Source organism: Elephas maximus, chromosome 4 (genome assembly GCF_024166365.1).
Source record: "Elephas maximus indicus isolate mEleMax1 chromosome 4, mEleMax1 primary haplotype, whole genome shotgun sequence".
NCBI lineage: Eukaryota > Metazoa > Chordata > Mammalia > Proboscidea > Elephantidae > Elephas > Elephas maximus.
The window spans coordinates 65,197,507-65,341,685 of NC_064822.1; the positions used below are offsets into that span (position 1 = coordinate 65,197,507).

At 40.6% G+C, this 144,179-nt stretch overlaps 3 protein-coding genes and 1 non-coding gene across 8 annotated transcripts; 1 reads left to right on the top strand and 3 right to left on the bottom strand.

Moving 5' to 3' along the window:
- Positions 1–24,301: 24,301 nt before the first annotated feature.
- Positions 24,302–56,578, bottom strand: NECAP1 (NECAP endocytosis associated 1). Of its 2 annotated transcripts, XM_049882371.1 has the most exons (10): positions 56,465–56,578; positions 44,749–44,788; positions 39,157–39,640; positions 32,303–32,403; positions 32,041–32,145; positions 31,281–31,362; positions 30,351–30,459; positions 30,071–30,254; positions 28,452–28,554; positions 24,302–27,947 (listed from the first exon to the last, which is right to left on the bottom strand). In XM_049882371.1, exons 3-10 carry the CDS (start codon positions 39,249–39,251, stop codon positions 27,899–27,901), a joined length of 828 nt encoding a protein of 275 aa, XP_049738328.1. In that variant the 5' UTR covers positions 39,252–39,640; positions 44,749–44,788; positions 56,465–56,578; the 3' UTR covers positions 24,302–27,898. The 2 variants fall into 2 exon arrangements, with proteins under 2 accessions (XP_049738328.1, XP_049738327.1); XM_049882370.1 differs by lacking the exon at positions 44,749–44,788 and having other exon boundaries at positions 56,465–56,563.
- C3AR1 (complement C3a receptor 1) lies at positions 53,530–70,551 on the top strand. 3 transcript variants are annotated; one of them, XM_049882367.1, is made up of 3 exons: positions 53,530–53,733; positions 66,063–66,175; positions 67,904–70,551. In XM_049882367.1, exon 3 carries the CDS (start codon positions 67,914–67,916, stop codon positions 69,393–69,395), a length of 1,482 nt encoding a protein of 493 aa, XP_049738324.1. In that variant the 5' UTR covers positions 53,530–53,733; positions 66,063–66,175; positions 67,904–67,913; the 3' UTR covers positions 69,396–70,551. The 3 variants fall into 3 exon arrangements, with proteins under 3 accessions (XP_049738324.1, XP_049738325.1, XP_049738326.1); XM_049882368.1 differs by lacking the exon at positions 53,530–53,733 and adding an exon at positions 56,598–56,845; XM_049882369.1 differs by lacking the exon at positions 53,530–53,733 and adding an exon at positions 56,598–56,798.
- Positions 70,552–74,344: 3,793 nt separating this feature from the next.
- FOXJ2 (forkhead box J2) lies at positions 74,345–94,641 on the bottom strand. Of its 2 annotated transcripts, none has more exons than XM_049882364.1 (11): positions 93,493–94,641; positions 85,940–86,286; positions 84,275–84,349; positions 83,483–83,551; positions 83,160–83,300; positions 82,500–82,698; positions 79,295–79,693; positions 78,337–78,438; positions 77,108–77,317; positions 76,224–76,322; positions 74,345–74,887 (listed from the first exon to the last, which is right to left on the bottom strand). In XM_049882364.1, exons 2-11 carry the CDS (start codon positions 86,270–86,272, stop codon positions 74,799–74,801), a joined length of 1,716 nt encoding a protein of 571 aa, XP_049738321.1. In that variant the 5' UTR covers positions 86,273–86,286; positions 93,493–94,641; the 3' UTR covers positions 74,345–74,798. The 2 variants fall into 2 exon arrangements, with proteins under 2 accessions (XP_049738321.1, XP_049738322.1); XM_049882365.1 differs by lacking the exon at positions 93,493–94,641 and adding an exon at positions 88,659–93,486.
- Positions 94,642–132,326: 37,685 nt separating this feature from the next.
- LOC126076647 (U6 spliceosomal RNA) lies at positions 132,327–132,436 on the bottom strand. Its single transcript, XR_007517572.1, has one exon. It is a non-coding gene; the product is annotated as a U6 spliceosomal RNA (small nuclear RNA).
- Between the last annotated feature and the right edge of the window lie 11,743 nt (positions 132,437–144,179).

The following is a 144,179-nucleotide window of genomic DNA, read 5'->3' on the forward strand; positions in this document are numbered from 1 at the left end:
GAAGAAAGTGGGAGGCCTCACCTTACCTGACTTCAGAACCTATTATACAGCCACAGTAGTCAAAACAGCCTGGTATTGGTACAACAACAGACACATAGACCAATGGAACAGAATTGAGAACCCAGACATAGATCCATCCACGTATGAGCAGCTGATATTTGACAAAGGACCAGTGTCAATTAACTGGGGAAAAGACAGCCTTTTTAACAAATGGTGCTGGCATAACTGGATATCCATTTGCAAAAAAATGAAACAGGACCCATACCTCACACCATGCACAAAAACTAACTCCAAGTGGATCAAAGACCTAAACATAAAGACTAAAACGATAAAGATCATGGAAGAAAAAATTGGGACAACCCTAGGAGCCCTAATACAAGGTATAAACAGAATACAAAACATTACCAAAAATGATGAAGAGAAACCCGATAACTGGGAGCTCCTAAAAATCAAACACCTATGCTCATCTAAAGACTTCACCAAAAGAGTAAAAAGACCACCTACAGATTGGGAAAGAATTTTCAGCTATGACATCTCCGACCAGCGCCTGATCTCTAAAATCTACATGATTCTGTCAAAACTCAAGCACAAAAAGACAAACAACCCAATCAAGAAGTGGGCAAAGGATATGAACACACATTTCTCTAAAGAAGATATTCAGGCAGCCAACAGATACATGAGAAAATGCTCTCGATCATTAGCCATTAGAGAAATGCAAATTAAAACTACGATGAGATTCCATCTCACACCAGCAAGGCTGGCATTAATCCAAAAAACACAAAATAATAAATGTTGGAGAGGCTGCGGAGAGATTGGAACTCTCATACACTGCTGGTGGGAATGTAAAATGGTACAACCACTTTGGAAATCTATCTGGCGTTATCTTAAACAGTTAGAAATAGAACTACCATACAACCCAGAAATCCCACTCCTAGGAATATACCCTAGAGATACAAGAGCCTTCATACAAACAGATATATGCACACCCATGTTTATTGCAGCTCTGTTTACAATAGCAAAAAGTTGGAAGCAACCAAGGTGTCCATCAACGGATGAATGGGTAAATAAATTGTGGTATATTCACACAATGGAATACTACGCATCGATAAAGAACAGTGACGAATCTCTGAAACATTTCATAACATGGAGGAACCTGGAAGGCATTATGCTGAGCGAAATGAGTCAGAGGCAAAAGGACAAATACTGTATAAGACCACTATTATAAGATCTTGAGAAATAGTAAACCTGAGAAGAACACATACTTTTGTGGTTACGAGGGGGGGAGGGAGGGAGGGTGGGAGAGGGTTTTTTATTGATTAATCAGTAGATAAGAACTGCTTTAGGTGAAGGGAAAGACAACACTCAATACATGGAAGGTCAGCTCAATTGGACTGGACCAAAAGCAAAGAAGTTTCCGGGATAAAATGAATGCTTCAAAGCTCAGCGGAGCAAGCGCGGGGGTCTGGGGAACATGGTTTGCGGGGACTTCTAAGTCAATTGGCAAAATAATTCTATTATGAAATCATTCTGCATCCCACTTTGAAATGTGGCGTCTGGGGTCTTAAATGCTAACAAGCAGCCATCTAAGATGCAGCAATTGGTCTCAACCCACCTGGAGCAAAGGAAAATGAAGAACACCAAGCCCACATGACAACTAAGAGCCCAAGAGACAGAAAGGGTCACATGAACAAGAGACCTACATCATCCTGAGACCAGAAGAACTAGTTGGTGCCCGGCCACAATCGATGACTGCCCTGACAGGGAGCTCAGCAGAGGACCCCTGAGGGAGCAGGAGAGCAGTGGGATGCAGACCCCAAATTCTCATAAGAAGACCAAACTTAATGGTCTGACTGAGACTGGAGGAATCCCGGCGGCCATGCTCTCCAGACCTTCTGTTGACACAGGACAGGAACCATCCCTGAAGACAACTCATCAGACATGAAAGGGACTGGTCAGTGGGTGGGAGAGAGACGCTGATGAAGAGTGAGCTAATTATATCAGGTGTACACTTGAGATTGTGTTGGCAACTCTTGTCTGGAGGGGGGATGGGAGGATAGAGAGAGAGGGAAGCCGGCAAAATTGTCAAGAAAGGAGAGACTGAAAGGGCTGACTCAAGACGGGGAGAGTAAGTGGGAGTAGGGAGTGAGATGTATGTAAACTTATATGTGACAGACTGATTGGATTTGTAAACGTTCACTTGAAGCTTAATAAAAGTTATTATAAAAAAAAAAAAAAAAAAAAGAAAAAAAAAAAAAAAAAAAGAATGATGTTAGCCTTTGGTTTTGTATAACCCAAAACCAAACCCGTTGCTGTCAAGTAGATTCCGACTCATAGCGACCCTATAGGACAGAGCAGAACTGCCTGGTGGATTCAAACTGCTGACCTTTTGGTTAGCAGCTGTAGCTCTTAACCACTACACCAGGGTTTTGTATAAAAAACACCAGGGTTTTGTATAGATGGCCTTTATTGTGTTGAGAAATTTCCCTTCTATTCCTATTTTATTGAGAGTTTTTATCAGGAATGGGTGGGTGTTGGACTTGGTTGAATGCCTTTTCTGTCGATTCAGATGATAACGTGATACTTTTATTTATGTGGTGGATTACATTGATTGATTTTCTAATATTAAACAATCCTTATATACCTTGTATGAATCCCACTTGGTTATGGTGTGTTTTTTATATATATATATGATGCTGCATTCTATCAGCTTGAATTTCGTTGAAAAATGTTCGTCTGTATTAATGAGAGATTTTGATCTGTAATTTTTTTTGTGGTGTCTGCCTGGTTTTGGTATCAGGGTTATGCTGGCTTCATAGAATGAATTTGGAAGTATCCCTTCCTTTTTTATGTTCTAAAATAGTTTGAGTATTACTGGTGTAAACTCTTCTCTGAATGTTTGCTAGATCTCCAGTGAAGTCATCTGGGCCAGGGCTTTTTGTTTCCTGTAGGTTTTCAAATTTCTTTAAGTTTTACAAAGTACTCTGTCACAATCCCTTTTATTTCATTTGGGTCTTTTGTAATGTTCTCCATTTCATTTCTTATTTGAGTTATTTCCATTCTCTCATGTTTTTCTTTTGTCAATTTGGTCAATGGTTTGTCGATTTTTTTTTGTAATTATTTTTATTTTACTTTAGATGAAGGTTTACAGAATGAACTAGTTTCTCATTAAACAGTTAGTACACATATTGTTTTATGACATTGGTTAGCCTCCCCATGACATGTCAACACTCTCCCTTCTCAACATTAGTTTCCATATTACCAGCCTTCCCGTCCCCTCCTGCCTTCTAGTCCTTGTCCCAGGGCTGATGTCCCCTTTAAGTCTTGTTTTGTTTCGTGGGCCTGTCCAATCTTTGGCTGAGGGTGGAACCTCAGGAGTGACTTCATTACTGAGCTGAAAGGGTGTCCAGGGGCCATGCTCTTAGGGTTTCTCCAGTCTCTGTCAGGCCAGAAAGTCTTGTCTTTCTTTTTGAGTTAGAATTTTGTTCTACGTTTTTCTCCAGCTCTGTCTAGGACCCTCTATTGCGATCCCTGTCAGAGCAGTCAGTGGTGGTAGCTGGGCACCATCTGCTAGTAATGGACTCAGTCTGGTGGAAACTGTGGTAGGTATGGTCCTTTGGACTAATCTTTCCCTTGTATCTTTAGTTTTCTTCATTCTTCCTTGGTCCTGAAGGGGTGAGATCAGTGGAATATCCTAGTTGGCTGCTCACAGGCTTTTAAGATCCCAGACGCTACTCACCACAGTAGATTGTAGAACATTTTCTTTATAAACTATGCTATGCCAGTTGAGCTAGGTATTCCCTGAGACCATGGTCCCTGCAGTCCTCAGCCCAGAAATTTGGTCCCTCAGGGAGTTTGGCTGTATCTATGGAGCTTCCATGATCTTGCCTTGTACAAGTTGTGCTGGCTTCCCCAATATTGTGTACTGTCTTGCCTTTCACCAAAGTTACCACTTATCTATTGTGTCTTTAGTGTTTTTTTATCCCCACCTTTCCCCACCCTTGTAACCATCAAAGATTGTTTCTTTTTGTGTGTAAAACTTTTCATGAGTTTTACAGTAGCGTTCTCATACAATATTTGTCCTTTTGTGATTGACTTATTTCACTCAGCATGATGCCTTCCGGATTCATCCATTTTATAAGATGCTTCACAGATTCATCATTGTCCTTTTTCATTGTGTAATACTCCATTGTAAATGTCTGTATCACAGTTTGTTTATCCATTCATCTCTTGATAGGCATCTGGGTTGTTTCCATATTTTTGCTATTGTGAACAATGCTGCAGTGAACATGGGTGTGCCTATGTCTATTCACGTGAGGACTCTTATTTCTCTAGGATATATTCCTAGGGGTGTGATTGCTGGATCATATGGTATTTTTATTTCTAGCTTTCTAAGGAAATGCCATATCGTCTTCCAAAATGGTTGTATCATTTTGCATTCCCACCAGCAGTGCATAAGAGTTCTGATCTCACCGCAGCCTTTCCAATATTTATTATTTCCTGTTTTTTTGACTTGTGCCAGTAATGCTGGGGTGAGATCGTATCTTACTGTGGTTTTGATTTGCATTTCTCTAATGGCTAGAGATAGTGAGCATTTCCTCATGTGTCAGTTGGCCACTTGAATGTCTTCTTTGCTGAAGTGTCTGTTCATTTCCTTTAACCATTTTTTAATTGGATTATTTGTCTTTTTGTTGTAGAGGTGTTGGATTTTCTTGCAAGTTTAGAGATCAGATCTTTGTCTGACTTGTAATAGCCATTTTTTTCCCCCTTGTCTTTGGGTTCTCTCCTTTCTCTTTTGGTGAAGTCTTTTGATGAGCATAAGTGTTTAATTTTTAGAAGGTCCCAGTTATCCATCTTATCTTCTGGAGTTTGTGTGTTGTTAGCTGTGGTTTGTATCCTGTTAATGCCATGTGTTAGGGCTTCTAGCATTGATCCTATTCTTTCTTCTATGAACTTCATATTTTTTAGCTTTATATTTAGGTCTTTCATCCATTTTGAATTAGTTTTTTTATATGGTGTGAGATATGGGTCCTGTTCCATTGTTTTGCAGATGAACATCCAGTTTTGCCAGCAGTATTTGTTAAAAAGACTGTCTTTTCCCCATTTGATGGACTTTGGGCCCTTGTCGAAGATCAGGTGACCATAGGGGGATGAATTTACATCTGGGTTCTCAATTCTGTTCCATTGGTCAATGTATCTGTCGTTGTACCAGTGCCAGCTGTTTTGACTACCGTAGCTGAATAGTAGGCTCTGAAGTCAGATAGTACGAGTCCTACTTTATTCTTCTTCTTCAGTACTGCTTTACTTATCTGGAGCTTCTTCTCTTTCCATATAAAATTAATTATAATTTTCCCATTTCTTTAAAGAATGTTGTTGGTATTTGGATCAGGATTGCATTGTATTTGTAAATCTTTTTGGGTAGAATTGACATTTTCACAATGTTGAGTCTATGTATCCATGAGCATGGTTAAGTTTTTCCATTTATGTAGATCTCTTTTGGTTTCTTGCCATAGTGTTCTGTAGTTTTCTTTGTATAGGTCTTTTACATCCCTGGTTAGATTTATTCACAAGTTTTTGTTTTTGTTTTTTTTTTAGGGGCTATTATAAATGGTACTGTTTTCCTGATTTCCTTTTCATCCTTCTCTCTGTTAGTGTATAGGAATCCAACTGATTATTGTATGTTTATCTTATATCCTGCTACTCTGCCGAATCTTTCTATTAGTTTCAATAGTTTTCTCATGGAGTTTTTTTTTTTTTGGTTTTCCAAGTATAGTATCATATCATCCACAAATAGGTACAGTTTAACTTCTTTATCACCAATTTGGATGCCCTTTATTTCTTTTTCTTGCCTTTCTGCTCCAGCTAGGACTGCCAGCACAATGTTAAATAGGAGTGGTGAAAAAGGGCGTCCTTGTCTTGTTCCGATTCTCAAGGAGAATGTTTTCAGCTTTTCTCTATTAAGAATCATGTGGACTGTTGGTTTTGCATAAATGCCCTTTATTATGTTGAGACATTTCCCTTCTACATCTACTTTTGTGAGAGATTTTTATCAAGAATGGGTGTTGAACTTTGTCATATGCCTTTTCTTCATTGATTGAGGTGATCATGTGATCCTTTTCGTTACTTTTATTTATATGGTGGATTACATTGATTGATTTTCTAATGTTAACCATCCCTGCATACCTGGTATGAATCCTACTTTGTCGTGGTGTATTTTTTGTGTGTGTGTGTGATGATGTTGAACCCTATTGGCTAAAATTTTGTTGAGAATTTTTGCATCTATTTTCATGAGAGATACTGGCCTGTAATTTTCTTTCTTTCTTTTTTTTTTTTTTTTTTTTTTTTGGTGTCCTTGCCTGGTTTTGGTATTGATATTTCATAGAATGAATTCAGAAGTATCCTTTCCTTTTCTACTTTCTGAAATAGGTTGGTTAGTACTGGCATAAGCTCTTCTCTGAATGTTTGATAGAATTCTCCAGTGAAGCCATCTGGGCCAGGGCTTTTTTGGTTGGGAGTTTTTGTTTGTTTGTTTGTTTATCTTTTCAATCTCTTCTCTTGTTATGGGTCTGTTCAGATTTTCAGCATCATTTTGTATTAGTTTGGATAGGTAGCGTTTCTAGAAATTTGTCCATTTCCTTTAGGTTTTCAGATTTGTTGGAGTATAGTTTTTATCATACTCTGTTATGATCCATTTTATTTCAGCTGGGTCTGTTGTAATATCCCCATTTCATTTCTTATTTGGGTTATTTGCATCCTCTCTTGTTTTTCTTTTGTCAGTTTGGCCAGTGGGTTATTGATTTTGTTGATCCTTTCAAAGAACCAACTTTTCGTTTTGTTGATTTTTTTCCATTCTCTATGTCATTTATTTCTGCTCTGATCTTTATTATTTCCTTTCTTCTGGTGGCTGTGGGCTTCTTTCGCTGTTCTCTTTCTATTTGTTCAAATCGTGTAGCTAAAATGTTGATTTTGTCCTTTTCTTCTTTTTTGATGTGTGCATCTGTTGCTCTTAATTGACCTCTGAGGACTGCCTTTGCTGTGCCCCAAAAGTTTTGGTATGATGTATTTTTATTCTCATTTGATTCTAGGAATTTTTTGATTCCATCTCTGATTTCTTCTATTACCCAGTGGTTTTTAAGCAGGGAGTTAATCAGGTTCCATGTAATTGATTTTTTTTTCCTTGCTCTTCCTTTTGTTAATTTCTACTTTGATGGCATTGTGGTCAGAGAAGATACTTTGAATTATCTCAAGGTTTTGGATTTGGTTGTGTTGCTTGTGACCTAAAATGTGTTCTGTTCTGAAAAACATTCCATGTTTGTTGGAAAAGAATGTGTACTTTGCTGCTGTTGAGTGGAATGTTCTATATATGTCTATGGGGTCAAGTTGATTGATTGTGGCCTTTAGATTTTCCGTGTCTTTATTGAGTTTCTTTGTAGATCTGTCTTTTACTAAGAGTGGTGTGTTAAGTCTCCTACTATTACTATGGAACTGTCAATTTCTCTTTTCAGTGCTGTTAGAGTTTGTTTTATGTATTTTGGAGCCCTGTCATTGGGTGCATAGATATTTATTATGATTACATCTTCATGACAGATTGTCCATTTAGTCATTATATAATGCTTTCTTCCTCTTTTATGATGATTTTGTTTTAAAGTCTATTTTTTTCTGAGATTAGTATTGCCACTCCTGTTTTGTTTTTTTTTTTCTTTTTTGGTTGCTGTTTGCTTGAAATATTGTTTTCCATCCTTTGATTTTTAATATATTTATATGTTTGTTTCAGAGGTGTATATCTTGTAGACAGCATATTGATGGATCCTATTTTGTTGTCCATTTTATCACTCTGTTTCTTAATGGGGGCATTTAAGCCACTTACATTCCATGTGATTATTGATAGGTGTGAGTTTATTGCTGTCATTTTCATGCTTTTTTTGTGTGCTGACATTTTGTTTGTTCCTCTTATTCGTCTGTGCTGAATTCCTTTTGTTTGTGAATTTTTTTGTTTCTTTCATGTTTGTAGATTTATTGTTTACCGAGACTTTGTTTTCTTCTGTATTTTGATGAGTACATTTGTTAACTTCCTTTGTGTTTACCTTGAAATTTACCCTTATCTTCCTAAGTTTGCACCAGTAGTTTTTTGCCCGATATCACCTTGACTTCCTCTCCATTTGAAAGTTCTATACGTACACCATTTTTTCCCCTTGTTTGTTGTTCTGATGTTGTTGTCATTTACAGATTGACCTCTCTATTTCCTGCTGTAAATTTTTAGTTTTGTTTTATCCTTGAGAGGTCACTGCCTAGTTTGATATCTGGCTGATGGGGTCTTGTATCCTAGGTTCAGGCTGTTGTCTGATGTTGTTGATTCTCTAACCAAAACACTCCCTTTAATAATTCTCATGGGTTTGGTTTTTGCATATTCCCTTAATTTGTGTTTATCTGGAAATGTCCTAATTTTGCCATCATTTTTGAGTGAGGGTTTTGCAGGATATGTTATTCATGGTTTGCAATTTTTTTCCTTCAAGATTTTACATGTCCCCCCATTGCCTTCTTGTTTGTATGGTTTCTGCTGGGTAATGAGAGTTTAGTCTTACTGTTTCCTGTTTGTATATGACTTTTGTTTTTCTTAAGTTGCTTTCAAGATTATTTCTTTGTCTTTGGTTTTAGCGAGTGTGATTATGATATGTGTTGGTGCTTTTCTTTTGGGGTCTATCCTATATTCAGTTCATTGCACTTCTTGGGTGGTCAGCTTTTTAACCTTCGTGATATTAGGGAAGTTTTCTGTCAGCAAATCTTCAGTGATCCTCTCTGTTTTCTGTTTTCTCCCCCTGTTCTGGAACTCCAATCACACAGAAATTTTTGCTTTTGGATTGTAACCGGTATCATGCTCAGGGCTTTTTCATTTTTCTTCATTCTTTTCTCTGATTTTTCCTCAAACAAAGTGGTATCCAAGGATTTGTCTTCAATTTTGCTGGTCCTGTCTTCCATTGCCACATTTGCTACTAAAACCTTTTATGGCAGTGTCCATTTCTGAAATTTTGTTGTTTATCTTTTGGATTTCCAATTGTTGTTTTTGTATGATTTCTAGGTTTTTTGTTTATTTTGACACTTTATTCCTGTATTATTTTCTGAAATTCTTCCATTGTTTTGTCCGTCTTTTCCATGATTTTGTCAATTTTTTCCTTATTTTTGTCTGCTTTTTCCTTCATCTCTTAGAGAGCCCTGAATATTAGAGTTTTGAATTCTCTATCAGGTAGTTGCAGTGTCTTTTCTTCTACTGGGAGGTCATCTGGTGTTTCATTTTGGACGCTTTCAGGAGCCATCCTGTCCTGTTTTTTAAAAGTGTTTTGATATTATTGCTGTCTTGAGGACATTCAGGAATTATTTTCTTTGTTTATTGACTGTAAATGTGTTTCATCCTGCTTTTCTGTTTTATTTGGTTATGTCTGAGTGGGTGGGGTGGGTGTTCTTTCTTATTTGCTTGTCTATGTGCATGATACTTCTCACCACCTTGTCCAGGTGTGCAGGGCTAGTTGCTCAGCTATGGTGAAGCAGTGCAGATCCAGCAAAGGAAGAGGGGCGGGAGTGGGTCATTTTTGGTACATACTGGGGCCAACAGGGTGTGGCTGGGGGCAGTGAAGGATGGGGTCTTGTGGTCTGCACCTGTGCTGCTTGAGGGTGTGATGCTCATTGAGTGGTGCAGTTAGGCAGGAGGGAGTAGGGAGGATGTGATGTGTGGAGCTAAACAGGTGTGGGAAAGAAGAGAGAGAAACAGAAACCAAAAAATGAAAAAAATGATGCCAAGGGAGTCTGCCGGTGGAGTGGCATGGACCTGGGGAGGCCATGTGCTGGTGGCTTTCTAACTGGTGGTGTGGCACAGCCCATCAAGAAGGGGTAGAGACGGCACACATGGATAGTTGGGTGGGAGAATGGAAAGGAAGGAAAGGAGAGATTAGGAACTGAAAGAAAAAGAAAAAGGCCCATGTAGCCAGGTGGTTGGGAGAAAGCAAAGGAAGGAATGTAGAGAGAGACAAGACAGCAAGAAACAAATGCCCCAATGGAGCCCACCAGTGTGGCGGCATGGACTGGGGAAGCTGTGTGCCAAAGGCTTCCCAGCTGAGCAGTGTGCCATAGCCTATTAAAAAGCAGCATAGGTGGCACACAGCCAGGTGGTTGTGAAAAAGGAAAGGAAGGAAGGTAGAGAGAGAAAAGAAACTGAGAAAAAAAAAAAAGAAAAAGAAAATACCCCAAGGGTGCCCACTGGTGTGGCTGCCCGGGCCTGGGAAGCCATGTGCTTTGGCAGCTCCCAAGCCGAACACTGAGACACAGCCCATCAAAAAGCAGCAGAGACAGCACCTGGAGAAAGGAAGGGAAGGATGGTAGAGGGAATCGAGAAACTGATGTTGATTGATTTTCTGATGTTAAATCATCCCTACACACTTGGTATGAATTCCATTTTGTCATGATGTATTATCTACACGCTGTTGAATTCTATTGGCTAGAATTTTCTTGAGAATTTTTGTGCCTATTTTCATGAGAGAGGTTGATCTGTAATTTTCTTTTTCCATGATGTCTTTTCCTGACTTTGGTATCAGGGTTATACTGCCTTCGTAAAACTAAACTAGTTTGGTAATATTCTTTCCTTTTCTATGTTCTGAAATAGCTTGAGTAGTTTTGTGGGTTAGTATTGCTGTTAGCTCTTCTGTGAATGTTTGGTAGAATTCTCCAGTGATGCCATTTGGGCCAGGACTTTTTTTGTTGTTGTTGTGGGTCATTTTAGTTTTTCTACCTCAGTATGTGTTAGTTTAGGTAGCTAGTGTGTTTCTAGAAATTTGTTCATTTCCTCTAGGTTTTCGAATTTGTTGAAGTACAATTTTTCATACTATTCTGTAATCTTTTTTTATTTCAGTTGGGTCTGTTGTGATGTTGCCTGTCTTATTTCTTATTCGGGTTATTTGCTTCCTTCCTCTTTTTTTTTTTTTTTTTTTGTAATTGTGGACAATGTCAATTTTGTTGATCTTTTCAAAGTACCAAATTTTGGTCTTGTTGATTCTTTCCATTGTTTTTCTATTCTCTATGCCATTTATTTCTGCGCTAATCTTTATTATTTCCTTTCTTCTGGTGTCTGACGGCTTCTTTTGTTGCTCTCTTTCTATTTGTTTGAATTATAGTGTTAATGTTTTGATTTGGGCCCTTCTTTTTTGATGTGTGCATTTACTGCTGAAAATTGACCTCTAACACTGCTTTTGGTGTGTCCCAAAGGTGTTGGTAAGATGTGTTTTCATTCTTGTTTGATTTTGTTAATTTTTTATTCCATCCTTAATTTCTTCTATTGCCCAGTAGTTTTTAATCATGATATTCAATGTCCATGTATTTGATTTTTTTTCTTTGCTTTTTCTGTTATTAATTTCTACTTTTATGGCATTATGATCAGAGAAGATTCTTTGTATTATTTCAATGGATTTTGTTAAGGCTTGCATTGTGGAGTAAAATGTAGTCTATTCTGGAGAATGTTCCATGTGCATTGGAAAAGAATGAATACTTTGCTGCTGTTGGGTGGAGTGTTCTGTATATGTCTGTGAGGTCGAGTTGGTGGCCTGTTTCATTTAGATCTTCTGTATCTTTACTGAGTTTCTTTCTAGATGTTCTGTTCTTCACCAAAAGTGGTGTGTTAAAGTCCGCCAATATTACTGTGAAACTGTCTGTTTCTCTTTTCAGTGTTTTTAGAGTTTGTTTTATGTATTTTGGAGTCCTGTCATTGGGTGCGTATGTATTTATTATGGTCATGTTCTCCTAGTGTATTGATCCTATATCATTATATAGTATTTGTCCTTCCTTATCTTTTATGATGAATTTTGCTATAAAGTCTATTTTATCAGAGGTTAATACTGTCACTTCTGCTATTTTTTGGTTATTATTTACTTGATATTTTTTTTTCCATCCTTTAAATTTTAGTTTATGTCTCTGCATCTGTCATGGATTGACTTTTGTCCCCCCCAAAAAGTGTGTATCAATTTAGCTGGGCCTTGATTCCTGGTATTTTGTGATTTTCCTATATGTTGTAAATTGTGCCTCTATGATGTTAATGAGGGAAGATGGGCGGCTGTTGTGTTAGTGAGGCAGGACTCAATCTATAAGATTGGATTGTGTCTTGAGGCAATCTCTTGAGATATAAAAGAGAGAAGAGAGCAGAGAGCCAGGGGGACCTCATACCACCAAGAAAACAGTGCCGGGAGCAGAGTGGTCTTTTGGACCTGGAGTCCCTGTGTGGAGAAGATCCTAGTCAGGGGGAAGATTGATGAGACGGCTGACAGAGAGAGAAAGCCTTCCCTTGGAACTGACACCCTGAATTTGGACTTTTAGCCTACTTTACTGTAAGGAAATAAACTTCTCTTTGTTAAAGCCATCCACTTGTGGTATTTCTGTTATAGCACCACTAGATGACTAAGGCAGCGTCTAAGGTGTGTCTCTTGTAGACAGCATATAGATGGATCATGTTTTTTAATCCATTCTGTCAGTGTCTCTTTACTGGTGCATTTAGGCCATTTATTTTTAGTGTAATTATCAATAAGTATGAGTTCACTGCCATTGTTTTGATGTATTTATTTATAATTGTGATGTTGACATTTTCTCTGTTCCGATTAATTTCTGTTCTGAGTTCTTTTGTGTTTATGTATTTTCTTTTCATCTCTCTCATTATTGTTGATTTTGTGTCTGCTGAGTGTTTATGCTTTTCTTCTTTTTTAGTTGATAGATAGGTTTGTTAGTTTCCTTTGTGGTTACCTTGAAATTTACCTTTATTTTTCTAAGTTTAAACCAGTGTTTTAGTTCTCAATATCACCTTGACTTCCTCTCCATATGGAAGTTCTATGGCTATACCATTTGTTCCCTCTTTTTTGTTTTGATGTTGTTGTCATTTACATATTGATGTCTCTGGTTCCAAATTTTCAATCTTTTAGCTTTGATTTGTTTTTGTGACTTTCCTATCTTGGTTGATCTTTTCTGTGTCCTAGTCTTGGGTTGTTTTCTGATGTTGTTGGTTCTCTAACCAGAAAAAAAAAAGAGGAGGACTTCCTTTAATATTTGTTGTAGTTTTGGTCTGGTTTTTACAAGTTCCTTTTATTTCTGTTTATCTGGAAATGACCTAATTTTGCCATAGTATTTGAGAGATAGAAACCCTGGTGGCGTAGTGGTTAAGAGTTACGGCTGCTAACCAAAAGGTTGGCAGTTGGAATCCATCACGCACTCCTTGGAAACCCTATGGGACAATTCTAGTCTGTCCAGTAGGGTCACTATGAGTTGGGATCAACTCAGTGGCAATGGGTTTGGTGTCTTTTTTTTTTTTTTTTTTGAGAGACAATTTTGCTGGTTATATAATTCTTGGTTGGCAATTTTTTTTTTCCTTCAAGACTGTATGTGTCATACCATTGCCTTCTTGCCCGCATGGTTTATGCTGAGTCACCTGAGCTTAGTCTTATTGGTTCTCCTTTGTAGGTGACTTTTCATTTATCTTTAGCTGCTCTCAGGATGTCTTCGGTTTTGGCAAAATTGGTTATGTCTTGATGGCTTTCTTTTGGGATCCATCCTGTATGGGGTTCATTGAGCTTCTTGGATAGTTATCTTCTCATCTTCCATGATATTAGGAATATTTTTTCACAGCAAATCTTCAACGATTCTCTCTGTGTTTTCTGTTATCCTACCTGTTCTGGTACTCTGATCACGAGTAGGTTTTTCTCATGATAGTATCCCACAAAACTCTTAGACTTTTTTCACTATTCTGATTTTTCCTCAAACAAATCGGTGTCAAGGGATTTATCTTCAATCTCACTAATTCTGACTTCCATTATCTCAATTCTGCTCCTATGACCTTCTATTGAGTTGTCTAAGTCTGAAACTTTATTATTAATCTTTTGGCTTTCTGGTTGCTGTTTCTGTGTGGTTTCTAGCAGCCCATTTATTCTGTCATTTTGTTCTTGTATTGTTTTTCTGAATTCTTCTGTTGCTTTGTCTGTGTGTTCCTTTGTTTGGTCTGAGTATTGCCTGATCTCCTTCCTGATCTTTGGAGAACTCTGTATATTAGTTTTGAATTCTTTATCAGGTAATTCCATCGCCTTATCTTCCTCTGGAGTTTTCTGGCTCTTTATTTTGGTCACTTGCTATGGCCATCTTGTCTTGCTTCTTTATGTGATTTCATATTGACTGTTGTCTCTGAGAAATCAATAACTCATTATATTTATTTATGGTTTTTTGTTTACTGCATCCTGTATTTTTGGGTTTTTTTTTTTTTATATATATTCAAGTAGGCTGGGCGTGTGTGTTACTCTGGTTGTTGGTGTTATTGAAGTTCTCACCTCTCTGTCTCCAGCTGGTCAGAGCAGCAACTAGGCATGTGTGCCTGGAAGCCTGTTCACTGTTCCTGCGCAGGTGCAGTTTTTCAGGGTGCAGGTGAATGGGTGTCGGTCACTGTGTGGTATGGAGACACTCACCTAGAGTCCTAGGTGGGTAGGGCTGCATGGATGTGTTCAGAGCAGGCACAGGTCTCTGGTTGCAATGGGGGTGATGTGTGGGGCAAGGAGGGGGCTGTTGGCTGCCCCCAGGTGCCCAGATGGAAAGCATGTCCCTGTATGCTACAGTGCATAGTGGGAAGGATAGTGCAGCTGGTCTTTGAGCACCTGGTACCATTGGTTGGAGGGATTGGCAAGCAGCATTAATTCTGAGGCCCCTAGATGAAGGGGGTGGTACCGCTGGCCCTCAGGCCATCAGTCTAGGTGGGCGAGGCCCTTTCTTAGGGGTGGAGTTGTGTCGAATGCCACAAATCTGCAGCTCTCACTTGGCTGATGCTGGTGAAAATGGGCGTCAGGTGGATGCCCAGCCCATTTTGTGCTAATGAGGGTGTGCAGTGCTCTATTGGTCAGCATGGCACTGGGGCAGGGGTGAAGGGTGGGGTGAAGGGTACTGCAAGTCTGTGGACTCCCTATGCCAGTGACTGGGCAAAGAGGTGGGCATCTCTGGACCTGCCATGAGCTCCCAGCTCAGAGAGCATGGCATTGTTGAATGCCGTGAGAATGGTGTCACAGCAGGGTGGGAGATGTGTGAGGGGAAGGAAGTGCTCCTTGGTCGTGGGGCTCTGGCAGGAGGGAGAGTTATGGTGTCAGCATATGCAGTGGGTTGGGAGCTTGCAGTCAACTTTGGCAGGTCTGGTGTCACTCCTGTTTGGTTGTGGAGGTGTGTGCAGATTTGCTGCTGCTTAACTGCACCAGATGGGGTGGGTTTCAGCTTGGGATGTTGCTGCCTGCCTCAGCCTATGTGTGCTGTACAAATTTAGCTAGCAGGTTGCTGGTGATCCCACAAATCTGTATTTCCCTGTTTCTGCTATTTTTCAATTGTCTCTTCTTCCACCTAATGATCAGTCCAATTCTTCAGCTTTGTGTTTGATGACTAGGGCTCCTAGATTGTCATATGTAATCAATTCACTTTTTTTCTTGGTCTTTGTTGTAAGGGGGAACAATACAAAGTGTCTGACTATTCCACCATCTTGGCCCTGCCTCCCAGAAATTTATCTTAATAAAATATATGCATTAAAAAATTTTTATTGTGCTTTAGGTGAAATTAATAATACATTCATAATTCAGTATTCCAGAATATTATAATTTCACCATGTGATCAATCTAAAATTACTAATGAGATGTTTTACTTTTTTTTTCGTACTGTCTTTGAGGAAATTTGGTGTGTATTTTACACTTACAGCACAGCACACTTTGGACTAGCCATATTTCAGGTGCTCAAGAGTCATATTAGCTTATAGCTACGTATTGGTTAGCACAGCTCTAGGGCTTGCTCTTCTGTCATTTTTTGTGAAGTGGCAGTTTGTTTTGTGAGGTCTCCTGGCCCTATTTCCCTCTTCTACTTTTTTAGACTTTCTTTTTCCTTGGTCTCTATTGCCCCTGTCCTGCTCCATTTGAATTCTGTGCCAGCGTTTTCTTCTCAGTGTGGGGTTTGTTATGGAAGGAAGCTTCGGCTGTTCATTTGGAATATTCATGAGGTCCAAACATCTCCACCTCTTCAGACCCTTGAACTCATTAGCTATTGGAAATGAAACCCAGTTTGACTTGCTAGGTTTTTAAGTGAATGTTGTTACTGCTGCGAGTGTGCTCTGACTTGATTGGACCATTGCGATCCGTAGAATTTTTATTGACTGATTTTTCTGAGTAGATCATCAGGCCTTTCTTCCTAGTCTGTCTTAGTCTGGAAACGCCACTGAAACCTGTTCAGTAACACAGCAACAATCAAGCCTCTACAGACAGATAGGTGGTGACTGTACCTGAGGTGCATTGGCACGGAACGAAAGGTGAGAATTCTACGGCTGAACCACCACTGTCCTTTTAAGTGAATACTTGTTGGTTATTTTGAGTTTTAAACTCCTTTGAGGGCAGTTGCTTCTCTCTGCTTTCTCCAGTGCAGATGCTGGTAATGTGTAGCTCTTCTAACACTCCATTGTTTGTCTCCACTCACTCGTATTTTAGAGTTCGTGAGAGTATCTTGTTCCCCAATTTTTGGTGGATGTTTTCCATGGGCTTTTAGATTTTGCTATCGTAGTTGCTCTGTGTGCTTTTATGGGGGAAATTATAGGGAATTCATTCCCAAGCTTGCTTTATTTACATTCTCATTTTGCTGGAGATTGCTCTTCTAGTAGCTTCTTAAGAAGAGAAAAATGAGAGGTAAACTTTTAGCCCTGGCTTTTCTGACATGTCTCTTATTTTATTCTCACAATTAATATTTTTTCTGATTACAGAATTTTGGTTTAAAACTGTCTTCTTTTGGAATTTTGAGGGCATTGCTTCACTGTCCTGTAGTAACCAATATATTTGTTGAGAAGTACAACAGCAACTTTGATCATAATGTCTATTTATATGATCCTGCTATCTCTTTGGCAGAGTTTAGGACCTTCCTTTTGTCTTTTTTTTTTTTTTGAAATTGTACTGTAATTAAAAAAAAATGTGCTTTAGATGAAAGTTTACAGAGCAAATTAGTTTCTCTTTCAACACCTAATACACAAATTGTTTTTTGACATTGGTTGCAATCCCTGTGATGTGTCAATATTCACCCCTTCCACACCCCAACTCCCCATTTCTGCTTGTCCATTTTTCCTGTCCCTTCCTACCTTCTCGTCTTTGCGTTTCGGCAGGTGTTGCCAATTTGGGTGCATGCACATGATTGAACTATGAAGCACGTTCCTCATATGTGTTATTGTTTGTTTTATAGACCTGTGTAATCTTTGGCTGAAAGGTGACCTTCAGGAGTGACTTCAGTTCTCAGTTAAAAGGTACCTCAGGGCCATAGTCCTCGTGGGCTCCCCCAGTCTCTGTCAGACCAGTAAGTCTTATCTTTTTTGATGATTTTGAGTTTTGTTCCACATTTTTTCTCCTGTTTTGACCAGGATCCTCTACTGTGATCCCTGTCAGAGTGATCGGTGGTGGTAGCCGGGCGCCCTCTAGTTCTGGGCTCAGGCTGGTGGAGGCTGTGGTACTTGTGGTCCATTGGACTAATATTTCCTTTGTGTCTTTGGTTTTCTTCATTCTCCTTTGCTTCAGATGGGGTGGGACCAGTCGATGTGTCTTAGATGGCTGTAATTTGTTTTGAGGTGGGCCTTTTGTTCTTCTCATTCTTTTATTGTGCTGGTGCTCTCTTTGTGACAATGTGCAAAATTTCAAATCAGTGTAAGTTTATAAATTTATGATATATCTGTCATAATTCATGTTTAGAGTTCCAACATAACAGTGAATAATTCTAAGATTAGCAGTCTAGTGAAGTAATACAGATGGAATCAGTTCATTTTTACATTGCTTATTTAATAAATAGTTCTTAAGCACTTACACCTACCACACATCTGTCAGTTTGTCATACTGTGGTGGCTTGCATGTTTCTGTGATGCTGGAAGCTATGCCAATGGTATTTCAAATACCAGCAGGGTCACCCATGGTGGACAGGTTTTAGTGAGCTTCCAAACTAAGACAGACTAGGAAGAAGGATCTGGTGGTCTGCTTCTGAGAAATTGACCAGTGAAAACCTTATGAATAGCAGCAGAACATTGATATAGTGCCAGAAGATGCGCCTCTCAGGTTCGAAGGTACTCAAAATATGATTGGAGAAGCGGTGCCTCCTCAAAGTAGAATTGATCTTAATGATATGGATGGAATAAAGCTTTTGGGACCTTCATCTTTTGATGTGGCACGACTCAAAATGAGAAGAAACAGCTGCAAACATCCATGAATAAACGGAACATGGAACGTACGAGGTATGAATCTAAGAAAATTGGAAATCATCAAAAATGACATGGAACACATAGAGCTCGATATCCTAGGCATTCGCGAACTGAAATGTAGTGCTATTGGCCATTTTGAATCAAACAATCATATGGTCTACTATGCCAGGAATGACAAATTGAAGAGGAATGGCATTGCATTTGTCATTAAAAAGAGCATTTCGAGATCTATCCTGAAGTACAACATGGTCGGTGATAGGATAATATCGATACACCTATAAGGAAGACCAGTTAACACAAATATTATTCAATTTTACACACCAACCACTAATGCCAAAGAAGAGGGAATTGAAGATTTTAACCAACTTCTGCAGTCTGAAAATGATCAAACATGCAATCAAGATGCATTGATAATTACTGGTGACTGGAATGTGAAAGGTGGAAACGAAGAATCAGTAGTTGGAAAATATGGCCTTGGTGATAACAACGACACTGGAGATCACATGTTAGAATTTTGCATGACCATTGACCTCCTCATTGTAAATGCTTTTTTTTTAATAACATAAACGGCGACTATACACGTGGACCTTGCCATATGGAGCACACAGGAATCAAATCAACTACATCTGTGGAAAGAGATGAGGAGAAGCTCAATATCATCAGTCAGAACAAGGCTAGTGGCCTACTGCAGAACAGACCATCAATTGCTTGTATGCAAGTTCAAACTGAAGCTGAAGAAAACTAGAACAAGTCCACAAGAGTGAAAGTATGACCTTGTGTAAATCCCACCTGAATTTAGAGACCATCTCAAGAATAGATTTGATGCATTGAACATTAATGACCGAAGTCCAGAGGAGTTGTGGGATGACATAAAGGACATCATACGTGAAGAAAGCAAAACGTCATTAAGAAGATGGGAAAGAAAGAAAAGACTAAAATGGATGTCTGAAGAAACTCTGAAGCTTGTTCTTGAATGTAGAGTAGTTAAAGCAAATGGAAGAAATGATAAAGTAAAAGAGCTGAACAGAAGATTTCAAAGGGTGGCTAGAGAAGACAAAGTATTATAATGAAATGTGCAAAGACCTGGAATTAGAGGACCAAAAGGGAAGAGAACACTTGGAATTTCTCAAGCTGAATGAACTGAAGAGAACATTCAAGCCCCAAGTTGCAGTTCTGAAGGATTTCTTGGGCAAAATAGTGAATGATGCAGGAAGCATCTAAAGAAGATGGAAAGACACAGAGACACTGTACCAAGAGGAATTGGTCAACACTCATCCATTTCAGGAGGTAGTATATGATCAAGAACTGACGATATTGAAGAAAGAAGTCCAAGCTGCCCTGAAGGCATTGGTGAAAAACAGGCTATAGCAATTGATAGAATACCAGTTGATATATTTCAGCAAATGGATGCAGCACAGGAGGTGCTAATTCGTCTGTGCCAAGGAATTTGGAGGACAGTTACCTGACCAACTGACTGGCAGAGATCCATATTTGTGCCCATTTCAAAGAAAGATGATCCAAGAGAATGTGAAATTTATTGAACAGTATCATTAATATCACTCACAAGCAAAATTTTGCTGAAGATCATTCAAAAACAGTTGCAGCAGTACAGCGACAGGGAACTGCCAGAAATTCAAGCCGAATTCAGAAGAAGACGTGGAATGAGGGATATCATTGCTGATGGCTGGATATCGTCATTGATGAAGTGTGGCTGAAAGCAGATAATACCAGAAAGATGTTTACCTGTGTTTTATTGACTATTCAAAGGCATTTGACTGTGTGGATCACAACAAATTTGGATAACATTTGAAGAATGGGAATTCCACTTAATTGTGCTCATGCTGAATCTGTACATAGACCAAGAGGCAGTTGTTCGAACAGGACAAAGGGATACTGCATGGTTTAAAGTCAGGAAGGGTGTGCGTCAGGATTGTATCCTTTCACTATACTTATTCAGTCTATGCTGGCAAGTAATCTGAGAAGCTGAGTTATATGAGGAAGAACGCAACACCAGGATTGGAGGAAGGCTCATTAACATACTGTGATATGCAGATGACACAATATTGCTTGCTGAAGGCAAAGAGGACTTGAAGCACTTACCAATAAAGGTCAAAGGTTACAGCCGACAGTATGGCTTACACCTCAACATAAAGAAAACAAAAATCCTCACAACGGGACCAATAAGTAACATCATGAGAAAAGACTGAAGTTGTAAAAGATTTCATATTACTTGGATCCACAATCAATGCCCATGGAAGCAGCCATCAAGAAATCCAATGATGTATTGCATTGGGCAAATGTGTTGCAAAAGACCTTCTTTAAAGTGTTAAAAAGTGAAGATGTCACTTGGTGGACTAACGTGTACCTGACCCAAGCCATGGTATTTTAAACTGCCTCATGTACATGGTACATGTGAAAGCTGGACAACGAATAAGGGAGACTGAAGAAGAATTGATGCCAGTTGAATTATGGTGTTGGTGAAGAATATTGAGTACACAGTGGGCTGCCAGAAGGACAAACAAGTCTGTCTTGGAAGAAATGCAGCCAGGGTGCTCCTTGGAAGCGAGGATGGCAAGACGTCATCTTATGTACTGTGGACATGTTATCAGGAGGGACCAGTCCCTGAGAAGAACATCATACTTGGTGAAGTAGAGGGACAGTGAAAAACAGGAAGGGCCTCAATGAGACAAATTGACACAGTAGCTACAGCAATGGGCTCAAAAGTAGCAAGGATTGTGAGGATGGTGTTACCGCAGTTTCAGGAGTTAGAGCCTCCTGCTGTAAACAGCCAGCTCTTGAGACAGGGGTGAGGTGGGTAGCAAGAGCTTTATTAATATATCAATATATGGAGACGGGGGAACAGGGATATGGAGACAGAGGAGAATGATCTCCTCCTAAATCTGTCTGTCTCAAGAAACTGGAGGCCACCTGGGGTTTTTTAGGGAAAAGGTTTTAGGAACTTGTGGAATGTCCATTTTCTTTCTGTGTGGTTTCGATGGTCACGTTTCAAACACGTTGGTCTTTTCCTGCCATTATCCCATCAGCCCAGGGGGTGACTGGCGCCATCCTGGTGAGCATCACCCTGTTTGACAGGCTTAGATCGATATCACTTGTTTTTTCATGGTCCTAGGGGAAATATTCATTAGTTTTTATTTCCAAGGAGTGCCTGGTGGATTCAAACTACCATCCTTTTGATTAGCAGCGGTAGCATTTAACCACTATGGCGTAGTGGTTAAGTGCTACGGCTGCTAACCGAAAGTCGGCGGTTTGAAACCGCCAGGCGCTTCTTGGAAACTCTATGGGGCAGTTCTACTCTGTCCTATAGGGTCGCTATGAGTCGGCATCGACTTGACGGCACCGGGTGTGGTTTCGGGCTTACCACCAGGGTTTCCAACAAGCACTTACTGTGAATAAAATACTCTTTCTGTTGAGTTAACAGCCCTGATGTATAGACTGTCTTAATCTCATTTTTGGTGAAGGCTCCATGAAAACGAAGTGGATTTTAACTCACTAATAGGTTTATCTCATTCTCTTCAGATATAGATGTCAATTGTATTTCTCCAAATTTCTTAGCGTCTGAGCCCTGACTCATTCAGATGACAAAGCTGGCAACTTGTGACCATCTAGAAGGAAATGAATATATCACTTGGTTTACAGAAGTGGAAGTTGCATAAAATACAGAGATATGGGTTTGAGTTTCATCTGCACCACTTATAACTATTGTTTGGTCTTAGACAAGTTATTTAATCTATCTAACTTTTGGTTTCTTCAACTGTAAAATGAGAATAATACTTATTTTTCAGGATTATTTTTAAGTTAAAGTAATGACTATAAAATCATTTTGTTAATTGCAAAGTGCTATGTAAATTTCCTCTTTCTTCTTTGCTTCTTTCTTTTTCTGTCATTGAATTAAAGATGCCGACTAATGATAATGGAGCCCTGGTGGCATAGTGGTTAAGAGCTATGGCTGCTAACCAAAAGGTAGGTGGTACGAATCCAACAGCCGCTCCTTGCAAACCCTCTGGGGCAGTTCCACTCTGTCTTATGGGATCAGTATGAATTGACTTGACAACAACGGTTTAAAAAAGTTTTTTTTTTAATTAATGATACTATTTTTTTGTATTGTTGTTTTGGAAGCAGCTGGAACTGTAGGCAGAAACAGAAATCACTGGTATCCATCCACTTAACCTCCACTTAAACATTCCATGAGTTTATCCTCTTTCATTGCTAGAAAATTATTTATGCAAGCACTTTGAGATAAGGTTATGCTGGCAATATCAACCTGTTTTGGTCTATGAACAACTAAAATTTGATTGAAATTGAAATATTCAAATGATATAAATGATTGGTTTCTAATAAGAGAACATTGCTTTATTAACGTTCCGTGAGAAAAAAATCTTTGGCTTGTTATGTTTTTTATTCTTTAAGAAATACATGCCCATAAAATATCAAATACTATAACAGCTTTAAGGTAAACATAAATTGCCCTGTTTACTCCATTGTTATTTTTATATATCCAGAGAAAGCTATTTTTAACAGTTTGATTATATTTTTCCCTACAATTTTTATAAGCTTTTGTTTCTACACAAATTGACTACAATATATATAATTCTGTAATTTAACTTCTTCACTTAGCAATACATTGTGGAACTTATTGTAAGTGGTCCTATTAACAAGGCTACAGGAGATGAAGTGGCTGCGAGGGAAAGGACAATTCAAGGACTGCTGAGTAAAAGAGTGCTTCTTATGGCACTGGACAGCCTAAAGAGAGAATGACAAGCTCAAAGTCCTGAACTCTTGGCTCCAGGTAAAACCTGACAATCAGATTTTCGATCTTCTATCTATGTGAGAATCTTTTATTGCTTGTAGCTGCAAGCTGAAGCCAAAACCAAACTCAAAATTTGATTCTACAGGTTAGAATATTACAAACTCAGTCGAATTCAAGCTTTACTAGATCGTTTAAGTAACAACTAGAGGCCTGATCATGATAAAACGTGACCTCAAGAACTTAGAGAAGTGGCAGTTGCATAAAATACGGAGGATTCAGTCCAAAGCACCCGCCCCGCAAACATTCAAAGCTCGTAAGTTTCGTTTCATTTGCCCACAAAGGAAGTAGGCATTGTGAGGGCCTGACTCCACCCTGTGGTTAAATAACTTGTCCAAGGTCACAAAGCCAAAAAACGACAGGTTTTCATACCAAGGTAATCTGTCTCCAGGAGCCCTGGTGGTGCAACAGTTAAGTACTTGGCTGCTAACTGAAAGGTTGGCCATTGGAACCCACCCAGTGGCTCCACAGGAGAAAGAACTGGCAATCTGCTTCTTAAAGATTGCAGCCAAGAAGACCCGGTGGGGCAGTTCCACTGCGTCACATGGGGCTGCTATGAGTCAGAAATCAACTCCACACCACTCAACAACAACAATCTGTCTCCTTTAAAATCCAGGCCCCTGACCACTACTCTTTACTGCTCATTGATAATCTATTATGAGTGGGGTTGGGAGGTCAGTATAAATAATAAGTATATTCTCCATTCAAATATTTATTTAGCTGTTAATATCTGAAAGAAGTATCATTCTGTACCTAATTTTCTGTCAGCTGTAGCTGCTGTCTTTCTGCGTTCCCAGGAAACTTTGGTTGGAATTCAGATTTAGACTCTGTAGATGAAATTTCACTGGCTCATTTTCATTTATTTATTCCTTTTTAAGTGCTTCTTCTGTCACCAGGAAGTCTGAGCCGTATATCCTACAGTTGTGCTGGAGTTGCTAGCGGGAGCACGCCCTCTAGTGGTCGCATGCTGATATGCAGCCAGATGCAGCATCCACGCAAAGTGCTTCTATGACATTTCTTTCCTATTGTAAGTGCAATGGCAGAACAGATAATAAGAACAAAGAAAATATTGAAGAACAAACAAAAACATCCATAGTGGCTCTTCATTCACTGTATTTTTTAATTGAAGGTATGACACTATTCTTAGATTTATGAGGCGGAATGTAAAATCACAGTGGACAATTTGACTCCTGGCTCAGATGCAGGCAACTCAATAATGACAGTTATGCTTTGTTTTTTTAAATATTCACCCCCATATCTTGACATCTTTCAAAAGGGGGCTGAAAACGGCAATTCTGTAAAATTTTTGAAATAGATGCTAGACCATAAAGCTGTTGTGAAAACCATCACAAACAAGCCTATATACCCTCCAGGGCTTAAGGACTTACAAGAAAATATAACTCTCTTCCTTTCTCTTTCTTTCTCAAGAGAATGTGTCTGAGGAGTGCTTCAGCATGAGTTCTATAGTCACAAAACATATTACTGTCTTCATGTACAGTTAAGGGAGAAATAACAGACATAAAAAAATAGGTAGAAAAAAATAACTAAACATGAGCAAAGGGCAACATAATTTTAGCTAGCTGGATCATTAAAACAAGATAGTAAGCTACCGTATTTACCGGCATCTGTGCTACACAATCCCTAGGGTTCATTTTCTCAGGCCATAGGGTCTATGTACCAGAGTACAACTTGTCTTTACCCCTGCTTACTTGGCCGTCTTATATTGTGTCTGACTCCAAGCAAGAAATGAGATTTTCTGCAACTATGACAAAGTACATAATGAATACTGAAGTCATGTAGTTAGGAAAAATCCAAACGAGTAAAAGAAAGAAAACACCCAAGTTACTGACTTCTAGTCTCTCTTTGCTGAAAGCACTATTGATTCAACAAGTATTTAATGAGCATCTACTATTTAGAAAGGTGTTTGTCAAGTTCTGTGTGTAGATAAAAATGAAGACACGGGTCTCACACCCAAAGAGCTTACAAACTAGTAAGGGAGAGAATTTCATTAGCAAGCCAAACAAAACAAAGGAGATCATCTTTCCAACTTGGAGGATAGGTAAGCGTTTCATCACATGTTATTTGAGCTAACCTTTCACGAAGAGAATTTCAACAAGCAGGTATAGAAGAGAAGGTATTCCAGGCAAGGTTGTTTTTTAGCAAGCATTCAATGCATGGTGTTTGAAGAATGACCAGTACTCTGGAGCATACTTTGAGTGAAAGAGAGAACTAAAAGTTGAGGATGGTATGGTACCTTTGGACTTTATTCTCTAAGCAAGAGAGAACCAATTCAAGCAATGAGTAGGAAAGTGAGGGGTATGAGCAGAGCTTAGCTTTAGGCAGATCATTCTGGTGGGAACACATAAACTGGATTAAAACAAAGAAAGCTAGAGGCAAGCAGACAGCTAGAAGTTTATCAGAATGGAGGAAATAAGGAGTAATAAAGGCTTACAGTACAGCATCAGAGGCAGGTATCAATGCATAATTGAAGGAGTTGAGCTAGAAAAGTGATTCTCCATATTTTTCCCCAACCAAAAACCTGAGGTTTAGGATACACTCCTATCTATGATAGTGCCTTACAACCTCAGCAATTGTAAGAAATTACTTATTTTGCTAGGGAAGTCACCTTAGCCCCATACAAGGGAAGTAAAAGGCGGGGGGGGCGGTATATCAGACTCTCTAGAGAAATCAGTGTGTTATTTTAAAAGATTTAAAATATATATATATATACATACATATATATATATCCATGGTATTCTTATCTATCTCCTGTGACAATCACTGAATGAGAACTCTAAGATCCTTTCTGGCTTTCAAAGACTTTGACTCTGACTTTAGTTCTATCTCTTACACTGATCCTCTTTATTTATGCAATTCTGGGATATGGGAAGCAGCCGAGATCATGAAGATGAGTTGAAGCAAATGAAATAAACCATACCAGCAAATAAATAATGAACAAAAATTATCTCTAGTAATTAGGCGCTCTCTGGGTTTGGAACCCTGAACACAGAGATCTAGTCTCAACTTCTTAAAAGCTGCTTCTTGAAAAGGAATAGTAAATACGAAATACCCTTTTACTACCTACTGGCCCATTTGCATCGGGTAAATTAAATAAAAAAGGTAATCAGATAAGCAAATTAAAAGGTAAAAGAGACACCACCTTTTTCTGTATTTTTAATTACCACTATTGCACGAATACAGCATACACTTTATATACATACATCTTAAACTTCATTTTCAATTTTTTCAGCAATTCAAATACATAATATATTATCATCTTAAGAATACAAACAAAGAACACAACATGAAGATTGAGAAAATAGGCTCCCAGTAGTTAGTCACTAGTGATTCTGCAGAATTTCTTCTTAGTGTTTTCTATTGGAATTTAAAAATGTCCTGCCATGGCTCTGCAAGAATAGAGCTGCCTAGAAGGGGAGGCAATGAAAAAATAATGGACCCAAAGTTAGAAAAGACATCAGAAAATCCAGGAGACAGGATATATTTGGAAACTATATAGAACTCCCTTCAACCAGAGTGTACACATCCAAATAAATAAATGCAAGGGAAAAAATTCCATCTTCCCATTTCATCCTCAAAATTGCCCGTTAACAAATGAAACAGATAGTACCCATTCATCTGAGAAGGGGAACTCTTTTCACAGCTTCATATAAGGAATGGTGGGACACAGGGTAAGAAACGTGGTAGGAGAGCAACTTGCTTTTGAGATGCCCTGGGTGATAAGTATCAAAGCCTTCACTTGGTCAGACTTGTCACAGCTAAAGCTATGACTCTCCAATCTCCTTCATAAATGGCAATATATATAGTAGCAGCATTCTACCAAAGAGCTAAATGGATTGAAAAAGAAATGTTTATGGAAAGGGCTCATATACCCAGGCAGCAAGGCAATGTGGGTATTAAACAAGAGTTTAGTGCTTTCAACCTCTCTGCTCTACAGATGAGGTTAAAAACTCTCAACTCTTCAACTTTAGGTCAAATGGGGCAAATACAAAGTAAAGCTGTGCTTCAAAAGCAGCAACTAGGTGGAGCTGCAAGAGAACAAATACTTTTCTAGCATATAACTGGGAAAGCACAGCCCCTTGAGCCCCCTTCATCCAGGGATACCCACCGGTCAAAGATGGTGCACTATTCAACCAATAGAAAAGAATCGTGTAGGTGCTTCCAACACAGCCCTCTTATCATAGGAAGAGACTTGTAAACACACAAGAGGGTGATGGAGCTGCACCCAGCAGTGGGTGTTTACTGAACAGGATAAGCCTGAAGACTAGAGCAGAGACCCAGGGAACAGGGCTTTCTCCATACTGTCCCCTATCAAAATGCTTAATTTGTAAACACTAAGGTCAGGCTGTCCATTTTTAGTCTTGGGTTAATGGAGAAGGAAGTTTCAAGGTTTTTATCTCCCTGAAATTGTTACTAGAGCTTCACAAAGAGGCACAGTGGGGTCATGAGATGATTCAGTGAAGAATTTAAAAGATGGAGAAGAATTTTACAGACGTTAGAGGTCACTTCCACCTCAAATAGACCCTGGCCTTTTGAGCCCTGCACAGCCAGCCACAAGTATGGTAAGACCCACGACTCCCCTAACTTGGTAGTGAGCAGGGGATGACAGATATTCTCTTAGCTGTACAGCAAGTAACAACAAAGGGAAGTGACATAAACTAGCTTGAATGCAATGGAGAAGCTATGAAAAAGATTGTCCGGTAATTTTGGTTCTGGGGAGGGAAGGGGTTTCTAACTTCCCTCACGGACTGGTGCCCTCAGGTCATTTTTATTCTTCAAGTCTGTCTGTAATGTCCTGCCAATACCATTCAGAACTGGACCCAGCTGGATGGTTGTGGTGCCTGGTTTGAAACAGAGCTGCAAGACAGGAGAACAGAAAGAAAGAGCATAATATTAGCGTAACTACTCCATTCTTCACTTAATAGTTTCCAAGAAATAGCTGCCCAGAATTCACAGCAATTCCACTTACCAAGGCCTGAAATATCCCACTCATTCTTTATCCCACAGCTTTCTTGTCCCATCATCCCCAGAACTCCTACATTTCCTTCCCTAGAACTCCTGCCAAAGACTCTATTAAAAAAAAAAACAACCAAACCCATTGCCGTTGAGTCAATTCCAACTCATAGCAACCCTACAGGACAGAGCAGAACTACCCCATAAGGTTCCAAAGGAGCACCTGGTGGATTTAAACTGCCAACCTTTTGGTTAGCAGCTGTAGATCTTAACCACTATGCCACCAGGGTTTCCAAAGACTATAAGACCTGTAAATCTTTTGTTTTCCCAGGTCAAAGATTTTCCTTGACTGTGAACATACCATCTATACCCTGACTGATAACATGTTGGTTTCACTACGCCCATTACCTGGATGCAGTGCTAAAGTCTCCCCACAAGTCATTGCTTGCAGAAACCGGAGCTGGTGCTGGCGTTACGACAGGAGCAGGAGAATCCAAATCTAAAAGGATATCTGAACACGAGGTAAGAGGGGAAAACATAATAAAATTCTTGGAAGTGAAAACTTATGCTCAGACAAAAACCTGTAGGCAAATGTTCACAGCAGCTTTATACATAATAGCCAAAACCAGAAACAATACAGATCTTCAATTCCAGTACATCTAAACCATGGAATCCTACTTAGCAATAAAAAGGAACAAACTATTGACAGGCGCAACAAGCTGAATTATGCTGAGTGGAAAAAGACAATCCCAAAAGGTTACATACTACATGATTCCATTTATATAACATTCTTGAAGACACAAGGTTATAGAGATGGAGAACAGATTAGTGGCTTCTAAGGATAAGGATGGGGAAAAGAGGGATGGAACTGTCCTATACTCTGACTGTGGTTGTGGATCTATGAACTTACATAGGATAAAACCGCACAGAACTAAATACGCACAAAATAACCACATACAAAATTTGTGACTTCTGAGTAGGATCAATCGATGTCAGTTTCCTGGTTGTGATATTCTACTGCAGTGTTGCAAAATGTCATCACTGAGGGAAACTGAGTAAAGTAGACATAAGATCTCTTTGCAGTATTTCTTACAACTGCACGTGAATCTCAAAATAAAAATTATCTCAAAATAAAAATTTTAATAAAAAAATTAAAAATATTATGGCATCAAAAGTAAAAGGGACTTAGGTATTTAGTCTCTCCCCTGTGCATTCTGGCAATACTTAGCAAAAAAGGTAGGCAATAGCCATTTTTATCTCACAAATTCCAGAAAGACATATTAATTATCAACTCTATGAATGATCATCATTGTCTGACACATTAACTTAAAACTCCCAGATTTTAATACTTGGTTCTCTAAACTTAGGAAAATTCCCACTCCTTTCTGAGTTCTAATGTTCTCATTTTTTAAATGGGAAGCTATATCTATTCTTTTTTCCACAGCATAGTGAGGAAGAATGAAAGTGTATTCACAAACCTAGATGTCTTCTCCTTTTCTCCCAATTGCCCTTGTGAAAAAATGGAAAGGATTAAGAAATAACATTCATTGAATGGCTACTATGTTCCAAGCACTATGCCAGGTGTTGCCACATCTTTTAACCTTCACAATCCTGAGGTAGTTTTACATCTCCATATCACCAAAAAGGAAACTGAGTGAAACTCAAAGAACTTAAGTAATGTTACCAAGTTTATTCAGATGTAAACTAGGAGAGGCATGACTGACAGGAATCAAGGTCCATCTGACTCATAGGCCTACTAGCATCTAACCATGGTGCAGTGAAGGAAACTGTCTTTCCAATACCACCCACTCTCTGCAAAAGCACCTACCAGGCGCCATGACTCTCGGTTCACCAGAAAAGCTCTGACCCTTTGCCAGAGGCTATCAGAATCACTTTGTCAGTGCCAGTGTCTCTGAGTCACACTTGAAGCGTAACAAAAACCTCAATGCTCCACTTGGCAAACAGGTGTTTCTCAATTAAAATGTAAGATGCAATTTCTCAAAGTTAGCAGTACTAGAGAGATTCACCTGCATCACTGCCTCCATGGTTGGATTTTGGGATGGGTGGTGGGGTGACATGATTGCTGATGGCAACTGAGGACGATGGTGGAGGAATAGTGACTTTGCCTCCAGGTGGGGGTGGGAGTAAGCTTAGACCCCCAGGCCCTGCAGTCCTGGGCTTAGAAGCACCTCCTTTCTTGGTTGTAATGTTCTATTAAAAAAAAAAAAAAAAAAGGAAGAAGAAGAAGGTCACAGGCTTATAGGAACACAAGAAAACAAAATAAAAATGAAAACAAAACATACTCACCCCAATACTCAATTTGATAGTCTGTCCTTCCTTAAAGCCCAGATCCAACTTTGGACGAGTATCCATTTCCTGAGACTCTTTGGAAATCTCAGATTCCTGCTTTACCCACCTTCAGGAAAAAAAAGTAAATTATCTTAGTTTGGATTTCCCTGACAGCAAGAGCCTGACACACAAATTTGGGTGTAGTTAGACTACTTGAGAGGGGATCCCAGAAAGCAGAGTGACAGAGTGTGACTAGTGAAGAAAGAGGGCAACTGGGGCTCAGTCTCACCTAGGGCTCTCCACACAAAACGCACATTAGACTTATCCCTTCTAGGGGAAGGCATTTATCCATCAATTCCCATTCCCCATGGTTGAGGGCTGCCCCGGGGGTGTTAATTCTCTGTCTTTCCAAGCTGTACCCCTAGGCTGGCTGAGTGGCCTTCCATAGCTTCAGAGAGTCCTAAAGCAGAAAAGAAGATATGCCTGCCCTTAAGGTGGGAAACTGACAGGGCACACGACACCATCCACCACAGTTATACTAAAACTGAGTGGGCTGAAAAGATGTGGCAATAGGCACAAAACAACGTCAGCTACATAAGGTAACAAAATTAGCATATAACTCCCCACATGTCTCACATGTAGCCCTGCTGTTACTACATGCCTCCCTCTGCCACCTAAAACAAGAGCAAATTCCCTAGACGCATAAACAAAAGCATCCTTTAAAACCATTATACAAGGGATCTAGAACATATTTCAGGTTATAAGGAAACATAGAGGAGATACATGGATAACGTAGGAAAACAGAAGTGATTGGGGAAATGCATATGTATAATAAACTAGCTTACCAATTAAAGAAATTAGGAGGTAAAAGAGATAGTGCCTATTCACCTGAGAAGGAGCCTTTCCGTAACCATTCAATTTTGGTAAGTAAAAAGCAGCTACACTCACTTGAAGTGATCTTGCAAGGAGACATTAAAGTCAAAAGCATCACCCCGATCTGTGAAGCCAATGCCAATGAAAGCACTACGCCCTGTGAAAAAGATGAAAATGCTCAAACAGGAAATGGCCCCGAGAAAAATTCTGCTCATTGAAAACCTAACAGTTATCCTAAAAGTTACCCTAACTAGATGCAGTCTGTGAACGTGAAACACTTTCTCACAGACCAGTAGTCAGCAAACTACAGCCCATCGGCCAAATCTGCCATAGCTTGTTCTTGTTAGTAAAGTTTTATTAGGACACAGCCAGACTAATTTGTTTACATATTATCTACAGCTGCTTTTGCACTACAACAGCAGGAGCTATTTGGCTCGCAAGCCTAAAATATTTACTCTCTGGCCCTTTACAGAAAAAGTTTGCTGGTCTCTATTATAGACAATGGAGAAAAGCTTGAAAACTACTGCAGAGAGATAGACGACTAAGACAGTCCCACCAATAACAACCACCACATATACTGAGGAGAAAAAAATGTGTTCAGTTTTTTATTAGATATACATTTTGATTTCCTTAAGTCTACCCATTAAGTGCTACGTGTCTTGAACTTGTGTTTATTATTAATAACATGCTAATCTTTTCCTTTAGCAACTGTAATAACTTTGAAGAGGAGAAAAAAATTTGTAAACTGAAGTAAGAGAAATGTAATAGGGACACACTTTCATTGATAGTTCACTATTTTTCTAACTCATCCCCTTCAAAATACCAGATCCCTTACCAGTGCCATCCTGGATCCGGATGACAAAGTACCGGCTGGAATCTGCCACTGTCTCCACAGCAATGCCAGGATACTGTTCTACTGGTGCCTGAGCAAAGAGCTCCCCTGACAGATAAGAAAAAGACGTTTTTGACCAAAGGAAGCAAAGATCTAGAACTCCAGTTCAAAAATATTTCCATTCCTGTCCCCAATGTGAAACACACTATAAAAATACACCAAAACCAATATCCTTAACATGTTAAAAGGTCAACTGCATGATTACCTGAAACTTTATCCTCAAGTTTGATATAGGCAATCTTCCCTTTTGAAGTGATTCGTAGGCGACCAGTCCAATCCGGCTGGTCCAATTTCCAGTCAGATGCCCTAGGAAAACAGGAAGCCTCAGTCCTTAGATCCATATCATTAATATACTAAAGCCCATCCAGAATCATCTGCAATATTTCTTCTTCCCTTTCCTGAACTGCTTATTCTTTCTATCAATGAAAATAATCAACAAGATTACACAGATGCCTTGTGTTACATAAGGTTCAAAATAAGTACTAAACTACAGGATTTTGGAGTCTAGTAAGTATCAATAAAAACATGTAAAAATTCAAATCAAAGCATTAAAAATATTAATATGTCTTATTATGATGCTATTTTCATATGTAGATAATAATCCATATAACAGTACTTTACTGATCAGGTAACAACAAAGTCTACTAACTGAAATATCCTGGATAACAGAAGCCTTCCTAAATCCCTAAACATATCGCTATTGTTCTTTTAATATATACAGAGTGTTTACTATGTCACAGGCACTGCTCTAGGCGCTTGGGATACAACAGTAAACAAAACAAAGATTCCTGCTCTCCAGAGGCTTACGTTTTAATAGAAGAAACACAACAAAAAAGAAACATAATAAATAAGTAAAATATGTAATACCTTAGACAGTGAAGTACTAAGGTTAAAGAAAAAAAAGGAGAGGCAGGTAAGGGGCGACTGGGGGATCAGTGGGAGAGTGAATAGGTTGCAGCATTTGAGAGTGGTCAGATAGGCCTAATTAAGAAGGTGAAATGTTAGCAAAAAAAGTGAAATAAGTGAGAAAGTTACCTATGTACCTATCTGCAGAAAGAGCATTCCAGCATAGGGAACTGCCTGTGCAAAGGTGCTAAGGTGGGAGGATGCCTGGTATGTTTGAGGAGCAGCAAGGCCCTACAGACTGTTGTAAGAATGTTGGCTTTTACTCTGAATGAGAGAGGAGCTATTACAGGGTTTTAAGCAGAGGTGTGACATGATCTCCCTTATATTTAAAAAATATATATTTTTTGGCTGCTACGTGGAGAAAAGTGTAGGGAGATGGGTGAAGCAGGGGATTTGTTCTAGAGACTATTGCAGTAATCTAGGAGACTGACGGCAGCAAGAGAAGTGGCTAGATTCTGGGTATTTTTAAGGTAAGGTCAGTAGGATTTTCTAATGGACTGGATGTGGGGTATAAGAAAAAGAAATAAGTCAAAGATGACTCCATCGTTTTTAGCCTCAGAGAAAGACATGTCACTAATGAGATGAGGAAGGTAGAGCTTGTCTGGGAAGAAAGATCCCATCGGTTTGGATATGTTGTTTGAGATGTTTAGTAGACATTCAAGAGGAGATGTGGAGTAACCAGCTGAATATACAAGTCTGGAGTTCAAGAAAGATTTCTGGGTGGAAGATACAAACGCCCATGGAAACATTAGAAAACACTGAATATTTATAAGCTGTTACAAACGAACTTGAATGCAGTTCAAGGTATTATTGAAATATGAGGTTTTACAAAACACTGCATCTGTGATTTTGTGTTGCAGGACTGTGGAAAGGGCAGCACAAAGTAAAAGTGATTAATAACTCATCCCCTACTAACATGAGATTAATAGCTGCAGGTTAAAAAGGTAACAATGAGATATACCTGAAGAAGAGTGAGTATAACAAAACAGTAAGTGTCTTAGTCATCTAGTACTGCTATAACAGAAATACCGAAAGTAGATGTCTTTAACAAAGAGAAATTTATTGTCTTACAGTCCCTAGTAGACTAGAAGTCCAAATTCAGGGTGTCAGCTCCAGGGGGAACGCTTTTTCTCTCTGTTGGCTCTGGAGGAAGGTCCTTCTCATCAATCTTCCCTTGGTCGAGGAGCTTCTCAGGCACAGGCACCCCAGGTCCCATTGCTTCTTTCTTGATGGTATGAGGTTCCCCGCTCAGCCCACTAGCTTCCCTTTCCTTTTATCTCTTGTAAAATAAAAGGTGGGCAGGCTACACTCCAGGGAAACACCCTGTACATTGGATCAGGGATGTGACCTTAGTGAGGGTGTTACAATCCCGTGCTAATCCTCTTTAACATCACAGAAAGAGGACATCCACACAATAACGGGAATCATGGGCTAACCAAGTTGACACATATTTTTGGGAGGCACAATTCAATCCATGAGATTCCACCCTTCGGCCCACCAAAATTCATGTCCTTGCTACATGTAAGACACATTCACACCATCGTATCATAGCAAGTCTTCAATCAACTCCAAAAAACTCCAAAATCCAAAAATTCCTCTTCATCTGTGAAATCCAGAATACAAGTTCTCTGCTTCCAAAGTACAGTGGCAGAACAGGCACAAGCTAGACATTTCCATCACAAATGGGAGAAATTGGAGGGAAAGAAGGCATAACAGGCACCAAGTAAGTCAACAGAATGCATTACATTAGCCCTCAAGACTTTTCAAATAATCCTCTGTTCTCTGAGACCATTAACACAATGGCCCTGCCCTTCAAACTCTAGGTCCTGGCCACACTCTCCAGGTTCTGAGTGGAGGTCCCTTGGCCCTGAGCTTCAGCTCCGCCTCCTAGGCCCACTGGGACAGCAACTCTGCTCCTTCAGCTTTAGGTGCACCATTCTCCTAGTCCATCCGAGTGGCAACTCCATCCTTAGAAACACCAAAGCCCATAGCTCCACCCTTTGAAGCCCCAGAGGTTATGGCCACACCTTTTGAGACTGAGGCAGCTTGGCTTCCTGTGTTCCTTAGCCTCTCGGCCCTCAGGCCTCATGCCCACTTCTGCCCTGCTGTGGCAAGTGTTCCAAAGCTCAGTAGCTCCACCGTTAAGTGCCTGGAGGCACCCCACTCCGCCAGGAAACCTGCACATAGGCACTCGGCTCTCTCGCTCTGTGGGTCGGCTCTAGTGCTGTCTGGCGCTGGTCTCCTGGTTCTGTTGCTGCCGGTTCCCTGCTGCTGCTGCTGCTGGTCCTCTGCTGCTGTTTGTCACCATCTGTGCCTTCTCCAGTGTTAATGATTCTCTTCACTTCCTTCTGAGTCTTCTAGTCATTCAGTTTCAAAACTGCTTCCACATTTTAGGTATCTGTTAGAGCAGCACCCCACTCTCTCAGTACCAAATGCTGTCTTAGTCCTCTAGTGCTGCTATAACACAAATACCACAAGTGGATGGCTTTAACAAAGAGAAATTTATTTTCTCATAGTCTAGTAGGCTAGAAGTCCAAATTCAGGGCATCAGCTCCAGGGGAAGGTTTTCTCTGTCAGGTCTGGAGGAAGGTCCTTTTCGTCAATCCTCCCCTGGACTAGGAGCTTCTCTGTGCAGGAACCCTGGGTCCAAAGGATGCGCTCTGCTCCTGGGGCTTCTTTCTTGGTGGTATGAGGTCCCCACTCTCTGCTCACTGCCCTTTCCTTCGATGTCTTATAAAATAAAAGGTGGCACAGGCCACACTGCAGGGGAACGCCCCTTACATTGGATCAGGGATGTGACCTTAGTAAGGGTATTACAATCCCACCCTAATCCTTTTTAACATCACAAAATGGAGAACAATCACACAATACTGGGAATCATGGTCTAACCAAGTTGATACATATTTGGGGGGGACACAATTCAATCCATGACAGTAAGCAAAGGGCAAAAGGAGAAATAGTAAAAATCAGAACAGAACAGGACAGGATCTGTAAAATAAATCCCCGTCGTGCCCTTCCTTCTTGATGCCCTGCCCTCAACATCCTCAAGTACCTGAATCTGATCTGGATTAGAGTGCTCTTAGAGATCCCTTGTCTATTATGTTTTCTAAAACGAGTTGTTACTTATGCTAGTCAGACCACCAAGAACTAGACATAAGAATAAACAGACTATTGAAAATATTAAGAACAAGCATACTTCTCTTATTTATTTTTGTGTGTCTACTGACCAACATTTAACACATTCTCAGTGAAGGAATGGATCCCTCAGCCATGGGCCTAATTCCTCTCCCACTCCAAGACCTGGGCTCCATTCCTCAGAACTCTTGGTTTTTCTGGTCTGACAATACTCTAAACTGACCTACAAATTTCTGTTTACCTTAGCAATAAATCTTTATTTATCTATATAAATCATTCTTATGATCATAGAAAATTTCACATGTACATTTAATTAAACCCTTTACAGTGACATGTGAAATAGGCAGGGAGTTTTTTATCATCTCTATTTTTCTGAATGAAGACGAAGACAATCACCCAGTAGTAATGATAACTAAATTCAAACTCAGGCCTTCTAACCCCAAGTCCAGCATTTTTTTCACTACATTAAAATACACTATAGTTTAATGTTGATTTGGCTAGGGAAGAAGGGTAGTGATGATTAACCAACCAGCATTATAGGTTGAGGAACCATTTTATACTCATTTTTAAGTTTCTCATAAGCCTACACTTTCCTTCTTACAGTCCAGAAACCATCAGTGAAAGTCTGGGAAGCAAAAGCCTACCCTAGGTGAATCGAAGACATTTATTCCCATTCATCTTATTAGTCACTCAAAGGATGGACTTTTCCTGCTTGCTAAAAAGCCCTGTTTATCCTTTAATGGTAGACTAAAGAATCAATCATGCTCATAAAATAAAATGGGTTCTGGCAAACAACAAGAAAGATTACACAGACAAAAAGAAAGAAAAGTAGCATTTATCAACCATATATTATGTGCCAGGCACTATGCCCACTGTTATAAAAATTGAGAGAATCTTGCAAGACAAATATTATTATCCCATTTTTGCAGGGGAGGAAACTAAAGTTCAAAAGTTAAGTGATCTGTCAAAGGTAACCCGGCAAACAAATGACAGAACCGAGATTCAAACTTAGTTCTGCTCTCTTCATTCATTACACTAAAAGAAGAGTGGCTAATGATGAAATGCCTCCTGGAGGATAAGAAATGTGAATAATAAGCATGTAAAACACAGACGGATAATGGGAAAAAGAGTAAAGGAAGAAATTGTTTTGATAGGTCAGTGCAGTTTTAAGTGGCATGAGAAAAAAAGGCAGAGAGTAACCTAAGAGGTAAAGGTAGAGAATGCAGACGGGTGAAAGAAGGAAGGTGTTTAAAAAAAAAAAAAAAACCTTGAAGTAGAAGGAAAAAGAATAGCACCCACTTCTATGTGCATCAATCATATCCTTCAGAAAGTCTTAACTCCTAAAACTGGAAGTCATGAGCTATTTTAACTTAATAGTTCAATCAATGCCAATTTATGGGATTAGGTTTATCTGGGTAATCTACTAAATTTTTCTTTCACTCAACTTCTACAGAGTGTGCACTTACATGCCAGACATAAGGAATATAAAGTGAAAAACAACTCAAGTTATTCATAGTCTAGTCTAGGAAAAGAGGTGAGAAAACAATCAATCTACAATACAGAATGAAGAGTGCAGTGATGGAGACAAGCATATGGTGTTCTGAAAGCAGACAGAGAGCCAGAATGGAAGGGTCAGGGAGGCATTCCCAAAGAAGGTGATGTCTAAGGTGAATCATAGTTTTATATAGTACCCGTGACTACCAACAAAAAAGCATGTAGATTCTTATTGATGGTTAATTTGGGGTCTGATTGAAAGCTTCTTGAAAGTAGGACTATCTCTCTGCCAAAATGTACACCCCATGTGGTCTAGTACACAGGTTAGGAAGCACGAAGATACTGATTCATGATGAATGAGCCTCCTGGTAAGGAGGCAAAATAATAAGACATAAGAAGAGGATAACTTTTCAACCAAGATAATGATAAATACCAAGAGGGAAATCATGATGGTGACTTGGGTCAGAGAGGAATAAGAAAGGTATCTTATATTTTATATATTACTTTAGAGTTGCCCAAATTCTTTCACATTCATTTCATGATTTCATTTAACCTTCTAAAAAACCCTGTGAGGTACATAAGTACAGCACGTTTTATTATCATTAGCTCCCCCCCCCCCCACTATTTTACAGATGAGAAAACTGAGGCTCAGAGAGATTAAGAGATTTGTCCAAAATCAATACAACTGAAGTGGCCAGGGCTCATGTCCGCATCTTTTAACATGTAACCCAGTGAGTGCTCTTTCAAGTCCATGACATCATACAGCATCCTCAGGCTCTCAGTCACTGGATTACAAGGTGGTTAGTTAGGCCCTACAGAGAAAATGCTGCGTTAACTCTGGAGGGAAAGGCTACAGGAGAGGAGAGTAAAGGGGAGAAGACGGTAGAGGAGAGGAAGGGAAGGATGGCAGAAAATACTATATCATCATCATGAAAATATGATGAAAAGAAATACAATGAACAATCATTGGAAAAATTACGATCAGAAACTTTGCCCACTGGGAGAACAGCTGAAGGGAAAATCGAATAGTGGATGGCATTTGGTGATGAGACAAAAACAATACAAAAGATAAATCAGTTCATCCAGAGAGAGGGGAGCAGCACAATGATTACACATTGTCTGGGGTATTAGCAGTGTGTGTCTGTGTGTGTGTGTGTGTAACAGAGGGAGGATGAAGGTGACAAGCTGAAGGACGCAAACAAGAGCGAACGGAAGGTGACTGGCCATGGAGCAAGCACAACTGGATGTGAATAAATGGGGAGCAGAAGAATCACCCGGGGGGCTCTGGGGGGGGGGCGGTAGGAGGAAGCAGGATGGCAATAAAACAAGCGGCGAAGACTCGGATGATGACAGTCTAGAGTGGCAGAGGGCCAGGGGAACCGGCCGATGACGACCCAGGTAGGGAGGCTAGCAGGATGACAACCCAAAGGTGGCAGGGGATAGGAATGGGCAGCGTGCTACCGGAGGAAAAAACTGTCATCCCCAACGGAGTAAGCGTGTGCGGCAAGGTCTTAGGGCTGGTACCTGTAGCCGCGGTTGGAGGCCCGAGGCGGAATCCGGTAGACACTGACGTCTGGCTTCACACACAACACTGACTCGTACTCGGACTCAGCCGCCATCTTGGCTCAGCTCTCCGCGCCACTGGGGGCGGGGCGTAGACCGGGGGCAGTCCACAGGGACAGGGAGTAGCGGTGCAGGATAACTTCCGCTTACGCCACTTCCGCGCGGGTGTACCTTCATCCTGAGATTAACCTCTTCGGTGCCGCGGTTGGGGAGGCCATATTGAAACCTGGAAGTGACAAGGCTGCACTCCACACCATCTTGTGTAATGGCAAAGATGCCTCTTCCGCCGTGACTCACGTTGTGGAATACTCCTATCCCGCGAGGCGATGAGGGGAGACGCCATCTTGCTTCCCGCAGGTGCCCGCCGTGGTCCCGGAGGGTGGCGACCATCTTGAAACCTGGCGCGTTTTCTTCTTCCGAGAGTCAAGTCTTAACCGTACTTTCCCTGGCAGAAAAAGGGTTATGTGTGAGTTAGTAATCCCAAACTGGATGCCAACAGGAAGTGTGTGACCCAGATGTAAACACGGTGAATTTTAACAATGCAGATTAAAAATACCCAGACTGATTCATTGCTAAATGGCACCTTTTTATCGCAGATTTTCCCGAACGGTAATTGTTGAAATATTCTGCACTAGGGAGATCTGTATCTATATAGATGTTAAGGCCATAGAAGAAAATCCAAGATTTAAGGCAGAAAAAAAAAATAGCATATCGATTTGTGTAAAAACACTAAAATTATGTGTATGTGTGTGTATAAATACAAAACATTCTGTAGTAATGGATATGCCATTTACCATTTCCTTTATTGATAGACATTTACGTTTCCATTTATTCACTATTGTACTGTTAAAAACCATATCTTCCAGTAATAGAAATTGATTGAAGTTTATTTGAATGTATGATTTGCAAATCAGGATAACATTTCTACTAGAGGATGAAAAATGTTCTGAAAATGGAAAAAACTTCCAAAATGTTTATACTATATCTTATCGACATTGCCATGGAAAAGGGCAAAAAGAAAACTGATAAAACAATTTGTGGTCAGAAAGGATGTCATATAGCATTGCTTTAAAGAACAATTAAAATAGCCACTGATTTACCCTAAAACACAGCTTTAGTCTGACCTTTGGAGTCTCTTTTTCTCGGAACTGACTAAACATAGATAATTCTTCAAAAGAGACTAAGTCTAAAGCAAAATGGTTATCTAAACCTTTGTTTGACCAGAAGGTGACTTTTAGAAACCAGTTTTCTGAAGGATCAAGATTCAAAATATCACCCAGGGAATTGGCCTGGGTGGGCGACCCCAAGTCCATGGACCCCGGAAATCTGGATTCCAGGAGAATCAAAACTATTTCTCAGGACACATAAGTATTTCTCTAAAACACATATTAGTGAAATTGTTAAATTGAAGTCTATGCACAATTACCCTGGTGGCTTAGCGTTTAAGAACCAGGGCTGCTAACCAAAAGGTCGGCAGTTCGAATCCACCAGGCGCTCCTTGGAACCCCTATGGGGCAGTTCTCCTCTGTCCTCTAGGGTCTCTATCAGTCAGAATCAACTCTACAGCAACAGCATTTTGTTTTTTGTTTTATTATTATTATTCTAAATTCACCTTCAAAAATGCTTTTAGAAATTTTAGAATATACAAAAAGAAAAAAAAAATCGTTGCCGTCAGTCGATTCCGACTCATAGCAACCCTATGGAACAGAGTAGAACTGCCAAGTAGTGCATGGTGGATTTGAACTGCCAAACTTTTGGACAGCAGCCAAGCTCTTAACCATTGCACCAATGGAAACAAAGGTTTCCCAAAATGATACCCTTTCTGAGTGTGATGGCACTTTTGTAGTTTTTATTCTTTATTGTTGGTCTCAATCCACATATTGATTTCAATATCCCTAATATATCCTGAAGGAGTCCTGGTGGTACAGTGGTTAAGCACTCAGCTGCTAACCAAAAGGCTGACAGTTCGAACCCACCAGCAGCTTTGTGGGAGAAAGACATGCCAATCTGCTTCCATAAAGATTACAGCCTAGGAAACCCTATGGGACAGTTTTACTTTGTTCTATAGTGTCACTATGAGTCAGAATCAACTCAATGGCAATGAGCTTTTTTTTTTTTTTAATATATCTTGATTCACAATTTTTAAAAAAAATATAATACTGTCCATCATTTTTTTGGGTCCATCATTTTATACGTAAGAAAACCAATTAATGAAGAAAAGTCAAGAATATTTCAAAGGACTAGAACATGCATACTGAGATCATTATGTACATTATACACTGGTTTTTAAAAAAATCATCCTATAGACTCTCCACTGGTTGTACAATGAAGTATAATCTCCTTAGCTAGACGATTCTTCATAATCTAAACGAAGCTTTTCCTTCCAGGCTCACATGGAACTACTTTCCTCCACCCTGTTCCTCACTGTCACTTCCATGCCCTCTCTAGCTTAACTGACCTCGCTGCCATCATTTTCTGAACATACCATGTTTGTTCATACTGAAGGTATTTACACAGACTAGAATGCCCTTTCCATTCATTCCTTGGTAAATACCTTCAGACCTAGCTTAAGTATCAATTTCTCTAGAAAGCTTTCCTCAGCTTCCCTAAGTAGAACTAGCAACCCCCTCCTCTATGCTCCCACTACATTTTTTATAGTTCGATTTTAGTTCTTTTCATATCGCATTCTACTGTTTATTGGCGCATCTATTTTCCTTACTACAAAGAACTTCCAAGGGCAAGAAACATGTTTGTATTTCCCCAGCTTCTAGAACAGTCTCCAGAATATAGTAAGAATTCAGTACAACTTTTGTTAAATGAGTGATTATGTCAGCCCTCCTTGACAGGGATAATTTTTTCTTTACCAATCAAGGAAATTAAAAATATCTTGGCTAGAGTTCACCACTGCCCACCACTCCACCACTGAGGTGGGGGGGTGTGGGCAGTGGGTAGTAGCTATACAACTCAGAGAGGTTCTAGGCTGGAGAACAGATTGACTGTGCTAGAAATCAAGTTTGTTATCTCATTATGTGTGACTTTCCAAGTACATGTGATTTAGCGAAGTGCAACCAGAGCGTTTCTGTTGTAAATGATGGAGGCCTCACTCACCTCAAATCTTGATTATTTTTAGGTTTAAACACAAAAATAAGTCATGGTTTTCTTGACTGTTCCCTACCAGTAACTTATTTCCCAGCTCTTTCTCCTTTGCCCACAAACAAAAAGTTATTTATCCCAGATTCTTATAATTCTGACTAATTTAAACTTTGCTCAGTGTACTGTTATCAATCATAAAATGACAGTTGTTAAAGTATAATTTTCTTAAATTCTAGAGTTGCCACAGATGTAATGAATGATGTATATACTAATGAGATCTGAATCATAGTTTACAGATTTCCTTAGCCAGAACGGACCTTAGGGATCTTGTAATTTAAATCCTACGTTTTAGATATGAGAGACTTGAATCCTGGGCATAATAAGTCATTTGTCCAAAGACCTTTTGGCTACAGCTAGTTATATGATTAGGATTAGAACCTCATGTCTCATGATTTAAAAACTAATGCTCTTTCCACTGCATTGTCTAGTACAAGGAATTAGTTCAAAAACGGTACACTTGTATAGTTTTGCACATACATCTGTATTTTTCAATTAATATAAACAAAGATATCTTCATGAGTATGCAAAGACAGATGGAATATTTATTGCAAAATTTTTTGTAATAAAAAATGGAAATAATATAGACGCCCATCAATCTGGAACTGATAAAACGTGGTACATCCATCAATGAAGGACTATATGCCTGTAAAAATTGGTATTGATCAATATGTGCTGATATCAGGGGCAGATTAACCAGCAAGCAAGGTAAGCACGGGCTTACTTGTGCTTACTTACTAATGTGCACTGATGAATTTTACACCTGTGCTTACCTTGCTTACTGGGTAATCCATCCCTGGCAGGGACTGTAAATTTGAAAAGAGGCTTTGATTCTGTAAGAAGGTGCTATGGGAATGGGGGAGAGACAGATGCCAGCCATACCCAGAAGCAGAATCTTCGATGTGGTGAAAAAATGTGAAATTGTTCACTACAGATGATCTGGTAAGCAAGGTAAGCACTATGCTTACCTTGCCTATTGGACAGTCCACCCCTGGCTATATGCAAAGATATATTAATAAGTAGAAAATGCAAGGTACAGAAGAAAAAGTATATCAGGTCATTTGTGTAAGAAAGTAATATAAAATATATACGATTAATAGGCATAAAATAATTTTGAAACTATATTCAAGACATTTAGGGACTGTTACTTCAGAAAAGTGAGACAAAACGTTTTCATTTTATACCCTTCTTTATGTTACTCTTATGGTAAAAACTTTTAAAAGTGTATCAAGAAACATAAAATTTTACAACATGCAAAATAAAACTATATATTGCTTATGGATGCATATATATGTAATAAAAGTATAAAAACATGTATGGGAAGAAAAGTATAAAAACGTGTATAAGAAGGACTATGCCAAGAGTTTTTATTCTATTTTTATGTTTTGTATTTTTTTTAAATACCTGAAGCAAATATAGCAAAATATTAAGACCTTGATAAAACTGATTAGTTATAACTTGATAAAAGCTGATAATTACATTATTTTGCATACTTATTTGTCTGTTTCGAACATTTCATAAAAATGAAATGGAGAACGAGAGTCCAAGAGATAAAAAAGTAAGTAATGAGGAATGACCTAATATACTATAGGCTGATAAAAGTTGCAGAGTTATATGTATTGTTTATAATGAGTGTTCATGACTGCAAAAGCACAGAATACACATGAATACTTATATGTTGCTGTTGTTAGTTGCCTTCAAGTCTACTCTGACTTATGGCAACCATGTGTGCTCCAGAGGGTTTTCAAGGCTCTGACCCTTCGTGAGCAGATCACAGAGACACCTCTAAATGGATTTTAACAGCCAATCTTTCGACTAGTAGTCAAGCCCTTAACAATTTGCACCATAATTTTTTTTTTTTTTTAATTTAAATGGATACACACGCACCTATCAGTTAATAATAGTCATCACTTGGGAAATGGAATTCAGGGAGGTGAAGTAGAGAAAGTTTTTTGTTTTTTTTTTTTTTTTTTACCTTACATGTTTGCATGAGCATGTATTCGCTTTGTAATTAAAAAATAAACATTTTTAAAAGTTAAAAACACTACAGTGGTCTCACCATGATTTCATACTTTTTTATTTAATTTATAAAAAATAAAGTCAACCATCCACCTAATTCTTGCCATCCCTACTGCTTGCTCTCCAGTGTTTTTCCACAGCTGCTTTAGTTGTTACAACTAACTATAGGGATATTTTTGTAAAAAATATCTACATCTGAGGGATGATGAATTCGAACCTCGTCTGCTTTATTTACTGCTGTATCCCCAACACCTAGGACAGTACCTGACACATAGTAGGTGTTCTTTAGGTATTTGCTGTTTCAGTACGTAATAACCTGGAGACAGAGAGGAAACAAAAAAACCAAGAGAGTCCTAGAACCAAAGGACATGGGGTCAGAGTCACCTCAGCATCTGTGGAGAAGGTTCTATCAGTCCCTGCATCCCTGAAAAACAAAAGATATTGTTTCACTTGGAGACACTGACTTGGAGTTCCAGATGAGAACTGAGTTAGGATTCTGTTTGCTGGTAATTTAAGGAAAGTGTCATTTTCCTCCTAGTTGTCCCAGCCGCAACAGCAACAGAACACAGATAGTGATTTGACCCCAGGGAGGTTTGCAGCAATGACTCATCCTTTGAGAATCTCCATTCCATCCCAAGGACGTGAGGCATGTGGCAGGTGCTGGATGTAATTAGAAGGATCAAACACTAAAGCTAAAGATGTTTTCTTTCCCCTTAACTCTGCCATCCCCTGCCACACCACCAATTCCAACCGGAGGAATTGCTACTTCCTACTTTTTTTTTTTTTTTTTTTTAGTATTGTTACCAGCAGTGGTGTCACTAGCGGGGTGCAAAGGGTGCAGACAGTAGAGGGCGACACTGTCAGATGGGGGTGACAACAAAATATCTGTAAAATTTTTTGTGTAATGTTTCAGCAGAAATTTATTAGTTTTTATAAAAATATCCTTATAGTTAGTTATAACAACAAAAGCATAATTTGTACGCCCAGTTTACATGTATCCATATGCCTAACACACCAAAAAACTCACTGCTGCCTTGTTGATCCCTGCTCATAGTGACCCCACAAAGTTTCCAAGGCTGTAAATCGCTGCAGAAGTCAACTGCCACACTTTTCTCCCAGAAAAGTGTGGCAGTTGACTTCTGCAGCGATTTACAGCCTTGGAAACCGCCAACCTTTCGATTAGCAGGCAATCGTTTTAACCACCAGGGCTTCTATCAACATACCTACAAGGCTAAAACTCTATACTAGTTTACTTTTTGAACCTTCTAATGCGCTCATTATTACCCAATCACAATGATGCGCACACTTCAAATCACATGGTTTCGTGTTGTTTTCGTTGCTGCTGGTGTTTTTATAGCTACTGATTTTCTCAAATTTCTGGTGCTTTTAAACTACAGTATTGTGATAACTGGTATTTGTGAACCTTTTTTTGAGAATGAAGTATAATTAAAGGAAAAGAAGGAGTGATATACAGGAATGACAATTTCTAAGTAACAGTAGTACAAAAAGCATTACTAAAGATTCTGTATGGTCTCTACAGGAGGAGGTCCATGGGGGGGGGTGACATCACACGTAATCGCACTGGATGACACCAACCCTAGTGACGCCACTGGTTACCAAAGTCTGCCCGTGATTTACTAAGGAAATACTTGATTTCCAGAGTAATTTCTTTACTCGGTGAAGAGTCTTGGAGGACATTTCTCATACCCCAGGTTGTGAAAAAAAAAAAAATGTTTTTAATCTGTCAATATCCAGTGTGGGCAAAGATATGAGGCAATGAGGACCAGTAGGAGTTTGTCAGTACCTAGTAAAGTTTTTTTTTAGTAAAGTTGAGGAGTCTCTGGGGGGTGTAAACAGTTAACACACTCAGCTGCTAACTGAAAAGTTGGTGGTTCAAGGCCACCCAGAGGTGCATCAGAAGAAAGGCCTGGCAATCAGCTTCTCAAATCAGCCATTGGAAACCATACGGAACAGAGTTCTACACTGACAAACATGGGGTCACCACGAGTTGGAATTGACTCGATGGCAACTAATTAGTAAATGTGAACATGTCTGTACATTATCACCCAGGAGTTCCCACCTAGTAGAGCAACTCCTGTAAATACACACTAGGAAAAATGCACCAGGAGTTTCATTGCAGCATTGTCATTTATAATGCAGTGAGTAGCCAATTAGTAAAAGAGAGTTTCCTTGGGGTCAGGGCCTGCATCAAATGTAGCAAGACATTCAAAACAACTCAAATTCCTCAACGTTAGAACAAATAAATTGTGGTATAGTCATACAATGAGTCCCTGAGCAGTGTAAATGGTTAACCATTGAACTACTAACCTTAAGATTGGAAATTCAGACACATGCAGAGGTGCCTCAGAAGTAAGGCCTGGCAATCTGCTTCCAAAAGATCACATCCTTGAAAACCCTTTGAATCAGTTCTACTCTGCATGCATTGGGTCGACTCGACAGCTACTGACAACAATAGTCATATAATGGGATAGTGTAAATAGTGAACATGAATGAACTATTGCTATGTGCATAAACATGGATGGTTCACAAAAACATAATGTTGAGTCACTCGGGGAAAGCAGTTAACAAAAGAAAAAGCAAAATTACTCCATTTACACAATGATCAAAGACAGATAAACCTAAAGTTGGACAGTTTAGAAAACATGCATAGGTGGTTGTCATGGATTGAATTGTGTTCCCCCAAAATACCTGTCAACTTAGCTAGGCCATTCCCAGTACTGTATGATTGTCTACCATTTTGTCATCTGATGTGATTTCCCTATATGTTGTAAATTCTATCGCTATGATGTAATGAGATGGATTAGTGGCAGTTATATTGATGAGATCTGCAAGATTAGATAGTGTCTTAAGCCAATCTCTTTTGAGGTAAAAGACAGAAGCGAGCAGAGACAGGGGGATCTCCTAACCACTAAGAAGCAAGAACCAGGAGAATAGCGTGTCCTTTGCCCCTGGGGTCCCTGCACTGAGAAGCTCCTAGTCCAGGGGAAGATTGGTGACAAGGACCTTCCTCCAGAGCCAACAGAGAGAAAGCCTTCCTCTGGAGCTGACACCCTAATTTTGGACTTTCAGCCTACTAGACTGTGAGAAAATATATTTCTCTTTGTTAAAGTCATCCATTTGTGGTATTTCTGTTATAGCAGCACTAGATAATTAAGACAGTGGTAAAACCATTTTTTTTTTTTAAGTAAGGAATGATAAACACAAAATTCACTATTGTACTTACTTGGGGATCGGGGGACAGGAGGGAATTCAGAGTGGGCACAGAAGGTGCTTGAGAAATGCTGGTAGCATTCCACTTCTGAAACTAGGTGATGGGTTCATGGGTGACCATTTTATTATTTAAAATGTACATATTCTCACCAAATTGTACACGCAGAAATAGTCGAATTGGTATATGTTTTGCTGTGTGTATTTTCAACAACAAAAATAATTTTTAAAAATTAAAAAATAAAATTACATATTCAGTATACACATGCTTTCAAGTGAATGACATTGCACAATAAAATTAAAAAAGGGATACAAGGAAACAAATTACAAGTATAGATTTAAATAATAAGTATTCGTATGATAATAATGATAATATTACCTAATATTTATATAGCACCTTTCAGATTACAAAATGACTTCGCATACACAATCTTATTTATTTCTCACAGCAACCTTGCCCGGTGAGTAATAAGATGATCCAGTTTTTAAGTGACAGGAAAGGAAAAATCTAAATTTCTGACTCCAAGGCAACAGTTTCCACACATTATGTGATCATTAAGATTGTATGTCAACTTGACTGGGCTATGACTTTCAGTGGTTCAGTAGTTATGATATGGTTTGGCAGTCGTATGATGATGTGAGCACTTCCACGATAAGATTTGATATGATGTGATCACCTCCATGATGGCATCTGCAGTGAGTAGCCAATTAGTAAAAGAAAGTTTCCTTGGGGTCAGGGCCTGCATCAAATGTAAGCAGACTTTCTGGTAAGGCTCGCAGGCTTCTGCTTGCACTGAATTCTGCAGCTGGTTTCTGTTCTTCTGATCTCCAGTTCTTGGGACTTGAGCTAGCAGCTTACTTGTCATCTTACCTGCCGATGTTGGGGTTCATCAGTCTTCACAGTCTGTGAACCAGAGCCCTGCTGTCTGACTTGCTGGTCTTGGGTTCATAGCCCCTGCGGCTTCGTGAATCAAGAGAAGCCTCCAGCCCAGCCTAATTGACATTCCAGCCTCTACAACCACATGAGTCATTTCCTTATATCTGTTTGTACACTTTACTGGTTTTCTTCTCTAGAGAACCCAGCCTAAGATACCTTACATTTAAATGTTCACATGTATTATTAGTATTACTGTGCTATGTTTGAATTAGAGTGAGGAGTGATGACTAACATTTATTAAGTACTGAGTATTGGAATACTGTTCTACATGCTTATGTGTATTATATCATTAATCCACACAACAGGTAAGTACTATTACTATTGTGCCCATTTTACAGGTGAAAAAGCTGATTCTTACAGTGTGATTAAATAAATTATCCGCTGTCACAAGTGGCAGACATAGGCCTAATTATCTCCAAAAGTCCTATTATGTTACCAATATACAATTCTGCCTCAGTAATTTGTTCTTCTTCCTGATCCCTCCTCAGAGATTAGGACAGAGAAAATGGACAGAATATATAAGAGTTACAGCAATTCTTCCCGTTCATGGGGCAGCATAATGACTAAGAGCATAGACTCTGGAGGCCAGCTCCCTGGTCCTAATTCTTCCATTTACACAGTGGTGTGAGCTTGGGCAACTCATTAGCCTCTTTGCATTTCAGTGTCCTTATTCACAAAAAGAGGAACCCTGCTGGTGCAATGGTTATGCACTCGGCTGCTAACAAAAAGGTGGGCAGTTCAAACCCACCTAGGGGCTCTGTGAGATTACAGGCTAGGAAACCCTATGAGGCAGTTCTACTCTGTCATATAGGGTTGCTGTGACTCAAAATTGACTCGATGGCACACAACAACGTTCACAAAAAAAAAAAAAACTAGTAGTCTGTTCCAACTCATGGCGACCCCATATGTGTCAGAGTAGAACTATGCTCCATAGGGTTTTCGATGGCTGTGATCTTTCAAAAAGTAAATCACCAGTCCTTTCTTCCTAGTCTGTCTTAGTCTTAGTTCAGTGGTTAGGATTTGGCACTTTCACAGCCTAGGTTGGAAGGCATTCAGAAAAACATAGTAGCCGCCAACAGTAGACTTGACCATACCAACGATGGTGAAGATGGCGCAGGACCCAGCAACAATTCATTCTGTTGTACGATGAGTCGCCATGAGTTAGAGCCGACTCTACCGCAACTAACAAAGTGCTTTTTACTCCAGCCAAACCATTTTACTTGTGTCATTTGCTCCTTTTGGGCTCACCTCCACCTAAATATCTTTGCTTATATTTTTCCTCTGCCTGGAATGCCTTCTCAGCTACTCTCTTTCTGGTCAAATGAGAGAATTATGAACTGTTAAATGTAAAAGAAACCTTAAAGATCATCTAACCTAACTCCTTAATTTTACAGCTAAAATAAAGAGGCATTTCTAGTCAAGTGCCTAGTACAAGGTCAAAGCAGTTATTAGTAAAACTGGGACTCAAATCCATGTCTTCTGATTCCGAGCCTAGCATTCCTTTCACCTTGAGTCTATTCTTCCATGGAAGCTTTCCAGCTAATCTAACTACCATCAATCTTGCCCTTTGCTGACCAGCCATAGCATTTGTCGGTCATCCATGGTTTTTGTCACTTAATTATATTTAATTTAGAGTGTAGCATATTACAAATGCTCTAATAATGGCTCTAATCAATTTTCATTGAATTTCATTAAGAACAGCAACTCGGTCAAATATTTATGTTTAATTCCCTCAGGCAAAACAAGCTAGAGATTTTATGATCTAAAATTTTATCTGGGCTAAATGAACTCTTATACAGCTCACCATCGCTGAAAATGTAGAGTTAATCAATGGCTCATAAAAGGTTTGAAAATGGCTATCTTTGTCATATACATTCAAAATTTCATTTTTTCCAAAGTGTCCCATCTCTGCTTACAAATTTATATTTAGATATGCAAAAAGGAACAAAATAGAAGTGACTTGCATAAATTCCCCCAGAACATTCCATATCACACCACAAAATAACTAGTATAAGAAGGCACAGAAGTCACCCAGAAGCAGTACTACCATGTTTTTCGCAAATAACACGCCTATGCATATAACACACATAGCACACCTAGGAAAATAATGTGCGGGGAGGTGGGAGGCTGCGTGGTTGGCAAAAGTGTGCAACACACACGTTATTTTAGTAAAATACGGTATTCACAAGACGTTTTCTATAATACCCTTCCTGGCCTGAATGTCCAAGGAAAACAGCTAGTAGTTCTCAAACCGATTTGAGTTGCTTTACAATCTTTAAAGGCAGACGAGTCAGTGAAACTGAATTCACCCCAGAAGCCACTTTAAAGACTCATATTGAAATTACTTCTTTGAATTATATTTAAAAGTCAACATCTTTCAACCAAATATTCTTTCGTTCACTCGTTAATGCCCCAAACATCAGGCACAGTAGCAAGCGCTAGAGATATAAACAGATTCATGGACTCACAGGACAGAAAAAAAAAAACAAAAACCTACTGCTATTGTTGAGTGGATTCCAACTCATAGCGACCCTATAGACCCTATAGAACAGAGTAAAACTGCCCCCATAGGGCTTCCAAGGCTGTAAATCTTTACAGAACTGCTTCCACGTCTTTCTCCCAAGGACTGACCGGGGAGTTTCCCAAGAAACTCCGACCTTTTGCTTAGTAGCCAAGCACTTTCACAACTGTGCCAAACACATTATTGTTTTACAACGTTATCAGTGCTTGTCAAACACATATCCATCCTTAATGCCCAGCTCAAGTACTACCTCTTCAGTGCATCACTGTCCTATTTGCCTCAGTGAGAATTAATCTTTAATCGTTCCTTCTTCTATGCTGTTAAGGATGGAATTATGTCCTCAAAAATACGTCAACTTGGATAGGCTATGATTCCCAGTATTATGTGATTGGCCACCATTTTCTCATCTGATGTGATTTTTCTATGTGCTGTAAATCCTAACTCCATGATGTTAATGAGGCAGGATTAGAGGCAGTTTTGTTAATGAGGTAGGACTCAATCAACAAAATTAGGTTGTATCTTAAGCCAATCTCTTTGGAGATAAAAAAAGAGAGAAAAGAGCAGAGAGACATGGTGACTTCATACAATTAAGAAAGTAGCACCAGGAGAAGAGCACTTCCTTTGGACCTGGGGTCCTGCACTGAGAAGCTCCTAGTCCAGGGGAAGATTGATGACAAGGACCTTCCTCCAGAGTTGACAGAAAAAGAAAGCCTTCTCTGGAGCTGATGCCCTGAATTTGGACTTCTAACCTACTAGACTGTGTGTGAGAGAATGAACTTCCATTTGTTGGAGCCATCCACTTGTATTTCCATTATAGTGGTGCTAGGTAACTAAAGCATGTGCTCTCAATGTAGATTGTGCTTTCCTAGCAGCCCAAATGGTTAGTGGTACAATTTTTGCAATTAGTAATAATTAACTAAACAAAAAAAATTCAGAAAAAAAAGTCTTTCTGCTTATTCATTATTTTACAGTGATTTAACTACAAACAAGGAGAGCAGCTATTATAGTTTGGACTGCAATTTTACTAACATAACTAAAGCCTCTACCACAGGCAGCAGTGTTCAACTATATCTGACATAAATAAACTTCATTTCATATGGGTATATGTAAAAGAATAATGTGAATGAGAATTCTTTATAATTTACATTCCAAGCAAGAATCATTGCTCAAGGTCCCTCTTCAATCGTCTGCACTCCTTTCTGATGAAACATACAAGCTAACTAGCTAGGCTCCTGGTCATTCTCTAATGAATCTTGTACTTTCCCACCCATCTGCCTTGGACCATGGCACATGTACACGCTACACAGCTTTTCACTTTTTTCTGCGTATAGAAGTCTTATGGTTCTTTAAGGACCTACTCAGATCTTATTTCTACCTTAAGACATTCCAAGATTTCCCCAGGCTAAATGTACTCCTACCTATTATGTTCTGGAGCCCTGATGGTACAGTGGTTAAGAGCTTGGCTGCTAAACAAAAGGTTGGCAGTTCAAATCCACCAGCTACTCCTTGGAAACCCTATGGAGCAGTTCGACTCTGTCCTATACGTTTGCTATTGTAACCTGACCCTACGAACGAATGCTAGTCAATTTCCATTAGTCCTTAAACGAGCCCAAACCAGATTTGGCCCATCTCGCATGGGCAGAAGGGCCAGCTGTGACCATTAATTGACCTCAACAGAAGATGCAGCAACAGGTGGAACAAACCAGAAGGAAAATCATCACCCCGACCCCATTCTGAAGTGAAATATTCGACAAGAACCACATCACCTTCTGTTTCCTGGTTGCCATAATTCCTGAACATCTAGAAGTTTCCCTCCCCAGTACACCTGTGCAGCCTATCTTGCTCCCCAAATCACACATAAGCCCTGCTTTCCCATACCTCAGGGAGTCGGATATGAGGAACTTCCTCCCGGCTTCTTACTCTGCACGTTGCAATAAAGTTACTTTCTCTTTCTCAAAAACTGGTGTCCAGCTCATTGGCAAATCTGAGCACACCAGATAAAGACCCAACTTCCTGGACTCAGCGACACCATGAGTTCGAATCGACTTGATGGCAGTGGGTTTTATTATGTTCTACTGTTTTGTTTCTTACTATAGTCTGGGTCTTATTATATTTTTTTGTGTATGAGTGCATATTTTCACTAAATTGTGAATCTTTACAGATTGGAACATAGTGTAAGTCATTCTGATCTTGGCATAGCATAGTTCTTCACGCATATTAAACATTTAAGAGATGTTATTTGAGATTAATTAAATAGATTTGTGCAGGTCAATTCCTCCCTCCAGCTACTGTCCACTCCTATCCTCACATACCATAGGGTCATTGTTTGGCATTTCTAAAAAAAAAAAAAAACCTGTAAGGTGAGAAGCTTTTGTACAGAACCACTCTCTCCTTAACCATACTTGTGTCTTGAAGAAAGCTTCCACTTCTATTTTTCTACTTATCTAAGCATTGTCTCCAAGTTTAGCAACGACTCCTTTCAAAACCTTCCTGTGAGTCAGATAGCTGTCAAGAGCATGGGGCTTACTTTAGGCACAGAAACTGAAGGAGAGAGAAGAAAAAGGGAGAGCTCAGCAAATTTCCTAAACATGCGTCAGGACTTGATTGTGGGGAAGTGAGAATCAGACTGTGGTAGGGAACTCCAGGTTGGTGCTGAAGCCTTGAGCTACAGTCTTAATTTTTGGTAAGAAAATCTATATTTACCTGATAACTAGCCTATTTTTCTCAATATCTATAGACAATGGCTTGGGAGTAATTACGTTCACATTTCCTTGTAACACTCCTCTAACTTTTATTTCTTTTGTCTTATCTTTATATCCTCCCACATTTTTTCAAAATATTCCACAATCCATCTTTGTTCTTAAATTTTCATTCTGGAATGAATAGTGAATTTTTATTTCATTTTTTTAAATTGTGCTTAGGTTAAGGTTTATGGAACAGATTAGTTTCTCATTAAACAAGTAATACACTTATTGCTTTGTGAGATTGGTTGCCAACCCCTTCTCGACCTTGGGTTCCCACTTGCATTCCTCCAACTTTCCTGTCCCTGCTGCCTTCTTGTCCTTTCCCCTGGGCTGGTGTGCCCATTTAGTCTCATATACATGGTTGAGCTATGTGTATTATTGTTTGTTTCATGGGTCCGTCTAATCTTTGGCTGAAGGGTGAATCGTAGGAGTGAGTTTAGTACTGAGTAAAAAGAGCATCTGGGGGTCATACTGTGCAGCCCTCAGTGCCTTCCCCTTTATTAGCAATCTTGTTGTTTTGTTAGTTGCCGTCAAGTTGATTCTGACTGAAGATTCTTTAAGGACCTGCTCAGATCCCCTGTGTCTAGAGTAGAACCGTGCTTTCCAGCGTTTTCAAGGCTGTGACCTTTTGGAAGCAGATCTCCAGGCTTGTCTTCCAAAGTGCCTCTGAATGGGTTCGAAATACCAATCTTTTGGCTAATAGTTGAGTGTTTAACTGTTTGCACCACCCAGGGACTCCTTTTATTAGCAATACCATGGGCTTTTTAGTAAACTTATATGTTTCTTTACAGTGAAAAGATTATTTGGTGAGAGTCATTGGACCTGGGATCTAAGAGTCCATCTAGCTTTGATTTTGTGAAAATTAGTTTACAGAGTTACAGTGTCAAAAACAAAATAAAGACAGGGAGAAGGACAGATGGTTGTTAAGTTTCCTTTCAGTTCTAGCATTGTATGACTCTAAGTTTCTCTCAATTCTTTATGGATCTATGTATAAATATGTGTTGGAGTGGGACAATGGATCAGGGTAGCTGCCATGCACAACAGGGAAGGAAGGGATCCTGGCAGGATTTGAATGTTGTTGACTAAATTCACAGAAAGGGGAATAGGAATTATTTCTTCATTTTTTATTATTTTGATGATGCACTTATTTTAACTTCCACTGATGCCATTGTGGCAACATTTGGTCAACTCAGCAGAACTACGTCCAAGTTACAAAAATATTTGGGGCCTCTTTAAAAAACAGAACTACAGCCAGAATGGTCCTTAGAAGTAAGGATAGTAAGACTTCCTTCGTGTATGCTGAGCATGTTATCAGGAGGACCAGTCCCTGGTGAAGGACATCATGCCTGGTAAAGTAGAGGGTCAGTGAAAAAGAGGAAGAATCTCAATGAGATGGACTGATACAGTGGCTACAACAACGGGCTTAAACATAGCAACAATTGTGAGGATGGTTCAGGACTGGGCAGTGTTTTGTTCTGTTGTACATAGGGTCACTATGAGTTAGAACTGACTCAGCAGCACCTAACAACAACATAAAAACAACCATAAAGTGTCGTTATATCTGATAAGAATCAAGAACTAAAAGACGAAAAGGCATTTAGAAGGGAAAGCTGAGGAATTAATGAAGCAGCCTGGGTAAGAATTAAATTGATGAGAATAAGAATCATTTTAGTTGGAAAAGAAAAATGTCAATCCCAAATAAGAACATTTATCCATTCAAGTAATCTTTAACCCTTATCTCATATAAAGCACTGTGCTAAATTCTATGGAGCAAGCATTTATGAATAAGACTCATTTTTTTTTTTTAACCATCATGAAATTTAAAGCTAGAATGATAGATAAGACATCACAATAATAATTATAAGACAAAATGTGGCATTGCATACAGAATATGAAAAGAGGTTTGAACACACACACATAATTAAGAAGCTGAAGAGTAATTTCTGGTTGGAATTATTAGAGGAGGTTTCAAGGAAGATATAATATTTGAGCTGGATCTTAATAATGGGTAGAATTTGAACTGGAAAGTTTAGGGATAAAATGAAGAAGAGGTTAAGGTGAAGGACATAGTCCAGATAGAAGTAAACAGCATTAGCCAAGGTATAGATAATGCATAGCATTAACTTGGAATAGTAAGTTATTCAGGATAGCTATAAAGTAGAGCATATTTATGGGAGTGTTCAGATTTAGGGAAGTTTCAGTGCAATGGATCACCTTTATATGGACTTTCTTACCATGATCTTGTAATTCCCACAAAATGATCGGGTGAGACTGTGTAAATAAGGTGCTTATGGCCCACCAAGTGGATTGGGCAACTTGCTAATAGTGCAAATAAGGTGCATGGCACCCTTGTGGGGATGGGACCATGCAAATAAAGTGTATGGAACCCTAACAAAGGAATTGGGCAGTTTTGTCATTCCTCTAGGCTTAAAATAAGCTATACCAGAGGCAGAAAAGGGATACCTCACTACAACCAAGAAAGAAGAACTGGGAGTGGAGTGAGTCCTTTGGACCTGGTGTCCCTCTGCTCAGAACCCCCTAGACCCAGGAGACAGAGGTGTAACACCGGAGATGACATAAGATGGCAAGAAGCGGCAGCAAGAGCGAGTGCGGCAGAGAACTGCTAGCAGCAGAAGCAAGAAATCAGCAGAATATGCACAGTGGACTTACTGGCCCATGGAGTGAGAGAGCTGAGCACCTTCAGGCAGGAGGCTTGCTGAAAGAGTGGGGTGCCTCCAGGCAGTTGGTGGAGCTAGGCTTGCCAACCCACAGAGCAAGAGAGCTGAGTGCTTTCAGGCAGGAGGCTTCCTGGCAGAGTGGGGTGCCTCTGGGAACTTGTCAGTGGAGCTAAAGAGTTTTGTAATACTTGCCCAAGCAGGGCAGAGGCCAGGCCAGTTCAGAGGGCTGAGGGCTAAGAGAGAGGCCTGCCTGTGGGCACAGCTGAGAAGCTGTCCTGACCGAAGAACTGTATCCTGAGTTGTTCCTGATCCTGAATTGTAACCTGGTACTACCCTTTTTTTTTTTTTTACTACCCTAGCAAACGCCATAACTGTAAGTACTGTCTGCGAGTTCTGTGTGACCATTATGACAAATTATCAAACCAGGCAGAGCAGTAAAGAGTGCCATAGGAGGGCCAGCTGGTGCAGGAATTAGTAAAAAGGTTGAAGAGTTATGTTTGACCTCCGCTTTGCTTTGTAGGAATCGACCTTGAGCTGTTGATGCTGATAATGACTTTCTCTCCTTCCTCTTGTGAAGTTAGATGAGGCAGTCCGACGCCCCCATGCCACCATTTTTACAGAAGGAAATGGTTTGCACTCAACTACTAATCTAAAGTTTGGTTGTTCAAATCCATCCAGCAGTGCCTCAAAAGAAAGCCGTGGTGATCTGCTTTCATAAAGATTACAGCCAAGAAAACCCTCTGGAGCAGTTCTACTCTGTCACACATGGGGTCACCATGAATCTGAATTGACTCTACCACAGGCTTGGTTTTTTGGGGGGGTTTGTTTGTTTATTTAATGTTACAGAGGCCAAGAGAAGAATGTTACAGAGTCAATATATCAAATGATGATTAATATATTGAGGAAGATGCCAGAGAAAAAGATGTTTAGGTTTGCTATTTAGGAGTAGGAAACCCTGGTGGCATAGTGGTTAAGTGCTATGGCTGCTAACCAAAGGGTTGGCAGTTCAAATCTGCCAGGCTCTCCTTCGAAACTCTACAGGGCAGTTCTACTCTGTCCTATAGGGTCGCTACGAGTCGGAATCAACTCCACAGCCCTGGGTTTTATTTAGGAGTAATTTTAGCAGAGTCATGTGGACAGAGGTTAGGACGTGAGCGCCTGGAACAACAGGCCTCAAAACAAGCCCATGTCTTTAAAAAAGAGGAACTATGCTAAAATTAAAAGACACCCTAATACAAAGTGTGATCCTAGACTGGATATTGTTGTAGACAAAGGATCTATAAAGAATATTTTTGGACATTGGGGGAAAAAAATTGAACAAATCTGCTGCAAAAGACCTCTTTAAAGTGTTAAAAAACACAAATGTCACCTTGAGGACTAAGGTGAGCCTGACTGAAGCCATGGTATTTTCAATCACCGCGTATGCATGCAAAAGTTGGACAATGAACAAGGGAGAACAAAGAATTATGGTGTTGGCAAAGAATATTGAATATGCCATGGACTGCCAGAAGAAAGAACAAATCTGTCTTGGAAGAAGTACAGCCGGAATGTTCCTTAGAAGCAAGGGTGGCGAGACTTCGTCTCACGTACTTGGACATGTTATCAGGAGGGACCACTCCCTGGAGAAGGACACCATGCTTGGTAAAGTAGATGGTCTTTGAAAAAGAGGAAGACTCTCAATGAGATGGATTTTCACAGTGGTTGCAAAATGGACTAAAACAGCAACAATTGTAAAAATAGTGCAGGCCTGGGCAATGTTTTGTTCTTTTATACATAGGGTCACTATGAGTTGAAACTGACTCAACAGAACCTGACAACAGTAGGAGACATTAGTTAGCTGAGAAAAGAAACCAGTGGAAAATGAAAGATTGAAAGTGCAAAAGTGAGGGGAAATTTATATTGATATGGACTTCCAAATGAGGGTATTGATACAGACTTAAATCAATACGGTAGCTTTTAAACTATCAGAGATTTTTTTTTCTTAAAATATTTAATTATGTTTTCAGTGAAAGTTTACACAGAAAATTAAGTTCCCACTTAACAATTTCTATACAATTTGTTCCGTGACAATGGTTACATTTTTCGCAATGTGTCAGCTTCCTCATTATTTCCATTCTGGTTGTTCTGTTTCCAGTAATCTAGGTCCCCTGACCCCTTGAGTCTTGTCTTTGCTTTTGATTAAATGTTGACCGTTTAGTCTCATAGATGATTTTTTAAAGGAGCACAGTACTCATGAATGATATTATTTTATTAGCCAATCTGTTATTTAGCTAAAAGATGACCTCATGGAATAGTTCTGGTTCAAGGCTTGAAGACTATCTCAGGGCAATAGTCTTGGGGAGGCCTCCCGTCTCAACAGGTCTAGTAAATTTGGACTTTTTAAGAATTTGAGTTCTGTTTCACATTTTGCTTCCATTCTATCAGGTTCCTTCTATTGTGTTCCTAATCAGAACGGTCGGTATTGGTAGCAGGGGCACCATCTAATTCTTCGGGTCTCGGGGTAGATGAGGTCATGGTTCGTGTAGACTATTAGTCCTGTGGACTAGTTTCGTCTCTGAGTCTTTGCTTTCCTTCTTCCTCTTTTACTTCGGACACGTAGAGACCAATAGGTATATCTTGGATGGCCGCTTGCAAGCTTTTAAGACCTTAGATGCTACTCACCACACTAGGAAGTAGAACATACATTTTACATACTATATATGCCAGTTGGCTGAGTTGTCCCACGAGCCTACAGTCCTAAACTTTCAGACCCTATAAACCAACCCCGTGAGGTATTCAGTTAAGTCTAAGAAGTATAGGTGTTTGTGCCCACTATGTGCCTTATTGTACATACAAACATATATGGATGCATATATGGATCTTATATGTATGTGCAGTTGTGTATAGATACCTCTATATGCCCACATATATACACACATATACATACCTATACACTTGTATACATATACACATACACATGCAAGCACACCCCTATTTTTCAGTTGTTCTTGCACAGTTGTACATGTTATAGCATTTACCAGAAAAGTCCTTTTTTCTTGCATACTTCTTAGTCACATCATTTACCTTGATCAAGCTGGGCACATTTCACCTACATTTGCTGTTAAATTTCCCATCACCAGAAATAACAAGTGCCTCCCTCCTTCCTCACCCCCATCTATCCCTGGTAACCACCAGCAATTGTTGCTTTCAACCTGTATACCTATTCTCGTCTTTTTGTGTGTGTGTGTGTGCTTTAAGTGAAAGTTTACAAATCAGGTCAGTCTCTCACAGAAAAATTTACATACACCTTGCTATACACTCCTAATGCCTCTCCCCCTAATGAGAAATCACACTCCTTCCCTCTACTCTCTCTCCTCTTGTCCATTCAGGCAGCTTCTGGCCCCCTCTGCCCTCTCATCTCCACTCCAGACAGGAGATGCCAACATACTCTCATATGTCTACTTGATCCTAGAAGCTCACTCTTCGCCAGTATCATTTTCCATCCCATATTCCAGTCCAATCCCTGTCTGAAGAGTTGGCTTTGGGAATGGTTCCAGTCTTGGGCTAACAGAAGGTCTGGGGACGATGACCACCAGGGTCCTTCTAGTCCCAGTCTGACCATTAAGTCTGGTCTTTTTACGAGAATTTGAGGTCTGCATTCTACTGCTCTCCTGCTCCCTCAGGGGTTCTCTGTCCTGTTCCCTGTCAGGGCAGTCATCTGTTGTGGCCAGGCACAATCTAGTTCTTCTGGTCTCAGACTAATGTATGTAGTCTCTGGTTTATGTGGCCCTTTCTGTCTCTTAGGCTCATAATTACCTTGTGTCTTTGGTGTTCTTCATTCATCCTTGCTCCAGGTGGGTTGAGACCAATTGATGTTTTTTTTTTTAGATGGCAGCTTGCTAGCATTTAAGACCCCAGACGCCACTCTCCAAAGTGGGATGCAGAATGGTTTCTTAGTAGATTTTATTATGCCAATTGACTTACATGTCCCCTGAAACCATGGTCCCCAAACCCCCACCCCTGCTACGCTAGCCTTCGAGGAGTTCAGTTTATTCAGGAAACTTTGCTTTTGGTTAGTCTAGTTGTGTTGACCTCTCCTGTATTGTGTGTTGTCTTTCCCTTCACCTAAAATAAAATTTATCTACTATTTAATTAGTAAAAATTCTTCTCCCTTCTTCCCTCCTCCCTCTCATAACCATCAAAGAATATTTTCTTCTCTGTTTAAACTATTTCTTGAGTTCTTGTAATAGTGGTCTTATACAATATTTGGCCTTTTGGAACTGACTCATTTCACTCAGCATAATGTCTTCCAGATTTCTCCATGTTATGAAATGTTTCACAGATTCATCACTGTTCTTTATCAATGCGTAGTATTCCATTGTGTGAATATACCATCATTTATTTATCCATTCATCCGTTGATGGGCACCTTGGTTGCTTCCAACTTTTTACTATTGTAAACAGTGCTGCAATGAACATGGGTGTGCATATATCTGTTCATGTAAAGGTTCTTATTTCTCTAGGATATATTCCAAGGAGTGGGATTGCTAGATCATATGGTAGTTCTATTTCTGCTTTTTTAAGGAAGCACCAAATTGATTTCCAAAGTGGTTTTATCATTTTACATTCCCACCAGCAGTATAGAAGTGTTCCAGTCTGCACTGGGTACTGGGTTTAGTCTCTCCACAACCTCTCCAACATTTATTACCATGTGTTTTTCGGATTAATGCCAGCCTTGTTGGAGTAAGATGGAATCTCATGTAGTTTTGATTTGTATTTCTATAATGGCTAATGATCATGAGTGTTTCCTCATGTATCTGTTAGCAGCCTGAATATCTTCTTTAGTGAAGTGCCTGTTCATATCCTTTGCCCATTTTTTAATTGGGTTATTTGTCTTTTTGTAGTTGAGTTTTTGCAGAATCATATAAATTTTAGAGATCAGGTGCTGATGGGAAATGTCCTAGCTAAAAATGTTTTCCCAGTCTGTAGGTAGTCTATTTACTTTCAGTGAAGTCTTTGGATGAGCATAGGTGTTTGATTTTTAGGAGCTCCCAGTTCCCAGTTATCTGGCTTCTCTTCTGCATTTTTAGTAATGTTTTCTGTACTGTTTATGTCATGTATTAGGGCTCCCTATATTTTCTTCCACAATCTTTATCGTTTTAGATTTTATGTTTAGGTCTTGGATCCATTTTGAGTTAGTTTTTGTGCATGGTGTGAGGAATGGGTCTTGTTTCATTTTTTTGCAGATGGATATCCAGTTACGCCAGCACCATTTGTTAAACAGACTGTCTTTTCCCCATTTAATTGATTTGGGGCCTTTGTCAAATATCAACTGCTCATATGTGAATGGATTTATGTCTGGATTCTCAATTCTGTTCCATTGGTCTATGTATCTGTTGTTGTACTAGTCCCAGGATGTTTTGACTACTGTGGCAGTATAATAGGTTCTAAAATCAGATAGGGTGAGGCCTCCCACTTTGTTCTTCTTTTTCAGTAATGCTTTACTTATCTGGCGTCTCTTATCCTTCCATATGGAGTTGGTGATTTATTTCTCCATCTCATTAAGAAATGTCGTTGGAATTTGGATCCGAATTGCATTGTATCTATAGACGGCTCTTGGTAGAATAGACATTTTTACAATGTTAAGTCTTCCTATCCATAAACAAGGTATGTTTTTCAACTTACGTAGTTCTTTTTTGGTTTCTTGCAATGGTTTCTTGTACTTTTCTTTGTGTAGGTCTTTTACCTCTCTGGTTAGATTTATTCCTAAGTATTTTATCTTCTCGGGGGCTACTGTAAATGGTATTGATTTGGTGATTTCCTCTTCAATGTTCTTTTTGTTGATGTAGAGGTATCAAACTGATTTTTGTATGTTTATCTTGTATCCTGATACTCTGCTGAACTGTTCTATTAGTTTCAGCAGTTTTTTTGAGAATTCTTTGGGGTTTTCTGTGTTTACGATCATGTCATCTGCAAATAGAGATATTTTTACTTCTTCCTTACAAATCTGGGTGCCATTTTTTTCTTTAGCTTAAATGCTCTGTCTAAGACCTCCAGCACAATGTTGAATAAGAGTGGTGATAAGGGGCATCCTTGTCTGGTTCCCGTTCTCAAGGGGAATGCTTTCAGACTCTCTCCATTTAGGATGATGCTATCTGTTGGCTTTGTATAAATGCCCTTCACTATGTTGAGGAATTTTCCTTCTATCCCCATTTTGCTGAGAGTTTTTATCATGAATGGGTGTTGAATTTTTTCAAATGCCTTTTCTGCATCAATTGATAAAATCAAGTGGTTCTTGTCTTTTGTTTTATTTGTATGGTGGATTACATTAATTGTTTTTGTAATGTTGAACCATCCCTGCATACCTACTATGAATCCCACTTGGTCATGGCGAATTATTTTTTTTGGTATGCTGTTGAATTCTACTGGCTAGAATTTTGTTGAGGATTTTTGCATCTAAGTTCATGAGGGATATAGGTCTGGATTTTCTTTTTTTGTGATGTCTTTACGTGGTTTTGGTATCAGGGATATGCTGGCTTTGTAGAATGAGTTTGGGAGTATTCTGTCCTTTTCTATGCTCTGAAATACCCTTAGTAGTAGTGGTGTTAACTCTTCTCTGAAAGTTTTGGTAGAACTCTGCAGTGAAGTCATCAGGGCCAGGGCTTTTTTTTCTTGAGAGTTTTTTGATTACCTTTTCAATCTCTTCTTTTGTTATGGGTCTATTTAGTTGTTCCACCTCTGTTTATGTTAGTTTAGGTAGGTAGTGTGTTTCTAGGAATTCATCCATTTCTTCTAGGTTTTCAAGTTTGTTACAGTACAATTTTTTGTAGTAATCTCATGGTTCTTTTAATTTCAGTTGGGTCTGTTGTAATTTGCCCATCTCATTTCTTATTAGGGTTATTTGTTTCCTTTCCTGTTTCTCTTTTGTCAGTCTGGCCAATGGTTTATCAATTTTGTTAATTTTTTCAAAGAACCAGCTTTTGGTCTTGTTAACTCTTTCAATTGTTTTTCTGTTCTCTAATTCATTTAATTCTGCTCTAATTTTTATTATTTGCTTTCTTCTGGTGCCTGAGGGTTTCTTTTGTTTCCCTCTTTCTATTTGTACAAGTTGTAGGGACAGTTCTTTGATTTTGGACCTTTCTTCTTTTTTTATGTGTGCATTTATTGATATAAATCGACCTCTGAGTACTGCTTTTGCTGTGTCCCAAAGGTTCTGATATGAAGTGTTTTCATTCTCATTGGATTCTATGAATTTCTTTATTCCCTTCTTAATGTCTTCTGTAACCCAGTCTTTTTTGAGCAGGGCATTGTTCAGTTTCCAAGAGTTTCATTTCTCTTCCCTGGTTTTCCTGTTATTAATTTCTATTTTTATGGCCTTATGGTCAGAGAAGATGATTTATAATATTTTGATATTTTGGATTCTGCAAAGGCTTTCCTTATGACCTAATATGTGGTCTATTCTAGAGAATGTTCCATGTGCACTAGAAAAGAGAGTATGCTTTGCAGCTGTTGAGTGAAGTGTTCTGTATTTGTCTATGAGGTCAAGTTGGTTGATTGTGGCATTTAGATCTTCCATGTCTTTATTGAGCTTCTTACTGGATGTCCTGTCCTTCACTGAAAGAGGTGTGTTGAAGTCTCCTACTATAATTGTTGAGCCATCTATCTCACTTTTCAATGCTGTTAGAGTTTGTTTTATGTATCTTGCAGCCCTGTCGTTGGGTGCATAAATATTTAATATGGTTACATTCTTCTTAGTAAATTGTCCCTGTAATCATTATATAGTGTCCTTCCTTATCCTTTGTGGTGGATTTAGCTTTAAAGTCTATTTTGTCAGAAATTAGCATTGCCATTCCTGCTTTTTTTATTGTTGTTTGCTTGATATATTTTTTTCCATCCTTTGAGTTTTAGTTTGTTTGTGTCTCCAAGTCTAAGATGTGTCTCTTGTAGGCAGGAGATAGCTGGATTATGTTTTTTTTTGTCCAATCTATAACTCTCTGTCTCTTTAGTGGTGCATTTAGTCCATTTACATTCAGCGTAATTGTAGATAGGTATGAGTTTAGTGCTGTCATTTTGATGCCTTTTTGTGTGTGTGTGTGTGTGTCTCTGACAGTTTCATTTTTCCACTTTTTTGTGCTGAGAAGTTTTTCTTTGTAAATTGTGTGTTCCTCATTTTCATTGTAGTTGAATTTGGTTTTTGCTGAGTCTCTATGTTTATCTTGGTTTTTATTTTGAAGTATGGGATTGTTAGTCTTCTTTGTGGTTACCTTAATATTTACCCCTATTTTTCTAAATATAAACCTAACTTGTATCTCCCTCTATTGCCTTGATTTCCTCTCTGTATGGAGGATCTATGCCTACTGTATTTAGTCTCTCTTTAATGATTATTGTCACCTTTTACATAACAACATCAGTGATTCCCTGTTTTGAGCATTTTTTTATCTTATTTTATTTTTGTGATTTCCCTATCTGAGTTGATATCAGGATGCTCTGTTCTGTGTCCTAGCGTTGTGCTGATATCTGATATTACTGATTTTCTAACCAGAGAATTTTCTTTAGTATTTCTTGTAGTTTTGGTTTGGTTTTGGCAAATTCTCTAAGCTTGTGTTTATCTGTAAATGACTTAATTTCACCTTCATATTTGAGAGACAATTTTGCTGAATATATATGATTCTTAACTAGCAATTTTTCTCCTTCAATGTTCTATATATGTCTTCCCATTGCCTTCTTGCCTTCATGGTTTCTGCTGAGTAGTCCAAACTTATTCTTATTGGTTCTCCTTTGTAGGTAACTTTTTGCTTATCCCTGGCTGCTCTTAAAATTTTCTCTTTATCTTTGGTTTCGGCAAGTTTGATGGTAATATGTCTCAGTGACTTTCTTTTGGCATCTACCTTGTATGGGGTTAGATGAACATCTCAGATAGATATCCTTTCATCTTTCACAATGTCAGGGAAGTTTTCTGCTGACAGATCTTCACCAGCTCTCTCTGCATTTTCTGTTATCCCTCCCTGTTCTGGAATTCCAAACACTCACAAGTTATTCTTCTTGGTAGAGTCCCACACGATTCTTACGGTATCTTCATTTTTTTTTTTAAATCTTTCCTGATTTTTCTTCAAATATATTGGTGCCAAGTGCCTTATCCTCCATCTCCCCAATTCTGCATTCTGATTCCTCAATTCTGCTTCTCTGACTTCCTATTGAGTTGTCTAATTCTGTAATTTTATTGTTAATCTTTTGAATTTCTGAATGCTATCTCTTTATGGATTCATGCAGTTTATTAATTTTTTCATTATGTTCTTGAATAATCTTTCTAATTTCTCCAACTGCTTTGTGTGTTCCTTGGCTTTTTCTGCACATTGCCTGATTTCATTCCTGATGTCTTGAAACCAAACCAAAAAACCAAACCCACTGCTGTCGAGTCGATTCTGACTCATAGCGACCCTATAGGACAGAGTAGAACTGCCCCATAGAGTTTCCAAGGAGTGCCTGGTGGATTCAAACTGCTGACCTCTTGGTTAGCAGGCGTAGCACTTAACCAGTATGCCACCAGGGTTTCCTGAAGTCTTGAAGCATTCTGTATACTAATCTTTTGTATTCTACATCTGGCAATTCCAGGAATACATCTTCATCTGGGAGAGACCTTGATTCTCTGTTTTGGGAGTTTGTAGAAGCAATCACGATCTGCTTCTTTATGTGATTTGATATCGACTGCTGTCTCCGAGCCATCTGTAAGTTATTGTAATAATTTATTTTATGTTTGCTCACTGTTTCCTATCTTCTTGCTTTGTTTTGTTTCAATATACCCAGATAGGCTACTAGAGTGAGCTAACTTGATTATTGGAGCCTTTGAAGCACTAATGTGCTGTCACCTGATGGTTAGAGCTGTTACCAGGTATATAAGCCTATAAGTCCATTCACTACTTTTGAATAGATTTAGCTCAGGTGTCCTGATAGTCACCTAGTGTGTGGTATAGGCTGTCACCTGCTATCTTAGAGGAGTAGTGGTGATGGTGTATGCACTGGTTTCTGGTAGTGACAGGGGATCACACTCTGAGGAAGGCAGAGTGCTGACAGCTTTCCCCCAAGTGTCAGTGAGGAAGGAGCGTCTCTGTTCTCTAAAGCGCTCTGGTGGGTGGGCTCTGCAGCTGTACCTTAGCACCCAGTGCTTATATCTGTAAAGACTAGTAGACAGACCCCTTTCATGAATGGCTAGGTGGCATGGGTGGAGCCTCAGCACTCAGGTCTCTGCTGTCGGTAGGTGAGGGCTCTGTTTAATACATAGAGCAGTATCAGACCTCCAAAACCTGCCTATCCACCACATAGCTGAAACAATTACAGTCAGACCTCTAACAGATTTGCCTTTGCAGTATAATAGCCACCTGGTTCCACGTAGGGGTGAAAGCCAAAGTCTGTGGATCTCTTGTGCCTGGACTGGAGCAGCTTCTGCTCTGAGCTTCCAGTTTAGGGGAGTCAGAAAAGTATTTTTCCCGTTTCTTAATTTGCTTCTTCTCCCTGGCCAAGAGAATGGATCAGAAAAAGTGCAGCACATTCTATCTCAGGCCCATGGAATTCAAATGTTAATGAAGCCGGCTGGGGCAAAAAGGGAAGGGATAAGATAGACAGGAGAGTACTTTCAGAAGGAGCTATTAGATCCTTACAGTAAATTAGACAAAATCACTTGTCTTGTGTCAAGAGCACTGTTTTATCTCCAATTCCAGAGGCGTGTGTATCCTGTGTGTGCTGGCTGGGTCCCCACCCAGACTGCCCCAGGGATTAGGGCTGCGTGCAATGCTTACCATGTCTCGGGAAACTACCATCAGCCCCACCGTATTTTCACCAAAGAATGGCACCAAGGAATCTGAGCTGAGGTGCTGCACGGGCTCAGCAACTCGTCACTGCTTCTGCACAGTCTCTCACTCCCCTGTCGTTAGGGTTGATTCCTTAGTTCTGTGTCTGATGCTCAGAGTTCATAGATTGTCATATATGTAATAGGTTCACTTGTTTTTCAGGTCTTTGTTACAAGTGGGTTCAGTGGAAGCTTCTGACTAGTTAGCCATCTTGGCCCTGCCTCTCTATTCTTGTCTTTTTATAATAATGAGATCAATATAGTTATTTGTCCTTTTGTGATTATTTCACTCAGTACAATGTCCTCCAGATTCATCCATGTGACAATACATTTTGAGAATTCCTCACTATTCTTTATGGCTGCATAATATTCCATTGTGTGTATGTGTGTGTGTGTGTGTGTGTGTGTGTGTGTGTACTACATTTTGTTTATTATCAGAAAATGTTTTTGTGTTGTCCAGTGTGAAATCAAGGAATATAAGCTAAAAGAGTGTAAGGTCTTTCTGGTTTTATGATTCTACATCATTACATGGGAATAAGTCAGAAGTCTAAGAATATGCATTTCTTAAAAGATACTGATAGATTTAACATTTTCTTTCATCATTTTGCAGAAGCTTAGCCATGGAGTCTTCCTCAGCTGAGACCAATTCAACTGACCTACTCTCACAGCCTTCAGATGAACCCCAAGTAATTCTCTCCGTGGTCATTCTGGGCCTCACTTTCTTATTGGGATTGCCAGGAAATGGGCTCGTGCTGTGGGTGGCAGGCCTAAAGATGCAGCGAACAGTGAACACAGTTTGGTTTCTCCACCTCACCGCAGCGGACCTTCTCTGCTGCCTCTCCCTGCCCTTCTCCCTTGCTCACTTGGCTCTTCAAGGACACTGGCCCTATGGCTGGCTCCTCTGCAAGCTCATCCCCTCCATCATCATCCTTAACATGTTTGCCAGCGTCTTTCTGCTTACTGCCATCAGCCTCGACCGCTGTCTTCTGGTACTCAAGCCAATCTGGTGCCAGAATCACCGCAATGTGAGGACAGCCTTTGCCATCTGTGGATGTATCTGGGTGGTAGCTTTTGCAATGTGTATACCTGTGTTCTTATACCGTGAAATGTTCACTGTAGACAACCATAATATGTGTGGCTACAATTTTGGTGTCTACAGCTCATTAGATTATTCAGATTTGGCCTTTGATCTACTGGAAAACGGAACTCTTGATGACTCCATTGTTCCGCTGCCTGGGGAAACAGATGATAGGTTAGATTCTTCCTCTTTCCCAACAAATGATCATCCTTGGACAGTCCCCGCAATGAATCCATTGACAACTTCCACTGACCTCCATGCTCAAACATTCCAAAGACCTTCTGGAGATTCACTCCCTAGGAATTTATCTAGATTATCCAGTCAGTATACCTATCATAATTTATATAAATCTGCTGATGTGGTCTTACCTAGAATTCCCAGTGATGTGCGTGGGTTTCCCAGTGAAGATCGAAGGACTGACTCATTGGATTACTCTAATTTTCTCTCTACTGATTTAGGCCTTTTCCCCAGTGCTTCTAGCAATTCCTTATACACATATGATTACTATGATTACCACAGTGGTAATTCAAGCCAATTCATAAACGACAATCAAGTGCCAACACCCCTGGTAGCGATAACCATCACTAGGCTAGTAGTGGGTTTCCTGTTGCCTTTTATTATCATGGTGGTCTGCTATACCCTTATTATCTTCCGAATGCGACAGGGACGCTTCTCCAAGTCTCGGCGCAAAACTTTGCGAGTGGCCATGGTGGTGGTCGTTGTCTTTCTTGTCTGCTGGACTCCATACCATGTAGTTGGTGTCCTATCATTGTTTATTGATCTAGAAACTCCCTTTGGGGAAGCTTTGTTGTCCTGGGACCATGTGTCCATTGCACTAGCATCTGCAAATAGCTGCTTCAATCCCTTCCTCTATGCCCTCCTGGGGAAAGATTTTAGGAAGAAAGCAAGGCAGTCCATGCAGGGCATTCTGGAAGCAGCCTTCAGTGAGGAGCTCACACACTCTACCAGCTGCCCCCAAAACAAAATCTCTTTAGAAAGAAACAGTACCAGTACAGTTGTTTGAAAACATGGAGCAGCCAACTCAAGCAGAGGTTCTTAAGTATTCACCCAGTACAATATGTTTCTAAAAGGTTGAGAGATGTAGTAAGCAGGGGGATTCAGAAACCATCAAAGAATCATAAGGAACATCTTAGTCCAGTGGTTCTCAAAACGTGGTGCCCAGACTAGGGATACCACTTGTCAGAAATGTAAACTCTCAAGCCCCACCCCAGACTTGCAGAATCAGAATTTCTGTGAGGTAGGGCCCAGCAAGCCCTCTTGTTTTAACAAGTCATCTTGTTTCTGATATATGATAAATTTGAGAATTATTGTAAAAGTCCATTTCTGTCCAATACTAAACCATGTGTGATAAATGAGAAAATAGTCTGTTTTTAAATGATGTTTCCATCATTAAATTTTTTCTTTAGTATTATCTAAATCCCCTTCTAGATTCAATGTTAACTCATTTCTTCTAGGCCTATCAGCTATTGAGACAGAAAAGAAGCCCTGGTGGCACAATGGTTAAGTGCTCCACTGTTAACCAAAACGTCAGTGGTTCAAACCCACCAGTGGCTCCATAAAGATCTGCCCCCATACAGACTACAGCCTAGGAAACCATATGGGGCAGTTCCACTCTGTCCTATAGTGTTGCTATGAGTTGGAATCTACTCGATGGCACACAACAACATGAGACTGAATCTGGAGCAAAGTGAGATGCCAGATGCCTGCTACCTGGAACACCCCTGGGTACAGGACATAGGGATTCCAAGGGTCCACTTTACAAGTAAGTAAGCATTTATTATGTGAAGACAGACTAACACATCTAAAAACTTCCTAGTAAAATGTTACGTAAGCTGCTGTTTGGGGAGATCTCCGTTTACTCTATCTGCCAACTGGTCAAATCATCTATCTTCCATTCCTTTTCTTAAGCTCTTTGATTTCCTTATTCTTTTCATGCCTCTAAATATTCTTCCATACCAGACTTTTAGTCTCCAATAACCTCTAATTTCATAATATTTGAATTACTCCCCTCCTCTTGCTCCGAATTAATACTTTCCAAAGGCTTCATCTCAAATGAAAGAAGAAAAAGGGTGGAGGATGGAGCAGCAATTATTTACTCTGCTGCAAAATGACTGAATACTGTACCAGAAATACCATTAAACTTTTTTTTTTAAATATGACTATATATGTGTATCTTTCATACCAAAATTACCACATATATCTTTTGGGCTTTTTAATCCTTTCTTACCAAAGTTACACAATGTACATAGTTTTAAGAGAATTAAAATTGTAGAGACTTATAATGAAATGTAAGACATCTTCTGCCCAACTCTGCGTAATGCCCAACTGCTCTCTTCTCACTCACATTTCCCATCGGCAAACCTTGCAATTCTTTTAGAGATTTCTAAATTACATGTTTTTAGACGTGACAAAATGACTTGTTCTGAAAGATGAAGATTTTTATTCAAACACCTCTGTATTTTTATGTTGTTTGTCTAGCATACACAATATTTGTTAATAACCATATTTTAATTCATTCATGCCCAGGCTTCTCTCTCCCTTTGGACCACCCATTTTTCTTGAACTTTGTCTATCCTTTTCAAACATTTATATAGTTTTCCTACCAGCACCCTTTTATTTTTAAAAAGCATTTCCCAACTCCCTACCACATTCTCTCTCATTTTTCTGTGTATAAAATTTTAAATGTAGCCTTTTCTAAACTGATTATATACAATGACTTAATCTAAAAAATAGAAAAGGAGATGTTTTGGACTTGCAAGGCATTATTATTTGTTCAATAGTTGAGGTGAGAGTCTGGACTACAAATTCGTTATAAGGTTCTATGCAGAAAATTTCAAATCACTAGGAATTCTGTCAGTTGTTAGGTAATACCCTCTGACATGATGTAAATTTGCATCACTACTTTTCCAATTTAATTTGCTTATATATCTGATGTAAATAAATACTTTTTATCTCATGGATCCTTGCAAGGCTCAGATATTCATAAACGCTTGTAATTGGTTTACACCCAGGATATATCATAACCTATAAATATTCAGCAAATAAATCTCATAGTGGGTTACTGTAGGGCTGCTATAATGGCCATTAGCCAGACTTCTTGAAACCCCAACACATCCCACAAGACCCTGAGTGTAAATTCCAAACTACTGGGGCTAATGTATATGATATTAGGATGAATAAACTTGACATAGTTATAAGATTCAATGTACAGTGAACTGTTGGCAATCCATTGTCTAGACTCCTTTTGAGAGTTCTATTTATCTTGGAAATGTATTCTTAAGAAATTCCTACAATTAGAATTCCCTCATTTATGATGAAAAACTCTGGTGAGTGCCTATAACTATTTTTGTACTATCTCATCTCCAGGATGTCTCAGACTGGGATCCAGTTCTTCACCAAAATGCAGTATCTTAAATATTTAAAATACCCCAGGATTCAAGTAAGGTGGCCCTAGTCCACATACCAAGCTGCAAGGGGTGACTGACTTTCCCAATATTTCACTATATTTAATAGCATTTGAAAAGAGGAATGTTAAAGGAGTGCTCTTAATTCATCTTCCCATCAACCTTACAAAAAATTACAAGGCAAACCAATTAATCCCAATAGTGGGAAGAGAGGCTAAATGCCAAGTAAAACCAAATGCTCTCACATTTCTCCCTTCCTACCCCAGCAAAGAGAAACTTGACACCAGTAAGATTTAAAAAAATTAAAAAAAAAAACCATAAACATTCTTCTTTTTTTCTTTTTATTAAGAAAGCATGCAAAAAACAACAACTTGTGAGACCATACACCCCCTTCCCAGCCTGCACCAATGCAAAGCATTATGGGTGGTATGAAGAACTCACCAAACCAGAAACATGAGGGTTGAGGAGAGGAAGGCAGGAAGGGGTGGATCTACACCAAATAATTGTTCCTTCTGTCCCTCTCCTCCACTTTCTCCCTTATTTCCTCTTGTAGGCAGTGAGCTCCTGCAATTTTGTACACATCACCCAATACAACAACAATGACTATACTTCATGTCCAGCAATGCCAGACTAACAAGAAAAAGTAGTATTCTTTCCATTTCATGGAGGGGAGGGGAAACTGAGGCCCAAAGAAAGTCAGGTTTGTCCTGTGCCATTTAGCAAGGCTGACCTTGGCAGAGGGGAGCTGGAATCCCAAGAGACCTGATGGCTAATCTCCAGTCCCAGCCCCAAACTTCAGGTATTCTGGCTGCCATCAGGGTTCTTAATGACACTAGTTTTCAGAAGACACAGGTGAATTATAAGGAAAGGACATTTGCATACATGATTTAGTCTACCCTTGCAAATGTTGTATGGATCTGAGCAGGAGAGGAGTTTAGAAAAGAGGAGTGATAATTTGTAAAGAGGGGAGTCTTGAGGAGAACGGACTGGAAGTTATGTGTACGAGGCACCTTGAGTCGAAGGAGTAAGGAAGAGATGCCTAAAATAGAAACACAAGTCAAAGGCATTTTGCCACCCTCTAAGAGAAGTTTTCCTTTCCCCAATGGGAAATATTATGTCATACTTCGGCCACACTAACTGCCCTCCAGGGCAGTAGGGGCTTCAAGCCATTCCACCCCCATTTCTTTCTTACAAAGGCTTCAAAGAAATAAAGTGCACTTTAGTTAACTGTCCCTTCTTGCCCCTTACTTCAAAGTCAGTGGACTTCTTCAATAAACTTTCATACATAACCCTTTCCAAAGAAAGGAAAGGGGTGGATGAAGGGAAAAAAAGGAGAGCAGAAAGTCAAATCTCCTGGAAATCATGGGTAAATAAAATAATATGAACAAAAAGCCCCAAATAGAAATCACAGAGTCAGTGGCCTTGTCCATTCCATCCACTTTGTCCCACAGCTTCCAGAAAGTGAAAATTTAGTGAAATGAAAACAGAAGTAAAATTGTTGCTCTTCCTCATAACTGATATTCAACCATTAACGTTAAATACACATTCAGCACTTTGTAGCAATAAATCATGGCCACCCCTTGTTAAAGGAAGTTATTCCTCCCTCTTTTTCTGGGAGTCCCCTTGACCTTCATCAAACTTTTGCCTCTAGATTGTTTACTCCCCTCTGCCAATTTCCTTCACACCCAAAAACCTAATTACAAAAGCTTTAGCCCTAATGAACTGGATTCCAAGATAAGCATTGCCTAAATACCTAAATAACTGAAATATTCCCTTTTCATGTCTCTGCCAGCTCCCTTTTCCTCTCTCCACACTCCTACCACTAATACTATCGGTGTGATTCAACTATGAGAGGTGAGAAGGAGATCCCCACCATGTCTCAGGACATGATGAAACTCAATGATAATGGGTTACTTTTTCTTTCTGGAGAATCTCAGAAAATAAGGAAAGAAAAGAAGATGGGTAGAATATTTGTCTAAACAACTAAAGAAGGAAAAAATAATATTTGTTGCTGAGTGGGAAAGGGGGATGGAAGGATGTCAGTTTGTAAATGCAAATAAGAGCCACAGTTCATTTTAAGAGAGAATTGCTTTTAAAAAGCCAAAATGATTAAGTTGAAACCATCTCCAAGATGCTAAACCTATGCTGACTAGTTGTCCTCATATCCTACCACAGAAACAGAGTTCTGGCTCAAAACAACCCTACAACCCATTAAAAAAAAAAAGGGCTAGGAATAGGCCAATGAAAGCTTATTTCACATGGCAGTATATACCCAAGTTTAGACCAATTTATATTCCATCACCCTCCTACAGTACTCTACTGGACCGAACCTAGGCCTTTCATTCCACTAGGATTTTATTGCTATCCTCCTCCACCACTATCACTGGGGAATGAGGACTGTCAGAAGTAAGGACTGAAGGTACGAAGGGACAAGGAAGAGCTCAGAGAACAGAATTAGCACCATTGAGTAAAACCTGCAAATTCATGACTATCAAGCAGTGTTTTAGACTCTGTCTACTTGAAAATGTGGCCTCTCCAGTCCTGGACTAAAACTGATATGAAGAGAAAACAACTTAGGACCAAAAGGTGGGATTAGAATTGAAGTTCTGAAAGAGAAAGGTATATCAGGGTTTGTAACCTTTCTCTATAGCTATTATGGCCTCACCTTCCAGCCTAGTGATTTTAAATTAGCAAGGGGTGGACATGGTCCATGGCGTAGGGGCAGAAGACTGGGGACAGCATATACCCAATAATAAGAAGAATAATATAATAAGAATAATAATAAAAGAATTAGGGAAGAACAGGAAGGCAGGGAGAGGAATGAGACAGGAAAGGGGTTATCTTCGGCAGCATCTTGCGGTGGCTTCTCTGGCACGGAAAGAAAAAAAAAGAAGATACATATCTATATACAGGCAGGGGGAAAGGATGGGCTGGGGCTGCTTTTTCCCCACTGCCAGACTTCACCACCCGGCCCTGGGCTGATGTCCGCACTCTATGATGCACTAAGTGATCAAGTCCCAGTCGAATTCATCAGGGATCTCCTCATTGGCACCAGGAGGTGGGACCGGTGGACGAGGGACCATATGGTGTGCTGTTAGGAAGAAATGGAGAAATTAAAAGTAGTGTGGGTGGGAAGCTAGTCTATCAATGCAGATGGACCGCGCTAGGATCCAATAACACCATGAAGAAGGGCTTGCAAAATTATTGTCCTTACCAGCCCAGAGTTATTTTTGTTGCACGCCAGCATTTCAGTGAGTTCTCAGGAAGTAAACTAGAGTCAATGGTCGCAGGACAATAAAATAAGATGCAGCCACAATTACATTTATGAAGACTATGTAAAACTTGGTGCAGTGGCTAACGCTCTTGACTGCTAATCAAAAGGTTGGCCATTCGAACCTACCAGCCATTCAGCCAGAGAAAGATGTGGCAGTCTGCTTCTGTAAAGATTACGGCCTTGGAAACCTCATGGGGCAGTTCTACTCTGTCCTACAGGGTCACTGTGAGTTGGAATCAATTAGACGGCAGTGGGTTTGGTATGTAAAATTTGAAAGCTATTATTTATGAAGACTATACAGTAATGACAAAAAACATACAGATGCCTTATTATATGAAATAGCAATACATAAACTTTCATTTATATTATATGAGCAAGGAATACATGGACAAGAAGTCAGCTGTTACTCAAAACACTGAAAACACTTGTAGTTAGCTAAAATAATAAACCAAAACAACCTGCTGCCATGAAGTCGATTCCAACTCATAGCGACCTTACAGGACAGAGTAGAGCTGCTCCATAGGGTTTCCAAGGCTGTAAATCTTTACGGAAGCAGACTGCCACATCTTCCTCCCATGGATCAGCTGGTGGGTTAGAACTGCTGACCTTTTGGTTAGCAGCCAAGTACTTTAACAACTGTGCCATAGTTACTTTTCTAAAAAGCATTTAAATGTGAAGGATCTGTTCGTTTTGTACTATTTATGGTAACTCTGGGTCCCCCACTTCCTCTAACAGAGATAGCTAGCTCCCAGACCCCTGATACTAGATGTCAAGTGACCAAAAAGCATACACTAGCACAAAGGGGATAGGTCTGTGTAACAAATTCATTGTATTTGCCTGAGTATATCCTCCATCTAATTCCAAAGCTAGACACAAATGTTCTTCATTATATATATGTTTTGCTTGTATTTATGCTTTTATTTCCTTTCATTATCACAGACATAAGTTAATTTTAATGTAAATATGTCTTCTTTACTTCTCTGCTAGTATACACCTCCCTAGCAGGTGGCCCCTGGCCAGCCTTGGGAATCTTGAAAGCCTGCCCACTGCTGGCAGGTACATGCAGAAGGGCAAAGAATGCAGGCTCATTGAAACAACTCATCTGAGAAGAGAGCGCTGGGGCCAGTGGTGAAGCAAGCTTCCTGGTTCTTACCTGGGCGATTGTATCCTGCGGACTCCTGGGTGGGGATTGGGTACATCGGTGATGGGCCAGGGTAGAGGTGGGGGGCCTGTGGGTGCCCGTAAGAGTTCACTGCCAAAGCAAGACAGGAGTTACTTGAGTGGGCCCCAGTAGAGAGGAAAAAAATACACCCTTCCTCCCTTAAAGTCTTTCTCCCTTCCTTGCCCTGAAGGCTTTCTATAGAAGCTATCATCCTTCTCACCACTTAAGGTATGAAGTGACTGGATACTAACCCAAAAAAAACCAAACCCAGTGCCATCGAGTCAATTCCGACTCATAGCAACCCTATAGGACAGAGTAGAACTGCCCCATAGAGTTTCCAAGGAGCGCCTGGAGGATTTGAACCGCCAACTCTTTGGTTAGCAGCTGTAGCACTTAACCACTACTCCACCAGGGTCTCCGACTGGATACTAGAATTGTGAAATATAAAAGATAGCAGAAGGATGACAGATATAGAAACATCATCATCAAATCCCTCTCATTTCATTGGTCAGAAGATCATATAAATGTAGAAAATCATCACCCCTACCCTGGTAAGATCCAGGTGGAGTTACTCTGACACAAATTTGGAATAGGAACTTTCCCTAACAAAGCTGTTCCTTTTTCTTAAATAATTCTGATCTTCCAAATCCAGTTCTAAAAAGGACTCTTATGGTCTATTTCTTTTATATTTTTTAGTATATGACTTTACTGATAAAGTAGATGTTCAGTTGACGTGGCTGACAAACTATTCCCACTGTTCAGTTTGGATCATCATTGCCCATGAAATGATTTTTCTCAATTCCCTTTTGCCCTTCTCTTATCTCTCCCTTTTCATCACAGTCTCTAGCCCCTTGCCAACTTGCTTTGTGCAATACCTTGGTTCATGGCTGACTCCTGTTTGCCACTGGTGAGGGCACAGGAGTCAGAAATTCGGGCAGAGGCTGGTGGCCGATGGGGGCCTCCTTGTGGGGGCACGTGACCAGTCTGGGTAAGGAAGTGGTTGAGGGAGTCACAGAGATTGGCAATATGATGCTGGTCGAGGCTCCAGTTCTTCTGCTCTGCCTGTCGCAGGCTCTCCATCAGTTCTACAACAGGAAAGCAATCAATGTTAACCTTGCAGAGGCACCAAAACCCCTAGCAGATCTATCCTTAGCTCACTGTCCCAAACACATCATAAACCAACACCACTAATAATACGCATTAACAAAAATAATTTACATTTTTTTAGAGCTCTACATTTCTAAACTCTCATTATATTTGCACCTTACCAAATTCTTACTATTATTTCCATCTTATTGATGTATGAACAAAATTTCAAAGACATTGAGTGAATCAGCCATAGACACACTGTCAGTAAGGGGTAGAAAATAATGGTCCTGACAGTGAAACCGAGGGGCAGTGATGGTTCAGCGGTAGAATCCTCACCTTCCATGAGGGAGACCCAGGTTCAAGTTCTGGCTAATATATCTCAAGCACAGCCACCGCTTGTCTGTCAGTGGAAGCTTGCATGTTGCTATAATGCTGAACTGGTTTCAGCAGAGCTTTCAGACTAAGACAGACAAGGAAGAAAGGCCTGGTGATCTATGTCTGAAAAATCAGTTAATGAAAACTCTATGGATCACAATGGTCCAATCCTGTTATACATGCGGTCTCCATGAATTGGAGGCTGACTCGACAGCAGCTAACAACAACATAGAACCAATGGTTTCTAAAATCTGGAGAGCTTCCCCTTTCCCAAAGATATTAATGAAAAGGATAAACCACTCCCATATTTTAACTTAAGGCAAAATTAATTTAATTTACAAATAATATGAATATTATAAAGGTTAAGAGCTCACCTACTAACCAAAAGGCTGACAGTTTGAATCCACCAGCCACTCCTCGGAAATCCTAAGAGGCAATTCTACTCTTTCCTACTGGGTTGCTATGAGTTGGAATCGACTCGATGGCAATGGGTTTGGTTTTATATAATATGGAGGGGAAACAATGAAATCCTCAGTCTCCAAATTTCACTAACCATCTCCTTCTGTTTCTAGCTTCTACTGGGTTTTTCTACTTATCATGTATCCCTCTTCTCTCCATACATCATCCTTTACTCACTAACCTGAGAACTGTGACTGCTCAATGCTGGACCAATTGAGCCGATTCACCATCTTGAAGCTTTCTTTTAAGGAGTCAATATTGGAGCACCAGTCAGGAGGAAATGCTGAAATAGGAAGGGAAAGTGGGTAAAAAGATAGAGCGAAGTGTGAGACAGCAGCCAACTCATAGCCAACTAAGTACATGCAAGATTCTTTCATCTACACAAGAACCAATTGAATTGTCAAGATAATTTTGGGATCTCCCTCTCTAGGTGGTGTAAACAGTTAATGTATTGGGCTGTTAACCGAAAGGTTGGAGGTTCAAGTCTACCCAGAGGAACCTAAGAAGAAAGGCCTGGTGGTTTACTTCCAAGAAAAATCAGCCATTGAAAATCCTATGGAGATATTCTCAACAATAACGACAAAAATAAATTATTAAAAAAGAAGAAAGAAAACACTCTGAAGCACAGTTCTACTCTGACACACATGGGGGTCACCATGAATCAGAATTGATCTGACGGCAACTGGTAGAGATTTAGGTAGACAAAGCTACCTATGCTGACGCAAATGGTTAAGCACTCGAACACCAGCTGAAAGGTTAGTGGTTCAAACCCACTCAGAGGTTCCTTGGAAGACAGGCTTGGCGACCTGCTTCTAAAAGGTTATAGCCTTGAAAACCCCATGGAGCAGCTCTACTCTGCCCACATGAGGTCACCATGAGTTGGAATCAACATGATGGCAACTAACAACAACAACATGCTTTAGGTACAGTCCATCCCATAGGCAGGAGAATATGTAAAACAATCCCAGTTTGACCAAGAATTCTATAATACAGAGCTCTAAGTAGCAACTTTCATTCACTAAGATGAACTTTCATGGGGGAGAGAGGCCACTAGTAACTTCCCAACCTAGTGAACCTACATGCCAGAGTCAGAACAAGAGGGCCATTGCATTCTGCCCCATCCCACCCTCCTCACTCACCAAAGCCAGCACTGTTGATAGGAGCCTGGCCTTGTGCCTGTTGCTGTGGTGGTGGTGGCTGCTGGGCTGGGTGGGAGTGGGGATGGTGCTGATGAGGGTGGTAGCCTCCATGCTGCAGTGGGGGTGGGTGCATGGCCATCACCGGGGGAGGCCCATAGCCTTCAGCTCCAGCTTGCTTCCCCCCTGGTGGGGTACAACCATCTGGGCTTGGGGTATGCAGTGGGGGAGCACCCCCTACAGTTGAGGGGCCCTGGGCTGGTGGCTGCTGTGCCTGTGACTGTTGAGGAGCTGGCTGTGATGGCTGCTGCTGCTGCTGTTGTTGTTGAGGTGGTGGCTGCTGTTGCTGGTATATGTAGTAGTTGTTAGAGGGCGGCATGTCCCCCAGGAGAGTTGAAAAGCCTGCAGGGTGAGGAGGAAGCAGGCAAGTGACATGGGCAAAACCTTCTTTACTAAACAGAATTTTTCCTGGGTTGAAATCGGAGGCCTCAGATACAAACTGCAGAGTTAAAAGGATAAAGGTGCTATGCATAGTAAGGATTCCCTTGGTCCTCCTGGCAGGTATGAAACCCAAAGCCGTCGAGTCAATTCCGACTCATAGCAACCCTATAGAACAGAGTAGAACTGCCCCATAGAGCTTCCAAGGAGTGCCTGGCAGATTCGAACTGCTGACCTCTTGGTTAGCAGCCATAGCACTTAACCACTATGCCACCAGGGTATAACAGACAGGAAAGCAGTCAGGCTGGGTGAGGGCCTTGACAGTGTGGTAACTACTAAAATTACAGTAAAAAGGTTAGTGTGTTCCTCTTTATGCTACTTTTCAGGAATTTTAGTGTAGGCCTGGAATCACAGTTCCAAAAGAAATCAGATTGCAGTTAAAAAGTAAACTATGAATAAAACAAAGCTATTGGGCATCTATTCTCTCCTCTTCCTTATTGTCTCTACACTCCCCACCTTTATCTCCTTCTTCTGTTCACTACCATCAGATGGCACTTGGGTGAGGAGTGGAGTAAGGATGGATTCATGTCTCAAGCAGACTGGACAGGGAAGAACTCTCTAATGAGGCCAGTGGTTTTCAGTAACAACTGCACTTGAGTGAACATTTTCGTGTCCTCACTCAATCTAACTTTTTACCAGGGCTTTGAAACAGTTCTGTCCAGTTCAGTCATGGCTGATGAATGGATACTCATAAGGGCCTGAATTTTTTAAATGTGGGTAAACCAGAACTCCAGAATGGGAAAAATTATAGGTTGAAGCCCCACTAGAAACTTAATCTCCCTCTTAGAAAACAAGGGCAGCTTGCACATTGCATAGCAACCAAATTTCTTGACTGGCAGAGTCAGAAATAGCAGTGTCCCATTCAAAGATGGCGGCCGTCCACACGGCTTTGAATGTGTGTCACTCTCCACAGTCCTGGGGCAATAATCCAATCTTCTGTATCAGGCTCACTATTCCTCTCCCAAGTCTCCCATTCCAGGACTTTGACCCATAATTCTTCCCGTTCTGGTTATCATGCCAGACCACCCAAATTAAAAAAAAAAAATCCAATCTGTTCCGATTTCACTTCATCGGCCATGATGGTTCAAAGCCTTGCTTTTTACATTATTTCTGATAGTCACTTTCCCACCTCCAATCAACCAACTGCCTGAGTTGGATTTATTTCTCAAGAAATTTTACCATCTTGAAACACAACTCTAGATACTGACGTCCTGGAATATAAAGGAAGAGATTCATGACAATTAATACATTTTTTCAAAAAAATGACTCCTACCCACAGTTTAAGCATTCCACTCAGCTTCCATTGCACAGAGCAAAAATGTCTACCTCTAATTTCTTTAAAACACACATGCAGGAATTCCACAGGGCTGAACCAAATAATCTCTCAAGAAGCTTCCCAATTTTGCCATGAGACCAGAAAAACTGGATGGTGCCTGGCTACCATTATTGGACATTTTGATCAAGGATTCTATAAAACAATCCTGATCAAAAGGGGAATAGGCAGAACAGAATTTCAAACTCTCATGGAATCCAGACTTTCTGGAGCCATGAAGGATAGATGACCCCCTGAAACTACTGCCCTGAGACAATCTTTAAACCTTAAGCCAAAAATATCCCCTGAAGTCTTCTTAAAACCAAACAGTAATTTAGCTTAATACAGAATGTCTACCTCGAGCACTGCGCTCTTTTAAGATCTATCTATATCAGATCAAATTGACAATGACAACTTGAAAGATTAGATAGGAAATTTAGGAGGCAGTGAGTTTATGTTAATGGGGGAGGAACAACTCAGAAAAGGAGGGTGAGAATGGTTGCACAATTCCAAGAACGTAATCAATGTCACTGAATTGTACATGTAGAAATTGCTGAATTGGTGCATGTTCTGCTATGTATATTCTCAACAACAACAAAAATAAAATAAATTATTTAAAAAAAAAAAAAGCCTCTCAATAAGGACTTTAAATCATTCTCACACTATAATTAGGAAAATGTGAAGGTGGACAAAATATTAGGAGATATTAAAGTAGTATAATTAATTGTGTTGGGAGTAATAATGGGATGGTGGATAGCTAAAAGAAAAGTATCATTTAAGGATGCATAATGAAATAGTATTTGTGGGGGGAATGACATGCTGTCTGGGAAATGCTTTAAAGTACACCAATTAAAAAAAATGTTGGTGAGTAAATGAAACCGGTTTAACAAAATATTGGTAACTGTTAAAGTTGGGTGACAGGTACCCGTTGCCATCAAGTCAATTCCAACTCATGGGTACATGGGGGTTTCTTATACTATTTCCTCTACTTTTGCATCTGCTTGAAAATTTTCATAAAATGCAACATATGCTAAAAAAAGAATAAATTGTTCTCACACTGAAACAGAGGGATCCTTGGGAAGAGAATACTGCTGCTGTCCCCTAGTGGCCATCTTCTAAATGACTTGCTCGCAGCCATAAAATCACCGCCCTTAGTTCTGGAACGCGAGTTCCTCCAACTCACTTTCTGAAGCTAATAACCCAGTCTGTCACCTGAAACAGCTGTTCTCCAGAACTAAGCCAGAAAAGCTCGAATCCAAACAATTTTAGTTTAAGACATGTTTCTCTCACTAGCGATCAACCTCCCCTTGTGTCAAAAATAAGAAAGAAGGGAGAGAAGAGAACGTCACCACTTGTACAAAAATGCAAGGACATCCATGTTCCCAACTCCAGACTCACCATGCTGAGAGGAGGAAGACGACTTCTCCAGCATTGATTTGTAGAGGTTGCGGAAGGACCAACTTAGATCCTGAAAGTTGATCTCTGAGTAGGAGAATTTGAAGTCATGGTTGGTGTTATAGAGGGGAGGGGGACCCTCAGCACTCTCTCGGCCTGGAGCCGCTACTGCCACTGTTCCACCATCCACAGATCCTGTGCCCTACAAAAAGAGGTAAGAAAGACTTAATGTGTGTCTTAACTGAGGGACCAACACAACCCTTCCCTGGTCACCAAGCTCTTCACCCTTTCCTTCTACCTCTTCAATGATCCAGCACTATTTTCTCATCGGCTCTTATCTTGATGAAGCCTCTTTCTCCCATCATTCTCCGTGTCTTCTTTAAATACCCTTCCCCTATGCTACATTCATGCCCTTATTTCCCTTTTCATAACCTTTCATCTCCCATTCTTTCTTTTTACTACTTTTTAAATTTTTTTCTGATCTTTCTCAAAGTTCTGTTTTGCCTCTCTCTCTCTCTAGGTTTCCCTCTTTGGTTTACCCTTCTTTCCTAATTTATCTGGCTGACATATTCACAGATAATAAATAATCATGAACAGGGAGATAAATGGATCTATTCAACCATCTACCCAACCATCCGTCTTTATGCCACCCCTGCTTCCTACCTGGCTGTAGCTGGCGATAGTTGTGGGGCTCTGAAGTGACATCTGAGGATTCCCCTCGGGAGGCAGTGAGACTTCTCCACCGCCCGGAACGCCTCCCCTTGGGCTCTTGCTTGCCTCCTGTTCTGGCGAGTCTTGGGAGAGCTGAGGGTTGTGAAGGAAGAGAAATCTATGAGCAGAGGCTAAATATTCTCCCAATACCCATGGTTTCACTTCTGCTGGTGTTCCTTCTTCACCCAAATATACGAAAGCACTGAAAATACAGAAAGGGAGGTAGAAGGAGCAACTGGTTCAGAATGGCATCTTCCCACGAGGTGGGAACTTACATCATCATCTGGAGGATGTCTTCTCTTTCGGGAGATGTCTGGGCAGGTGTCGATTGTCCAGTAAGAGCCCTAGAAGGAGAGCCCATCCCCACAAAATCATTACATATGAAGTGCCTGCCTTTGAGAAAGTAGAAATTTTCAATTGCCACATAAAATAACTGATGTTAAGAAAAGTAACTGGAGATTTGCACAGACTCCTCAGGCTATTGTTGAAGAGGAAATTTGTCTTAAAAGCTCATTGAGTATGACAGAGGTTCCCTGTGGTCCAATGCAGGCCTCAGTTGTTCTGAGGGGCAAAAAAGTGCCACCTAACTCAAAGAGCTGGAAAAATCCAGACACCACCCTTCTCTTCCTTTGTGGCCTAAAGAATGGCCCTCTTAGATAGACTTCAGCACCCATATCTGTCAAATGGAGAGAATGATCCAGCTCTTCTCTTTTCTGATGGTTTTGAGGTAAAAATCACGGGAATTTTGAAGAGAAAAGTTCCTATAAGGGTTATTAAGTCCATCTCTCTATATTTAAAAAGAGTGTCACACAAAAAAAGGGGGGCAACAGAGTCAACCTTATCATAAATATTTCTATTAAAAATATATATATATATTTCAGTGTTCCTTAGTCACTAATTCTAGTAGGCACCCACAAGTTTGACAACCAAGCTCTTCCTTTAACAAAAAATAAAGCTGCTTCTCTTATTAACTGATTTCCTCTTCTGGGTAATTAACACAGCCACTCTGGGCTGTGAATCACTTCTCTCCTTTCCTGCTCCCTTCAACACTTGCAGCAGCCTCTTACCTTCCCAGGGTCATCTCGAGGTCTGGGCACCTTCCGGAAACACTTGTTGAGAGAAAGGTTGTGCCGAATTGAATTCTGGAGAAGCAGAGAAGCAAGTTATATCTGAGCATCGTGCAAAGCAGAAAATTTTCCAGTAGGACACAGATGATCAAAAAACACACCACACAATGAAAGTTCAAGTATCAGGGTAAACGTAGCAACTTTTAACTACACTGACAGCTGCAATTACTTATCAGATGGTGTCACGGATTGAATTGTGTCCCTCAAAAATATGTGTTGTAAATCCTAACCTCTATGCCTGTGGCTATAATCCCATTTGGGAATGGGTTGTCCTTGTTATGTTAATTAGTCAGGATTAGCGTAGGGTGTATCTTGAGTCAATCTCTTTTGAGATATAAACAGATTAAACAAGGGAGCAGAGCTGGGGGAAGAGAGATGCCAAGCCACATGAAGACTGCCAAGCAGCAGAGGCTCAGAAGAAACAAAGACCTTCCTCCAGAGCCAACAGAGAGAGAAAGCCCAGATTTCTAGTCTCCTAAACCGTGAGAAAATAAATTTGTTTGTTAAACTCACCCACTTGTGGTATTTCTGTTAATAGGAGCACTAGATAATAACTACGACAGATGGCAAGAGGATGGATGTAAGAAAAATGTAGAAATTACATTGGTGAGAGGCAATGGCTATGGATTTGATCACCAAGTGCTTCTGGAAAGCTGATGATATTACCGTTTTCAACACTTCCACCCAACTGACAACAGGTAAATAAATGCCTCAAAATCACATCTGCACAGTTCCTCAATTTGTCCTATCTATATTTTTTTTTATAGCAAAAAAGAATAACATTTTAAAACTGCTTATAAATTATGAGTGAAACAAGGGCATAGATCACCTTTGTTACCTCCATAGCCCACAGACTGGTCACATTTGGAGGAAAGAAATATTGTTATGTATATGCAAGGATTGTAGTAGCTGGCAGAGGCATATTTACAAAGGAAAAGCTGAATGCTCTCAAGAGCTGAATGTTCATCATCTGGTTTGTAAGTCAACTGGTGATTTAGAGAATAAGAGAACTACAATAAATCCTCAAACCTACTCAACAACAGGCAAATGAGTTGCTGCTTCAAAAGACTGAGAACATCAGTCTTCCTTCTTTGCTGGAAGAAGAGCCCCCTTCTTCCTTTCCCGAACAACTTAGCCTATCATTACTTGCATGGTGGATCAGCTGTTGGTAAAGGACCTAATTATATCATTTTTTCAAAAGATGATGACTATGTGCAATGAGGCCATGCAAATCTGATGAGATTCATACCTCCAGGTAGGAGCAAGCAATGTCATGCTTTCCACAGTGACTTGAACAATGAATATTTGTGAAATGAATGAATATCCTTTTTGAGGAATCAGAAGGTAAGAGGGTATGGTGAGCAATAGTATCCTGCCATCTCCATAAGTATTCTTAGTGGCTTGGTATCACTGGAGTTTCCCTGACATAGCTTATGAAAATTGTTCACCTCTGAAACAAGTAGGACGTAGGAGAAAGGAGATTTTAGGTTCACCCATCTTTGAGACAGGTCAGGGTGAACTGGACTAGGCTATAGGAAGAAACGAAAGTAGAGAAAATGGTTGTTGAACGCTAAAAATAATCCCAGGTTACAGAAGTAATCGTACCTTCCAGCCAATGCCAGCATTCTTGTAATAGGGGAAGTTATCACAAATCCAGCGGTAAATCTCACTGAGGGTCATCTTCTTGGCTGGAGAGGAGTTGATGGCATAGGTGATGAGGGTGGCATAGCTGTATCGTGGTTTGCCATCCTGGTGGACTGCTGCCTCGTCTTTGCTCAGGGTGGCATTGGGATCTGTGGGTGAGCCTGGTGGGCACTTGCGGCTGCCCCCTGGCGGCCCAGCCTGGGAGGCACTCCCAAGCTTCTCAATGGTAGCTCGGAGGGTCAGCTGGGGGAGCCAGTCTATGGAGGTAAGGCTACTCTCTAGGTCAGAAGCCATGGCACTTCTGGGTTCTGCAGAGAAGAGGACAAACAGGAGGGGGAAACAGAATAGATAAGTGTTATCTCTGGTTCTGGAGACAAGTAATACTCAAATCCTAGTCCTTTAAGAGAAGTGGACTTTCTTCCTACCACAATTTCTGTAAGAGATTCCTCTCATGGGACAACCCTTTGGCAGATGGTCCTAGAACTCCCCCTGAATCTGATATGTTGCCACTCATCTACCAGATGATGGACTAGTACTTACCCTACTTTTCCAATGTAAAATGCAGCCAAGGGGGCTCTCCCTTCATGCAGGACTAAAGGAGAGATCAAATCACCCACCAAATTGAGCTATTCCTTCAATTGTCCTTACTTACAGCCCTACAACATAATATTCTAAAACTGTATCTAATACAGAATATATATATATTCTATATGATTTTTTTAATATAATATTTATCACCAAAACCAAACCCATTGCTATTGAGTGGATTCCGACTCATAGCAACCCTATAGGACAGAGTAAAACTGCCCCATAGCGTTTCCAAGGACCACCTGGTGGATTCGAACTGCTGACCTTTTGGTTAGCAGATGTAGCTCTTAACCACTATGCCACCAGGGTTTCCATAATATATACAGACATACATAAAACCAAACTAGTTGCTGCCATTGTGTCATTTCTGACTTATGGTGACCCAATATGTTGCAGAGTAGAATTATGCTCCATAGAGCTTTCAAGGCTGTGACCTTTCAAAAGCAGATCACCAGGACTTTCTTCTGACGTACCTCTAGGTGGGTTTGAACCTCCAACCTTTTCATTAGTAGTCAAGCACTTAACTAATTGTGCCACCCAGCCACTCTGTATACATATAGAGATTCATGTGTGTATGTATATATGTGTGTGTGTATATGTAATATAAAAATACTTAGATACCAGATAAAATTAGCCAAGGTCTATCCTATAATCATGTAAAGCTTGTTATCATATTTACATATAACATCCACAGGTAAATCTCCCAAGTACACACGTACAGAAAAACGTATACTGACGCAGCACACACCAACCCTTTTAGAGCTGTCTTATATTAAAAAAAACTCACTGCTGTCAAGTCGATTCCAACTCATAGTGACCCTGTAGGACAGAGTACAACTGCCCTACAGGGTTTCCAAGGCTGTAAATCTTTATGGAAGCAGACTGGCACATCTTTCTCCCGCAGAGCAGCTGGTGGGTTCTATATTATGAGCAGTTGCTCTTTTTATCACACAAACATGTGCACGTAAGGCATATTAGCTATATTCCAACCATAAATTATATATGACAACCAGTAAAGGGCAGATACAAGACATACCCATAAACAGTGGGCCACTTACGCAGAGTCACAATTAGATACACAGCATACATTACCAAGGGAGCACAATGTCACACACAGAGGTAACAGATCCTGAGCACACAGCTGCCCTCGCACCTTTAAAGCTACCCTTTGCTTGCTCCCGCCCACAGACACCGACACCAGGAAGAAGTCATCAGCAAGGACCTCCCACCTCTCCGCCTGCTGGGCTTCACAGAGCCAGGGAGACACCCAGCTGTGTGAGCACCGGTAACAATCAGATAGCCTGGTTAAAAATAGCCACTCTGGGGCTAAGAGCTGGCTGGCTTCTCCCACCCTCCTCCTCCCTCCTTCCTTCCCAACCAGGCATGCACGCACGCTCGCTGCACCTCCATGCAAACTCCTGGTGCTGCCAGACCGCCCACGCCTGATGTTTGCAGGCCCTGCCACCACCCACACAGCCCAGTGAGAGGTGTAGTTAGAGTGACATCTTGGAGGGGGAAGGTGAAGAATGATGGGTGATATCTGGATTGCAGGGTCTAGAAGGGGTGGCAGGAACCACTTGGTAGCCATTTGGCACTCCCCTCGAGTTGATGCCAGCAACCCCCTAAGCACTTGCTGCATAACAGGTTTGTGCCTGCACAGCCTCCAGATTTCAGCTAGCATTTCTTCCTCAGTACCCCTGTTGACCGTCCCACCAGGGCATTTCTCTTGAGGATCCAGGGCTAGAATGTCTCAGAGTTCATAATCCTGGGCAGAAACATATTTATGTATGTAATCTCTAAATCCACACCCAAATATATGCACATGCACATAGAATCATGTACACACAAATCCACACACACTTTGCAGTTAAAACTTAAAAGCTCAGTCCCGGGTATGACTGCCTCCCTCTTTCCCCTGACTCCAACACATCTTTCAGGCTATCAGCTCACTCTTTCATCCTAGTGAATGATTCTGCTCCCCAGGACATTTATCCCTTTCTCCTAAGGGTCAGCATCTGGACTAATTCCCCCAAGCTCCCCACCCTCACAATCTTTGCAAGTACACACAAGTACCCTGCCCTGCGCTCCTCACCAGTAACACACCCACTTCACAATGTTGAAGGAAACACCTTAGTGCCCCAGGGTCTGGGCAGCAAGAGACCCAGTTGCAACCCAAGAATTGCCTGTCAGGAGAAAGGGGAGGAAAAAAAAGCCATTTTAAAAATAGAATCATGAAGGGGTTTTCCCTTTATCTTTACCTCCTCTCCCCACTATCCCCACCTTGCCCTAAACCATGTAAACTTAGAAACTAATAGGGACATTTAATCATTCCAAGAAGCGTCAGACCTTCTAGGACTTTACTAAGTCAAAACAGCACAACCTCTGGGGTCCAGCTGTGCACTTGTGGTAGTATCATGGTCCTGTAGCTGGGTTAGCAAGCTGAACGGTAAAACGCCAATGAGCAGGTTTTCAATGACCGGAGTTTTCCTGGGTCCCCGCGAGAAGAACAGGCCTGTAAAGAACTTTTAAACTATTCCTTCTTATCCCTGTTAAAGACCCCCAGGAAAGCTCACCTAAAGAACACAGAGGCCATCGTGAATATTTTCTCTGGAACTTTCTCAACAAGGGACAGGGGCATTGCAGTGGATTTCAAGTGTTTAGAGGGCTTATGAAACACATTTGGAACACACCAATCACCAGAAATACCTGAAAGGGAAGCCCTCTCAGCTTTCTGCTTGTTGTTCTATGCCCATCCCTACTCTTAATGGGTTAGGGCCAAAACCAAAAAAACCAAACCCATTGCTGTCAAGTTGATTCTGACTCTTAGTGACCCTATAGGACAGGGTAGAACTGCCCCCATAGGGTTTCCAAGGCTGTAATCTTTCTAGGGAGCAACTGGTGGGTTCTAACCACCAACTTAACCTTTAGGTTAGCAGCCAAGTGCTTAACCATTGTGTTGTGCCACCAGGGCTCCTTGCAGGTTAGGGCACTACGGTTAAATTCTGCCCTTCTCCAGCACCCTCCCCGTGAACCCTCCAGATACTGCCTCAGAAGTCAAAATATATTCCAATCTTACCAGCTCCAAGAAGCTTGTGGCAGTCTGATCCTTCAGACCTCTCAGCACCATTTTACTTTAACCCATCCCACTTCCTTACCCCCTCTACCTCCCCATTTGTGAAGGGCAGCCCATTGTGTAGCGCCTCAGAGATTAAGGTTCCCTGGTTCTATTCCCAACCCTGACACTGAGTCACTAAGTGTCCCTAACCACCCCTTGCTCTCTGAAGTCTTGATGCCTCAGTTTCCCCCTTCAATAAAAGGGATGAAGTCACAAACCCTGCCAAAGCTTCATCCCCAGAGGGAAGTGAATGGAGCTTTAATGAGCTCGTGGCTGCCGCACATTCCACGCTCCCCAAAATAATGGCAAGAGGCTAATGTTCAGGGCTATTATTAGAAGGACAAACAAGAGGTACTTCCATTTCTCAGTCCAACCAACCTAGTTACTCAGACCTCTCTGCAGGTGGGCCTCATGCCACTGGGCTCGGCAGAACCTGAGTCAGGCCACATTCCCTGCGTGCTGGAAGACTGAAAGGAAATACCCATAAGAAACTGGGAAAGGCAGCCAAAGGGCAGGCTCCATCACATCCACAGGACAGCTAATGAAGACTACAGTACTGGGAGGAAGACAGGGACAAAGACACGAAAAGGCATTCTGTTGGAGTGGAAAACAGGTCCTGGATAAGACGTCTAAGATTCAAAATAACTAATATAGTTTTCTTCCCGGTTTATCTGAAAGGCCAGTAATTGTTTTCTGCAAGGTGTCAAGGTCAGGTATTAAGGAGTGATAACTTCCTGACTTGTATGCAATGCCAAAACTAATATGGCAGTGGCTAAGTGAACCACTAATATGGCAGTGGCTAAGTGAACCACTAATATGGCAGTGGCTAAGTGAACCACTAATATGGCAGTGGCTAAATGAACCACTAATATGGCAGTGGCTAAGTGAACCATGGAGCCCTGGTGGCACAACGGCTAAGCGTTCGGCTGCTAACCAACCAAAAGTCCGGCAGTTCAAATCCACCAGGTGCTCCTTGGAAACCCTATGGGGCAGTTCTACCCTGTCCTATAAGGTTGCTCTGAGTCGGAATCTACTCGACAGTAATGGGTTTGTTTTGGGTTTTTTAAGTGAACCACATAAGGACTCAGGCTGCCTCAGTTTCAGTCCTGGCTCTACTACCTACTGGCTGTGTAACCTCAGGCAAGTTATTTAACCTCTTAGTTTCTTCAACTGTAAAATAAAGATGAGACCTTTACCTACATCATAGGGTTGTTGTGAGGACTGCCTTGAGTTAATGTTTGTAAGGCACTAGGCCCCTATGAGTCGGAATCAACTGACAGCACACAACAACAACATGTAAGAGCTATGTAAGCGCAGCTATTATTCTTCGATGGGAAAAAAAAGATACAAATAAATAGAAATTAAAAATTAGAAAACTGACAGACAATAGAGGTAAGACTGGAAGCAACAAGCCCACAGGGTTTGCACTGCAAAGCCTGCATGGAATCTGCAATGGTTTTCAGGACATCAGAATCTCGAACTTTTCCTTTGAAGATAATATCACCCCAGTACTGACCAATGCCAGACCAGAAAAACTTCAAGGATGAAGAAATGGGAGAATATCACCTCTTATCTTTCAGAGGGAACTAGGTTTAGTCATAAGACATGGTCTGAAAAATAGCACTCTCTAAGTCACTGTTAACCCAATAGCCACCTGCTTCTGATTCCATAGAGGCAGAGAGGTGAGGAAACAGTCTAAGCAGGGCCCGTTAAAGTGCATGGTGGTGCTATACTTGGAGGTGTGGTGATGCAGTTCACCCTAAGCCATTCAAGAAATTGCATTCCAGCATCTGGTAAAGTAGTTTTTAAGGAACAGGCCGCTGTTACACCAAGTCTGGCTCTTTAAAAAAGGCAGGGGAGGAGGTCCTGGAGTGAAGAGCCTTTTGAGATGACAGGCATCAGAAATAAAGCTCTCTCATTAGCTCTCGAAGGTGGTCCCCGCCTGAGGCTGCACTGTCCTGCTGCTTAGGATGCATGTCGAGCTGCCATTCATGAGCACTCCCACTGACCAAGGGAAGGCTAAGCCTTTTCCCAAGCTGGACACTCTTCCTGGCATCTTCTCCAGGTCCTTGCACAGGGTCACCTGCTTCTAGAGGCCTAATGAAAACATACATTAGGCCTCTAATTGGAGGCTTAGTCCGAAAAGCACAGATATACCTGTCTCTGCACACACACCCCCTCCAAACACGGAGACAGAGAGCCACAGACACATGAATTGAGAAGCATAACGCACACTGTTCTATACCACAGCCAAAGAACCTACACTTTATAACCGTGCCTCATATACCACTACTAACAGGTAGATTCCAGGACCAAATGGCTGTACTTAGGGGCTTCGTCAGCCTATCCACCGTCCAGACAGAGAAGGAAGAAACATAAAAGCTCAAGTAAGGTGAAACCTTCCACTTGGCCTTACTGCGGGATATAACTCTCCCTGCAGAAGATAACATATTTTCTAATGGCAAGGCAAGAAGGTAAGCACCCAGCTAGTGACCCAAAATCGAAAGGCAGGGCTCTACTAAAAACCAGAGCTTTGAACCCCTGCTGAGAGTTTGCATTTCCACCCCAGATATACTGAACCAGAATCTACAGTTTAACAAGATCCCCAGTTGATTCCTATATATAATAAATTTTGAGAACCACTGCTCTACTAGTGGTTCTCAGAATTGGTCCCTAACTGGCAGCGTTAGCATCACCTGGGGACTTGTTAGAAGTGCAAATTCTCAGCAGGGGTTCAAACTGGAAGGAACCGGTTCAAAGCCCTGCTAAAAACATAGCCTGGGCTCAGCTAGAGGAATTTCCTAGCACCTTTCTCCTACTTTTTCAGCAAATTCTGGACTGTGATGATTCCTACTCCTATCTTACTAGAGAAAAGTTAAATACAAGGTTCCAGGGACTCAAAATTGAACAAGAAAATGAGACTATTAGGTGATTTTCTCCAAGGAATCTCTAATACAAAAGGCTCCTTAGAGGTTAAATCTCCAAATCTCCTTAGTGGTCAGCTTATTTAGATGGAAGCCTGGAATGAAGCTGGTGTAATATTCTCCTCTTTCTATCCAGGGCAGAAGACCTGTGAGGCACTTGGGCAGTGATGCAAGGCCAGCATCAGGGAAGAACTTCAACCTGGATCTGACATCCCCTATACCCTTTTAGTCTTCTCACCTCGGGACCTGCAGGATGTCCATCTTCCTTTTGGATTTTATGAGTAGAGGCATGCACCCAGCCAGAAATGGGAATGTCATAACAGGAGACCTCTTGGTGTCTGAGAAAAGGTGAGTGGGGCCACACTGCCCTTCTTGTCAACCCAATCACCATGGGTTGGAAAGAACAGTTCTGGTGAACGTTAAGCTGAGAGAGAAGGAAATCCAACAGGGGCCCTTGACAAGGCCAAGACACAAGATGCCGCCATGAGTTTAGTGAGGACCACTCTCAGAGTGAAAAGGCCAAGGATGGAGGGGTGTGTGGGAGTCTGGTAGGGATGTGACAATCATTATACACGATATGCAAGAAGTTCTGAAAATGCAGGCATTTTCTGACATCTCTGCCCTCAGCATGGAAACATCCACTTCCCTAGGGACCTCAAATGAATCCCATCCCCTTAGTCCTCAAACACTAAGAAACCCATTTCTCAGAGTCTCTGCAGCAAGATGTGAGTTCTAATTCAGAAGCTTCCTCAAAACACAGTTCCCAGAGGATGGTATGAGTTATCACTCCACCTTTCCCAGCAATGAAACCCAAGAGCCATCACTTCAGCCTCCTACACCCACTAGTGCCTAAAGATGACAGAGAGAAGATGGAAGAAAGCACTAACCTGTCTCCAAGGTCCCCCCAGCAAAGGGAGGGAACCACTTGGTACTGGAGTTTGGGGTTGGAGGGGTTCCCCTCTTCAGAGGCAGATGATGAGTCTCATCCTCAGTGGCTCTTCCTGTACTTGGCTGAGCCTCCCAAGCTGGGGGGGGAAACTGGGTCCCCAAAGGATGAGAAGCGGAGGCAGGAGGAGGAGGGGGAGGAGGAGGAGGAGAAGGAGGCCCTACCTGGGGAAGGTGGCACACCCCCCACACCTTCCCTGTTACACTGGGGAGGAGGGGAGGAGCCTCTCCCAACCAGGAGTTGTCTCCTCCCCCTTGGGGGAGTCCCCCTCCCCCCCAAACTGGATCTTTCGCGGGTGGAGGGCAATTTCTGTCTGCTGGAGATCTGAACGGAGGGGCTCTGCCCTGTTCCACTGTCTAGGTACAAGGAGGATGACGGGGGAGGCCTTCCCTTCTCCTGAATGGCTGGAAACCGATTCTTCTTCTTTCCCTGGAGTGTCCTCTGCTTCTGAATGTTAAGACTCCTTTCCTCTGTGAGTACTGGATAGGATGGAAGGTGCCTACTCCATAGGCATTTCCCTCTTTCTCTTTGCCTCAAAACTCCTGAACTGCTGAGAGTGTGTGTTTGTAGGGGTGAAGGCACGCTGGGATGGTCTCACTCTGCTTCCTTTAAGAAGGATCACCCGTTTCTACTTTTAGGGCTCTCCTCTTGGGCCAGTATGGGGATTTTCCTCGCTTCTAGGAAGGAGAGACGCGTCCCATATAGGGGTCTCTTCTTTCTCCCGCCCAGTGGTAGGGGTCTTCTCTCCAACAGGGGGAGGGGGATGCTCCCGTCCCCGCTCCCACCTCCGCTCCTGGGGTGTCCCAGAGGGTGGGGTTTTCGTACTCCCCGCTCTCCCTGAGCTGGCCTGGGCAGTAGGGTCCGGGAGGCCCGGGCTCCCGGCTCCCGGTACTGGCTACTGTGGCGGCAGCGCCTCTTCCAGTCCCGTCCCGTCGGGTCCGCTCCCTTCGGCGCGTGGGGCTCCCCGCGCTGCCACCTCTCGGGCTCTGGCCAGTCGGGGCTCCCAGGGAGCCAGAAGGCGGACGGACCGTGCCAGGGCTCGGCTCGGGCTCGGCTCGGCTCCGCTGCAGGCCCCGGCTCCTCCCCGGCCTCCGCGCCGCACTCCGTGCCCCTCCCCCTCCCCCGCCCGCCCGGCCGCCGCCGCCACCGCCTCCCGGCGCGGGTTAAGGAGGAACCGGGCGGTGCCGAGACGCGGGCCGCGCCGCCGGGTTCGCGCTCCGCCAGGACAGCCGCGCGGCCGCACTCACGCTCCCGGGAAAGACGCCGCTGCGCAGCCCACAACCTGCAGCGCAGCCCGCAACCTGCAGCGCAGCCCGCAACCTGCAGCCCAGCGGGGCGCGCTTCGCCCCTCGCTCACCTTCCGCCACCATACAGCCTCTTTGCTTGGTGCAGCTTGCCGTCTACCCGGAATGACAACCCACTGGTCTCCACCAGGCGTGCACAGCGCGCTCTGAACTGTCACTGATTCCAATTTAGATACCCCGTAACTCTGGTACTTTGATCTTTTTGTTGTTGTTCTGTCGTATTCTGTATACAGATGAACATCCCTAGAAGCTCCTCAGTAATGTTTTTGATGGACTTCTGTTCCCCCCCCCCACAAACACACACAGAGTTATGGGGGCTGGCGCAAAATTAATGTTACCCTGTTAGCATCCCAGAGTTCGGTAAAGGCTTGTTGAATGATGAAAGCATAAAGGGATAAATGAGTGTGTAATAGAAGAAAAGTTGGCTCTAACATCAGAAGATCTGAGTCCTACCCCTTGTTTCAGCTTTGTAAACTTGGGAAGATCATTTGTTGTCTAAAATCTTGATTAGCAAAGAGGGGACCTTGATACTCGTCCTGCCTACCCACTAAGTCTGTTGCAAGTATCAAATGAGATATTTTATGTGAAAATCGTTTTTAAACTGTACAGTATACAAAGGAAACAAAATATGACTGTTGTTCAGTTCACTTGACAGGCTTTTAACAAACCTCATCCTGAGTATCACAGAGTATAGAATGTTCTCATCGCACATCTCTCTGCTCCAGGCATGTCTTTACAGAAAAATCCTCACCCAGAAACAAAACTAATGGCCCACTTCCACTTTTCCTCCTGGAGTCCTTTTATTCCAATGCAAATCCTTATATATTCCATCCTCTGCCTACTAAACTTATCTCAACCACTTTACTTTCTATCAATAAAATAATATGAAGGCAAAAATATCGTCCTTATTCAAAGAAAGACTGCATATTCAAGATTACAGCTGAATGACTGCATTTTACCTTTAGACAGTAAAATCTTTGGTCTTCTGGCTAAGTATATAATACTACATTTTATTTGCTATATGCATATATTATAATCATATATTTACAATGCACCAGACATAAAAAAACCTAAGCAATTTGCATGCATTATCACATTTAACTTTTGTTGCAATATCATCATCCCCCCCCCCAAAAAAAACCTGTTGCATCTAGTCAATTCCAACTCATAGTGACCCTATAGGACAGAGTAGAACTGCCCCATAGGGTTTCTAAGGCTGTCCATCTTTACAGAAGCCAAACTGCCACATCTTTATTCCCCAGAGTGACTGGTGGGTTCAAACCACCAACCTTTCAGTTAGCAGCCAAGTACTGAAACACTGCACCACCAGGGCTCCTAGCAATACAATGTTGTGTTATTAGGTGCAGTTGAGTTGGTTCCAACTCATAGGGACCCTGTGTACAACAGAATGAAACACTGCCCCATCCATCCTGAGCCATCCTCACAATCGTTGCTTTGTTTCAGCCCATTGTTGCTGCCACTGTCTGTCCATCCCATTGAGGGCCTTCCTCTTTTTCACTGTCCTTCTCCAGGGTCTGGTCCCTCCTGATAACATGTCCAAAGTATGTGAAACAAAGTCTTGCCATCCTTGCTTCTAAGGAGTAATCTGGCCATACTTCTTCCAAAACAAATTTGTTCCTTCTTCTGGCTGTCCATGGTATATTCAGTATTCTTCACCAACACCATAATTTGAATACATCAATTCTTCTTCAGTCTTCCTTATTCATTGTCCAGCTTTCACATAATTATACCTAATTTACAGGTGAAAAAACTATGACTATAACCATGTCCAAGTTCACGTAATTAGTGAGTAGCAGAGCCAGAACTTAAATTCGAATGGCTCCAAAGGCCCAGCTCTTAACCTCTATGCCATTGACTGGAGCTGGGCCGGTAAAGGCAAGTCATCCTCAAAAGCAGTGAAGCCTAGCTGAGCCTTTTCTTCCTCATGACCCTCCCAGTATCGTTCCAGATTTAAAGCTGTATTTTTCCCTCTCTTTGAGGCATTCATTCACTCTCCCATGTGCTGTTACAGAAAAATGATTTGGCAGCAAGTGTTTCTTGCTGTGTGTTGGATACTTTGTTGTTTCATTGTTCAACTCTTTTTGGCATTTATTATGTATGATGGGAAATCTAGGAATGAATTAAAATCCTTTCCTGGAGATCTGGAAAAATAAAAAGCTCAAGAATTTATTTGATACATACAAGATATTTGCTACAGCATTAATTGTAGCTAGAAAATTAGAAACAACCTAAATATCCATAATAAGGTAACTGTGAAATCAATTATGATACAGCTATATAATATTATTAGCTTTTAAAAGAGTAATTCTATTTAACTCTGGAAGGTAGAATTAATGGGAAGTTGTTTTTCTTTTTATAGATGCTCCCTACCGTTTAGATATTTTGCAATAGCCAGGCATTATTTTAAAGAGTCAATTTTTATCATATATGTGAATATATTCAAGTGAGAAAATAATATTAAAAAACAGCTTGTATAATATATAGCTGCTTTTTCAAATATATACATATGTGCATATATACTTGTATGTGTATATGTATGTATATATGTACATATACGCACACATATATTGATGGATTGCACCAAATATGTGAGATTAAAGATGATTTTATTTATTTCATTGTCCACTCTATAATCAGTGTTCATATGGGTTTTACTTATATACTTTTTAAAATTAGAAATAATTGATAAGCATTGTGTGGTTTGGTTTTGCCCTAAGACAGAGGGGAGCACTTGCATTCATTCTCCCTTTACTTTCTATTAAGGATGGTGATATGGAGCAGGATAAAAATACTGACATTAAAACATGCCATGAATCAAAATATAAGAATCTACCCTCTCTGTAATGGAACATAAAATTCTTCATAGTATTAGTCTACCTTAAGTAAAACTCTTCTTCATAGTATCCGCGGGAGACCAGGCAACATTTCACACTGTTGTACATAGGGTCGCTATTAGTTGGAACCAACTCCACGGCACCTAGCAACAACAGTATGCTACAATACACATTTTCATAGCATTTATGAAACATAGTGGATAGAAGAACAGCCTACATGGATTCAAATCCCAGGTTTAGCACTCAATAACTTGGAACCTTGGATAAGTTACTTAACTGCTCTGTGTCTCAGTTTCCTCATCAGTAATAATAGTACCTATTTCACAGTGTTGTGGAGGGGTTATATGGCTTTATACATGTAATGCACTTAAATAGGTGCCTGAGAGAGGAGGAACCTAGAAATCAAAAGAAGCTTAATAGACATATCAACCAAATGCAATATATATGAACCTTTTGGGGATCCTGATTTGAACAAAGCAACTGGAAAGAATATTACAAGACAATTGGTGAAATTTCAACACATTGATGATTTGGTGATTAAGGATTTATTGTTATGTTTTAAGCGTGTTAATGGTATTGCGTGTGTGTGTCTGTGTGTGTGTGTGTGTATGTTTAAATCTTTGTCTTTTAGAGATGCATATTTAAGTAGGGATGAAATGCCTGAAATTTTGCTTCAAAATAATCACCTATGGGGTTAGGTAGGGAGTGTAGATGAAAAAAGATTGGCCAGGTGTTGATGTTACAGCATGGGGTTTTAAAATACTACTTTTGTATGTATTTGAAATTTTGTAAAATAAAGTTTTTTAAAAATACAGTAAAAAAAGGTGTCTAGAAAATAGTATGGACTATGTGTTTACGATTATAGGCTTTGTATGCATTATGTTCTTATGTTAATTACAGCTTTCAGATTACAAGCTTCTTTCACTTGCACTATATCTTTTAGTATTCAAACTAAACCCATGAGGTAGTATTATTATCCCCATTTACAAACGAGAAAACTGAATCAGAGTCAACCCTGCAAGGCCGTGCAATATACCACCTTCACTCTTCCAGCTTGTCAGGGGACCAGTGGTAAAAGGAATAGGAAGTAACCCACAGCCACTAGACATAGGGTTCTCCTTGCTTCCTTTAATGGGTGTAGTCAGATCTAGTAGGGGAAAGACTAAATCAACACACAAATGATTCATTGAGGCATATTATCAAACACAATTTGAGCTCGCACTGACACGTCAGAAAAGTTCTAGCTGCTACGTTAAAAGGTTATCTCGGGAGATAAGAGACTAAATCATAAAGGAGTACTCTGCATAATCTGTAAAAACTGTTTCTTACATAATTTTATTTCCTTTACCTAACATGTGTATTCGTCCTAAAAAAATAAGGAAGTGAACTAAGGCTAGGGGACTAGAGATGAGAAACTGTATGGGGAACGAGGTTGGGAGGCAGGAGGATTTGACATTCCAGTTGTTTCGAGGCCCACTCAACTGTTCTGTTCCACCTTAACAAGTTCTAGCCTCTCCCCAAACGCAGAATGCATTCGGCTCCTCCCACTCCCGTGTCAGCCCCGACCCGGGAACGTGGGGAAGGGAGGAGAGACGCGCTGAATGGAAAGACTGGCGCCAGAGGCTGCAGGGTCTCTCCTTCCCGTACCCTACCGGCACCGGGAGGAGCGTGTGAAGCGCGGGACAGTGGGACTTGGTTCCTTCCCGGAAGACCTCAGTAATGTGGCTGTTGTTCTACTGAAACCCTGGAGCGAGGGGGCGGGAGGGGGGAGGACGGAGGAAGTGTAAGGCGTAGGGGCCCATCTTGGGGTGGGGCCGAAGTGGGATAGAACTGGGGCTCAGGAGATATACAATATGCGAGCTTTCTGGTTGAAAGCTCCTGGGGTCGGGACGTACCTCTCCAAAATATCTCCAAAACAGGGGGCAAGTTTTCCATTCCCCGCCTTAATCCCCCATCTTCATTTTAATTGGTTGGGCTTAGAGTAGGCTGGGCCCAAGGTTGCTTGCTGATTGGCTACGTATCTTATCTATCACGGGTTGGAGCAGGCGAGGACGGTTATTTGAGGGAAGTGAAGACTATTTTGGTACATCCTACTTCAACTGCTGATTGGTTGAGGTTTGCAGTGATGTAAAACTAGGCATAAAAATGTCTAGTAAAAGGAAAGGCCGATTGGCCACTCTTTCTAGGAGGCGTCCAGGTGAGACTGAGAAGAATCAGCCGGGACTCTGTTGTTGTAGGGAAGGAACAAATTGAAACCCGGAAATGAGTTAAGGAGGGAGCTGAAGGAAAGCGAGGGAAATCCGCGACACCTTCGTTGCAGGGTCATTTCCTGTGTGAGGCCGGTAGTTTCCTGTTTACAACACCGAAGTCAGAACGTACGCTGGCTTTCTGGGATATAAATGATAAGTAAATTCGTACGATCTTTTGGTCTTAGACTTCCGTTTACTTAACGGTTATCTAATAGAATGAATGAAACAGGGAAAGAAGAGCATGAGGTTTAACCCTGTCTTTGGGTTATAGAAAGCTAAGGACTAATCTGGGGTCACGATCTCCAAGCAGATGGGTTCTTAAACCGTACCGTAATTGGAGAAGATGGATGGAGGTGAAGAGGACTGTTAAGATGCGTCTGAAGGAAAGGTATTAATAGGATACAGACCCTTCGTGGCTAGACAGTGTATTTATTCATCTTTGCATCTCTTCTGCCCTGCAGTGCTGAATACATAGCAACCCACGGTTGTAGAGTAAGGACAGAGTAGAACTGGTCGATAGAGTTTTCAGGGAGTGCCTGGTGGATTCGAACTCTGTGACCTTTTGGTTAGGAGCTGTGGCTCTTAACCACTACAGCAGCAGGGTTTCCAAATACATAGTAGATGGTTAGTAATAACCAAACCAGGCTGAAAAGACCTTTAGAAAGTATGCTGGACAAATTCTTAAGATGCCAGATATTTAAAATATGTTTTTAAAAGTATCTCTGCCAACTTTATGACCCTGAAAAAAAAGTTTCACACCCACTTACCAATTGGGTTAATCTAACCATAAATTCGGAGGTAGATCCGCTTCCCAGTTAACTACCATTACTCTTTAACACCCGGTACCCCACTGCCCTATACTCAATTTCCACTCACAGGGACCCTGTAGGACAGAGAACTGTCTCATAGGGTTTCCAAGCCTGTAAATCCGTATGGAAGTAGACTGCCACATCTTTCTTCCTCATTAACACTCTGAGTCCTTTAAAATTTGAAGGCAGATTTTCCTCCAACTTTCCCTCCTAGAAATTGAAAACATAAACGAAATTAGTGAAAAGATGCCTTCTACATCCAGTGAGTGGAAAATAAAGTGTTTAATCTCTACAGTCTGAGGTTAAAGTCAAGGAAGAACTTGAGGGTGTTGAGAGATAGTATCTATACTATGTAAGTTATGGAATCACTTGCTTCCTAGCACAAGTGTACACTTTTTGATCCCCACTTTTTCAGATAGCCAGATTTCAGCAGTACTTTAGCATTGTCTAAAAAAAAACTGTCCTGAAATTGAAGGAACAGTACAGGAACTTCCTATTAGTCTTAAAACTAACCCCATCACGGTACCGTGCAAGGGCTATTGCTCAAGATTCTTCACAGGTACCTTCTGCTTATCCAAAGGGATCCCATCTTTTTATGATTTCCTAGAGAGTATATCATACTGCCTCTTCAGTATCATGGCAATAGTTTAGAAACAAGGAGAGGAACAGGAGGCATCTATATTTGCGAAACCAAGAGTACAATGGGAAAATTATTACTAAGATGGCACAAATGGTTAAGTGGTCAGCTACTAACCAAAAGATCGGCGGTTCAGATCCACTCAGAGGCACCTCAGAATAAAGCTTGGCAATCTACTTCTGGAAAGATCACAGCCATTAAAAATCCTACATAAGTTTCCCTTCTGGCTAAGGAAGCTACTGCCTCACTTTTTTTTTTTTAATTGTGAAAATATATACAACAAAACATACACCAATTCAACAACTTCTACATGTGTAATTCAGCGACATTGACTATGTTCTTCAAGGTGTGCAATCATTCTTTGGGAAACAATCCTTTTCTGATTATTCCACCATCCATTGTTTCACTTTCACTTTCCAAGTCTTCAGGATGTACAAGGAGTCCCCGGGTAGTGTAAGTGGTTAAACACTTGACTACTAGCTGAAAAGTTGGCAGTTTAAACCCACCTGGAAGTGCCTCAGAAGACAGGCCTGGTGCTCTGCTTCTGAAAGGTTGAAAACTACTTCACACACTCAGAATCAACTCAGTGACAACTAAGAACAAAAACAGGGTGTACAAATAATTGGTGGATTGTAATTTACAACCAGAACCCTAGGTGCAAGAACATCTGAGAAATACAGTTTTTGCTTTTCCAGTTTTGCTGTAAAGGAAAGCACATAAAAAGGAGATAGAATGTGAGTCTACCATATTTACCATAAGTATATATGGATCTATATTTTAAAAATTTCTTTGGTAACAAATAGAATGAAAGAGATTCTGAGCCTGAAACAGCGTAAGAATGAATGCTATGGATTGAATTATGTCCCCTGAGAAATGTGTGTATCAACTTGGTTAGGCCCTGATACCCAGTATTCCCTGGTTGTCCTTTTGTGATTGTAATTTTATGTTAAAGAGCATTAGGGTGGTATTGTAACACCCTTACGAGGTCACATCCCTGATCAAATGTAAAAGAAGTTTCCCTGGGGTGTGGCCTACACCACCTTTTATCTCTCATGCGATGAAAGGGAAGATAGCAGACAGGGGTACCTCATACCACCAAGAAACCAGTGCCATGAGCAAAGCCTGTCCTTTGGACCTGGGTTCCCTGGGTGGAGAAGCTTCTAGTCCGGGGAAAGATTGATGAGAAGGCCAGCAAAGGGAGAAAACCTTCCGTTGTATCTGATGCCCTGGATTTGAACTTGTAACATACTAGACTGTGAGATAATAAATTTAGTTAAAGCCATCCACTTGTGTTATTTGTTACAGCAGCACTAGATGACTAAGACAATGAAGCAAAAGTCTATTACATAAACTTTGACCTAAAACACAAAATAAAAAACTATTTACAAACAGGCATCATAGGTCGTACTTTTGTGACCAAAATGATGGCCTAAAAAGAATACTTACGGAATAGCTGAATTAGGAGTTTTAGGCTAATTGATAGGCGGGAGACTGATAGAGAAGATTACTAAAATTTTTGATCAATTGCTTTATACAAACTTGCATGTATTTTAAATATGTAAATCTATAGACCTTAAGATCAATGGAAAATCAAAGGAAAGTGGTTTTTATTCTAGGATTCAGTAATTCATTAATAAATAGCAAAATGAAGATAATGTATTAATATCCATGCTTACTCATAATAAAAACACATGCTTATAACATAGTTTTTAAAGAAAATATTCCACATCCTACTTTGGTGAGTAGCGTCTGAGGTCTTAAAAGCCTGTGAATGGCCATCAGGAGCAAAGGAGAATGAAGAAAACTAAAGATATAAGGGAAACATTAGTCCAAAGCACTAATAGACCACATCTACCGTGGCCTCCACCAGACTGAGTCCAGTACATCTAGATGGTGCCTGGCTACCACCATTGACTGCTCTGACAGGAATCACAATAGAGGGTCCAGGACAGAGCTGGAGAAAAACGTAGAACAGAATTCTAACTCAAAAGACCAGACGTCTGGGGTCTTAAATGCTAGCAAGCAGCCATCTAAGATGCATCGATTGGTCTCAACCCACCTGGAGCAAAGGAGAATGAAGAACACCAAAAACAGAGTCACTAGGAGCCCAAGAGACAGAAAGGGCCACATAAACCAGAGACTACATCAGCCTGAGACCAGAAGAACTAGATGGTGCCCAGCTACAACCAATGACTGCCCTGACAGGGATCACAAGAAAGAACCCCTGAGGGAGCAGGAGAACAGTTGGATGCAGACTCCAAATTCTCATAGGAAGACCAGACTTAATGGTCTGACTGAGACTAGAAGGACCCTGTAGGTCACGGCCCCCAGACCTGTTAGCCCAGGACAGGAACCATTCAGACAGGGATTGGACTGGACTGTGGGATAGACAATGATACTGGTGAAGAAATGGCTTTTTGGATCAAGTAAACACGAGACTGTGTTGGCACCTCCTGTCTGAAGGGGGGATGAGGGGGTAGAGAGGGTCAGAAGCTGGCCGAATGGACACAAAAAGAAATAGAGGAGAGAAGGAGTATGCTATCTCATTAGGGGGAGAGCGATTAGGAGTACATAGCAAGGTGTTTGTAAATTTTTGTATGACAGTCTGACTTGATTTGTAAATTTGCACTTAAAGCACAATTAAGCAAAATTAAAAAAAAAAAATACTGGAAAGAGAGTATAGCCCCCAGACACCATTTTAGCTCAGTAATGAAGTCACTCCCAAGGTTCAGCCAAAGATTAGATAGGCCCATAAAACAAAACAAGACTAAAGGGGCACACCGGTGCAGGGGCAAGAACTAGAAGTCAGGAGGGAACAGGAGAGTTGGTAAAAGGGAACCCAAGATAGAGAAGGGAGAGTGTGGACATGTGAGGTTATTAACCAGTGTCATAAAACAATATGTGTTCTGTTTAATGAGAAACTGGTTCTGTAAACCTTCCTCTAAAGTACAATTATTTATTTAATTAACAAATTTAAACATTTGTTAATTAAATAAGAAAAGAGACTAGTGGACCTCTTAATTCCATTACAGTTCTAGAAGTCTATTATATAACTTTGTTTTGGACTGTTATATTTAACTTCTACCTGAATATCAGTTTGTAGACTCTTGTTAGGTACTGTTGAGCTGGTTCTGACTCATAGTGCCCCTAAGTGCAACAGAATGAAACACTGCTCGGTCCAGCCATCCTCACAATCATTGCTGTGTTTGAGCCCATTGTTGCAGGTACTGTGTCAATCCATCTCACTGAGGGTCTTCCTTTTTTTTGCTGACCCTCTACTTTACCAAGCTTGATGTCCTTCTCCAGGGACTGGTCCCTCCTGATAACATGTCCGAAGTACATAAGATGAAGTCTTGCCATCTTTGTTTCTAGGGAGCATTCTGGCTGTACTTCTTCCAATAGAAGATCTGTTTGTTCTTCTGGCCGTCCATGGTATATTCAATACTCTTCTCCAACACCGAAATTCAAAGGCATCAATTCTTCTTTGGACTTCCTTATTCATTGTCCAGCTATCGCATGCATATGGGATGACTGAAAATAACATGGCCTGGGTCAGGCACGCTGCAGTGCAGTGAATTATTTAATGTGGCCCTTCCAACCATAGTCTTTGTGACTCCCACCAAATGACTGAGTAGGATTATGCAAATAAGATGCTCGTGGCTCACCAAGGGGATTGGCTAGCTTGCTAATAATGTAAATAAAGTACATGGCATGCTTGTCAGGGTGGGATCATGCAAATAAGGTATATGGAATCCTAACAAGAAGATTGATCAGTTTTGCCATCCTGTACAGAGCCAATTGCAGAACAAAGAGGCACTTACTACCACCAAGAAAGAGGGGGTAGGAGTGGAGCATATCCTTTGGATTGGGGATCCTTGCACAGAGAACCTCTTAAATGCAAGAGACAGAGAGAGCAGTAACACTGGATGTAGTGAGAAACAATGAGAAGCAGCAGCAGAGAAATAGCAGCACGGGCAGCAGAACCAGGAGACTGGCGCAAGACCCGCAGAGCAAGGCAGTTACGGCAAGTGTGCCAACCCACAAAGCAAGAGAACTGAAAGTCTTTGGGCCAAGGCTTACAAGCAGAGTAGGGTGCCTCTGGGCACTTATGGACAGAGCTAAAAGAGCTTTGTAACTTACCCAAGCAAGGCAGAGGCCAGGCCAAGGGACTGAGGTACCAAGGGCCAAAGAGAGGCCTGTCTGTGGGCACCGCTGAGAAAAAGCTGTCCTGATCGAAGAACTGCATCCTGAATTGTAACCTGTTACTTCCCTAATAAACCCCATAGTTGTGACTATTGTGTGGCCGTTGCAACAAATGATTGAACCCAGCAGAGACATAGAGAGTGCCATGGGAGGGATGGCTGATGTCAGAACTGGTAAAAAGATTGGAGAGAGGAGGTATATGTGACCTCTGACTCATAGGAGTCAGCCTTGGGCTGAGGCTGATGGTGATTCTCCTCTCTCCCCCTCGTGAAGTTAGAGGAGTTCAGATGACTCCACCATGCCGTTTTCACAGCACCTTAGTACTCAAAGTGACACCTTTGCTTTTTAACACTTTAAGGAGGTCTTGTGCAACAGATTTGCCCAATTCAATACATCATTTGATTTCTTGACTGCTGCTTCCACGGCTGTTGATTGTGGATGCAAGTAAAATGAAATTCTTGACAACCTCGATCTTTTCTCCATTAATCATGATGTTGCTTATTAGTCCAGTTGTGAGGATTTTTGTTTTATGTTGAGGTGTAATCCATACTGAAGACTGTAGTCTTTGAACTTCATCAGTGTGATCATTAAGATTGTATGTCAACTTGACTAGGCCATGATTCTCACTGGTTTGGCAGTAACAATGTAGTTTGACAGTCATATGATGATGTGATCACCTCTGTGATGAGACTTGATACAATGTGATCTCCTCCATAATGGGATCTGCTGTGAGCGGCCAATCAATTGAAAGAGAGTTTCCTTGGGGGGTATGGCCTGCATCCAATATAGGTGAACTTTCTGGATCCTGCAGCTGGCTCATGTTCATCTGATCTCTAGCTCTTGAGACTTGAGATAGCAAGTCTTGCCTGCTGATCTTGGGATTCGTCAGTCTTTGCAGCCTGTGAGCCAGAACCCTACTCTCTGACCTGCTGATCTTGGGTTCACCAGGCTCTGCAGCTACGTGAATCAGGAGACTCCTCCAGCCTGACCCATGAACTTGGGATGTCCCAACCTCTACTGACATGCAAGCCTTTTTTTTTTTTTTTGCTTCTTTAGAGAACACAGTCTAAGACAATCAGTAAGTTCTTCAAGTCTTCTTCACTTTCAGCAGATGAGGTTGTGTCACCTGCATATTGGAGGTTGTTAATCAGTCTTCCTCTAATCCTGATGCCATGTTCTTCTTCATATAGTCCAGAGTCTCAGATTAAAAACAAAACAACTGGCATCTCTTGAGTATATGCCTTTGCTTCATTACCTTTTTCTTTTGTTTCATTTCAAGAAATGATTATTGAACTTATTGAGCACCTTCTATGTGCCAGACTTTGTGTTAGATCCTTCAGCAGGTTTGAATATGAAACAGGCTCAGCCCCTGCTAGGGTGACCAACTGTCTCAGGTTGCCCAGGACTATCCTGGATTTTGGCGCTAAAAGTTAGAATCCTGTGAAATCCCTGTCTTGGGCAAACTGAGACAGTTGATCACCTGAGCCCCCTGTCCACAAGAACCTTATGAGGATCTTAAAATCTGAAATTCTCCCTGGATAAATACTCTTCCCCAACTTTCTTCCAAGGTAATTATTTTGTTCTTCCATAACAATTAGCATAATTTCGGAGACTGTTCCCAAGCAATGACTTCTACGTTTGTGTCACTTATTAGATTATGAACCCCTAGAAGGCAGAGACATTTTTCTGGGCTTCCACAGTGCCTACACAGTGCCTTGTACATAATGATTGTAAAATTCATCTACGTTGAATTGAGAGGAAATCGGACAAATAAATACTTCAGGCCTTTTTCATTTAAGAAAAACACACAGGGAGAGGTGGTCCAAGATGGAGGCATAGTCAGACACCTCATAACATCCCTCTTACAACAAAGACCTGGGAAAACAAGTGAATTGGATATAAGATGACAACTTTGAAGCCCTGAACATCAAAGGTAAGGCTGAAGAATCGGACTGAGTGCCAAGTGGAAGGAGAAACTGTACAAAAACTATGGACATGGTCCTCTGTACACTGCTAACTCAGAGCTGAAGCCACTCCCAAAGTCCCCCTTTCAGCCAAAGATTAGACAGGCCTATAAAGCAAATAATAACACATGTGAACAATGTACTTCTTAGTTCAATCAAGTATATAAGACCAAATGGGCAAAACCCGACCAAAAGCAAAAATGAGAAGGCAGAAAGGAACACAAAAACTGGACAAATGGACACAGGGAACCCAGGGTGGAAAGGGTAAGGGAGAGAGTGCTTAAACAAGTGAGAATTGCAATCCATGTCACAAAACAATTTGTGTATAAATTTTTGAAAGAGAAACTAATGTGGACTGTAAACTTTCACCTAAACTACAATTAAAAAAAAACCCAGCAGACATGGACAATCCTGGATCTCTGGCATCCTGCCAACTGAACCTGCACAGCAGTAGCCATATTGAGACAAAGCAAGCTGCGTTCCCAGTCGAAGCCCCCATCACCTGACGCAGCCAAGCAAGAGTGATTCTGCACCTATGTCCAGAGCCAGGCAGGAGTGCTCCCTCCCCCTGCTCCCACGAAAGTTAAGTCCACTTATCTCACCTGCTGTGACCCCCTTAGCCCCTAATGCTGGAAGTTTGTGGACTTGTCATGTCCCCCTACCCTCCTCACCCATCCCCTACCCTCACACATGATTGTGATCTGATGGTTCCCACCACCACCTCACCCCTGAGCCTGGGGCCTAAACTGGCAGCACCAATCCCTTCACTCAGCCATTCATGCCAGAGACCTACGGACCAGTGGGGCCTGCCTCTTTGCCCAGCCGCCTACACCAGAGCCCCACTTCTCCACCTAGCCACCTGTGCCAGGGGCCTATGAACCCCCTCTTCCACCCACCAACTGCACTGGGACCTGCAATCCAGTGGTGCCTGCATCTCTGCCCAGCCACCTGCACTGGGAGCCTATGGATGGGTGGTGCTGCCTCTTCTGCACACCCTCCTGTGCTGGAAGCCAATGGTCAAGCAGCACCCCCTCTTCCACTCACGAGCCCAGCCCAGGGTCCCGTGGACTGGTGGCACCCTCTCCTAAGGCCAGCCACCTGAGCCAGGGCCTGTGGACCCTTGGAATTCACTGCTCTGTCCAGCCACTGGTGCCAGGAGCCCATAAGCCAGAAGTGCCCACTCCTACGCCAGCCACCTACACCAAAGGCCTGCAGACCAGCAGCACCTCTTACTCGCTCCAGCCCCCAGCACCAGGGGCCCAAGGTCTGGTGGCACGCCCTCACGTGTATCACACTCTAGTTGACAGAGGCACACCCTCCCAGCAGGCACCTATGGAGTGGCAACATCCCCTGCCACACCTCCCACACTGCCCCCCTCTACAACTGGAGGTTTTTACCCACTCCAACCACCCTCAGGAAGGCCTGCCCACATGGAACTGATAGTGAGAACCTCTGTACCCACCCAGTGACTGACAACCCAGGCACACTCACCCGAACCACCCAGCAACAAGCAGTGCGCACACACACCCAACCTAGGAACCAGTGAGAACGCTCCCTGCACCCACACCCAAGTGACTGGCCAGAAAGAAACATCACCTCACCAGGAATGCCACCTACAACTTCAGCCATTCCACAAGACCACTGAACAGAGATCCACACTCATACGCCCAGCTGCTACCCACCCACCTGGAGACAGGTGGTGAGAGGTCCAGTGCGACCAGACTAGAGACCAGAGTAGCACACATGCCCCCCACCACTTGAATATATCAAAACAAAACAGAAAATCAAGACTTAGCAAACAAACATACAATGAATAAATATAATAACATCTTAATGCCCTGGAGACAACAGCCAATATCAAATCACATAAAGAAGTAGGACAAGATGGCTCCAGCAAGTGATCAAAATAAAAGACCAGGGAACCTTTCAGAGGAAGAGAAAGTAATGAGACTACCTGATAAAGAATCCAAAAGACTAATATATAGGGTTCTGCAAGAGATCAAGGAAAACACAGACAAAACCAAGGAAAATAGAGGTAAAATCAAGGAAAACACAGACAAAGCAATAGAAGAATTCAGGAAAATAATACAAGAACAAATCAACAAAATAAATGCACAATTAGAAACCACACAAAAATAGCAACTAGAAATTTGAAAGGATTAACATTTCAAAAATAGACCACTCAATAGAAGGGCATAGGAACAGAATTAAATCAATGAAAGACAGAATCAGCAAAATAGAGGACGAATCCCTTGACACCAATTTGTTGAAAAATCAGAAACAAGAATGAAGAAAGCCTACAAGTTTTGTGGGACATTATCAAAAGAAATAAAATAAAAAACCAGAATTGTCAAAGATTTGTTGGCAGAAAACTTCACTAATATCGTGGAAGACAAGAAGATATCCATCCAAGAAGCTCAATGAACCCCATACAGGATAGAACCCAAAAGAAAGTCACCAAGATATATCATAATCAAACTTACCAAAACCAAAGACAAAGAAAGAATGCAAGAGCAGTTCGGGAAAAAAGAAAAATCACCTACAGAAGGGAACAAATAAGCTCTGATTACTCAGCAGAAACCATGCAGGCAAGAAGGCAATGGGATGACATAGATAAAACCTTGAAATAAAAATATTGCCCACCAAGAATTATATAACCAGCAAAATTGTCTCTCAAATATGATGGCAACATAAAGACATTTTCATATACTCATGAAAAATGTGCTTCTTAGTTCAAGTAGATACGTGAGACTAAATGGGCAGCTCCTATCTGGAGGTAAGATGAGAAGGCAGAAAGGGACAGGAGCTGATTGAATGGACATGGGAAATCCAGAGTGGAAAGGAAGAGTGTGCTGTCATATTATAGGGTTGGCAACTAGGGTCACATAACAATGTTTGTATAAATTTTTGTATGAGAAATTAAATTGACCTGTAAACTTTCACTTAAAAGCACAATAAAAAAAAAAAATGACATTTTCAGATAAACTGAAATTAAGGAAAATTTGTAAAAACCAGACCAATCTGACAAGAAATATTAAAGGGAGTCCTTCGAACAGAGAACCAACAACATCAGACAACAACCTGAGATTAGGACATAGGACAGCATCAGCCAGATACTAACCCAGAGAAAGAATTCTCAGAAGTAAAACAAAGATAAAAGACTGAAACAGAGAACCAGAGACGTCAATCTGTAAATGACAACGACGTCAAAGCAAAAAGGAAGAATAAAGGGTGAAGTTGTGGAACTTCCATATGGACGGGAAGTCAAAGCAATATCAAAAAATAAAAGACTGCTTTAAACTTAGGAAGACAAAGGTAAATTTCAAGGTAAACTCAAAGAAAGTTAACAAACCTACTCATCAAAATAAAAAAGAAGAAAAATAGACTCAGTAGACACATAATCAACAATGAAAAGAAAATCCACAAACAAAAATAAATCAGCACAGAAAATTAAGTGGAACAAAGAAACTGTCAACACCACAAAAAAAAAGCACAAGAAAATGACAGCAGTAAACTCATACCTCACACTCAATGTAAGCAGCTTAAAAGCATCAGTAAAGAGACAGAGAGTGGCAGGATGGGGGAAAAAAACATGACCCATCAATATGCTGTCTACAAGAGATACAGCTTAGACACAAAGACATAAATAAAGTAAAATTCAAAAGATGGAAAAAATATATCTAGCAAACAATAACCAAAAAAAGCAAGAGTGGCAATATTAATCTCTGATAAAATAGACATTAAGGCAAAATCCACTTTAAAAGAGAAGGGAGGACATTATATAATGATTAAAGGGTCAATCCACAAAGAGGATATAACCATAATAAATCCAAAATACATAAAACCAACTCTAACAGCATTGAAAAGAGAAATAATCCACAATAATAGTAGGAGGCTTCAACACACCACTTTTGGTAAAGGACAGAACACCTAGAAAGAAACTCAACAAAGATACAGAGGATCTAAATGCCACAACCAACTAACTCAACGCCATAGACATATACAAAACACTCCACCCAACAGCAGCAAAGTATACATTCTTTTCCAATGTGCGTGGATCATTCTCCAGAATAGAACACATTTTAGACCACAAAGCAAGCCTCAATAAAATCCAAAACGTGGAAATAATACAAAACATTTTCTCTGATCACAATGCTATAAAAGTAGAAATGTAACAAGAAGGGCAAGGAAAAAAAAAAAGAAGAAGCCAGAGAATCAGAACTAACTTATTGGCACCTAACAACGACAACAACAATAAAAAAAATAACACATCGTGACCATGTGAGGTTCATTCCAGGTGCACAAGGATGGCTCAACATTACGATATCAATCTATATAATCCACCACATAAATTAAAAAAAAGAATCACATGATCACCTCAATCGATGCAGAAAAGACATTTGATAAAGTCCAACACCCATTGCTGATTAAAAAACTCTCAGCAAAATAGGGATAGAAGGGAAATTCCTCAACATAATAAAGGGCATTTATACATATCTCACATCATACACAAAAACTAACCCAAAATGGATCAAAGACTTAAATATAAAATCTAAAAATATGAAGATCATGGAATAAAAAATACAAACAACATTAGGGGACCTAATATATGACGTAAATAGAATACTAAACATAACTAAAAATGTAAAAACAGCAGAAGATGAACTAGATAAATGAGACCTCATAAAAATTAAACACTGTGTTCATTAAAAGACTTCTTTCTCCAAAAGAGTAAAAAGAGAATCTATAGACTGGGAAAAATTTTCAGCTACAACATATCCAACAAGGGTCTACTCTCTAAAATTTATATGAAACTTCAACACCTCAACAACAAAAAGACAAACAATCCACTTAAAAACTGGGCAAAGGATATGAACAAACGCTTCACAAGAGAATAGATTCAGGCAATTAACAAACACTTAAAGAAATGCTTGCAATCATTAGCATTAAAGAGATGCAAATCAAAACTAAAATAAGATACTATCTCACCCCAACTCTAATGCCACTAATCAAGAAAACAGAAAATAAAAAATGTAGGGGAGGTTACAGGGAGATTGCAAGTCTTATATACTGCCAGTGGGAACATAAAATGGTACAAGCACTTCCTTAAAACACTAGAAATAGAAATATCATAGGATCCAGCAATCCCACTCCTAGGTATATATCCTAAAGAAATAAGAGCTGTGACACGAATGTTCATTGCAGCATTATTCACAAGAGCAAAAAGATGGAAACAACCTAAGTGCCCGTCAATGGATGAATAGATAAACAAGCTGTGGTATATACACTCAATGGGATACCACGCAATGATAATGAATAATAACAAATCAGTGAAACATCTAAAAACATGGATGAATTTGGAAGATATTATGCTGAGTGAAATAATTCAATAAAAAAAGGACGAATACTTTACGAGACCACTATTATGAAAAAACAAGAAAAGGCTTACATAGTGGAAAAAAAAAAAAAAAAAAACTCTTTGATGGTTACCAGAGAGGGAAAATTGCTAACTAGATAGAAGACACGTCTTGTATTAGTGAAAGGAAAGGTTATACACAATATGGGGTAAGTCAATACAGCATGACCAAGGCAAAGGAAGACACCAAAAGGAAAACAAAAATAAAGGACAACTACAGTAACAGCTGATGTCAGACCCATCTTGGCCAAAAGCGGAGAATACCAGAAAGATGTTTACCTGTCTTTTATTGACTACACAATAAAGGCATGCAACTGTGTGGATCATAACAAATTATGGATAATATTGCAAAGAATGGGAATTCTGGAACATTAGATTGTGCTCATGCAAAACCCGTACATAGACCAAGAGGCAGTCGTTTGAACAGAACAGGGGATACTGCATGGTTTAAAATCAAGAAAGGTGTGTGTCAGAGTTGTATCCTTTCACCATACTTATTCAATCTGTGTACTGAGAAATCCAATGAGCTAAACTATATGAAGAAGAAGGCGCCATCAGGACTGGAGAAAGACTGATGTGCAGATGACACAACCTTGCTTGCTGAAAGTGAAGAGAACTTGAAGCTCTTACTGATAAAGATCAAAGACTACACAGCCTTAGGCATGGATTACACCTCAACATAAAGAAAACAAAAATCCCACACAACTGGACCAATAGGCAACATCATGATAAATGGAGAAAAGATTGAAGTTGTCAAGGATTTCATTTTACTTGGATCCACAATCAACGCCCACGGAAGGAGCAGTCACGAAACCAAATGACGTAGAGCATTAGGCAAATGTGCTCCAAAAGACCTCTTTAAAGTGTTAAAAAGCAAAGATATCACCTTGAGGACTAAGGTGCACCTGACCCAAGCCATGGTATTTTCAGTCATCACACATGTATGTGAAAGCTGGACAATGAATAAGGAAGACTGAAGAAGAATTGATGACTTTGAATTATGGTGTTGGGAAAGAATATTGAATATACCATGGACAGCCAGGAGTACAAACGAATCTGTCTTGGAAGAAGTACAGCCAGAATACTCCTTAAAAGCAAAAATGGCGAGACTTCGTCTCATGCAGTTTGGACCTGTTATCAGGAAGGACCAGGCCCTGGAGAAACACATCATGACTGGTAAAATAGAGGGTCAGCAAAAAAGAGAAAGACCCTTAATGAGATAGGCTGACACACTGGCTGCAAGAATAGGCTTAAACATACAAGCTATTGTGGGGATGGCAGGACCAGGCAGTGTTTCATTCTGTTGTACACAGGGTTGCCATGAGCCAGAACCAATCTGACGGCATCTAACAACAACTACAACAACAGTAATTACTATAACACAGAAAATCCTGCAACAGTAGTCTTAACAAACAATAATTTACAAATGGACACAGAGGTAGATAGATATGCTAAAGAGGTATGGGAGAGTGTAAGGGAGAACACCTATCTGCAAGTATAGGTTTGATTGTGGTTATTTCTATATATATAATTGTAGGTGCTGCATATATATTAATATAGACGATAGAAGACACAAGGGATACAGTCATGGAAACTTCTTAGACATAACTAAACACCTCATGGGACAAAGTTCCTAGGTTCGAAGATGAAGGACCATAGAGTTGGGGGACATCTATGTGAACTGGCACAATGTAGTTCATAAAGACAATATTCTGTATCCTACTTTGGTAAGTAGCATCTGAGGTCTTAAAAGCTTGGGAGCCACCATCTAAGATACAACTATTGGTCTCTTCTCCAGACAAAAGACAGTGAAAAAAAAAAAAAACCAAAGACTCAAGGGAGCTATTAGGCCAAAAGATTAATGGACCACATGAACCACAGCCTACATGACCTGAGATCAGAAGAACTAGATGGTGCCTGGCTGCCACTACTGGCTAGTCTTCCTGGGATCACAACGTAGGGTCCCAGATGGAGCAGGAGGAAAATGTAGAAAGAAAAATGAAATTCACAAAAAAGACCAGACTTACTGGTCTAACAGAGACTGGAGGAACCCCCAAGATATGGCCCTAAGACACCCTTCTGACCTGGAACTAAAGCCAATCCCTGAGACTACCTTTTAGCCAAACAACAGACAGGCCCATAAAATGAACAATAACGCATGAGAGGAACATGTTTCTTAGAACAATACGAGATCAAAAGGACAGCATTTGCCCAAAAGCAAGATGAGAAGGCAGGAAGGGGTAGGAAATACAGACAAAATGAAATGGGGAACTCAGGGCAGAAATGGGGAGACTTTGAAGAGTGGCGTCTGGGGTCTTAAATGCTAGCAAGCAGCCATCTAAGATTCATCAATGAGTCTCAACCCACCTGGATCAAAGGAGAATGAAGAACACCAAGAACACAAGATAATAACGAGCCCAAGAGACAGAAAGGGCTACATGAACCAGAGACTACATCATCTTGAGACCAGAAGAACTAGATGGTGCCCGGCCACAACCAATGACTGCCCTGACAGGGAACACAACAGAGAACCCCTGAGGGAGCAGGAGAACAGTGGGATGCAGACCCCAAATTCTCATAAAAAGACCAGACTTAATGGTCTGACTGAGACTAGAAGGACCCCGGTGATCATGGTCCCCAGACCTGTTGGCCCACGACAGGAACCATCCCCAAAGCCAACTGGTCAGACATGGATCGGACTGGACAATCAGTGGGAGAGGGATGCTGGTGAGGCATGAGCTACTTGGTTCAGGTGGACACTTGAGACTATGTTGGCATCTCCTGCCTGGAGGGGAGATGGGAGGCTTAGAAGCTGACAAAATGGTCATGAAAAGAAAGAGTGGAAGGAAGGAGCGGGCTGTCTCATGGTGGGGAGAGTAACTGGGAATACGTAGCAAGGTGTATATAAAGTTTTTATGTGAGAGACTGACTTGATTTGTAAACTTTCACTTAAAAAAAATTAAAGCACAATAAAAATTATTAAAAAAAAAAAAAGAAAGAAAGAAATGGAGAGAATGCTGACACATCGTGGGGAATACAACCAATGTCATGGAACACTTAATGTACAAACTATCAGATGGGAAACTAATTTGCTCTGTAAACTTCCACCTAAGCACAAAAAAAAATTAAAGAGAAAAAAGTAAAACACACAGAAAAATGTTCACCTTAATGATTGTTTTAACAAAATCCATAATCAGTCACAGAGCATACCCTAGAAGCTTTTGTGTCCCTTCCTGGTCACAAACCACCCCCACCACCACCCCCCACCCCCATCCCAATGAAACCGCATCTCGATGTATGACACAATAGATTAGTTTTGCCTGTTCTCTACCTTTATATAAATGGAATCAAACAATATGTTCTCTTTTGTACCTGATTTCTTTCACTCAGCGTTGTGAGATTCACCCATACTGTTGCATGAAGCTGTAATACGTTCACTCTCAGTGCTGTAAATATTCCATGTATGAATATTATTGTTCTTGTTGTGAAGTCCCATTGAGTCCATTCTGACTCATAGTGACCCTAAGTACAAAAAAACAAAACACTGCCTGGTCCTGTGCCATTCTCACAATCATTGCTATGCTTGAGTTCATCGATGCAGCCACTGTGTCAACCCATCTCATTAAGAGTCTTCCTCTTTTTCATTGGCCTTATGGAAACCCTGGTGATGTAGTGGTTAAATGTTATGGCTGCTAACCAAAGGGTCAGCAGTTCAAATCCACTAGGTGCTCCTTGGAAACTCTATGGGGGCAGTTCTACTACGTCGTGTAGGGTCGCTATGAGTCGGAATCGACTCGACGGCACTGGGTTTGGTTTTTTTTTTGGTTTCTACTTTACCAAGCATGATGTCCTTCTCCAGAGGCTGGTCCAACCTCATAACATGCCTAAAGTACGTGACACGAAGTCTTGCCATCTTCGCTTCCAAGGAGCATTCCGGCTGCATTTCTTCCAAGACAGATTTATTTGTTCTTCTGGCAGTCCATGGTATATACAATATTCTTCATCAACACTAAAATTCAAAGATGTCAATTCTTTTTTGGTCTTCCTTATTCATTGTTCAGCTTTCACATGCACATGAGGCGATCGAAAATACCATGAATTGGGTCAGGCGCACCTTAGTTCTCAAACTCACATGTTTGCTTTTTAATACTTTAAGAAGGTCTTTTGCCCACAGCAATGCGTCATTTGATTTCTTGACTGCTGCTTCCATGGGCGTTGATTGCGGGTCCAAGTAAAATGAAATCCTTGACAACTTCAATCTTTTCTCCGTTTATCATGATGTTGCTTATTGGTCCAGTTGTGAGGATTTTTGTTTTATGTTGAGGTGTAATCCATTCTGAAAGCCATAGTCTTTGATCTTCATCAGTAAGAGCTTCAAGTCCTCTTTACTCTCAGCAAGCAAGGTTGTGTCATCTGCATATTGCAGATGTTAATGAATCTTTCACCAATCCTGATGCCACAGTCTTCTTCACAAAATCCCACTTCTTGAATTATTTGCTCAGCATACAGATTGAATAAGTATGGTGAAAGGATACAACTCTGACACACACCTTTCTTGATTTTATACCATGCAGTATCCCCTTGCTGTGTTCAAATGACTGCCTCTTAGTCTATGTAAAGGTTCCACATCAGCACAACTAAGTGTTTTGGAATTCCCATTCTTTGCAATGTTATCCATAATTTGTTGTGATCCACACAGTTGAATGCCTTTGTATAGTAAAACACAGGTAAACATCTTTCTGGTATTTTCTATTTTCAGCAAAGATCCATCAGACATCAGCAATGATATCCCTTTTTCCATGTTCTTTTCTGAATCCAGCTTGAATTTCTGGCAGTTCCCTGTCAATATACTGCTACAACTGCTTTTGAATGATTTTCAGCATAATTTTACTTGTGTGTGATATTAATGATACCATTTGATATTTTCCACTTTCTGTTGGATCACCTTTCTTTGGAACAGGCACAAATATGGATCTCTTCCAGTCAGTTGGAAAGGCAGCTGTCCTCCACATTTTTTGGCATAGACAAGTGAGCACCTCCAGCACTGCGTATGTTTGTCAAAACATCTCAACTGATATTTCATCAATTCCTGGAGCCTTGTTTTCACCAATGCCTTCAGTGCAGTTTGGGCTTCTTCCTTCAGTACCATTGGCTCTTGATCATATGCTACCTTCTGAAATGGTTGAACGCCAACCAATTCTTTTAGGTACAATGACTCTGTGTACTCCTTCCATCTTCTTTTGATGCTTCCTGCATCGTTCAATGTTTTCCCCATAGAATCTTTCAATACCGTAACTCGAGGCTTGACTTTTTTCTTCAATTCTCTCAGTTTGAGAAATACCAAGTGTGTTCTTACCTTTTGGTTTTCTAACTCCAAGTCTTTGCACATTTTGTTATAATACTTTACTTTGTCTTCTCTAGCCACCCTTTGGAATCTTCTGTTCAGCTCTTTTACTTCATCATTTCTTCCTTTCATTTTCGCTACTCTACTTTCAAGAGCAAGTTTCAGAGTCTCTTCTGATATCCATTTTGGTCTTTTCTCTCTTTGCTATCTTTTTAATGACCTTTTGCTTTCTTCATGTATGATATCCTTGATGTCATCCCACAATTCATCTGGCCTTTGGTCATTAGTGTTCAATGCGTCAAATCTATTCCTGAGATGCTCTCTAAATGCAGCTGGGATATACTCAAGGTCGTATTTTGGCTCTTGTGGACTTGCTCTAATTTTCTTCAGCTTCAACTTGAATTTGCATATGTGCAATTGATGGTCTGTTTCTCAGTTGGTCCCTGGCCTTGTTCTGACTGATGACATTAAGCTTCTCCATCGTCTCTTTCCACAGATGTAGCTGATTTGGTTTCTGTGTATTCAATCTGGCAAGGTCCATGTGTATAGTCACCATCTATATTGCTGAAAAAAGGTATTTGCAATGAAGAATTTGTTGGTCTTACAAAATTCTATCACGTGATCTCTGCCATAGTTTTATCACCAAGGCCACATTTTCCACCTACTGATCCTTCTTGGTTTCCAACTTTCTCATTCCAATCACCAGTAATTATCAATGCATCTTGATTGCAAGTTTGCTCAATTTCAGACTGCAGAAGTTGGCAAAAATCTTCATTTTTGGCCTTAGCGGTTGGTGCATAAATTTAAATAATAGTCATATTAACTGGTCTTCCTGCTAGGCATATGGATATTTTCCTATCACTGACAGCATTGTACTTCAAGATAGATCTTGGAATGTTCTTCTGAAGATGAATGTGATGCCATTCCTCTCAATTTGTCACTCATAGTATATCATATGATTGATTCAAAATGGCCAATACCCGTCCATTTCAGCTCACTAATGCCTAGGATATCAATCTTTATGCGTTCCATTTCATTTTTGACAACTTCCAATTCTCCTGGATTCATACTTTGTACATCTCATGTTCCGATTATTAATGGATGTTTGCAGATGTTTCTTCTCTTTTGAGTTGCGCCTCATCAGCAAATGAAGGTCTTGAAAGCTTGACTCCATCCACATCATTAAGGTCAATTCTGCTTTGAGGAGACAGCACTTCCCTGGTTGTATCTTGAGTGACTTCCAACCTGAGGGGCTCGTTTTCCGACAACACTCTGCTGCTATTCATAAGGTTTTCACTGGCCAATTTTTTTCAGAAGTAGACTGCCAAGTCCTTTTTCTTAGTCTGTCTTAGTCTGGAATATCTGCTGAAACGCATTCACCAAGGGTGACCCTGCTGGTATTTGAAATACCAGTGGCAAAGCTTCCAGCATCACAGCAACACTCAAGCCACCATATTACAACAAACTGACAGATGTGTGGCAGCATGTGAATATACTGTGTGATTATACTGCAATGTATTTATCCATTCTTTTGTTAATGGACATTTGGGTTATTTCCAGTTTGGAGCTATCATGAACAGTGCTGCCGTGAACATTCTAGTACCCATTTTTTGGTGCGCTTATGTACGCATTTCTGTTGAGTATATACCGAAGACAGGAATTATCAGGTAGTGTGTTCTACTTTAGTAAATATTGCCAAACAATTTTCAAAAATGGGTGTATCAATTTATTAATTTATACCCCCACTAACAGTGTTTGAGAGTTCTAGATACTCCATATCACTTCCCAAGTTTGGCATTCTCTTTCCTTCTCCCCCATCCCCCTTCATTTTAGCCATTCTGGGGGGTATGTAGTGGTATCTCACTTGGTTTTAATTATAAGTTCTCTGGTTGCCAGTCCAGTTGCAGACCTTTTCGTGTGTTTATTGTTCACTGGGGTATCCTCTTTTGAGCAGTCAGTGCACCACAGACCTTAAAAAATAAAACTCAGTAGCCTAGACACGGTGAGATTCCAAGTAATTCCACGTTGGGTCTTACATGTTGGGGTCAAGGGGTGAACAATTCCTCCAAAATACCTTCAGGGTGTGACTATTTGGGCATCAACAAGGCAGCAAGAGACAACCTTTATTACTCCGGACCTGGAAACTCGAGAGCCCTGTTCAGGAGATGGAGGGAAGCACAACCGAACTTTTTATCAGAAGAGAGCTAAGGAACCGCAAAAGAACTACCAGAAATCACCCAGTCTGCTCAGACTTGTCTTGGGCCCGCCCCTCCGGGATATCTGCGGCCACAGTCTCGGGGGCGAGGTGGCGACTGGAGGACCGGTATCTCTTAAAGCAGAAATGTTAACACGCTCCTAAGGGCGGCGTTAGGGATGGTGGGGCCTAGAACTGTTTCCCCGTAAAAGGCTCCGGCCTCTCGTCGCAGGAAGACGACTGAGGGGTCGCTGGGTGAGACCGTGGGTGGCTGCCGGGGCTAGTCATTTTGGTGTGAAGGTGAGAAGTGCGGCAGGGACCCGGTGGCCGGCACTCTCAAGCTAGGCTCCTGCTGAGATCGCGGGTGGGTGCGTGTCTTGCTCACGGAGGGAGCCAGAAAAACGGAGTCACGTTTTACAGCCACATCAACGGATCATTCAAAATAGAATCCTTGGGATTTCGAGGCTGCGCGGGGGTCCTAACGGCTGCGCCGGGGCGGGGGGGTGGCGGAAGCGAGGCGGCGCCGGCACTGTCACTCCCGGGCGCGGCGGCCTGGGACCAGCGGAGTGGCGCGGGTGGCCCGGGAGATGGGCGGTTGAGCGAAGCCGCAGCGCTCAACCGCGGTTGCCCTATCAGGGTGGTGGGTGCGCAGCGCTCACTCTGTCGCCGGCAGGTGGGGAACGGGGATCTGAGCTGGGATTGGGTAGAGGTGGGTGGCTCCTCGGAGTTGGTCTGTGCTAAGGGAGAAGGGGTCCCGCGGCTCTGGAGAAACTATTAAGTAGCCACATGGTGTTGGAGAGAATACTTGTCATAGAGCACCCTCTATGTCCCGAGACTTGCTCAGGGTGCTGGGAATCCCACAGGGAGACAAGCATACAAAGGCCCTGCCCTCCTGGAGCTTATTTTCTAAGGAAGAAAGAGACAAATAAGAAAACGCATAGAAATACAATAAAATACCAGGCAGTGATCAATCTTATGAAGACGAACATAGTAGGGTTAGGGGATGGGGAAGGGACTGTTATTTTAAACTGGGGGAGAGGGTTGGTCAGAGAAGGCCTTTCTGAGGAAGCGTCTTTTGACCAGAGACCTGAAGGTGAGGGAGTTGTGGAACAATGATCCATGCAGAGGGAACTGGACCAGGGAGGAGGAACTGTGTTGGCCATGAAAGATGTCTTTACCAGGAGTTTGAGTGCTACATAGGTTTGTGAATTTTGGGGAGATGAAAATTGGAATTTTCTTAGAAAATTATATTCATTCATTCAGTGCTGAATTCATTCAGTGCTTTATTCCTGAACTGGGAGAGAAGACTAGTACCACCGTGTGCCCTGGACAAAATACTATTATAAATTTTATCCCAGTGTAATACATAGACTACATTTAGAATTTCCATTGATTTTCAAAAAGAGTTCATGTGAGTTCATTTTAAGTAAACACTATTTCAGTTTTTAGGAAAAGTATATTTATTTGAGTTAAGTGTTCCCCCCGCCCTAATGAGAATCTACTAAAAGAGAGCTGGTAGACAGAGGAAGAGAGATAGTTGAGACTAGGGGTGGGGCAGATAGTAGAAAAGGAAAAGGAGATTGTGGAATAGTCAAAGGGGCAGTCTGTCCTAATCCCCCTCTTAATAAACTCAGGAATTAATACTAATACTTCAACATACAGCCCGTCAGCTGATCCTCAAAACTACCCATCCAAGTCAGGAGAGCTGATACAGGAAGAAAGAGACCAGACTTGGTAACTAGTTGTTAGATGCAGAATCATGATTTCTGGCTCCACTGCAGCTCACTGTAGCAGTTTAGGCTCAGGCAAAGGTACAAGGAGGCAGCTTGTTGCAAATATTCTAAGTTTTATTTATAGTAAAATAAGCCATAGTACAGAATTTTATAATGGTGACATCACCTATTCCAATCCCTGCTCATTTTGCAGATGGGGAAGCTGTGCTAGTTGGTGACAGATCAATGACTCAAAATATAGAGGCACTGCTGGAAACCCTGGTGGCATAGTGGTTAAGTTCTACAGCTGCTAACCAAAGGGTCAGCAGTTTGAATCCACCAGGTGCTCTTTCGAAACTCTATGGGGCAGTTCTACTCTGTCCTATAGGGCTGCTATGAGTCGGAATCGACTAGACGGCACTGGGTTTGGTTTTTTTTTTTTTCTTTTTTGGTTTTCACCATATTCAGCTCTTTCCCGTTTCTGTCCCCAGAACCCTTCGCTTGATAAAATTCTTCCCATTGGCTACCAAACAAGTGGAAAGAGCTTTGTTGAGTATTCCAGAATGGAGTTACTGTAAGACATTATTAGAGTTACCTGAGGGTTCAAATTCTTCCACAAGTATTTATAGGAGTGCCCATTGGCCAGGGAACTAAGTCATAGCCTTTGCCCTCAAAGAACTTTAGTAGAGCGAATAAATAACTAGTGAATTACAATTTACAGGAAGCAGTACCTTGAAGAGGAATTGGAGGGAGAGTCAGTTCTTAGTACGGCAGAGAGATGGAGAGCCACAAACAGGATGTGAGTATTAAGATTGATGTCAGATTGGTATCAAATTTATTTGTCATGGTAATGTTGCCAATCACAATACTTATCTTCCTAAACTTTTGTTGTCTTGCTAATGTGTGACATAAGTGGTGGTGGTAGAGGATCTTGCAGCCAGTAGACTTTGTATGTTCTCGTATTCTCTCTATTCACATTTAATTAGCATTTGCTATTTGTCGCATTTTGTTCTTTAATATTATTAAGGGGAACAAGAATGCTAAAGTATCCATGTTTAGCATTGTAACTGCAAACAGGCCTCAGTAAAAATTATACACAACTGGTCTTGAGGGAATCCTGAAAAAAGCCATGGCTGTATAGATGTGAAGTGGAACATACACAATAAGAACTATTCTTATAGAGCAGACTTTGCAGTATAACTGTCGTACTACTTGTAAGCCATTGTGATGAAGATCCACAAAGGCACTAAGTATGTTTGAGCCTTAGAAATGCTGTGGGTGTAGGCATCATCTAGTGGTTAAATCATGTATTGCCCAAAGCGTAGGTTTACCATACACGATCACATCGGGAAAGTCTTTAAATAAGCTTGTTCTTTGGGAATGCACTGGTGTCTCTAATGGCTTGCCTCTCAGACTCTACGATTTTTTTTCCTGAATATTTTAATACTCATTTTTAGGAAAGCAGAGATGGGGGAGGAGCAGGGGAAGCAATTGCTCTTCCTCAGCACGTTTTCCATAAGACACATCTTTTCAACTATTTAAAAAGTTAACATACCTTTATATGACAATTGGTAAGACTATTTTGGAAAGGCATTACAGAAAGTACCCTAATGGAAGTAAGATATGAGATATATTAGTCAAAGAGTAACCCCCCCACCTTTTTTAAATTGTGGCCGTTCTTCCACCAACCAAGAGCAAAGCCACAGTGCCCCTGCCCACCCCAACTCCCCACCAAGCTCCACCTGCTGCAAGAGCCTGACAGTGGCTCGCCATATTTATTTAACTTAATAATTACATTTGACTGCTTAAGACTGGGAGTTACTTTGTTTTCCATTTCAAAAATTATAGGATAGATTACTTCTGCTATTTGCGAGCTTCCTGATTATGCCAACTGTATCATTATTAAGGAATCATCTATCATTATTGGTTTGTTCTGTTTTTTTTTTTTTTATTTTAAAACAAGTGCATAACTGTGAAAAAATTCAAGTAATACAGAAATTAAAAGACAAAGTGCCCTGAAATTTGGTGGGAATTAATAATAAATAAAGGCTAATGAATGATGTTTGTTGCTGTAATTACTGGCAGCTGAAAACAGTGGTTTTACTTTTGATCAAGCCAGATAAAAATGACCGTGAAAAATTGTCCTATTTCACACCTATTAACTCTTTTGATGGCATCTATCTAGACGCCAATTATTATGACAAATTAGATAATGTATTCTAAGCACTTTAGCAAAGTATTTGGCCTATAGAAAATGCTAAATAATTAGGAATTTAGTATTACAGTGACCTGTGAGAGCCGGAACTCAATGGGACTGCCTTGTTTGTCTCGGTCTCACAAGTTTTCCACCTTTGATGGGGTGCAGTCTTACAACTTTTCTCTCTATTAGTGGAAAATATTTGAGTTTTCCTTCTCTGACAGGTTTCCGCCTTATACAGGTTCTTGTTTTCACAGGTTTTACTGTATTTACATACATTGATTTTGTGAAGCAGGTGTTATTATCTGAAATAAAGGTTTAAGGACTTGAGATAACTTTTAAGTTTGTACAACTAATGAGTGACAGAGCTGGCCTACAACCAATATGTTTATACCAAAGCCCTCTTTCCTTTTCTGTGTACCTCATTGTTTCCATAGTGGACAGTCCAAAGGATTAAGAATTCAAGAGGAATCAGGAGAAATAGATTATAGGGATGGGCACAGTGGTTAAGAGCTCAGCTGCTAACCAAAAAGGTCGGCAATTCGAATCTACCAGCCGCTCCTGGGAAACCATATGGGCAGTTCTATTCTGTCCTATAGAGTTGCTCTGAGTTGGAATTGACTTGAGGGCAATGTGTTTGGTTTTTGGTTTTGGTTTAAAAGATAGTCTACATTATTATCCACCCACTGGATTTCAGTTCAAGTTGAAGATGGGATCAGGAAGGAATGCAGTGTTAGAAAACAATTCTCAAGACTTTCAAAACATTCTTGCTCTCTAGCTCTATGTAACTCCTCAGTTTGATATGTTGGAAAATGTCAGGGAGGTAAGGAGACACATAAACATCACTTATACAAATCATGATGGGAATCAGACATATTGTTCTTTTATTCGGGTTTCTGCCTCTAACAAAGCCATTTATGGGGTGACTTTTTTTTTTTTTTTTTCTGGAAAGATGTGGTAGTTCCCTATGACTCATTTATCCATTCAAATATTTCTCGAGGCTATTAAGTACCTACCCAACACTATTCTTCGTGGTAGGGACTGCACTCATAGAGCTTACACCCTAGTGAAGGAAGTGATAAATTCTATGAAGAAAAATAAAGCAAGGTAAGGAGATAGAAAATGTTGGAATGGGGTGGGGAGGGACATTGCATGTTCTAAATAGGGTAATCAGGGAAGTCCTTTCTAAGGTGAATTTGAGCTGAAACCAGAATGACAATAAGAAACCAGCCCTGAGATCTGGGGGAAGAGTGTTCCATACAGAGGGACAGCATATGTAAAGGCCCTGGAGTATAATGGTTTATCAGATTAGAGCTTATCAGATCAGTTCCCTCAAACTTTTTCTATAAAGAGCCAGATAGTAAATATTTTAGGCTTTGTGGGCCCTAGGGGCTGAGCTCAGTCACAACTACTCAGCTCTGTCATTACAGCTTTAAACCAGCCATAAACATTGCATAAATAAATGGGCATGGCTGCGTTACCATCAATCTTTATTTACAAAAACAGGCAGAGACTTGACACCAAAAGCACAAGTCATGATAGGAAGAAAATGGTAAATCGGATCTTATCAAAATTAAAAGCTTGGGCTCAGTGAAAGACCTTGTGAAAGGAAAGAAAAGACAAGCTACAGAGTGGGAGAAAATATTTGCAAACCCCATATTTGCAAATATAACAGCAAAGGACTTATATCTGGAATACATAAAGTGCTCTCAAAACTCACCAGTAAACATTAATCAAGACAGTGTCGTACTGGCATAAGGGTAGCCATATAGATCAATGGAATAGAACTGAAAGCACAGAAATAAACCCATGTCAACTGATTTTTTGACAAGGGTGCTTAGTTATCTAGTGCAGCTATAACAGAAATACCACAAGTGGAGGTCTTTAACAAAAAGAATTTTATTCTCTCACAGTGTAGAAGGCTGAAAGTCCAAATTCAGGATGCCAGCTCTAGGGGAAGCCTTTCTCTCCCTGTTGGTTCTGGGGGAAGATCCTTGTCATCAATCTTCCCCTGGTCTAGGAACTTCTCAGTGCAGGAACCTTGGGTCCAAAAGACATGCCATTCTCCTGACTCTTGTTACTTGGTGGTGTGTGGTCCTCCTTATTTCTCCACTTGCTTCTCTTTTATATCTCAAAAGAGATTGACTTAAGACACAACCTTACCTTATAGATTGTCCTGCCTCGTTAACATAACTGCCTCTAATTTTGCCTCATTAACATCATAGAGGTAGGATTTAAACAGTAAAGTCACATCAGATGACAAAATGGTGGACAATCACACAATACTGGGAATCATGGCCTAGCCAAGTTGACACACATTTTGGGGGGACACAATTCAAGCCATAACAGGTGCCAAGACCATCACTTATAGAAATCATGATGGGAATTATACATATTGTTCAACAAATGGTGAAGGAACAACTAGGTACATGCAAAAGGATGAAGTTGAACTCTTACGTCACACCATGTACAAAAAAATTGAAATCAATTTCAAATGAATCAAAGACTTACATGTAAGAGCTAAAACTATAAAACTCTTAGAAGAAAACATAGGGCTAAATCTTTGTGATTTGCGTTAGGCAATGGTTACTTAAATATGACACTGAGAGTACATGCGACAAAGAAAAAGTAGATACATTTGACATAACCAAAATTAAAAACTGTTGTGTTTCAAAGGACACCATCAAGAAAATAAACAGAAAACTCACAGAGTAGGAGATACTTTTGGCAAATTATCTATATGATAAGGGACATGTATGTAAACTATATAAAGAATGTTTATAACTCAATAGTAAAGTCAGATAACTCAATTTTTTTTAATGGGCAAAGATTCTGAATAGACATTTCTTGGAAGATATACATACCAATGTTGTGGTTGGGTGCCGTTGAGTCAATTCCAACTCATAGTAGCTGCATGTGACAGAGTAGAACTGCCCTGTAAGGTTTTCTAGGCTGTAATCTTTAAGGGAGCAGATCACCAAGTCTTTGTCCCTTGGAGCCACTGTGTGAGTTTCAACCGCCAACCTTTCTGTTAGCAGCCGAGTACTTGACCATTTCACCACGAAGGCTTAAATGACCGACAAGCACATGAAAAGATGTTCAAGATCACTAGCCACCAAACCAAAAACCAAACCAAACCCAGTGCCATCGAGTCAATTCTGACTCATAGCGACCCTATAGGACAGAGTGGAACTGCCCCAAGGAAGTGCAAATCAAAACCACAGTGATATACCACTTCACATCCACTAGCTTGTCCAAAATCAAAAAGACAGGAATAACAACAGGTGTTGACAAGGATGTGGAGAAATTGAAACCCTTCTAGGGTAGGTAGGCTGGTAGGAATACAAGGTAGTGTAACTGCTTTGGAAAATAGTCCAGCACTTTCTTAAAAGGTTACCATATGACTCTGCAATTCCCACTCTTAGGTATATACCCAAGAGAACTGAAAACTTATATCCATTCACTTAAAACCTGTACACAAGTGCTCATAGCATTTGTAATAGTGGAAACAACCCAAATGTCCATCAACTGATGATTGGATCAATAAAATGTATACAGTGGAATTATTAATCAGCAATAAAAAGAAATGAAGTACTGATACGTGTTAAAACACCGATGAACCTTGAAAACATGCTGAACAAAAGAAGCCAGTCACAAAAGAGTACATACTGTATGATCTCATTCAGGTGAAACTTCCCAAAATAGATAAATTCATAAAGACAAAAAGTGGGTTAGTGGTTGCCTGGTCAGGAGAAATTGAGGCGTGATTGCTAATGGGTATGGGGTTTCTTTTGGGGATGATGAAAATGTTCTAAGGATGATTGTGGTAGTCGTTGCACAACACTGGATATACTAAAAACTGTTGAATTGTACACTTTAACATAGTATGGGAATTGTATTTCCATAAAGCTGCTATTTAAAAAAAATCAAAATGACAAAAAACAATTTAATTAAAAATGGTCAAAATACATGAACGGACATTTCACTCAAGAATATACAGATTTCAAATAAGCACATGGAAAAATGCTTATTATTATTCGACATTAGAGAAATGCAAATTAAAACCACCAGATACTACTACCCGACTATTAGAATGGCTAAAATGAAAAGTGGTGATTACACCAATTGCCGATGAGGATTTGGAGAAAATAAATCATTCATACAATTACTGGTGGAAATAATGTAAAATGGAGCAGCTACTCTGGTAAAGAATATTCATTTCTTAAAAAGCTAAGCATGAACTTAATGACCCAGCAGTTGCCCTCATGAGCATTCAGCCCAGGGAAATTAAAACATAGTTACTCAAAGACCTATACATGAAAGTTCATAGCAGCTTTATTTGTCATAGCCAAATACTGGCAACAACCCAAATGTTCTTTAACAGGCAAATGGTTAAATAAAATGGTACATCCATGCTGTAGACTACTTGGTGCTAAAAAGGAACAAACTGTTGATACATGTAACAGCTTGGATGGATCTCAATGAAATTATGCTGAATGAAAAAAAGAGAAAAAACAATCTCAAAAGGTTACATATTGTATGATTCCATCTATATAACATGTTTGAAAGGACAAAATTATAGAGATGGAGGACAGGTTAGTGATTTCCAGTGGTTAGGGGTAGGGACAAGGTGGCTATAAAAGGGAAGTACAAGGAATTCTTATGATGGAACTGTTTTATATCTTGACAGTGGTGGTGGTGGGCATAGGTATCTACATGTGTTCGAATTGCATAGAACTGAGTATACATGCACACAAATGAATGTGTTTGAAGCTGGTAAAATCTAAATAAAGTGGGTAGATTGTATCAATATCAATTTCCTCATTTTGATATTGTACTCTAGTTATGCAGGAGGTTGACATAGGGGAAACTGAGTTAAGAGTAGACAAGATCTCTCTACTATTTCTTACAACTGCATGTGAATCTACAATTATCCCAAGAAGTTAAAAACAAAACAAAAAACAGGTGGTAAGCAGCATTTGGCCTGCAGGACCATAGTTGGCTGCTGGATTTGGAGAACAGCAAAGAGGGAAAATGGTGCACAAGATGAAAAGTGGTAGGAAAAGAGGTTGGGGAGGCAGCCCTAGGACAGAACCGGATCATGTAAAGCCTAGTGGTTTGTGGTGAGGTGTTTAAGTTGTATTCTAAATATCATGGAAGGCCACTGAGGCGGGTTTGAGCAGGGGAGAAATATGATCATATTTATGTTTTTAAAAGATCACTGTTGCTGTTATGTGGAGAACAGACTGTATGGGGGTAAACTTAGAAGCAGAGAGACCAGTTAGTGGCTATTGTAGGAATTCAGGGGAGACACGATTACGACTTGAGCTAAGTAGTAGTAACTGGAACGGTGAAAGTGATTAGATTGAGGAGGGAGGACTTGCTAATAAATTGAGTATGGGGTGTGAAGGAAGGTACATGGAAATCAAGGCTAATTTCTCTGTTTTTGGCTTAAACAATTGAGATGGAAAAAAATTGGAGGACAAGTTAGATTGGAGGAGTGGAGCAGGAGCCTGGAGCTCCCTTGCATTTGAGTTTCCTATCACTTCTCCAGGTGGAGACAACCAAGTCTGGAGCTCAGAAACCAGGTCCAGGCTGGAGACTGAGATTTGATATAGATGGTATTTAAAGCCATGGTGCTGGAGGAGATGACTCAGGGAGTGAATGTGTGTAGGAAAAAAAAAAAGAATTGTGAAGATTGAATCCTGGGACACTCCAGCATTTAGAAATGCTGAGAAAAGGCATAAGCCAACTGGTGAGATAAAACGGAAACTAGGATAGATTGGTTTATCAAAAGCCAGGTGAAGAAACAACCTAAGTGCCCATCAGTGATAAAGACCAATAAGAAGGTTATGGGGCAGGGAGATGAAGTAAACAGAAGTGAAACAGAAATAACAAGAATGTTGATACAATGTGAGAAACGTGATCAATGTCACTGATAATTAGGTCTGGAAACTGTGGAATGGGAGTGGGTTTTGCTGTCTATATTTTTGCTAAAAATAAAACAAACAAACAAAAAAGCCAGGCAAAGAAGTTGTGTCAACAAGAAGGGAATGATCAGTTTTGTCTGATATATGGTCCCTTGGTTACCAACATCCAACTTATGGATGACTCGTACTTGCCCTTTATTATATAAATTTGCCCTCAGTTTGAGATGATTGAACCAACCCTTACTCCAAACAAATTCTTCATCACAATCTCCTTCACTTGCTGCAGGAGCAGTTTTTAAATCACTGAAAAGGCTTCACGCCTTTTCTTACGCTATAATGAAACTAAGTAAGGACCAGATGCATCTGTTGTAACTTCCCTAAAAATTCGACTTAAAGTAGGAAAGGATCTCATTCATTACCCAGGGACTGCCTTATAGAAAATTGACCGTTGGATTTGGTAAAATAGAGTTTATTGATGACCTTGACAGGAGTGGTTCAAAAAGAGGCGTAGGAGTGGAAGTCTTACTGGAGTGTATTTAATAGAGAATGGTTTAAGGAAACGAAGGATTTTTTGCTTTAAAAGGGAGCCTAGAAAATGGGGAAGTTATTTGAGAGGGACTTAAAATCAAGAGAAGTGTAATTTCTTTAATTCCTACAAAAGAATATGTGTTTAAAGCCTTTTTTAAAATGAACATCTTGGTATCCACCACCCTGCTTAAGAAATAGAATCTTACTGCGAGATTCTCCTCTGGCTTCTCACCATCCCAGAAGTATCCACTTTTCTGATTTTTGCATTTATCATAAAGAAAAGTCTTGTTAAGAGATACACTGTATGACTCTAGTAGAGAGGGAAAGTTCTTTGGCCCAAGATTCTTGAGTAGCTGATAGGGAAAGGGATTCAATCCAGTTCCCTAGCAGAGGGGTTGGCACCTTAGGAGAGAAGAGCAGAAGACAATTTACCCATTTTAACAGGAGGGAAGGCTGAGTACGTGGATACTGATACAGGTAAATTAGTAGATTTGGTAATGAAATAAGATTATTAGTTTAGAGTGCAAAAGGAAGGGGAGATCTTAGAGATTTGAGGAGAGAGAAAGTATGAAATTGTCTTAGAGAAGAGGGAGTAAATTACGTGGGAAATAAAGCTTTGCAGAGTAGTACTGAGAGCCCCTTTGGGATTATCATCCTAAATTTAAAATGGGACCAGTTAGCACGGTGGAGGATTTTCCTCCAGCTTTGTTTAGCTAGTGACTAGGTAAGCAGAGTAAGTAAATAGTCGGATTTGACCAGGGATTGGGGTTTTACCAAGGGGGGAAAAAAGTGCCAGGCAGTTGCAAGTTTAAGCAAGGGAGTGTTTACAGTGATGAATCAAAAAATTTAAGTTGGGTGACACAGAAAGTAAAAGTAGAGAAGGATGATGGGCAGTGAAAAATTGATAGGGTTAATAGTTTAAAGATTTGGCTTCTGTCAAGAAGTTGTTGGATAGGAGGTGATGGTCAGTGTGAGGTGCAAGAAAGAGATTGACTCAACAGCAATGGATTTTTTTTGTGTGTGTGTGTTTATTATCAATGATCAGGGATAGGGTGTTACCAAGAGAATAAGTGACTGAGGTGAGCTGGAGAACAAGATGATTGGAAGTGAATGGACAAGGAACTGAGAGACCAGGGTATTTACTGAATTGTCTCCATGGATGATGAAGTCAACAAGAATGACAGTGGAGTGGTACAAACCAAGAGAATGAATATCTTGATGTCATGTACTTCAAAGGAGCTGAGTTTCTGAGGGACTAGCAGATGAAAAATCATCTCGGATAGATAATGAGGAGTTCCATAAGAGTTACAAATAAAATGCTGAACCTACTCTGTAGTAGAGTGAGGTAGACTCTAACTCTGAATATTAGGACGGGGATCATGAAAAAAGTGGCATTTACACTGGACTTTAAAAGATGAAGGTTTTTTTTTTTTTTAAATATGGAATGCTTCAGGAATTTGCGTGTCATCCTTGCTCGGGGGCCATACTGATCTACTCTGTATCATTCCAATTTTAGTGGTGTATGTGCTGCCGAAGCAAGCACGAAAAGAATTTTGAGAGAAACAGATTTGGAAAGATAAATTCAGGCAGAAAAAAAAAAAAAAAAGCTGTTACCAAAGAGGTAGCTGACACTGTTGCTCTCCACCCAAGTAACTGCCAGTCTGCCTTCAGGGCCCATTGCTATGGTATGCATCCTTCATATTGTCCCGTCTATTTAGCAGTAGGCCACCAGGTGGCAGTGTGTATCTTTGAGGCTTACCTCTTAGTTTCACGTTGTGAGGTTCTGGGCAGGCCCTTGTGACTCATAGTGTGACCCAGCGTACAACAGAAGGAAACACTGCCCAGTCCTGCACCATCCTCACAAGTGTTGCTATGTTTGAGCCCATTGTTGCAGTCACTGTGTCAGTCTGTCTCATTGAGGGTCTTCCTCTTTTTCGCTGACCCTCTACTGAGCATGATGTCCTTCTCCAGGGGCTGATCCCTCCTGATACCATGTCCAAAGTATGTAAGACGTAGTCTCATTCATCATCCTTGCTTCTAAGGAGCATTCTGGCTGTATTTCTTCCAAGACAGATTTGTTCATTCTTTTGGCAAGTTTCCTAGGGTTGAGAAACTAGCTGTTGATAGGACCCAAGAGAAAGGCTGGAAATGAAAAACTAGCATAGGTCTAACTGAGATGAAGCAAGTGACATGTGGGATGTTGTATTTAATTATGCCTGGAAGCAGGGGCGGGTTGACCTGTGAGCACGGTATGCACAGGCCTGCACTGAGCAAGGTATGTACAAGCTTAATTGTATTTACTTGCTAATCTGTGGTGAGGAATTTCACATGGATTTCACCACATCTTAGCTATGGTGGGGGACAGGTGAATTTGTGCACTGCAGATTGGTGGGAAGGCACAGTTGGGTCCATGCATACCTTGCTTACTGAGTACCTCGGCCTTGCATGAAGGTGTGGTCCTTGCAGTCAAGAGAAGAAGAAGAGAATAAACTTGTCAATGTTTAGGGGTAAGACCAGATAGAATGTAAAAGGAAAAGAAGCTGTTTGGGGTTAGAGGAATGGTGGGGTATACATACAGGAAGTAGAGGCTGAAAGGAGGAACAAAAGAGAAAGGAAGAGACTTGCAGACTTGTGGTGTAGGGTGAGGAGTAAGCACTTGGGCAATACTGAAAGAAAGAAGAAAGCAGTGACCTTCAACTCTTTTCTTTTTTTTTTTGCTTGTTTACCCCCAAAATAATTTTGAAAGACTTTGTATCCCTCCTTACACATATTTAAGTTAACATTAGAAAAATTTTTGTGTATGTTTAAACAGCTACCAGGGATTAATTTCTGCTGTTAGGATCTTGTATATATACTTTCAGGTCTGTTGCTAGCCTTTCCGATGCCTTTATGCAAATTAGGAAAGCATGTTCCTCTGGGAAAAGGCAGAGTGCACAGGTTTTCTAGGAATGGTACCTTGTGCGAAGAAAAAGGTGCTGCTTCAGATATCTGGCCGGGAGCAGGGCCTGGCCTGTGGCTTGTGAGGTATATGTCTGCCTCTCTTCCCCCCCAGAAACTGCACAACTAGATTTCAACTTCTGCTTGCCCCCCAAAACTGCACGGCCTCACACAAATGCCTTGTAGACTTAAACTGCATTTTTGTAAAAACCTTGGAATATAGACAGAGGTCATTCAGTGTATGGGAAATGTGTTCCATATAAGCTAAATTGACCTTGACAATTGGTTCATAGTCAAACCAGTGAACCAAATCAGACTTCCTTTTAACCAAAAAAAAAAAAAAAAGCCTGACTTCATTTTAATTTCAAATAAAAATATTAATATGTCCCTGTACCAACTATCTTCTTAATTTTAAGACAGACACATATGCCATGAAACTTGGCTTAGGGCTTGTTGACCAGTTGAGGCTTCTAAAACTTTAGGAGATGTAAGAGTCCCTACAAGGGCTTGTTAATACAGACTCCTGGATCTCACCTTGGCCTTGCAGAGATTCTGACTGCATAGGTCTGAAATGGGGCTGAGAATTTGCATGTCTAACAAGCTGCTTGGAGATGCTGATGTTTTCCATGCATGGATAATCACCCTTTGAGTATCATTGGATAAAATAAGGCACTGTTCTTGCTCCTTTTGAAAATTTCTCTCAGTGCTATCTTTGCTGTCCCAAGACACTCCCTCACATGCTATGCACTCTGGAATTGTGCTTATTGCACCAGAGTAAAAGTTAAGATAGGTTGTTGTGTGGTGCCGTTGAGTGGGTTTTGACTCATAGTGACCCTGTGTGACAGAGTAGAACTGCCCCATAGGCAGCAGTGTATTGATTTTAAATTGCTGAATGATTTTTTACAGCTGGCGATGGGAACTCCGACGGCCAGTAAAAACTGCTCTTTGGAAGTCCCCCCCTCCAGGTGGCACCCAGGGATTGTGCCCTACCTGCCTTGCCTTAGATACACCTCTGCTTATAGGGTTTTTCAAGGCTATAAGCTTTATAGGAGCAGATTGATTGGGTGCGTTCAGTCAAACTTTCAGTTAGCAGCTGACCACTTAACTTTTGCACCACCAGAGCTCCTTTAAGATAGGTTAGAGAGATGCTTTTCTTGTGCAGAGTAGGAGAAAATAATGAAAAGAAAGGCAAGAAAGGAAAAGGAGCAAACCACAGGCACGTTCTGAAGAAAACCAATTTTAGGAAAGAAAACACATTGAAGTTGAAGATCCGGCAAATTATTTCCTTAAAAACAGGTACCCCAGTTTGAAGGCTTCTAAATTAAAAAAAAGTGTGACCAAAATAATCAGAATGTTCCCATGTCCGATTTTACACTAGATAATGTGAAATTGTATGCAAAATGGTATGGCTAATTTTAATTATAAAATGATTTTTCGTTTTTTAAAGTCCACTTCGTTTTGTGAGGCTGGAGCATTAGAAAGAAAGGACCACTTGTGGGTTGGAAGGAACAATGGTGAATGTTGAGGACATCACAGCCTGATCAAGAAGAACACGAAGCTGCCAGTAAATTACATGACCTGTTCGAATTTCTTAACATTAGTGATACAGCCATTTGGGGGTTGGTGGGTGGGGAGGGGAGGGACAGGGGAAGCAGCCATCGGAAAACAAATAGGAACTGAAATTGACATAACCGTCAAACAGGATGTAAAGATGGGTTGCCTAATGTCCAAAACAGGAGTTAAGGGTTTACCCTGGGAAGCTATGGAGTCATTTTACTGGGCAAATGAAACTCATTGATTTCCTAATCTACATATAAAGAGAAATGACATCCAGAAGGCCAGCCTGTGGAGTGAACTATTACATGACCTCTGCTTCCTTCCTATACTGTGTGGGATTACCTACAATAATAACAACATAGTGTTTTATAATTTGTAAAGCACTTTAACATATATTGTTTAACCATCCCCGATATCTGAATGCCTATCACCATTCTGCAGATGTGAACCTTAAAGCACAGTTTGGCCAAGGTCATACAATTTGTAATAAGCCATTTTATACAACAAATTCTACCATCTGATGCTGCCCAATATAGTTTTTTTTTGTGTGTGCAAGTGGAACTATTGTATGACTAAGCCACAGTAATTTTATGACATTTTAAGTATCCATTAGCAGACTTCCTTTCCTAATTAAGTTTTGTACAATACTATGATTTTTTTTTTTTTTTTTTTCATTTCTAAGACAAATGGATGTTAGGGGAAAATGAGCCAGAAGTAGTCTGGGTGACTGGGATTTAACTTTTTTATGGACAGTCTACAAATGTATAACTGAAAAATGATTGATAGCATATTCTTCAGGCTAAGGAAAGGGAAAAAGAGCTTTTATTTATTGCGACTGTGTTAGGTACGTCCTCTATTTGATTTACTCTTCTTAACAACCTATGAGGTTGAACAGAACTTTGGCAACCTGTGTTTAGAGTTGCCAGATAAAATTTTTTAGTATAGATATGTCTCAAATATTGTATGAGACATACAAAAAAACCCCACTGCCGTTGAGTTGATTCCGACTCATAGCGACCCTATAGGACTGAGTAGAACTGCCCCATGGAGTTTCCAAGGAGCACCTGGTGGATTTGAACTGCCGACCTCTTGGTTAGTAGCTGTAGCACTTAACCACTATGCCACCAGGGTTTCCTGTATGAGATATAGTTATGCTCAAAAAAAAAAAAAATTATTTCTCTGAAATTCAAATTGGGCATGCCAGGTTTTTTGGGGGGGGGTGGTGAGGGGAAGGGTTGTTTGTTTTTTGTTAAATTTGCCAGCCCTACCTCTGTTTCGTTTACTCCTCACATTCAGAAAAAATCACTTCTCTTCAAAACTTCATCAAATTCCTTAGCTAATCCTCTTTTGTCTTACTGTTAATGTTTGGATTGCAAGGGGAGCCAGAAGTTAGATTAGAAAAGGTTGTTAATGTTTTGGTTAACTTTTCTACTGAAGGAACTGTAAGAAGTCTTAGAAATTTAACCTCTACCATTTTCCAGATTCATCTATGAGTCTCAATCCTAATTATAAATTAGAATTATTTAATTTTCTTTACAAATCAACCTTGTGAATAGATGTATTGGTGAAATCTTACGATAAGAATTGAAAAATTTTAGAATTGGAAGGTACGTTGGAGACTCCTTGTTTGAGTACCCAACGTTCCAAATATCTTTTGTTCTTAGATTATAAATTCTTATCAGTGGCTCCAGAGTGGTGGTGATAAAAGCTAAGCAGGAGAGGGAAAGTGATATGGAACAGAGATGCACATAAACATAACTCAGATATGGGGCAGTCTCCTTGGTGAAACTGTGCTGGGTCTGGAGAAGAATAGTCATTCCAACATGGAAGAGAGGGGAAAGTCAACCCACACGGGCCTATCGTAGTGGTTAGATATAAGGTTATTCTTCCACGACCAATAGAATTCAAGGTTATGAATGCTAAAGAGGAGCAAATACCAAATTAGTCAGCACTTGACCTAATGAATATGTAACCTTGCCTCTGTTCTGGAGAAAAAAACTAAGATTAGCTGAAATATTTTCTGGAAGACTTTGTCCTGAAACAAGGACCACTAGCCCTCAAAAAGGCTTTTCTCTATAAGCAGGGGCACATATCTATAATGATCCCTGGGTGCCACAAATGGTTAAGTGCTCTACTACTAGACGAAAGTTTGTCGGTTTGAACCCACCCGGAAGTGCCTCAGAAGATAGGCCTAGTGATCTGCTTCTGAGAGGTCACAACCTCGAAAACCCTATGGAGCGGTTCTGCTCTGCACACATGGAGTCACCATGAGTTAGAATCGACTCAACGGCAACTAACAACCACAACAAATATCTAGAAGCTTAGCAGTGGGTTTAAGCCATAAAAATATGATATCTTTATATACACATACAGAGAATGGTGCCAAGAGGGCCCAACATATAGTAGCTGATCGATAAAAGTTTATTGAATAAAATGCCCCAAGATCAGATTCTGTGTTATTTTTTCTATTTTGTCACAGCTATTTCTATGCCTTATTTGTCCCATATGTAGTTGAGGGGGAAAAAAATCATGGAAGAAATCATTGAATCTGCTTCTCAAGGGAGTTTATATGAAAATAGAGGTTTGGGTTAAATGTACTTTTTAAGTCCCTTTGCTACCTGATATTCTGAGCCCATTGCGAGTACCTCATTTCAGCTCATCATCATCTCTTAGTATCATAGCTTCCTAACTAGTCTCTTTGCTCATGGTCATGCTCTTCATCAGTCCATTTTCCACAGTGCTGTCAGTGACAATTCTAAAATTCAAATCTGGTCATATTATTGCCATGGTTAAACTACTAGCTCTCTGTGGTACTCAGAATAAAATCCCAACTTCTTAACCTGGCAAACTAAGCCATTTGTGATATAATTCCTGCTTACCTTCCTGTCATGTTCTCACCCCTTGACCCTCTACACTTCAGCCATATTGATATTCTTGCAGGATCACAAACATGTCAGACTCTTTTTTGCAAGCCCTTCCTCACGCTGTGCCCTGAACCTAGAACATTATTTTCTTCTATCTTCCTTTCTCCTACTTTATCAAGGTAACTACTACTGAGCCTTCAAGTCTTTCTCAACTTACCTTCCCAAAGAGAAAGACTTCCCAGATACCACCACACCTCTACCCCTGCCTGATTTATGTGTCCTTCCCCCAGGACTCCCACGCGAGACCGGAAGCTGTCGCTGCCCAGCTGCAGGGGAGCAGCAGTCACATAAACTCTGATGCGAATGGTAATCTCTATTTAGGAAGCAGTGCGTTTCTGTTTATGGGGATTAGAAATTTGGCAAGGATTATGGGTAATGGTTGCACAACATGATTAATGTAATTGATATCGCTAAATTATATACCTGAAAAATGTTGAATTGGCAAATGTGTCTTTGTTTTTTGCAACAATTAAAACAACAGCAACAAAATGGTAGTCTCTAGAGTATGCAGACACATCTGTACGATCTTATGCAGTGTCCCCAGGAGAGACTGGGTACTGTTAAGTGTCCTTAGGAGTCACAGTGGCCCAGTGGTTAAGTGCTTGGCTGCTAACTGAAAGGTTGGTGGTTCAAACCTACCAGCCACTACATGGAAAAAAGATGTGAAAGTCTGCTTTTGTAAAGACTACAGCCCTGGAAACCCTATGGAACAGTTCTACTCTGTCCTATAGGGTTGCTATGAGTTGGAATCAACTCGACAACAATGGATTATAAGCATCCTATAAGACTAATGGAAACCCTGATGGTGTAGTGGTTAAGAGCTACAGCTGCTAACCAAAAGGCTGAGAGTTCAAATTTACCAGGTGCTCCTTGGAAACTCTATGGGGCAGTTCTACTATGTCTTATAGGGTCGCTATGAGTTGGAATCGACTTGATGGCAGTGGGTTTGTTTTTTGTTTTTGGTATAAGACTAATAGTTTATATTGACATTGCCTGTTACCGTTTTCCCCGACATACCTGTAACTTTGCAATTCTAAACCCTGTCCTGGGTGCTAGAAGAAAACACAGGGAAACTAGGGAATTAATATGTATGTGCACCCAGCTATAACATAACAAGATTAGGGTTAGTCCTGTACTAGAACTGTTTTTAAAAAAGAAAAAAAGGTAGTATAAGCAGTCAGGAGACTATGATTAATCCAGAGAATTAGAAAGAGGGCCTTGAAGGGGTATGTCAACAGGCAGAAAAGGTAAATAACTCCATCTCAAGCAGAAGAAATCACAAGAAAAAGAGTGCAAAGGTAGTGTTGTGTGACCAGATTAGATGGAGTGAATGAGAAGGATGGAATTTAAGGCAAATTATGTAAGTTCTTTGAGTGCCATATTAATCAATATGAAAAATTGAAAAGTTTTAGCCACAACAGTGACATAATCAAATCTGTGTCTAAAAATATTTTTCACTCTATATTATTTCTTACTACAAGACAAGGCATGCTTGTTCTCCATTTTTTCTTTTTTTTTTTTAAGTTTATTCCAGAAAAATATGTATCAGATAAAGTGAAAGATTTATTTAATCCCACTACTGTTGATAGTTGGGCATAATACTTCATATTTTTTACTGTTCACATGTGCATGTGTGTATATGTTTATAATTTATTTATAAGAGTGAGCTAATGCTAAAGCTATTTTTGCCACTGCTTTTTTTCACATAAAGAGACAAATCACACAATGTTATCAACTACAAGAAAAACATAAGCACCAGTAAATATATTGTACTTCACTAATAATCAACAGATGACTTTGGACAAATTAATAAGAGTAATTAATATTCAGTCTTGGTAGGAATGTAACAAAAAAAGACACTTTTTATACTATTGGAGGGAATAAAAAAGTACTGCTTTAGGGGAGGACAATCTTAGCAATTTTTTTTTCAAAATTTAAAATATATGTACCTTTGAACTAGCAATTCCACATCTATAAATCTTTCCTACAAAATGCTCTCAGAAGTACACAAGGTAAGTGCACAAGAATGTTTATTTCAGCATTATTTTCAATAGCAAAGTAATCTAAACAGGCAGTAAATCAAGGTGTAATTATATCATGCAACACTATACAGCATATCCAACTGTACTGATATGAAAAAATGTCCGTGATATACTGATGAGTGAAAAAATATTAAAATGCTGAAATAATATATATTTACATAATGCTATTTTTATATGATTATACCTGTATATAAGCCGAGTGTGTGTATGTGTTCGTCTAAAACTTATGTACATATATAACACGTGTGTTCATAAATCTGTATGTGCACACTCCCAAAGGTTATTTTGTTGTTAAGTGCCATAGAGTTGGTTCTGACTCATAGGAACCCTATGTACAACAGAATGAAACACTGCCCAGTCCTGCACCATCGTTGCAGCCACTGTGTCAACCTATCTCGTTATAGGCCTTCCTCTTTCGCTGACCCTCTACCTTACCAAACATAATGTCCTTCTCCAGGACTGGTCTCTCCCTCCTAATAACATGTCCAAAGTATTGAGATGAAGACTCACCATCCTCACTTCCAGGGAGCATTCTGGTTGTACTTCTTCCAAGACAGATTTGTTCATTCTTCTGGCAGTCCATGGTATGTTCAACATTCTTCGCCAACACCATAATTCAAAGGCATCAATTTTTCTTTGGTCTTCCTTATTCATTGTCCAGCTTTCGCATGCATATGAGGGCAATTGAAAATACAGTGGCTTGAGCCGGGAGCACCTTAGTCCTTAAGGTGACATCTTTGCTTTTTAACATTTTAAAGAGGTTTTTTTGCAACAGATTTGCCCAATGCAATACATCTTTTGATTTCTTGACTGCTGCTTCCATGGGCATTGATTGTGGATCCGAGTAAAATGAAATCCTTGACAACTTCAATATTTTCTCTGTTTATCATGATGATGCTTATTGGTCCAATCGTGAGAATTTTTGTTTTCTTTGTGTTGATGTGTAATCCATCTTCATCAGTAAGAGCTTCGAGTCCTCTTCACTTTCAGCAAGCCAGGTTTTGTCATCTCCATATCACAGATTGTTAATGAGTCTTCCTCCAATCCTGATGCCGTGTTCTTCATATAGTGCAGCTTCTCGGCTTATTTACTCAGCATACAAATTGAATAAGTATGGTGAAAGGATACAACCCTGACGCACACGTTTCCTGACTTTGAAACACACGGTATCCCCTTGTTCTATTCAAACTACGGCCTCTTGGTCTACCTACAGGTTCTGCATGAGTACTATTAGGTGTTCTGGGATTCCCATTCTTCATAATATTATCCATAATTTCACACAGTTAAATGCCTTTCCATAGTCAGTAAAACATAGGTAAACATTTTTCTGGTAGTCTCTGCTTTCAGCCAAGATCCATCTGACATCGTCAATGATAACCTTTGTTCCATGTCCTCTTCTGAATCTGGCTTGAATTTTTGGCAGTTCCCTGTCAATGTACTGCTCCAACCATTTTTGAATTATCTTCAGCATAATTTTACTTGTGTATGATATTGTTCAATAATTTCCACGTTCCATTGGATTGCCTTTCTTTGGAATGGGCACAAATACGAATATCTTTCAGTGGTTGGCCAGGTAGCTGTCTTCTAAATTTCTTAGAACAGATGAATGAGCACCTCCAGCACTGCATCTGTTTGTTGAAACATCTCAATTGCTATTCCATCAGTTTCAGGAGCCTTGTTTTTCACCAATGCAATCAGTGCAGCTTGGACTTCGTTCCTTCAGGATTATCAGTTCTTGAGCATGTGCTACCTCCTGAAATGGTTGAATATTGACCAGTTCTTTTTGGTACAGTGACTCTGTGTATTCCTCCCATTTTCTTTTGATGCTTCCTGCATTGTCCAATATTTTGCTTATTTAAAAAAAAAAAAAAACAAGAGAACTTGTTGCCATTTAGTTGATTCTGACAGAGTAGAACTGCTCCCTAGAGCTTCCAAGGAACAGCTGGTGGATTCTAACTGCAGACCTTTTGGTTAGCAGCTGAGCTCTTAACCGCTGTGCCACCAGGGCCCATTTTGCCCATAGAACCCTTAAAAATTGCAACACAAGCCTTGAATTTTTTCTTCAGCTCTTTCAGCTTGAGAAATGCCGAGCATGTTCTTCCCTTTTGGTTTTCTAAGTCCAGGTCTTTGCACATTTCATTATGATATTGCACATTTCATTTTTATACTTTATTTTGTCTTCTCGAGCCACCCTTTGGAATCTTCTGTTCAGCTCTTTTACTTCATCATTTCTTCCATTCACTTTAGCTACCTGACATTCAAGAGCAAGTTTCGGAGTCTCTTCTGATATCCATTTTGGTCTCTTCTTTCTTTCCTGTCTTTTTAATGACCTTTTGCTTTCTTCATGTATGATGTCCTTAATGTCATCCCACGACTCATCTGGTCTTTGGTCATTAGTGTTTAATGGGTCAAATCTATTCTTGAGATGGTTTCCAAATTCAAGAGGTATATACTCAGGGTTGGAGTCCTAGTGGCACAGTGGATAAGTGTTCAGCTACTAACCAAAAGGTCAGCATTTCGAATCCACCAGCTGTTCCTTGGAAGCCCTATGGGGCACTTCTACTCTGTCTTATAGGGTTGCTATGAGTTGGAATCAACTTGACGGCAATGGGTTTGGTTTTTTTAGTTTTTTTAATACTCAAGGTTGTATTTTGGTTCACATGGACTTGTTTTGATTTTCTTCAGCTTCCACTTAAATTTGCACATGAGCAATTGATCATCTGTTCTGCAGTCGGTCCCTGGCCTTGTTCTGACTGATATTGAAATTTTCCATTGTTTTTTTCCACAGATGTAGTTGATTTGATTCCTGTGTTTTCCATCTGGTGAGGTCCACGTGTACAGTAGCCATTTATGTTGTTGAAAAAGGTATTTGCAGTGAATAAGTCCTTGGTCTTGCAAAATTCCGTCATGTCATCGCCTGAGTCATTTCTATCACCAAGGCCATATTTTCCAACTACTGATCCTTCTTCTTTGTTTCCAACTTTTGCATTCCAATCATCAGTAATTATCAGTGCATCTCTTAATTGCATGCTTGATCAATTTTGGACTGCAAAAGGTGGTAAAAATCTTCAATTTCTTCATCATTAACATTAGTTGTTGGTGCATAAGTTTTGAATAATAGTTGTGCCTTGTAGGCACGCAGATATTTCCTATCACAGACAGCGTTGTATTTCAGGATAGATCTTAAAATGGTTTTTGGATGATGATCGTGGTGCTCTTCCCCTTCAGTTTATCGTTCTCAGCATAGTAGGCCATATGGTTGTCCAATTCCAAATGGCCAGTACCAGTCCATTTCAGCTCACTCAAAGTTTACAGCCATGGCTAAACTTGAAATTGAATGGGAATGCAATGTGAAAGTATCTTTAACTTTTTATTTTTTACATTTGTGTATTTTGAATTTTTTTACAGTGATCAAATACAGTTGACCCTTGTTTTTCACCATAGTTATGTTCTATATAAAGTTACCACAAATACTGAATTAGGGAATATTTGAACTGTTGCTCCTAGAGGAAATACAGGGTCAGGTTCCTGTGAGCCTCTAGTCACAACATTTTCATCATCTGATCAGTACATCGGAAACCCTGGTAGTGTAGTGGTGAAGTGCTACGGCTGCTAACCAAAGGGTCAACAGTTCAAATCTGCCAGGCGCTCCTTGGAAACTCTATGGGGCAGTTCTACTCTGTCCTATAGGGTCTCTATGAGTCGGAATCAACTCGACGGCACTGGTTTTTTTTTTTTTTTTGGATCAGTACATAACCTTGTTTTATGTGTGTTTCTGTTTAAAGACATCTTATTTAATATATAGTTGATTTATTAACACTGAACT

Excerpts from the sequence above, each read along its gene's own strand:
- FOXJ2 (XM_049882364.1), bottom strand. The coding sequence starts at position 86,272 with ATGGCTTCTGACCTAGAGAGTAGCCTTACCTCCATAGACTGGCTCCCC. Across the intron at positions 83,301-83,482 it reads GACATCCTCCAGATGATGAT|CTCTCCCAAGACTCGCCAGA; the intron begins GTAAGTTCCCAC and ends CACAACCCTCAG. Across the intron at positions 74,888-76,223 it reads CGCAGGATACAATCGCCCAG|CACACCATATGGTCCCTCGT; the intron begins GTAAGAACCAGG and ends TCTTCCTAACAG.
- NECAP1 (XM_049882371.1), bottom strand. The coding sequence starts at position 39,251 with ATGGCGGCTGAGTCCGAGTACGAGTCAGTGTTGTGTGTGAAGCCAGAC. Across the intron at positions 31,363-32,040 it reads CCGGATCCAGGATGGCACTG|GGCGTAGTGCTTTCATTGGC; the intron begins GTAAGGGATCTG and ends TCTTTTTCACAG. Across the intron at positions 30,255-30,350 it reads CTATCAAATTGAGTATTGGG|AACATTACAACCAAGAAAGG; the intron begins GTGAGTATGTTT and ends TTTTTTTAATAG.
- C3AR1 (XM_049882367.1), top strand. The coding sequence starts at position 67,914 with ATGGAGTCTTCCTCAGCTGAGACCAATTCAACTGACCTACTCTCACAG.